The sequence below is a fragment of the Cricetulus griseus genome, chromosome 6 (genome assembly GCF_003668045.3).
Source record: "Cricetulus griseus strain 17A/GY chromosome 6, alternate assembly CriGri-PICRH-1.0, whole genome shotgun sequence".
Classification (NCBI taxonomy): Eukaryota; Metazoa; Chordata; class Mammalia; order Rodentia; family Cricetidae; genus Cricetulus; species Cricetulus griseus.
The window spans coordinates 135,395,630-135,539,808 of NC_048599.1; the positions used below are offsets into that span (position 1 = coordinate 135,395,630).

At 41.1% G+C, this 144,179-nt stretch overlaps 2 protein-coding genes, 1 long non-coding RNA gene and 1 pseudogene across 10 annotated transcripts; 3 read left to right on the plus strand and 1 right to left on the minus strand.

The window, feature by feature from the left end:
- The first annotated feature begins 8,437 nt into the window (after window positions 1-8,437).
- Window positions 8,438-9,969, plus strand: LOC100760068 (annotated as a pseudogene).
- Window positions 9,970-43,521: 33,552 nt separating this feature from the next.
- LOC100759487 (small ubiquitin-related modifier 2) lies at window positions 43,522-43,922 on the plus strand. The gene has a single exon (XM_027422738.2). It carries the CDS (start codon window positions 43,558-43,560, stop codon window positions 43,843-43,845), a length of 288 nt encoding a protein of 95 aa, XP_027278539.1. The 5' UTR covers window positions 43,522-43,557; the 3' UTR covers window positions 43,846-43,922.
- Window positions 43,923-65,506: 21,584 nt separating this feature from the next.
- On the plus strand, window positions 65,507-91,710 carry LOC103162377. 8 transcript variants are annotated; one of them, XR_004770500.1, is made up of 8 exons: window positions 65,507-71,152; window positions 72,015-72,156; window positions 72,238-72,318; window positions 74,036-74,183; window positions 76,573-76,921; window positions 81,119-85,359; window positions 89,977-91,412; window positions 91,652-91,710. It is a non-coding gene; the product is annotated as an uncharacterized LOC103162377 (long non-coding RNA). The 8 variants fall into 8 exon arrangements; XR_004770502.1 differs by having other exon boundaries at window positions 72,015-72,115; XR_003486696.2 differs by having other exon boundaries at window positions 65,509-71,152; window positions 72,015-72,318; window positions 89,977-90,110; window positions 91,160-91,412.
- Window positions 91,711-107,679: 15,969 nt separating this feature from the next.
- On the minus strand, window positions 107,680-111,722 carry LOC113836461 (interleukin-37-like). Its single transcript, XM_027422723.1, has 6 exons — window positions 111,638-111,722; window positions 111,420-111,512; window positions 110,246-110,332; window positions 108,996-109,115; window positions 108,423-108,559; window positions 107,680-107,910 (listed from the first exon to the last, which is right to left on the minus strand). Exons 1-6 carry the CDS (start codon window positions 111,720-111,722, stop codon window positions 107,680-107,682), a joined length of 753 nt encoding a protein of 250 aa, XP_027278524.1.
- Between the last annotated feature and the right edge of the window lie 32,457 nt (window positions 111,723-144,179).

Sequence of the window (144,179 nt, forward strand, 5' to 3'; positions counted from 1 at the left end):
TACAGATGTCCTGTAGTATGAATGTGCATCTTTTGGGTATATACCTAAGAGTGGTATTGCTGGATCTTGTGGTAGACTGATTCCCATTTTCCTGAGAAACCGCCATACTGATTTCCAAAGTGGCTGTACAAGTTTGCACTCCTACCAGCAATGGAGAAGCATTCCCCTTTCTCCACATCCTCTCCAGCATAAACTGTCATTGGTGTTTTTGATTTTAGCCATTCTGACAGGACCAAGATGGTATCTCAGAGTTGTTTCAATTTGCATCTCACTGATGGCGAAGGATGTTGAACAATTTCTTAAGTGCCTTTCAGCCATTTGAGATTCCTCTATTAAGAATTCTCTATTAATTCTCTAACGCAATTTTTGATTGGACTATTTGGTGTTTGGGTGACTAGCTTCTTGAGTTCTTTGTATATTTTGGAAATCAGCCCTCTGTCAGATGTAGAGTTGGTGAAGATCTTTTCCCATTCTGTGGGCTGCCGTTTTGTCTTCTTGACTGTGTCCTTTGCCTCACAGAACTTTCTCAGTTTCAGCAGATCCCATTTATTAATGGTTGATCTCAGTGCCTGTACTACTGGTATTATGCTCAGGAAGTGGTCTCCTGTGTCAATGCGTTCAAGGGTACTTCCCACTCTCTCTTCTCAAAGGTTCAGTGTGGCTGAATTTATCTTATGGTCGTTTATCCATTTGGACTTAAGTTTTGTGCATAGCAATAGATATGGGTCTATCTGCAATTTTCTACATGTCAGCATCCAGTTATGCCAGCACCATTTGCTGAAGATGTTTTCTTTTGTCCATTGTATAATTTTAGCTTCTTTGTCAAAAAGCAGGTGTTCATAGGTGTGTGGATTAATATCATAAAAGCACAGAAACATATTGAGACTATTTTGTGTTGGCCAACTACTCCTGTGCATGAGGCCTGTCTTGGAAAGTTGTTGACAAACCCAGTATCACCCTGTTGGAGAAAGTTACTTTTCCTTCCCCAGCAAATATAAATTGGAAACAGCTTGTTGATTAGGGGTAGGTCTTTGTTCCCACTTCCCCTTCTCTGTGCTTAAGTTTTGTCTGGCTTATAGGTCATGCTCATGCTCCTACAGGCTCCATGAGTTTATATGTGCATCAGCTCTGTTGTATCCAGATACTACTTTCTTTGAGTTGCCTACCACCAAAGGCTCCTACAATATTTCTGCCTCCTCTTCCTCATAGATCCTGAGCCTGGAGATGGGGGGTGTGATAAAGACCACCCATTCAGGACTGAGTCCTCTAAATTTTCTCAATCTCTGCACATTATCTAGCTGTGGGTCTCAGTGTCAATCACCATCTACTGCAAAAGAAGCTTCTCTGACAAGTGTTGGGCAATGCACCGATATATGGCTACAGCAATATGTTACTAGGAGTTGTTTTATTGTTATGTTCATTTAGCAGAATAATTGTAGTAGGTTTTCCACCAGTGCCCATGATTTATCTAGTCTCAGATTCTTGGCCTTATTAACAGTCAGGAAGGGGTCCATCTCATGGAGGAAGCCTTAAATCAAATAAAAATTTGTTATTCCCATAGCATTTGTGTCACTATTGCACAAGTGGGCATATCTTAAAGGCAAGTTTGTATTGTAGCTTCCAGGGTTCCTAACTGGGTGATATTGGAGATGACTTCTGCAGCATTTAGTATCGTCCAGCACTGTAAATACTAGCAAGTATGGATGAACTTTCTCACTGAGTGCAAGCTCAATTTCTCCATGTCTTGTGATATAATCTTTTTTTGTTTCTTAAGCAATAGTTTCTTACATCAGTCTGGGAAGGATAACCAGTAGAATTGCCAGTAGCTTGGAGGGCTTATTGGAAAGCTTTGGATAACAATTTAAAAAGACACAACCTAGTGCTTTTATTTGCTACCATGTAATGTCTAGTTAGAATATGGTCTTCCTCATTATATGGTAACTGTGTTGACACTCCTTTTGTATATTTTCATGTTCTAAGAAGCTTCCCCTGTACTACATTTTCATATGGGCCTTAGGTATCAGTTGTATCCCATCATATATCTTCCTCTACCTTACCATCCTATCTCCTCCCAGATTAATTCTCCTATTCAAATTTCCCACTTATGCCTTTATATATTCTTTCCTCTTCCTTGGAATATACCTTCCACCACCACCTGCATGTTTCCTTACTAGCTACCAAATTTCCGTGGAAAAGAATAGGAGAGTCGGAAGTAACCTGACAAAGCAGCGCTTACCTAATCCTTGAAAATGTGCCAAAAATTTACAATGAAGTCAAGATAGTCTATTCAACAAATGGTTCTGGAAAAACTGGATATCCTTCTGGAGAGGTATGAAATTAGATTAATATCTTTAATCTTCTATAAAAAATAAATGTATATGAATAAATATTTAAATATTAAATGCTGATACAACTAGAAGAAAACAGAGGATACTTGGCAAGATGGTGCAGTACGCTAAAACTTTCTAAATATAATACCAATAGTACAGGAATAATCTCCAAATATTAACAGACTGGGGCTATATGGAGTTAAAATATTCATATACAGCTAAGGAAACTATCAGTAGAGGACACTGACAGACCATAAAATGAGGAAAATTACCAGCTATACCTCACACAAGGGGATAATATCTAGAATTTTAAAAGAACTACAGAAATTAAATACAAAGTAAAGAAAGCTGCCAATCAACAAATGGGCTCATGAATTTAATATACAGTTTGTTTAAAAAATAAAGAAAAACAAATGTCCAATGACTCCTAAAAGGTTCACCCATGAACTTTCAACAGTATGATTGCCTGAACAAGACCAGCAAAATGCTACCAGTTAACATGCCAACACAGACAGAGGACTTTCCATATACCCCCACCTACATATGAAAAGCTACAGGCGATCACTGGCTACTGGGAAAGGGATATTCAGTTTTCTTCAGGAATGAGCTGTTGTATAGGTTGCCCAATCAAAACATGTGAGCTCTGTGTCTCTGTCTCTCTCTCTCTGTGTGTGTATGTGTTTGTGTGTGTGTGTGTGTGTGTGTGTGTGTGTGTGTGTGTGTGTGTGTCTGTATGTGTGTGTATAATATATATATAGAGAGAGAGGGGGAGGGAGAGAGAGAGAGAGAGAGAGAGAGAGAGAGAGAGAGAGAGAGAGAGAGAGAGAAATTAAAGAAATAATGGCCTAGGCAGGAAGATATATGGCAGGGGTAGAAAAAGAGTGGTGGTAGTGGTATAGATACAGTATGAAACCCTCAAAAAACTTATTAAAGATGGTCAACAACCATAGTTATCATGGAAATGCAAATTAAAACTATTTTGAGAAATGACCTCACCCCAGCCAAACTAGCTATCATCAAGAAATCTGATAACAAATGTTGGAGACGATTTAAAGAAAAACCCTTACTGGTGGAATTCCACATTAATACAGCTATTGTGGAAATCAGTAAGGAGCTAGAACTACTATATGACCCAGACACTTCTGGGCATATAGTGAAAGAACTCAAATCCTACAATAGAGATATGCACACCTTCATGTTTATTGCTGCTCTAATCTCTATTGCAAGAAAAAGAAACTAACTTAGTTGCCTATCAGGAGATCAATAGATAATGAAAATCTGGTATACATCTAAAATGGAATGTCATTCAGCCTCTGGAGAAAAAGTGAAGTCATAGAAATTGCATGAAAATAGATGTCCTTAGAATGTATACAATTAAGCAAGATGATCCAAATTCCAAGTGGAAAAAAAAAAGCACCTATTCTCCCTCATATATGAATCCTAACCTATAATGTATTAATGGACCTACATAGAAAAATGTGCATATGGGTATAACAAAGTGCATACTAATAAGTCAGTTACGTACTGTATTTTGTGTAAGTCCCTTCAACACTCTCAAGTTATAAAACATTTTCAATGCAAAAAAAAGTCCTTAAATGGCAGTGTCCACATGTGATTCCACAAAGGGCTATTACTATAATAAGGTGCTGGTAGTAATCTATGTGATCTCCAAGTTGGTTTCCTGACATGGAAAAAGAACTCTACATCCAGGAAATTCAGAGGAATTAACCCATAAAAGGGGAAAGTAATTATTTCATTCCTTCAGAATTGGAGGAGCCTTAGCTGGAAATATGATACATTGATACTAGGTCCTCCCCCTTCTCCTACGTGTCCTGTTTAAATACTTCCCTATATACTTGTGCCATTTCTTCTCACAATGTCTTCTTGAAAAAGAAGTTGACATCTCAGGGTACCTAGTTTTGCTTTCCTTGTCTCCTCTATATTCCTCTAATTCTCCTTCATTACTTGACTAGGAAATTTAATTTTAAATCATGGTTTTCCATATCTGCATATTCCTATAGGCTATAGTTTCTGCTGCTTTTTGTTTTGATTTGTGTGTGAGTACATCTAATGCTTCATGTACTAATTCCTTAAACAATCTTAGCTATTAAAATGATATAGTGCGAAGACTTTTAGAAGTGTTTAAAGTAATCAAAATTTTCAGAATACCTGAGAATTGCTTATTTATCACCTCTGAATATCATTTGAAAACACTGAGAAACTGTTAAATTTTTTAATTCTATGTTATAATTCTAAATTATAGCATTTTATTTATATTTTTAAAAAGATGGTGAAAGTAATACTATGCAATAAAATACCAGAAATTGCACTGAAGATGACTTTTCCAGTTTTCAAATAAATTTCTCTCCTGGTGGATCTAAAGGCAGACTCTATACATGTGCAGAGATCTGATACATGGCTCTCAGGAAGTATTGCGTTTTTTAATAAATACACACTCACCTATAACCATACTGTGTTTGTCATGTTTTCCTTATGCCATTATTCATTCATCTTTGTTTGTTAGCCACTCTGCAACCTACACAAATGGAATCGTCCTTGGATTCTTCATCTCAAGCATAATTGAAAAGCAGCTAAATCTCACCTCTGAACACTTATGCCCCAAATACAAAGACATCCATGTTCATAAAAGAACATTACTAAAACTCAAATCACACATAAAACCGCACACTTCAACACCCCACTCTCACCACTGGACAGGAACACCAGACAGAAACTTAACAAAAAAAAAAAAAGGAACTAATTAAAGTTATGGCCCAGTTGGGCTTAACAGACATCTATAGAACATTCCATCCGAACACAAAATAATATATCTTCTTATCAGGGCCACATGGAACATTCTCTAAAAGTGACCACAAACTTGGAAACATAGCAAACTTCAATAGATACAAAAAAATTAAAATAACCCCCTGTATCGTATCAGACCACCCTGCTTTAAAGTTAGAATTCAACAACAACACAAATTGCAGAAAACCTACAGACTCATGGAAATTAAGTAATGACCAATTGCACCATTCCTGGGTAGAGGAAGAAATAAAAAAAGAAATTAAAGATTTCCTAAAATTCAATGAGAATGTGGACACATCATACCCAAACTTATGGGACACTTTGGAAGCAGTGCTAAGAGGAAAGTTCATAGAGCGAAGTGCCCACATGAAGAAACAGGAGAATAATCACACTAGAGAATTAACAGCAAAATTGAAAGCTCTAGAACACAAAGAAGCCAATACACCCTGGAGGAGTAGATACCAGGAAATAATCAAATTGAGGGGTGAAATCAGTAAAATGTAAACTAGGAGAACAATACAAAGAATCAATGAAACAAACAGTTGGTTCTTTGAGAAGATCACAAGATAGGTAAACCTTTTTCCAAATTTACCAAATGGCAGACAATGAACATGCAAATTAATAAAATCAGTAATGAAAAGGGGAACATAACAACAGACACAGAGGAAATCCAGAGAATCATCAGGTCATACTTCAAAAACCTATATTCAAAGTTCAAAAATCTAAAGGAAATGGACAATTTTCTGGACAGATTTCACTTACCAAAATTAAATCAAGAACAGAGAGGCAACTTGAATAGACCTATAGCCCCTAATGAAATAGAAGCAGTCATCAAAATCTCCCAACCAAAAAAAGCCCAGGACCAGATGGCTTTTGGTCCTGGACAGCAGAATTCTATCAGAAATTCAAAGTACAGCTAATACCAATTCTCCTCAAAGTATTCCACACAATAGAAGCAGGAGGGTCATTGTCAAACTCTTTTTACTAGGCTTCAATAACCTGGACCACAAGCCACACAAAGACACAACTTAAGAAAGAGAACTACAGACCAATATCCCTCATGAACATTGATGCAAAAATACTCAGTAAAATACTGGCAAATCGAATCCAAGAACATATCAGAGAAATCATCCACCATGAACAAGTAGGTTTCATCCCAGGGATGCAAGGATGGTTCAACATATGAAAATCCATCAATGTAATCACCACATAAAAGACTGAGGAAAAAAACACATGATCATCTCACTAGATGTCGAAAAAGCCTTTGACAAAATCCAACACCCCTTCATGATAAAGGTTTTGGAGAAATAATGGATAACAGGAACATACCTCAACATAATAAAAGCAATATACAGCAAGCTGACAGCCAACATCAAATTAAATGGACAGAAACTCAACGCAATTCCTCTAAAATCAGGGACAAGGCAAGGCTGTCCACTCTCTCCATACCTCTTCAATATTGTCCTTGAAGTTCTAGCTAGACCAATAAGACAACAAAAGGAGATTAAGGGGATACAAATCAGAAAGGAGGAAGTCAAACTTTCACTATTTGCAGATGATATGATAGTCTACATGAGTGACCCGAAAAACTCTACCAGGGAACTCCTACAGCTGATAAACACCTTCAGCAAAGTGACAATTTACAAGATAAACTCAAAAAAAAAAAATCAGTATCCCTACTATATACAAAAGATAAATTGCTGAGAAAGAAGTCAGAGAAATATCACCCTTTCAATTGCCACAAACAAAATAAAATACCTTGGGGTAATGCTAACCAAAAAAGTAAAAGACCTGTACCATAAGAATTTTGAGTCTCTAAAGAAAGAAATTAAAGAAGATACTAGAAAATGGAAGGATCTTCCATGTTCTTAGATAGGTAGGATCAACATAGTAAAAATGGCAATCTTGCCAAAGGCAATCTACAGATTCAATACAATCATCATCAAAATCCCAACATAATTCTTCACAGACCTTGAAAGAACAATTCTCAACTTTATATGGAAAAACAAAAGACCCAGGATAGCCAAAACAATCCTGTAAAATAAAGTTACTTATGGAGGCATCACCATCCCTGACTTCAAGCTCTATTACAGAGCTATGGTCCTGAAAACAGCTTGGTATTGGCACAAAAATAGACAGGTAGACCAATTGAATCGAGTTGAAAATCTTGATATTAACCCACACACCTACAAACACTTGATTTTTTACAAAGAAGCCAAATTTATACTATGGAATAAAGAAAGCATCTTCAACAAATGGTGCTGGCATAACTGGATGCTGGCATGTAGAAGACTGCAGATAGATCCATGTCTATCGCCATGCACAACTTAAGTCCAAATGTATCAAAGACCTTAACATAAACCCAGCCACACTGAACCTATTAGAAGTCAAAGTGGGAAATACCCTTGAATTAATTGAAACAGGAGACTTCTTCCTGAACATTACACCAGTAGCACAGACACTGAGATCAACAATTGATAAATGGGACCTCCTGATACTGAGAAGCTTCTGTAAGCCTAACAACACAGTTAATAAGACAAAATGGCAGCCCACAGACTAGGAAAAGTTATTCTCCAACCCCACATCTGACAGAGGGATGATCTCCAAAATATACAAAGAACTCAAGAAGCTAGTCTCCAAAACACCGAACAATCCAATTAAAAAGTGGGGTACAGAACTAAATAGACAATTCTCAATAGAGGAATCTAAAATGGCTGAAAGACACATAAGAAAGTGTTCAACATCCTTAGCCATCAGGGAAATGCAAATCAAAACAACTCTGAGGTACCATCTTCCTCCTGTCAGAATGGCTAAAATCAAAAACACCAATGATAGTTTATGCTGGAGAAGATGTGAAGAAAGGGGAACACTCCTCCACTGCTGGTGGGAGTGCCAACTTGTACAGCCACTTTGGAAATCAGTATGGCGACTCTTCAAGAAAATGGGAATCAGTCTATCACGAGATCCAGCAATTCCACTCTTAGGCATATACCCAAAAGAAGCACATTCATACAACAAGGACATCTGTTCAACAATGCTCATTGCAGCATTGCTTGTAATAGCCCAAACTGGGATTGACAAGTAAAACAATCTTATTTCTAATTCAAATTTAAAAAAAAAAAAAAAGCAGCAACTTTGGCAACAGCCTATCTTCAAGTTTCAATGTAATCATTTTCAACAAATTGTGTCGGAAGTCAATACATCTGTATTGATAATCTAAATACAATGACAAACTAAGGCTATAAAAATGCTTACACTGGCCCGCTGTAATCCGTGGAGGAATGCACCACCGAGTCACCTTCATGCAGGGGCACCTACAGGAAGGGTTTCACTGCGTGGTCATCAGCTGATTCGACCAGTTATTTGACGACGAATCGGACCCTTTCGAGGTACTGAAAGCAGCAGAGAACAAGAAAAAAGAAGCCAGTGGGGGCGGCGTTGGGGGCCCTGGGGCCAAGAGCACCGCTCAGGTGGGGTCCTAGACCAACTCCAATGCTGCAGGCAAACAGTTGCATAGAGTCCCAGAAAGGTCGCAAGAACCCGCTGCCCACCAGCGTTGGTGTGGCTGACAAAAAGGAGGAGAAGCAGCCGCAGGTGGCACTTAAGAAAGAAGGAATAAGGCTAGCTGGAAGAAGACCTGATCAACAACTTCAGGGTGAAGGGAAAATAATTGATAGGAGACCAGAAAGGCGACCACCTCGGGAAAGAAAATTTGAAAAGCCACCTGAAGAAAAGGGTGAAGGAGGTGAATTTTCAGTTGATAGACCGATTATTGAACGGCCTGTGCAAGGCCGAGGCAGTCTTGGAAGGTGTCGAGGAGGCCGTAGACATGGAATGGGCGTAGGCGATGGATTTGATTCTCGTGGCAAACGTGAATTTGATAGGCATAGTGGAAGTGATAGATCTGGCCTGAAGCATGAGGACAAACGTGGAGGTAACAGATCTCACAACTGGGGATCTGTCAAAGATGAATTAACAGAGTCTCCCAAATACATTCAGAAACAAGTATCTTATAATTGCAGTGATTTGGATCAATCAAATGTGACTGAGGAAACACCTGAAGGTGAAAAGCACCCGATGCCAGACACTGAAAATAAAGAGAATGAAGGTGAAGACCCTAAGGAAGAGGATCCAAAAGAAATGACTTTGGATGTGTGGAAAGTCATTCAAAATAAAGACCTAGCAAAAGTAGAGTTTAATATCCGAAAACCAAATGAAGGTGCTTATGGACAATGGAAAAAGGGATTTGGTCTGCATATATCAAAAAGCGAAGAGGCTCATGCTGAAGATTCGGTTATGGACCATCATTTCCGGAAGCCAGCAAATGATATAATGTCTCAAATAGAGATCAATTTTGGAGACCAAGGCCGCCCAGACGTGGTGGCAGAGGAGGACGTGGTGGACGTGGGCGTGGTGGACGTCTAAACCCTGGCAGCAGGACTGGTAAGTCAAGTGCTTCTGCTCCTGAGGTAGATGACCCAGAGGCATTCCCAGCTCTGGCCCAACTGGATGCCATAATACAACTCTGGTTCCTTTGTGGACCCTCCTGTTTAAAGCTTTTGCATGCTTCAGGATCCCAAACAACTAAGAATTTTTAAAAAAGACTGTCATTCATACCATTCACACCGAAAGACTGAATTTTATCTGTTTTGAAAACGAACTTCCCTAGCTACACAGAAGTAACAAATATGTTAGTCAGTTTTGTATTTAGAAATGTATTGGTAGCAGGGATGTTTTCATAATTTTCAGAGATTACGCATTCTTCATGAATACTTTTGTATTGCTGCTTGCAAATATGCATTTCCAAACCTGAAATATAGGTGTGAACAGTGTGCACCAGAAAAAAAAAATTGCTTACACTGAAAGTACACATAAGTTCATTATACAGGAGCAAAACAAAGCATTTTTTTGCTTGCAAGAAATAAAATATTAGCCTAACACTTACAGTATTAAAACTAGATTGCCAGAAAACTAATCAGGTTTGTATTTTCACTCTTCAGAGAAAGGCAAAATCATAGAGTTGAATTCTCTGGGGATAATTAACTGAGGATCGGTAACATTTATTTTTATTGTATATGCATCAGTGTTTTGCCTCTCTACATATAAGTCTGTGCACCACATGTATGTCTGGTGCCCACAGACGGAAGAGGTGGGCATCAGATCCCACAGGGGTGGTTATGAGACATTATGTGGGGACTGGAACTCAAATCTTTGTCCTGTGGAAGAGAAGCCAGGACTCTTTTTTTTTTTATTTCTTTTTTCTTTAAAACAAATTTATTTTCCATTTACCTACCAACCCCAGTTTCTCCTCCCTCCCCTTCTCCTATCCGCCCCCCCCCACCTACCACCCTCCCCACTACTTCCATCCACCCTCAGAGGGGATAAGGCCTTCCATGAGGGGGGTCAACAAAGTCTGGCAAACCAAGTTGAGGCAGGACCAAGCCTTTCTCCCTTGTATCAATGCTGAGTAAGGTATCCCACCATAGGCAGTGGGCTCCAAAAAGCCAGTTCATGCCCCTGGGATAGGTCCTGCAGCCAGGACTCTCTATCACTGAGCAATCTCACTATCTTAGGAAATGTGTTCTCTGAAACATCTCAATAGAATCAACGGCACATGCTGTGCTCTTCATACCATGTGCAGTGGTTTTGAATGAGAAAAGTTTCCCATAGGCTCAAGTATTTAAACTCTCAGTCCCTGGCTGATGGTGCCATTTGGAACAGTTATGGAACCTTCGGGAGGTCCAGCATTTCTGGAGGAAAAAAAGGTGATTACATTTTAGCCTCTTCCCACATCCAGTTCACTCTCTCTGGTTTCTCTGGTGGTTGAGGATGTGATCTCCCAGATTTCTGCTGTAGGCACCTGCTGACATCCTTCCTCTACCATTATGGACTCTAAAATAAACATTTTATACATTGTTTTTGGTCATGGTGTTTTATTACAGAAAAAAAAAGAGTAACTAAACCCACAAGATACATCAGTCTGTACTCTGGGCTGTATGATTTTCAGTGACCTTGGAGTGCTGGAGATATAAACAAAATGTCTTAGATGTGGTCTGTGCTCATGGTCTACATGGGATAGGTAGGAAATGGGGGAAGAGAAATATCTGTATTTTCCCAGTATTTTCCTAGAATCCAATGCCAGCTTGCTGTTTTCCATTCCTACAACGACAAAGATGGAGAACAATTGAACACCCTCCCTGTGCAAACAGGTATCATAAACAAATTTTGAGGTTCTGAATGTGCAATGACAAAGCCTCAAGACCCCTCAAACACTCACCGTGAAGAAAAACCTTCTTTAACCTCTGCACATTCATCAGGCAAACAAATATGCAATGGTTTTCTTCCATCCTTCAGGCTTAAGGTAGAAGCTGTGAAGCTTTATAACTCTTTTCTCTCTCACTGAGCACACTGCCCATGTGCTAACTGGGTTATATTGCTTCACATTTACACAATGGACTATTATTCAGGTGTTAATAAAATCAAAATACAAAGTTTTCAGATAAATAGATAAAACAGAAAAAAAAAGAGTAGGCTGTCAACAAGCCTCTAAGAGCATTTTCTTAATTAGTTACTGATGTTGGAGGATCTGGCCCCTTGTGAGTGGTGCCATCCCTGGGCTGGTGGTGCTGGATTCTATAAGATAGCAGGCTGAGCAAGCTATGGGGAAGAAGACACTAAGCAGTACCCCTCCATCTGCTCCAGGCTCCAGGTTCCTGCCATGCTTGAATACCTCTCCTGACTTCCTCAATGACGAACAGTGATGTAGAAGTGTAAGCCAAATAAACCCTTTCCTCCTCAAATTGCTTTTGGTCATGGTGTTTCACCACAGCAATAGTAACCCTAAGGCAAAGACCATAACGTTTTCTTTTCTCCTCCCTGCTGCTCACCCCCACCTAACTATTCACACCAAAATAAGAAAGTTACCATCTATAAGCCAGAAAAATGGTTTTCACAAAACGTCACCGTATCTTGAACTTGGACTTCCAGCTTTTAGAATTAAAAAAAAAAAATGTGTTGCTTTTTAAGTCTGCAGTGTTGTTTTAGTCCATGACTAAACTATGAACCCCACTCTTACCTCACCTTTACTGTAGATTAAACTACTGTAGATTAAAATTTACATAATGAAAAAGAAACCTCTATTTCTGTTAAACCACTGAGGTTTCACATTTATCTTTAGCTGGTGCTTATATTTATAAACAAGCAGGCAGTGATAATCAAGTATGTGGAATGTCTACTTTTGATTTGTATTTTCTAGATTTTTTTAAGATAGTGTTTCCTTTTGGAGTAAGGAAGGAGATACATTCTTGGTAAAGGAATACCCTGACCCAGGAAGCAAAGACCCAGAAAAATATTATATGGGTACTGGGAACTGAACCTGGGTCCACTGGGAGAATAGTAAGTGCCCCTAACCATTAAGCCATCTCTCCAACCCATATTTCCTAGATTTTATTGTGCAAAATGTTACAGATATATACACAAAATAAGCTAATACCTCATGACCAACGAGCACCTAATGACAACTTGCCAAAGTCTCTTAGATATTTTAAATCCAGTTAAATGTTCAAAAACTTAATCAATTATTATCACTCCCTTTCATGTTTTTATTTATTGAAAATATGTTTTTCATGAAATATATTCTTGTCAGGATTTCCATTATCTCTTCCCAGATCTTCCCCATCTCTGTACCCATTCAACTCCACTCCATCTTCCTCTCTTTAGAAAACAGACAAATAAAAATAAAAGCAAACAGACTAGAATTTTAAAAAGGAAAAACATGAGAAGCACATACACACAGAAAGACACACACAAACAGACAAAAAAACTCACAAAAATTGGAATACATAATATACAACCAAAAGACTATTAAGGTTTAAGGTTTAAACCATGCAATAAGAGACAAAAAAAGTCTCCAAAACCACAACTTTGTTCATTATGTGTTGGCCTTGTACTACTGGGCATGAGGTCCCTGCCCTAAAAGGGAGTCCATTAGAGAAAACTGGTTTTTCCTTTGCAAGTGATTTTCAATTGGAGATACATTCTAGGTTAGGGGTAGGAACTCATGTCCAGTTCCCCCTTTCAGTATTGAAACTCAATCAGGCTTGGAACTGTGCAGACCTTGTGCATGCTGCCACAGTGTCTAGAGTTCATATATGCACCAGTCCTGTGGTGTCAAAAAGACACCTTTTTGTTATGTTTTGTTGTTGTTGTTGTTGTTTTGGGTTTGTTGGGGGTTCTTTGTTTGTTTGAGTCATCCATCCCCTCTGGCTCTTATGGTCTCCCCACCTCCTGTTCTGCATAGTTCCCAGACCCCTAACATGAGGAGTTTGCTGGAAACATCCCATTGAGGGCTAAGTGTTCCAAAGTCTCTCACTCTCTACACGTTGTCTACTTGTGGGTCTCTGTGTTAGTCCCCATCTACTGCAAGACGAAGCTTCCTTGATGATGACTGAGCACAGCTGAGTGTCCTTAGGAATCACTTTATTATTACAGATGCTCTTTTCACAATTTAAGCTATGAGACTTCAATATTCAGTGTTGTAAAAGTTAGTAAGATCAACAACTTCTGTGAGATATGTCAGGATTAAAAACAGCAGGAAGTGTCTGGCATGCCATAATCAGGGCTTCCATAACCTATTCCCTGAGCCACAGTAGAACCTGGAGCCATGAGGAAGGAGTTGACCAGAATATGCTGAGGTTGTCAGGCTGGTAAAATAAATTATTGCAAATGTGTTGTGACTCCTGAGTCTACTTTCTCTATTCTTTTAAGTTTTTGCTCTAGTGACTGCACATTTTCTATCTGAAACACACTTTACTTTGTACAAAAACTTACGCAGCCTAGAAAGCAATAAAAGAAAAAGAGATTAGAAACTTTGCATCTCATGAAAGGATCCAGTGCCTAATACAAATACAAATAACAGAGTTCATAAATACTAGGTTTTCAATTGTCATGGTAAAATATGTATCTGCATAATACCTGTGATACAATGGTGCTACTGGAATGGCTTTGGAATATTTATTAAAGTGTATTTTAATGAAAATAAATTTTAAAAAGTAAATATCTACTATAAGCAATCACAAGAAATGGCTAAATGGAAAAACAAGCACAGAGTATTCAACAGAGTTTTTTAGCCAAAGCAATTATATTTTAGGCAAATATGTGGTTCATAATTTTAGCCCTTTATTATACAAAACTGTCAGTTCAATTTATAAAGCAAAGAAATATTTGACGTGGTTATCAAATTATATTCACTGTTCTGTGAACATACTAAAAGATGCAGTATCTTGAAAGAGTCTGTTCAAATTACCTCTGAACACATTCTTAGATCCTCACTGGTAAATTATAGTTAAGCGAGAAAGGAAAAAAAATAAAACCAGATACTTATAAAATCGACAAAATAGTAGAAATTCATTCATATCCTTTAGTACCTCCTAATATAAACAATCTCCATTCTCCAAACAAAAGACCGTCTAGACACAATGATAGGATGCATATAATTGTTTTCTCCAATAAACACAACTCATAATGAAATATGGATAATATTTTAGGATGAAAGGAAGAGAAAAGCATGGCAAGAAAATGGAGCTAGGAAATAGGAAGAAGTCATTGTTCTAACACTTTCCAAAACCTACATTGAAGGGACTCTAGCCAGCCTACACATGGCAAACACGCTTCTGGCAGGCTTTGAACTTCTGCCCCATTCTCTCCCTTACTAAAAAAAACATTAGATTACATTCCTAATGCTAGCCACACAGCTCCATTCTCTTATTTGGCCACTTCCTCCTTAGGCTGACAACAGACACAGAAGAAATCCAGAGAATCATCAGGTCATACTTTGAAAGCCTGTGTTCCTCAAAATTCAAAAATCTAAAGGAAATGGACAATTTCTGGACAGATTTCACTTACCAAAATTAAATCAAGAACAGAGAAGCAACTTGAATAGACCTATAGCCCCTAATGAAATAGAGGCAGTCATCAAAAGTCTCCCAACCAAAAAAAGGCCAGGGCCAGATGGCTTCACTGCAGAATTCTACCAGAAATTCAAGGAACAGCTAAAACCAATTCTCCTCAAAGTATTCTACACAATAGAAGCAAAAGGGTCATTGACAAACTCTTTTTACGAGGCTTCAATAACCTTGATACCCAAGCCACAAAAGACACAACTAAGAAAGAGAACTACAGATGAGTATCCCTCATGAACATTGATGCAAAAATACTCAATAAAATACTGGCAAATCAAATCCAAGAACACATCAGAAAAATCATCCACCATGATCAAGTAGGTTTCATACCAGGGATGCAAGGATGGTTCAACACATGAAAATCCATCAATGGAATCCACCATATAAACAGATTGAGGGAAAAAAACATGATCATCTCACTAGATGCTGAAAAAGCCTTTGACAAAATCCAACACCTCTTTATGATAAAGGTCTTCGAGAGATCGAGGATAACAGGAACATACCTTAACATAATGAAAGCAATATACATACAGCAAGCTGACAGACAACATCAAATTCAAAGAGAGAAATTCAATGCAATTCCTCTAAAATCAGGGACAAGATGAGGCTGTCTATTCTCTCCATACCTCTTCAATATTGTCCTTGAAGTTCCAGCTAGAGTAATAAGACAACAAAAGGAGATCAAGTGGATACAAACCAGAAAGGAAGAAGTCAAACTCTCACTATTTGCAGATGATATGATAGTCTACATGGGTAACCCGAAAAACTCTACCAGGGAACACCTACAGCTGATAAACAACTTCAGCAAAGTGGCAGGATACAAGATTAACTCAAAAAAAAAAAATCTGCAGCCCTCCTATATACAGATGATACACTCGTGGAGAAAGAAATAAGAGAAAAAACATCACCCTTTACAATTGCCACAAACAAAATAAAATACCTTGGGGTAATGCTAACCAAAAAAGTGAAAGACATGTACCATAAGAATTTTGAGTCTCTAAAGAAAGAAATTAAAGAAGATACTAGAAAATGGAAGGATCTCCCATGTTCTTGGATAGGTAGGATCAACATAGTAAAAATGGCAATCTTGCCAAAAGCAATCTACAGATTCAATGCAATCATCATCAAAATACCAACACAATTCTTCACAGACCTTGAAAGAACCATTCTCAACTTTATATGGAGAAACCAAAGACCCAGGATAGCCAAAACAACCCTGTACAATAAAGGATCTTCTGGAGGCATCACCATCCCTGACTTCAAGCTCTATTACAGAGCTATAGTCCTGAAAACAGCTTGGTATTGGCACAAAAATAGACAGGTAAACCAATGGAATCGAGTTGAAAATCTTGATATTAACCCACACACCTACAAACACTTGTTTTTTTACAAAGAAGCCAAATTTATACTATGGAATAAAGAAAGCATCTTCAACAAATGGTGCTGGCATAACTGGATGCTGGAATGCAGAAGACTAAAGATAGATCAATGTCTATCACTATACACAAAACTTAAGTCCAAATGTATCAAAGATCTCAACATAAATCCAGACACACTAACCCTATTATAACCCAAAGTGGGAAATACCCTTGAATTAATTGTTACAGAAGACGGCTTCCTGAACATTACACCAGTAACACAGACACTGAGGTCAACAATTGATAAATGGGACCTCCTGAAACTGAGAAGCTTCTGGAAGGCAAAGGACACAGTCAGCAAGACAAATGGCAGGCCATAGACTGGGAAAAGATATTCTCCAACCCCACATCTGACAGAGGGATGATCTACAAAATATACAAAGAACTCAAGAAGCTAGTCCCCCAAATACCAAACAACCCAATTTAAAGGTGGGGTACAAAACTAAATAGACAATTCTCAATAGAGGAATCTAACATGGCTGAAAGACACATAAGAAAGTGTTCAACATCATTAGCCATCAGGAAATGCAAATCAAAACAACTCTGAGATACCATCTTCCTCCTGTCAGAATGGACAAAATCAAAAACACCAATGACAGTTTATGCTGGAGAGGATGTGGAGAAAGGGGAACACTCCTCCACTGCTGGTGGGAGTGCCAACTTGTACAGCCACTTTGGAAATCAGTATGGCGACTCTTCAAGAAAATGGGAATCAGTCTATCACGAGATCCAGCAATTCCACTCTTAGGCATATACCCAAAAGAAGCACATTCATACAACAAGGACATCTGTTCAACCATGTTCATAACCAGAACCTGGAAGCAACCTAGATGCCCCTCAACTGAGGAATGGATAGAGAAAATGTGGTACATTTACACAATGGAGTACTACTCAGCAGAAAAAAAAACAATGAATGTTGAAATTTGCAGGAAAATGGATGAAACTAGAAGAAATCATTCTGAGTGAGGTAACCCAATCACAAAAACACAAACATTGTATGTACTCACTCATATGTGGATTTTAGACATAGGGTAAAGGATTACAGCCTACAATCCACGCTGCCAGAGAAGCTAGTAAAGAAGGAGAACCCTAAGAGAGACATACATGGTCCCCTGGAGAAGAGGAAAGGGACAAGATCCCCTGAGCAAATTGGGAGCATGGGAGGAGGGGGAGGGAGCTAGGAGAATGAGAAGGGGAGAAGAGGAGGGGTGAGGAGGACATGAGGGAGCAGAAAGGTTGAGTCAGGGGAAGAATAGAAGAAAACAAGAAAGGAGATACCATAATAGAGGGAGATATTTTAGGTTTACAGAGAAATCAAGCACTAGGGAAAGGTCTGGAGGTCTACAAAAATGACACCAACTAACAATCTAAGCAACAGAGGAGAGGCTACCTTAAATGTCCTCCCCTGATAATGAGATTGATAACTGACTTACATGCCATCCTATAGCCTTCATCCAGCTGCTGGTGGAAGTAGAAGCAGACACCCACAACTAATCACTGATCTGAACTGGAATCCAGTTGCAGAGAAGGACGAGTGATGAGCACCAAAACACCTTTACCTCTTTGTATCAGTCACAAAGAGAGTAAGTATATCACTTTCAAAATATAAGAAAAGCTTATTTCAGCCAGAGGATGTACATTTAAGAGGTTAATTCTAAAAGGAAAATTATCCTCAGTTTGATAGTGTACAAGTACACATTAAAAATTTAGGTTTGAAAAATTCTTTACAGAAGGAATCCCTATTTACAACCAGAAAAATACTACTCCACAATTAAGTAGAACCATTTGCTAGAAGCTGAGTGATTGCTTAAATTTCCAAAAACTTAGAAGCTGTGATGATAAAATCTTAATTTTATTTTTACTAGTATATTTAATAAATAGCATACTTAAGAAGTTTTCCTTTCATTAATTTTAGGAGAAAGAAAAAAGTTAAAGTACTAGTTATTAAAGAAAGAAAACAAAAAAAGAAAAAAATGTGTTGTGAAAATGGGCATCCAGAGGCCAGAAGAGGGTGTTGGATCCCCTGGGACTAGGTGCTGGAAACCAAACCTGGGTCCTCTGGAAGAGCAGCCAGCCAACACATTTATTTACACAAAATGAGAAAAGAATTTTAAATTTCTCATGGAAACACATATGTGCACACATATAAAACCAGAATATCTAAAAATAATACTGAACAATTTAAAAATGCTGGAAGTACAAATTGGAAAAAAAGACAGAATCTTCAACGAAATGTGCTGTTCCTACTGGATGGCTATGTGTACAAATGAAACCAGATCCTTACTTCATACTCTGCACAGAACTCAACTCCAAATGGATCAAGGATCTCAATATAAGATCTGAAGCTAATAGAGGAGAAAGTAGGGAATACACTCTAACTAGGACAGGAAAGGACTTTCCAAAGGTCTCTAATATTACAGGCCAACAACTGACAAATGAAACCAAAAAGTTTCTGTATAGAAAAGAACAACATAATGCAATGAACAGATAGCTAGTAGAATGGAAAATAAATCTTTACAAGTGGTATAATTTATAGAAGGTTAGTATCTAGAATATACAAAGAAGTCAAAAATAAAACTAAGCACACACACACACACACACACACACACACACACACACACACACACACACACACACACTTAGAAATGAAGCATCGAGTAACAACACTCTACACAGTGACCACATTCCAGGGCAGGCCTTTGTCCAGGTGTAGTAGTTGTAAGCACTGTCAATCTCTTCCTGGCAATCCAGCCATTTCAAAGATTCAGGCTTGTCAGCTTATCTTTAATTGTGTCTCTTCAATGTTATAGTTCAAGGGAGAAAGTTACAGAACACACATATTAGGTCAAATCAGAGTCCTTATAAGCTCACAACCGAGAACAGGCTCTGAGAACTCTCAGGCACCAAAGCTCAGGATGACGTTTTTTTAAAGGTAAAAACCACAATGACATTATTTTCAAGTATAGATCAGGGACCCTGGTAATACTGTTTTGGCTACACATTCAGCAGATATTTTGGCTATGCACCTGGACTGTGGTCTGTCAGGATCAAAAAAGTCCCAAATGCCAAGGCAGTGGGACTGTTCAGAGGGTTAGGAGATGAAAAGCACCAGGGGTGGATACAAAATGGAATCAGGGTAAAATCATAAAGCCCAGAAAGACAGTCCTAACTCAGTCACCTTAACAACAGTAGATGCATGGTTTTAGATATCTTGACATTTTTTGTCTTTAGTTTCTATTTAATGTGAAGGATGCTTGACCACATTTTTTTTTGCTAATTCTTATTACTAATGAGCAAAAGCTTCCAATTTTTGACAATTAGTTCCCTATATAGTGTAAATTGTAAGTCATGTTCCCATGAAAACTCTTTCAAACATTGCCACATGAGGACTGAGAATGAATCTATACCAGATCAGTATAAGTACATTCCTCTAGTCCAACAACAGCTCAATAGAGACATGTTGTGTAACTAGTTAATAAGAGGGGCTATCTTCATATTCAATGACTAACATAGTTATGAATTTCAAAAATGTCAAGAATATAAGCAATGTGATGATGGAATTGGTTCATACTTATCACTAGAATTCCTATTTGAAATCTGGAGGAGAGCAACTTATTGGGAAAAAACACAACCAAGATTAAATGACAAAGAATATAAGAAAATTAAAATTTCCTCCTACTGAATTTAATAATATTTTGCACAAATTCCATACGCGACTAACCTAATAGTCTGGTTCTATGACAATGGTTCTAACCCCATGGGCCATGATCCCTTTGGGGGTCTAACAACCCTTCATATCGGTTGCCTGAGATCATCAGAAAACACATATATCAAATTATAACAGTAGCAAAATTATAGCTATGAAGTAGCAATAAAAATAATTTTATGGTTGGGTGTCACTACAACATGAGGAACTGAATTAAAGGGTCACAGCATTAGGAATGTTGAGAAACCACTGTTATATTAAAAATATATAATATAACCTAGGAGAGTTTTTTCTATTACAATTTATACCAATCTGTAGTATAGCTCACCTTTGATGCCGCTCCAAATGATTCTTACTCACTTCTTCCCTAAGTGACCTACCTTTACTTAAAGCACCTTAATTGAGTATCAGCTCTTCTTCATTTTATTCTTTTTTTTTTTAGAGACATCAAGCACACTCCATTTTTAAAAAAAAACAAAAAACGAACAAAAACAAAAAACAAACAAACAACAACAACAACAAAAATAAAAAACAAAATCCCAGAAGACAGCACAGTTCTGTTACTCTTGTGGTACTTGGCACCATTTTTTTTTTTAAATTAGTTTCTCAGACATAATCTGGGAGGAAGCAATTCTGAGCAACATCATTAAAAACAGCTCTGATAAAGCATGGTCACTACTGTGTATCATAAAGCAGGTCCACATATGAGTGAATACCTATCATGTTTGTCTTTTTGTGATTGGGTTACCTCGCTCAGAATGGTTTCTTCGAGTTCCATCCATTTTCCTGCAAATTTCAAGATTCCGTTGTTTTTTTCTGCTGAGTAGTAGTCCATTGTGTAAATGTACCACAATTTCTCTATCCATTCTTCGGTTGAGGGACATGTAGGCTGCTTCCAGTTTCTGGCTATTACAAATAATGCTGCTATGAACATGGTTGAACATATGTCCTTGTTATATGAATGTGCTTCTTTTGGGTATATGCCTAGGAGTGGAATTGCTGGATCTTGTAGTAGAGTTATTCCCATTTTCTTGAGGAGTTGCCACACTGATTTCCACAGTGGCTGTACAAGTTGGCACTCCCACCAGCAGTGGAGGAGTGTTCCCCTTTCTCCACATCCTCTCCAGCATAAACTGTCATTGGTATTTTCAATTTTAGCCATTCTGACAGGAGTAAGATGGTGTCTCAAAGTTGTTTAGATTTGCATTTCCCTAATGACTAAGGATGTTGAACACTTTCTTATGTGTCTTTCAGCCATGTTAGATTCCTCTATTGAGAATTGTCTATTTAGTTCTGTACCCCACTTTTTAATTGGGTTGTTTGGTATTTGGGGGACTAGCTTCTTGAGTTCTTTGTATATTTTGGAGATCAGCCCACTGTCAGACGTGGGGTTGGTGAATATCTTTTCCCAGTCTGTGGGTTGCTGTTTTGTCTTGCTGACTGTGTCCTTTGCCTTCCAGAAGCTTCTCAGTTTCAGGAGGTCCCATTTATCAATTGTTGACCTCAGTGTCTGTGTTACTGGTGTAATGTTCAGGAAGCAGTCTTATGTACCAATTAATTCAAGGGTATTTCCCACTTTGTCTTCTAATAGGTTCAGTGTAGCTGGATATATGTTGAGATCTTTGATCCATTTTGACTTAAGTTTTGTGCAAGGTGATAGGTTTGGGTCTATCTGTAGTCTTCTACTTATTTGCATCCAGTTATAACAGCACCATTTGTTGAAGATGTTCTCTTTGTTCCAGCATATAAATTTGGATTGTTTGTCAAAAATCAGGTGTTCATAGGTGTGTGGGGTAATATCAGGTCTTTCAATTCTATTCCATTGGTCTAACAGTCTATTTTTGTGCCAGTACCAAGCTGTTTTCAGGACTATAGCTCTGTAATACAGCTTGAAGTCAGGGATGGTGATGCCTCCAGAAGATCCTTTATTGTATAGGGATGATTTGGCTATCCTGGGTCTTTGGTTTCTCCATATAAATTTGAGAATGGTTCTTTCAAGGTCTGTGAAGAAATGTGTTGGAATTTTGATGGGGATTGCATTGAATCTGTAGATTGCTTTTCGCAAGATTAGCATTTTTACTATGTTGATCCTACCTATCCAAGAGCATGGGAGATCTTTCCATTTTCGGGTGTCTTCTTTAGTTTCTTTCTTTAGAGACTCAAAATTCTTATGGTGCAGGCCTTTCACTTTTTTGGTTAGTGTTGCTCCAAGGTATTTTATGTTGTTTGGGGCAATTGTAAAGGGTGATGCTTCTCTGATTTCTTTCTCCACCAATGTGTCATCCGTTTATAGTAGGGCTACAGACTTTTTTGAGTTAATCTTGTATCCTGCCACTTTGATGAAGGTGTTTATCAGCTGTAGGAGTTCCCTGGCTGAGTTTTTCGGGTCACTTATGTAGACTATCATATCATCTGCAAATAGAGAGAGTTTGACTTCTTCCTTTCCGATTTGTATTCCCTTGATCTCCTTTTGTTGTCTTATTGCTCTAGCTAGAACTTCAAGGACAATATTGAAGAGGTATGGAGAGAGTGAATAGCCTTGTTTTATACCTGATTTTAGAGGAATTGCATTGAGTTTCTCTCCATTTAATTTGATGTTGGCTGTTGGATTGCTGTATATTGCTTTTATTATATTGAGGTATGTTCCTGTTATCCCTGATTTCTCCAGGACCTTTGTCATGAAGGGATGTTGGATTTTGTCAAAGGCTTTTTCAACATCTAGTGAGATGATCATGTGATTTTTTTCCCTCAGTCTGTTTATATGGTGGATTACATTGATGGATTTTCTTATGTTGAACCATCCTTGCATCCCTGGGATGAAGCCTACTTGATCGGGATGGATGATTTCTCTGATGTGTTCTTGGATTTGATTTGCCAATATTTTATTGAGAATAAAATGTTCATGAGGAATACTCATCTGTAGTTCTCTTTCTTAGTTGTGTCTTTGTGTGGCTTGGGTATCAAGGTTATTGTGGCCTCATAAAAAGAGTTTGGTAATGACCCTTCTGCTTCTATTATATGGAAATCTTTGAGGAGAATTGGTATTAGCTGTACTTTGAATTTCTGGTAGAATTCTGCACTGAAGCCATCTGGCCCTGGGCTTTTTTTGGTTGGGAGAATTCTAATGACTGCTTCAATTTCATTAGAGGTAATAGGTCTATTTAAGTTGCTTATCTGTTTCTACTGTGTCTGTTGTTATGACCCCCTTTTCATTCCTGATTTTATTAATTTGCATGTTCACTCTTTGTTGTTTGGTAAGTTTGGATAAAGGTTTGTCTATCTTGTTGATTTTCTCAAAGAACCAACTTTTTGTTATATTCTTTGTATTGTTCTCCTAGTTTCCATTTTATTGACTTCAGCCGTCAATTTGATTATATCCTGGTGTCTGCTCCTCCAGGGTGTATTGGCTTCTTTGTTTTCTAAAGCTTTCAGTTGTGCTGTTAATTCTCTAGTGTGATTATTCTCCTGTTTTTTCATATGGGCATTTAACGCTATGAACTTTCCTCTTAGCACTGCTTTCAGAGTATCCCATAGGTTTGGATATGTTGTGTCCTCATTCTCATTGAATTCTAGGAAATCTTTAATTTCTTTTTTTATTTCTTCCTGGACCCATGAATTGTGCAATTGGGTGTTACTTAATTTCCATGAGATTGTAGGTTTTCTGTAGTTCTTGTTGTTGTTGAATTCTAATTTTAAAGCATGGTGGTCTGATAAGACACAGGGGGTTATTTCAATTTTTTGTACTTGCTGAGGTTTGCTTTGTTGCCAAGTATGTGGTAGATTTTAGAGAAGGTTCCATGTGGCGCTGAGAAGAAGGTAAATTGTTTTGTATTTGGATGGAATGTTCTATAGATACCTGTTAAGTCCAATTGCGCCATAACTTCTATTAGTTCTTTGTTTCTTTGTTAAGTTTCTGTCTGGTGTTCCTGTCCAGTGGTGAGAGTGGGGGGTTGAAATCTCCCACTATAAGTGTGTGCGGTTTTATGTGTGATTTGAGTTTTAGTAATGTTTCTTTTCCAAACGTGGATGCCTTCTATTTGGGGCATAAATGTTCAGAATTGAGATTTCATCCTGATGGATTTCTCCTGTGGTCAGTAGGAAATGACCTTCTTCATCTCTTTTGACTGATTTTAGTTTAAAGTCCAATTTGTTGGATATTAGGATTGCTACTCCCGCTTGTTTCTTGGGTCCATTTGATTGGAAGATCTTTCCCCAACCTTTAATTCTTAGGTACCGTCTGTCTTTGAGTTTGAGGTGAGTTTCTTGTATGCAGCAGAAGGGGATTCTGTCTTCTTATCCATTCTGCTAATCTGTGTCTTTTTATAGGGGAGTTAAGACCATTAATGTTGATGGATATTAATGACCATTGATTATTGTTCATTCTTGTTTGTTTTTGATTTGTGATGGTGGCGAGATTATTTGTGGGATTCTATCCCTTTTTTCTTTTGACTGTTGGAAAATTGGGATTATCTATTGCCTATGTTTTTCTGGCTGTTGTTAACTTTCCTGGGTTGCAGTTTACCTTCCAGTACTTTCTGTAGGGCTGGATTGGTGGATATGTATTGTTTGAATCTGGTCTTATCGTGGAATATCTTGTTTTCTCCGTCTATAATGATTGAAAGTTTTGCTGGGTATAGTAGTCTGAGCTGGCATCCATGGTCTCTTAGTGTAGGTAGAATATCAATCCAGGGCCTTCTGGCTTTCAGAGTTTCCAGGGAAAAGTCAGGGGTGATTCTGATAGGTTTGCCTTTATAGGTTACTTGACCTTTTTCCTTTGCTGCTCTTAATATTTTCTCTTTGCTGTGTATGCTTGGTGTTTTGATTATTATGTGTCAAGGTGACCTTTTTTTTTGGTCCAGTCTATTTCTTGTATTTTCATTGGTTGGGAAATTTTTTTAGGTTGGGAAAATTTTCTTCTATGATTTTATTGAATATGTTTTCTGCACCTTTGAGTTGGATTTCTTCACCTTCTTCTATACCTATTATTCTTAAGTTTGGTCTTTTCACAGTATCCCATATTTCCTGGATATTTTGTGTTAGGGATTTGTTGGGCTTAGGATTTTCTTTGGTTGATGAATCTATTTCCACTAGTGTGTCTTCAACTCCTGAGATTCTTTCTTCCATCTCTTGTATTCTGTTGGTTATGTTTACATCTGTAGTTCCTGATCGTTTACCCAGCTTTTCTATTTCCAGTATTGCCTCAGATTGTGCTTTCTTTATTGTCTCTATTTCAGTTTTTAGGTCTTGAACTGTTTCTTGTATTTTTTGGTTTGTTTTGTCTTCAATTTCTTTAAGTGATTTTCTCATGTCCTCTTTGAGTTCCTCTATCATTTTCCTGAAGATGGTTTTAAGGTCATTCTCTTCTGGTTCATCTGCATCGTGATGTTGAGGTCTTACTGGTGTATGGTTCCTAGTCTCCCGTGGTGTCATATTGGGTTTTCTGTTATTGGATGTGCTTTTACCTTGCCCTCTTCTCATCCTTTCTTCTGGTGGGTGTAGCAAGTGTTTCTTGTTCTCCTGATTGGTGTGGGATCACGTTTCCCTTCTGGTAGATGCAAACAGATCCAATACTCTGATGTCGGTTCTCTTCTCGTGGATGGAGGTGTCACTGTTACCTGGGTGTCGGCAATGTCCAGGCGTGCTGGTCCTAGCGGGAGGGCAGTTGGAGGAGGCAGAGCTGTTACTGGGCCTCGGGGTATCGGATCCCACTGCCGAAGTCCGTATGGACACTTGTGTCAGATGACTCTGAGCAGCGACCACAAACCGGAACTGGAAACAGTTCCTGGCCTACCTGGGCCGGCGAATGGAGGCCGGGCTGCCTCTGGAGGCTGCCTCTGGGTGATCAGTGTTCAGGACCCACCACCACCGCCAAACTGGGTCCAGCAGGCAGGTCGCTTGCCTCAGATGACTCTGAGCAGCAATGACGAACCCGAACTGAAAACAGTTCCTGGGCTGGCAGATGGAGGCCGGGCTGCCTCTCGGTGTTCGGTGTTCAGTGTTCAGAACCCACCGCCACCGAAGAACTGGGTCTGGCAGACAGGTCACTTGCCTCAGATGACCCATTTTACTCTTACTGGTTATCTGGAACCATGTATTCTGAGGAGACAAAATTTCTCTTAGACACTGACACAGTGTCTGTTGGAGTCTCTGTTATTAAGTACACTGCAACCCCCAAGAGTGAGCATGGACTCCCAAATAGCAGGGTTACCTTGAATTTGTGTTTATGGGAGAAATGGCTATGTCAATGTCTGCTACTTCATCATATATTGAAGAAACAAGTCACTAGTCCCTGCTGAGTCCCTTGTGGCTACTCCATTGTGTAAATGTACCACATTTTCTCTATCCATTCTTAGGTAGAGGGGCATCTAGGCTGCTTCCAGTTTCTGGCTATTACAAAGAGTGCTGCTATGAACATCGTTGAACAGAGTGCTTCTTTTGGGTATATGCCTAAGAGTAGAATTGCTGGATCTCGTGGTAGACTGATTCCCATTTTCTTGAAGAGTCGCCATACTAATTTCCAAAGTGGCTGTACAAGTTGGCATTCCCACCAGCAGTGGAGGAGTGTTCTCCTTTCTCCCCATCCTCTCCAGCATAAACTGTCATTGGTGTTTTTGATTTTAGCCATTATAACAGGAGTAAGATGGTATCTCAGAGTTGTTTTGATTTGCATTTCCCTGATAGCTAAGAATGTTGAACACTTTCTTATGTGTCTTTCAGCCATTTTAGATTCCTCTATTGAGAATTGTCTATTTAGTTTTGTACCCCACTTTTTAATTGGGTTGTTTGGTGTTTTGGAGACTAGCTTCTTGAGTTCTTTGTATATTTTGGAGATCAGCCCTCTGTCAGATGTGGGGTTGGTGAATATCTTTTCCCAGTCTGTGGGCTGTTGTTTTGTCTTGCTGACTGTGTCCTTTGCCTTCCAGAAGCTTCTCAGTTTCAGGAGGTCCCATTTATCAATTGTTGATCTCAGTGTCTGTGTTACTGGTGTAATGTTCAGGAAGCCATCTTCTGTAACAATTAATTCAAGGGTATTTCCCACTTTGGGTTCTAATAGGTTCAGTGTGGCTGGGTTTATGTTGAGGTCTTTGATCCATTTTGACTTAAGTTTTATGCAAGGTGATAGGCTTGGGTCTATCTGTAGTCTTCTACATATTTGCATCCAGTTATGCCAGCACCATTTGTTGAAGATGTTCTCTTTGTTCCAGATTAGTTTATTTTAACATCAGTTTAATCATATGCAAAACATATAAATGAACTCCACAATTCTTTATATAATCCAATAACTTAAAAGCCCTCTTAAAATGCTAAGTATAATGTAAGGAATTATACAAGAATAACATTCTATTATGATAGATTATAGGCTATAATTCCATCACTTATCTCTTTTATTTTCTTGTTTATCAAGAAGCTTTTATGAATTATACTTCTCTCTTATTTATGAATGTATTGAAACTCAAAATATCTCTTGGAAACTGTTTTACAAATGTAGTTGTACCATAATACATTTGGGAGGAGCTAGTTGTATAGGTGAGAGGTTCAATGCTTGCCTAGAAGGAAGCAGGCCCTGGGTTTAATGCTTATCACAGCAAAAAATAACTAGTAAGTAAGTAAATAAATAAATAATAAAAAATAAACACTAACGAGAATTAAATGTTGCTTGGGAAAATGTTCTAAAAGAGCTAATTATAAGATTGGACTGTGTTCAAGGAAGACTGTTAACAAATGCTTCTCAGTCAATAGAAAAAGTACTCTGAAGACATGGATCATTTATCCAATGTATGCTAGAGCCTTAAAGCTATATATAAATGAGTTACTCCTTTTGCACAAATCTCTATTTTTAAACTTGCACAGATGTCTGTGTACACTACATGCATGCAGTGCTTCAGAGTCTAGAAGACAGAGGGGCTATTAGGAAAGTTTGCATTGAGCAACATTCATGGTATGGTAGTAATGAGTTTGACCAAATGGACTTCAGCGGCTGCTACCCATGCCCAGTCAGTCCTAAGTTACATCACTATGACATCAGGTAGCAGCACAGTCCACTCAGATCTGCATGGCCTTGTCTGTAGCATGGCCCCCAGCCACCTACACAGACTCAGATGGATGGCCTGACCCCAGGCATCCACATGCCCTCAGTGGTAACATGGGCCATGGACTTCAACCCAGATCCTGGCTATGGTAGGACCACAGGCCCAGATACCATCGTGGCCCCAGGTAGCAGTACAGGCCACCCAGACCAGAATAGCTGTAGTGGCAGCAAAACTTTCAGCCATCAGCATGGCCCCAGGTGGCAGCCCAGACCCCAGGAATCCACATGACCCTCATGGTGAATTTCATGTTTTTAAAACATGGCATGGAATATCATTCTTTTACACATATTTTGCAACAAATCTGTCAAAATCACTTGTGGATCTTGGCCATTACAGAAATGGGGAAGCAGTCAGATTTTGCTCTGGAGCCAGCTTGCCAGCGACAGTTCTCTGACAAAAGAAACAGAAACTCCAAACTTATTCCAGACTCCAGTTCTGTTTTGGCATCTATATTTCACCTATAAACATAGTTCTCTGTGAAATCCTTCTCCTTAAGTCTTCAAGATTCTGCTTTTCTACCTGACTACAAGGAACTGTGTATATCTCTGTACTTTTTAAGTGAAAATAAAAGCCTTTTGAAAGCAAAAAAAAAAAAAAAAGTTACTTACAGATTAAGTTTTAAGATGTTTCCAAATGGCTAGAGAGATGATTTAAGTGATTAGGTGGTTAAGACCACTTGCTCTTCTTCCAGAGGACCCCAGGCCCAGTATCGACATTGGAGTTCACAACCATCTGTAACTCTAGTTCCAGGAGGCCCTCTGCCTTCTAGACTCTGAAGAACTGCATGCATGTGGCATACACAGACACAGGCAAAATGCTATGTGCATGAAATAAAGATAATCTTTTATTAAATTTTTGGAACTGTCATCACATTCAAGGAAAGTTATGAGTGAAAGTACACTTTGAAATAATGTCTTACACTTGTATAACACTATTTTTCAAAGTCCTCTCGGGATTATTATCACACACAAAAATTCATAAAATGTGTATTTTCACATTCAAAATACATTTGTCAACGAAAGTATAAAATCTATAACTTCATAATTTATATTGTAACTATATGGAAGTTCAACAAGATGCATGTAGACTATGAGTCTGTTTAATCTTGGTCTGGGATGCTTTTTCTTTCACATTTTTATAATAATAGTAAGTAATTCAAAAACATAACTTTAAACATTAAGAAACATATATGCTCCATAAATAGGTGTCACTGATGATAAAATGGCATATTTCTAAAAGATGAATCTTGCTTTTAGGTATCATATAAATATGCAAAGCTATATAATGCAAAAGATACAGTGTGGTGCAGACAATGACAGAAGACAACATATGATAAAAAAGATGAGCTTTCTGTAATAAAGAATTGTGTTGGAGGACTTGCAGATACTTTTTTTATTTTTTATTATTCTTCAAACTTTGATTCTTTGTGGATTTCACATCATGTATTCTGATCCCACCCATCTCCCCATCTCCCCATCTCCCCATCCCCCGAATCCTCCCTCTGCCCTTGCAACCTCCCCCTGAAAATGAAACAAAATTTAAAAGAAAACTCAAAAACCAAACAAAGCAAATAAACAAAACAAAATAAACAAAACAACTCCCCCCACAAAAAAAGGGAGAAAAATTTCATCATGGAAGCTGTAGTGTGGCCGGTGTGCCACACCGTTCATCCTTTAGCCCTTTCATCTTCCCTTTCAAGTATTCATTGCCATGAGTCATTGGTCTGGTTAGAGACGTCTGGCCTTTGTTACACCATCCCTCACGGGGCTCCTCTAAGATACCCTGTTAAAGTCCTATGTCGTAGGGAACTTGCAGTTTTGGATCTGTAGATTTGTCACCTTCACATGCTCCAGCGGTTCATAGATGAGTTGATTTTTGGGGTGAGCCAACTCATAGCCCTGGTTCTGGGCCTGGGTGGAGCTAGGCTGCTCCTCCCACCAGCTTTCTCCCATTACCACCACACAGGCCAGCTCTCCAGCACTGCCTCAGTCAGCCCACCTAATACAGCCTACAGCAAGGAGCTGGGCCAGTGCTCTTGCTCTCAGATTGTCACATCTGGCGCACCCACACTCACACCACCAGGGCCAGTTAGACTGTCTTGCATATTAGAGGTTTAAGGCCCCATCTCTTGATTGCTATAGGGGAAAAACAAGTGGGGAGGGACAGGGTCAGCTCTCCTGCTCTCATGCCATCAGGGATGGCTTACCTTTGCCACTGCCAAGAGGGTCAGCTCTAGTGTACTGCCCAGGTGAGGTACAGAGCCCATTTTCCCAAGTGTTGCAGCCATCTCTCATCATCTTGGGGCCAGCTCTCTCACCTGCTCTGGGTAGCAAGAGGTGGGAAAGGGGGTCATCTTTTCTTCACCCATGCCACCACATGGCGGATGAGGGGGTTCAGGATCAGGCCTACTGCTCTCATTCCCTCGGGGCCGCCTCACCAGCATCCCCAACAGTAGGGTCAGCTCTAGTGTTGTGCTGTCCAGGTGAGGTGCACACCCATGGTGAGGTCTGGGACCATCTTTCCTGATTGCGGAGGCCAGCTCTCTTACTATACTGACCATCGAGGGGCAGGGCCAGCTCAGCATTGCCCTCTTACTTCAGCGTGCAGTTTTTCCTATGACCTCCCCTCCCTGTGGTAACATGGGCCATGGATATCAATGCAGACCCCAGCCACAGAAGGACCACAGACCTAGGCATGGACCTTGGTAGCAGCTTGGGCTCAGGCATCACCACAGCCTGGTGGCAACACAGGCCACCTGGATCAGTACAGCCTTAGTGGCAGCATGGCCCTCAAATACCAACATGATCTCAGGTGGTGGACCAGACCCCTGGCAATGGTATAGCCTTCAATGGTATCAGGAGCTATGGACATCAACCCAGATCCTGGCCCTGGTAGAACCATGAACCCAGACACGGCTCTTGGCAGCAGCCCTGACCTAGATAATACCATGACCCCAGGTGACAGTGCTTACCACTCAAATAGGCATGGCCCTGGTGGCAGCATAGCCCTCAGATACCAACATGGTCACAGTTTGCACCCTAGACCCTAGGCATCTGTGCAGCCTTTGTTGGCCACATTGAGTCACCAGACATCAACACAAACCCTGGACCCAGACATGCTCTTCAGCAGCAGCCTGGGTCTGGATACTACCCTGTCCCCAGGTAGCAGTGCAGGACATTCAGATGGGCATGGCCTCCATGGCAGCATAGCCCTCGAACACCAATATGGCCCCCGGTGGTTGCCCAGACTACAAGTCTTGCATGTCCCTCAGTGGTAACAGGAGCCACAAACATCAAATCAGTCCCCTCTGCCTTTGCTTCTTCAGTGCCTCAGACCAAGACTGCCTCTTGGCTAAAGCTCAGGCCCAGACGTCATCTTGTACCCATATGGCAGACCGGCCATTCACATTAGCGTGTTCCTTACCATCCTCACCTCTTCATATCCACCATTCTCCCCAGCCCATGAACTGCTCCACCTCTCTCTTCCACCTCCCTACCCTGTACCTACTCACCATAATGACTCTGGTGCCTGGAAGTGCTTGGTTGAATCCTGGCCCCACCAGTCACATGGCACTGTGCAGAGCTGTTGCAGATACTTCTGAAAGCAAGCAACACATGAAATGAGTCTCCCTGGAAGATGGAATCTGTACAATTTATGCAAACGTTACCCTTTGTCATGGAAACTTTAGAACGCAAGAGTTTGTCTTTCACTAAGTTACAATTTCTCATGATGGCTCTGTTTCTGCAGAACCCTGAAGGAAAATTTGGAAAAAGCTCTGATTCTTAAAATCCCCATCCTACGTGCAGTTTCACCCCTATAATTCTATTCCTCACTTAAAGGGTCAAATGCCACTAATGTACTTTCTCATGCTATAAAGTGTATTTGCACTCAACATAATAGCTTTCTCTGCTTTCATCATGCCTTCACATGATTTCATCTTTAACCTTCTGGAGTTATTCACATATATTTCTACCCTGCAGGACTCCTATCCCATTCACCCACATTATCTGTAACTACTGCAGTTGTTATGAACAATTCACTATTATAAATATGTAGATTTGTTTCAGACTCTTCCTAGGTTCTAACACTATAGTTTCTTCCCAATTCGCTTTTAGCATATGAATATTAATAGTTACTAACATATCTTACACATCATAGTAGTTAGTATGTAAAAATTACTAATGTGTCAGAAATGAGTTATAATCATCCCAAAAAAACAGAGGTCACTTTCACAGCTATGACTTTTCCACTTTTATTTCTTTTACATTTTCTTTCTCTTTCCTTCCTTCTTTCGCCCCCTGCTCTCCTTTCTTCCTTCTTTCCTTTGTTCCTTCCTTATACTTTTCTTAATCCAGGAGCTAGGCATGACTAGCCAGATGACACCCAAAGGAACAATAGCAATGATCTTTGGTTCTTTGTTTCTTATTTGTATTAACTCAGAAAATAAAAATTAATTAATTCATGTAAATTAAGTAAGCCAACACTGACATCTAGTGTGTAACAAAGAAATGGCTTAATGTACAAAGTATTGGATGCTTGGGGGAAGTTTTGTCTTTTTAATGTGAGAGTATTTTTCTCAAATGAAAAGTTTTCTAAGTTATAATTACCAATGTGGAAACTGAGATATATATAATTACCTGAATGGAGATGATTTATTTGTATCTGTTCCATGTACAGGTCAGTAGAAAGAACAAACTACTGATCATGAAGCATTCCCATTCAATCAGTATATTTTCCCCAATTGGGACACTTTTTAAGCAACTGCAAAGCCAGAGAGTTGATAAATGACATAGCTTCTCTTACTCCATATAAAAAAAGATTTACAAAAAGCCTCATAAATTTCTCTGAGCCCATTTCTCATATATATATATATATGACTGCTCCCCAAGTTGCATTTCTACCTATTTCAGACACAAGATCACTAGGTAACCCTACAAATAATTTAACTTTGTTCAGTGATATGGCTCAGCAGACTAAATTCCCCACAACACACCTGATGATCTCAGTTCTGTGTCCTGAACTCACATGCAGAAAAAAAAAAAAAAGACCTGACTACCACAGTTGTTCTCTGACCTCCACCATACACCATAGTGAGCCCTCCCTACACACCCCCATTCACATGTGTGCAAATAAAATTCAAAAATAAAAGAAAAAGAAATATAAAATAATTATACTATCTTCATTATTATGTAAAGTTCTAGAACTCCATTGCCTTCTTGGGAGACACTTGCTTTATAATTCAGAAGTCCAGCACTTGTTAGGCTTCCTAATTCAAGTCATTCTCCTCCTTATATTCCTGCTTATGTTTTCATCATCTTTGTCGAATATTAATTTACTAAAGTTACCTGTACTCATGTTTGGGTATTCCAATTTTTTTCAGTTGGTCTATGTGTCTGTTTTTGTGTCAGTGTCATATCACTTTTATTACTATGGTTCAGTAATAAATCCTAAGGTCTGTAATGGTAATCCCCCCATCACTGTTCTTTTTATTCTTCTTTTTGACTACCTGGGGCCTTTTGTGGTTCCATATGAAATTTATGATTTTTGTCTATTTTTGTGAAGAATTAGATAGGGATTTTACCTGGGAACACACTGAATCAGTAAATAGCTTTTGGAAAAATGGTCATTTTCACAATATTAATTCTACCAGTTGGTGGGCATTGGATGTCTTGCCACTTAACAGTGTCTTTCTCCATCTCTTTCTTTGGAGGTTTAAAGTTTTCATTGTAGAGGTCATTCGCTTCCTTGGCTAGGTTTATTTCCAGATATTTTTTTTTGAGTCTATGGTTAATGGAAGTATGTCCATGATCTCTTTCTCTATATATTTCTTGTTGGTGAAAGTTCTGAAAGTAGATTCTGTATCATACCACCTTTCTGAATATTTTTTCAGTTTTAGAAATATTCTGGTAGAATTTGTAGGCTTTCTGATGTATAGTATCATGTCTTCTGAAAATAGGGATAGATTTGTATCCCTTTAATTTCCTACTCTTATCTTATTGATGCAGCAAAACTTTGAACTGCATCACATCTAACTTCAGTGAGATTGCTTCAAGCTTTTTTCCAGTTAGGACGATGTTGGCAACTTCCACAAGTTCTGAGCCACCATTACCTCGGCACATCTTGCAGGAAGGACAAACTGTAGGTGGAAGGTTTTGTAGCTGGGTTGCTAGCTTTGCCTGATTACATCAGGTGCCTGGTTCAGGACAAAAAGCCTTTGCTAGGGTCACATTCTTAGATTCCAGGGAGTTTTCTTTGCACTAGGTTTCTACCTAGCCCTCAATTCCAGATGACTCTCCTAGTTAGTACTCTGTCCCTCCATCCCCCCGAATGTGATCCTTCCTGTTCCCATTCCCACCCACCGATAGTCCACCATCGAAATCTATTCTGTTTCCCCTACCCAGGGAGATCCATGCATCCACCCTTGAGATCTTATTGTTATTTAGCTTCTCTGGGTCTGTGTTTTGAAGCATGATTCTCCTTTATTTTACAGCTAGTATCCATAAGTGAGTAACTTATAAGTGAGTACTTACCATGTTTGTCTTTCTGGGTCTGGGTTACCTGATGCAGGATGATCTTTTCTAGTTCTATCCATTCGCCTGTAAATTTCATGATGTCTTTATTTTTAACAGCTGAATAATACTCCACTGAGTAAATTACCAAGTTTTGTTTATCCAGTCATTGCTTGAGGGGTATCCATGTTGTTTCTAGTTTCTGGTTATTATGAATAAAAGCCACGATGAACAAAGTTGAGCAAGTGTCCATGTGGTAGGATGGAGCATCCTTTGGATACATGCCCAGAAGTGGTACAGCAGAGTCTTGAGGTAGATGTCGTCCCAATTTTCTGAGGAACCACCATATTGATTTCCATAGTGGTTATACAAGTTTGCATTGCCACCAGCAATGGAGGTGTGTTCCCTGTTGCTCCACATCTTCACCAGCATGAGCTGTCACTGTGCTTTAATCTTAGCCATTTTGACAGGTGTAAGATGGAATCTCAAAATCATTTGATTTGCATTTCCCTGAAGGCTAAGGATGTTGAAAATTTAAGTTTTTCTTGGCCATTTGAAATTACTCTGTTGAAAATTCTGTTTAGATCTGCACCCCATTTTTAATTGGACTATTTGGTTTATTGGTGCCTAGTTTCTTGAGTTCTTTATATAGTTTGGATATTGGCCCTCTGTCAGATGTGGAGTTGGTGGAAATCTTTTACCATTCTGTAGGCTGTGTCTTTGTCCTAATGAAAGTGTCTTTTTCCTTACAGAAGCTTTTCTGTTTCATGAGGTCCCATTTAATGGTTGTTGATCTTAGTGCCTGCACTATTGGTGTTCTGTTTAGAATTTTTTCCTGTGCCAGCACCTTCAAAGCTATTCTCCACTTTCTCTTCTATAAGGTTTTATGTTGAGGGCTTTGATCCACTTGGACTTGAATTTTCTGCATGGTAGAAGGATCTATTTAACTGACATCCAGTTAAACCATCACCTGTTGTTGAAGATGCTTTCTTTTTCCATTGTGTAATTTTGGCTTCTTCATCAAAAATCAAGTATCAATAGGTGTGTGGATTTCCTTCTGGGTCTTCAATTCGATTCCATTGTTCAACCTGTCTGTTTAATGTTATTACCACATGGTTTTTGTTACTATAGCTCTGGAGTACTGGTTGAAATCAGGGGTGGTGATATCTCTTGAAGTTCTTTTATTGCTCAGGATTCTTTTTTAACTATCCCGAGATTTTTATTTTTCCATATGAAGTTGAGTATTGTAAGTGGAATTTCTGTCCCACCTGGTCCCATAGTCATTTATTCCAAAATAAACATACAGAGTCTTATATTAGTTATAAACTGTTTGGCCAATGGCTTAGGCTTATTAGCTAGCTCTCTCTTAATTATTAACTCACTCCTATTAATCTAAGTATTTCCACGTGATCTTGGCTTACTGGAGAATGCCTGGACCTGTTACTCCTTTGGCAGCTACATAGCATCTCTCTCAAGACTCTTTGGTGGCGCACTCTCTGTCCTTCCTCTTCCAAGAATTCCCCTAGTCTGGTAGGCCTGCCTATACTTTCTGCCTGGCCATTGGCCAATCAGCATTTATTCATCAACCAATAAGAGAAACATATATTCACAGCATATAGGAAGGACATCTCCCATCATATTGTCCTCAACATTGGTAAAGAATTGTTTTGCAATTTTGATGGGATTGCATTTTTACTATGTTAATTCTACTAATCATGAGCTTAGGATATCTTTCCATCTTCTGATATCTTCTTCAATTTCTGTCTTCAAAGACTTGAAGTTTTTGTCATATAAACATCTTTCATTTGCTTGGCTAGGGTTACCCAAAAACATTTTATATTGTTTGTTGCTATTGTGAGTGGTATTGTTTCCCTGATTTCTTACTTAGTCCATTTGTCATTTGTAAATAGGGGGACTATTGATTTTTTTCTTAAATTAACCTTGTATCCAGCCACTTAGCTAAAGGTGTTCATCAACTGTAGAACCTGATAGAATTTGGGGGATCACTTACGTATACTATTATATCATCTGCCAATAATGATACTTTGACTTCCTCTTTTCTGAGTTCTACCCCTTGATCTCCTTCAGTCTTATTGCTCTAACTAGAACATTGAATACTATATTGAATTGATATAGAGTGATTGAATAGCCTTGTCTTGTTCCTGCTTTTAGTGGAATTACCTTGAGTTTATTGCCATTAAAATTGAAGTTGGCTATAGACTTACTTTAAATTGCCTTTATTATGTTCAGGTATGTCATTTGTATCCTTAATTTCTCCAAGACATTTATCATGAAAAGGTGTTGGATTTTATCAAGGGCTTTTTCAGCATCTATTGAGATGATCATGTGGTTTTTCAGTTTGGTGGAACACATATTATTGAAATACGTCTTTAAGATTCTTTGATTTCCTTGATGTCTGTTGCCCTATTTCATCTCCAATATTATTAATTCTGGTCCTCCCTAATTTTTGTCTAATTGGGCTGAATATTTATCAATCTTACTGTTTTTCCAAAACAAAAACCTTTAATTTCATTGCCTCTTTTAACTCTGTTGTTTCTGTTTCATTGATTTAAGTTCTGAGACTGATCATTTCTTCCTTTCTATGTTTTTTGGGTGTTGTGTCCTTTTTAAATTAAGATTCCAAGGGTATTAAATCATTAATATGAGATCTCTTCAGTATTTATTTGTATAGCCATTTACTGCTCTGAACTTTCATCTTAGAACTGTTTTTCTGTGTCCTATAGATTTTGGGATATTGTGTTTCCATTCTTTATTCAATTCTAAATTGTTTTCATGTCCACCTTGATTTCTGTCTTGATCAAATTTTCATTCAGTAATGAGCCTCCATGCATTTTTAACTTTCTACTGTTATTATTGTTATTGATGTCTACCTTTAATCCATACTTGACAGTTAGGAAAATTATATTATTTCAATTTTTCTTTAGTTGTTAAGACCTGCTTTGTGTTCAAATATGTGGTCAATTTTGGAGGCAGTTCCACAGGATGTTGAAAAGTGTATGCTTTAATGTTTGAGTATTATGTGGTTATCTGTTAGTTACCTTTGATTGATGATGTCATTAATGCCAGAGTTTATCTATTTAGTTTTTGTCTGAATTACCTATTTGTAAGAGTGGGTCATTGAAGTTATCACCTGTCAATATGTGATTTTAAATATGGTAGTGAGACTTTTGTGCTCTTGCATTTGCTGCAAAACAATGTTTAGAATTATAAAATCTTTTTGGTAGATTTTCCCTTTAATGAATATTAGTGTCCTTCCCCATTTATTTCTATTAGTTTTGGTTTAAAATTTGTTTTGTCCAGGGGACCATGTATGTCTCTCTTAGGGTTCTCATTGTTTTCTAGCTTCTCTGGAAGGGTAAAGGGACAAGATCTCCTGAGAAAATTTGGAGCATGGGGGGAGCTAGGAGAATGAGAAGGGGAGAAGAGGAGGGGTGAAGAGGACATGAGGGAGCAGAATGGTTGAGTTTGGGAAAGAATAGAGGAGAGAAAGATAAGAGATACCATAATAGGTTATAGGTTTAAAGGGAAATCAGGCACTAGGGAAATGTCCAGAGATCTATAAGGATGGCACCAACAAACAAGCTAAGCAACAGTGGAGAGGCTACCTTAAATGTCCTCCCCTGATAATGAGATTGATAACTGACTTATATGCCATCCTAAAGTCTTCATCCAGCATCAAATGGAAGTAGAAGCAGACACCCACAGGTAAAAACTGAACTGAACTGAACTGAACTGAACTGAAATCCAGTTGCAGAGAGGGAGGAACGATGAGCAAAGTGGTCAAGGCTGGTGAAACCCACAGAAACAGCTGACCTGAACAACGGGGAGCACATGGTCTTCAGACTGATAGCTGGGAAACCAGGATAGGACTGATCCCGGCCCCATGAACATGGGTGTCATTGAGGAGGCCTTGGAAACCTATGGGGCCTCTTTTAGTAGATCAGTACTTATCCCTAGCATAGGAATGGACTTTGGGAACCCCTTTCACATAGAGAGATACTCCCTCCATAGCCTCTGCATCAGCTCCTACCTCCAGTTTCCTACCCTGCTTGAGTTCCTGCCCTCACTGTTTTGAAAATGAAGTGTTAGATTGAACTGTTAGTAAAAAAAAATAATAAAATAAACCCTTTCTTCCATAAGTTGCTTTTGGTCACAGTGTTTCATCACAGCAATAGTACCTCTAACTAAGATACCAGCTTTCCTACTTGCCACCACCTACAATCAGTAATGCTCCTTCTAGAAGCATGGATAGCAGCAAAACCCATGGTGTTATCTATTCAACAAATTTATTAAGACAAATACATTTGACTATTTTGATTCACCTATTGTGATAAACAAGGAAACTAGTGACTCTATATATAAAACTTTTGAAAATTTGTGGAAATATAATGAAAATAATGATGCTGTTTGGTTGTTGATAGCATCTCTGGATAAATTGACAAAGAGAAATACTGAGTTCCATGATAAAATTAACCAACTTCTAGCATCTCAGTATATGGTGGAGAAAGACAACAATGAACTCAGTGATAAAATTGACCAGCTTCAGGAGCACATAGATACTCTAAATATTTCTCAGTATGTTGAAGAAAATCTTCTCTCCAGCAGCCACAAAGCTCAAGTTGTGGAAAATCAAAGGTAAGCCTTCATTATAACTAAGATTGGTAAGATTACAACAAAAGTTCAAGTCCCATCCTTGGAAGGTATTGGACATAACATAAATATAGGTAAAGAAGGAGATGCTATAACTTGACAGTTGTACTAGAGAAACCTACTGCGGCTGAGAACTTTCAACCCTCAGTTTCTCAAGATTTTATCTCACCTAATGAAGAAGTCTCTCCACCCTTAGCAGGAAGTAAACCCCTATCCACACTGCTTGAAGTATTTCCTTGTCTGCTAACCCAGCAATAACTTTCCCTAAAGAAGACACTAGTCAAGACAAAACTGATGTCCCTCATGACCCACAAATAGTTGCATCTATACCTATAACTAGACTTAAAGCTAAGGAGGCCTCTGGAGGGGAGACAGAAAAGTATAGTCATAGAGCATGTACACAAAAGAGCTTGATGACTTAGATAATTCATTTAAGCAGAAGTTTGGCAACATATATGAGAATGGATTTTAAGGTTGTGGAAAATGGTGGAAAGAACATAAAAATGGATCAGGCTGAGGTTTTTTGTTTGTTTGTTTGTTTGTTTGTTTGTTTGTTTTTTGTATATGGGCCTACTGAGTGGAAGTTCAAGGTTTCACATTGATGCTCACACAATTAATCTGGCTATCCAGGAACTCGCTATGTAGACCAGGCTGACCTTGAACCCTCAGATACTTACCTGCCTCTGCCTTCCTAGTGCTAGAATTAAAGGCATGCACCACCACACCAGGCACTTCAGGTCTTTTTTAATAGTTCCTAAAGGAACAGGACTTACAGACTATATCTTGAGGAGTGTGTTGTGGAATAAAAGAGAGAATTGTGTTTGGAATATGATGACTGGCCTGGAGTCAAAGCAGTTCTGGTGTCTTGGAAAGTGTTAGAATGAGAAGTATTTTGTTTTCAGGAGAATGGGGCTCAATACTCAGCCAGTGCTGCTTTTGGAGGCAAATGGAGATGTCCTTGGAGCTTCCTGCATAGAGCCTTCACTCCCTCAGCCCCAGCACTGGAACCTGTCACCTTTGAAATTCTTACAAGAGCACGTACCCTCTCCAGAGCCATGAATAAAATGAATTATTCTTTCTGGAATTTTTTGATTTATTGAAGTATACTTTGCAATTAAATATTGAATTAAATGGAAGACAGAACTTTTTGTTTATTTTGTATGTGTACAAGAGTATTCATATGTGAGTTGGTACACCTGCGTACCCATAAATGTTGAGGACAGAGGTCAACCTCTGATGTCACCACTAAGAAACCATCTATCATGTGTCATGAGCCAAAAGATGTCATTTTCCTGTGACTTGAAAATTGGTTTATGTTAGCTGGCCTATATGCTCCAGTGATCTGCCTATCTCCAAATCCCCGGTGCTGGGATTACATTAGGCTTGTTGTTTGTGGGTACTCTCACAGCAAGCATTGTACAAATTGACCTTTATTGCCAGCCATTATTTCCATTTTTAAAGGCTTCCTTTATCTTCAGGACATAATTTGATGGCTCAGTGTACATGTACTTTGATTTTAGTTTTTTGTTTGTTGCTGTGATCAAAACACCTGACATATTAAGAGAGCAAGAGTTTCCTTGTGCTCACAGTTTTGGAAGTTCTAGATCATTATGGTGGGCAGGGCACAGAAGGACAGAGCAGAGCAGTTTGTGCTAAGGCAGAGAGGATCAGAGATGGAAGCAGGAAACAGCCAGGGAAGACAGGTCTTCAAGGATACTCTCCAGGAACCTGCTCCCCACCTCCTAGGTTTCTTTCTCCCCAAGCAATATAAAATTAATTTTTAAATTATAGAACAAATTCCTATATGTACAAGGTTATGTTCTTTTAATGTATTCATATAGATTGGTCTTAATGAATATGCAAATATTAAACTAAAGAAACAGCAATTTGATGTTGCTTGACCTATATTTGTTATGGCCTCTGCCATATACTTCTAAAAAAATTAAATTTTATAGTTTGCCACACTCTAGTAGGATACATTAACCAAGCTCAGTCTGAGATCTGAGGTTTTTGGAAGCAAATGAATGTTGGGAGAGGTATCTCCAATTCCTGATGCTTGTACCTCCACATCCAAATGCTTACTAATTTTCAATTTTTTTATTGATTACTCTGTGTGTGTGTAAGTGTGTATACATATGAGCCATAACTCAGGTCTTAGCTTCTACTATGGTTCCCAGAGATTGAACTCAGGTCATCAGATGTGTGTAGCAATTGTTTTTACCTGCTGAGCCATAGTGCAACTATTCCACAAGTGTGGTGTGTGTGTGTGTGTGTGTGTGTGTGTGTGTGTGTGTGTGTGTGTGTGTGTAATTTTCAAGAAAGTATGTTGTGACACAAAAATAAAAGCCCAGAGACAGATATTGGGGTTTAAGCATTGAAGATCAGAGAAGCAACGCAGCCAAGCTACCAGAGAGCTCTTACCTCTGCCAGGGCTGGAGCTATCCTGACCTCAGTGTGGCTGGAGAATGAATGCCAGCAATCAAGACTCTGATCCTATCATATATACATCTCTAGTGCTGGTATTAAAGGTATGTGCTCTGTTTTTCTTTTAGACTGATTCACTCCCGTGTAGCCCTGAGTGGCCTTCAACTCACAGAGATCCATCTGCCTCTGTCTCTTGTTTAAAGGTATGTGACACCACTGCCCAGCTTCTATGGCTGTCTAGTGTGACTGGCTTTGCATTGTAATCTTCAGTGGCTTTATTTGATCATAAACAATATATCACCACAGTTAGTACCATATGTTGAGCTTATCCTCTCCCTACCATTAGTGTCTTCCCTGCTTTCAGCTTTCCTATTACACCCTTTTAGTCCTCTAGACAGTTTTACTTTTTTCACAATATACAGACATACATGCTTTTACATATCCTTACAAAATCTAGAAGCCATAAAGCATGTGATATTGGTGACAGAAAGATGACTCATTTCCTGCTCTTGTAGAGAACATCTAATTTCAAGGTAGCTCACACCTCGTTTGGCTGGCCTCCTCTGTCATCAGACACACATGTAATGTACAGATATACATGCAGGTAAAACACCCATATGTATTTAAGAAAAAAGAAACAGAAGAAATATGTGCTATCTGTCTTTCTGAGACTGGTTTATTTTCATGGATAGGGTTAGCTCAGATTGCATCTATTTTTTGTAAATATGTAGGTTCAATCTTCTTTATGATTAAGGAAAAATCTCATAGCCCACAGTTTCTTTTTCTGTTCCTTTGTTGTGGGATACCTAGGCTGTTTCCATAACTTAGTTGTTATAAATAGTGCTGCAATAGTTCTTGTCTTCACAGGAAAACTGGTCTCCAAAATACAAGAAGACACTAAACGTGCAGATACCTAAAACAGAGAGGACAGCAACCCAAAGAGAACCATCAAACAAAGGAAAATCTATCATGTGATAAACTTTAAAACTATTTCTATACAAGAATCTATTTCTCTTTACTTCCTAGTAACTTTTAGTCCCAATTCACTTAAACCAGTGCTGGCTTTAGAGTCAGATTTGTCCCTCCTCCTCTAAATCCAAGCATGTTGTTAAAATAAAATTCAGAGTTTCTGTATTATATCAAGAAGCCATATGATGTAAGACAGAAGAAGACAAAAATCTAGGGACTGTCATTTGTCTACACTTGGTTATTTCTCTGAAAGTCTAATTTCCCTCATAATTATTATGTTTCCTATTGGTGCTCTTCCCGGTATGCATCCTTATAAAAGTTGATATTTCTGTGCTGACATTAATGTTTAAGTGCCCCCCACAGCAAATAAAAAATTTCCTAACTGCAATCTTTAAATTCTCCGGAAAGAAAATGGGGCCCCACTTCATCAATTCCACTGGATTTCCAACTTGGTGCATTTGAACTCACAATCACCACTTTAAAATCGGTTTGGGACTACATTGCTCTAGACAACTCTAGAGCAGCTAGCTGAGATGGTGCATGTTCTAATTACACTCTGGCCAGAGCTTCAGATAAGAACTTCAATCAAGGCTTCTGGTGTTGTCTGTGTGCTCCTTCATTGCGGACCCGGTACCTATTTTGTGAAGCGGCAGCTGAGGAGACTCCAGCTCTTGCCATGGCCGAGGAGAAACCCAAGGAAGGAGTCAAGACTGAGAACAACGATCATATTAATTTGAAGGTGGCGGGGCAGGATGGTTCTGTGGTGCAGTTTAAGATTAAGAGGCATACACCACTTAGTAAACTAATGAAAGCCTATTGTGAACGACAGGGATTGTCAATGAGGCAGGTCAGATTCCGGTTTGATGGACAGCCCATCAATGAAACAGACACATCTGCACAGGTGGAAATGGAGGATGAAGATACGATTGATGTGTTCCAGCAGCAGACAGGTGGTGTCTACTAAAAAGGGAACCTGCTACTTTACTCCAGAATTTTGTTATAGACCAAGAACACATTCGCAATTAGAAAGCCACAATTTGGTTCCACCGAATCCTGACAGTATGGTTTTCTCTGTTCTTTCATCTCCCTGTCCCCATTTTTTTATTGTACATAAAGTAACTGGTGTATGTGCACAAGCAAGTTGTGCTTTTTTTTATTTAACTTTTTTTATTTGAATTAGAAACAGGATTGTTTTACATGACAATTCCAGTTCCCTTCTCCCTCCCGTCCTCCCCTACCACCCCCCCCAACTAAAACCCTACCTATCACATATCCGTTCTGCTCCCCCTGCATGGTGAGGCCTTCCATAGGGTGTCATCAGAGTCTATCTTCCTCAGCACTCTAGATCCTGCTATTTTAACCCATAAAATTCCTTTCAACTACAGCCTTGGCCCTCACCACAACATCTGTGAGCAGCTTTCAGTTTTTACCTTCAACCCTATTCCCTTAATACCTATAGACAGCTACTGCCTGCCTCAATAGGACAGCTATACTACTTCTGGGTATCTGGCCTAAGGCCTCCTGGCCTTATTTGGGATAGGGCCTAAAGCTGAATGGCCAATGTTTTGTTTTGATTGACATCAGATGGAGATGGTCTGGGGGGAAGTACTGGTTCTGTGAAAATATCCCCCTTTCTCCATTAGTGGCATGCTCATTCAGCTCTTATCTTTATTTTCCAGTAAGTTATTTTGCTCTCAATATTTTAACAAAAGAACCCAACAATAAAATCCTTGCATACCTTGTTTGATTGGAGAATTTTAATGTTTATCATTTATCATTGTAAAACCAAGGACAATTTTATAACTTTTTTGTACGTAGCTGTTACGTGTAGAGCAATCTGTATTTAAGTAAGGGTAAATTACTCTTGAAGAAAATGATCCTAGATAGTTTTCCCTTCAAGTCAAGTGTCTTGTTGTTTAAATAAACTTCTTGTTTAAAAAAAAAAAGAACTTCAATCAAGAACTTCAATCAAGCATCTCCTGCCAAACTCAGACTGGGTACAAATGTAGGTAATCCACTTAAGACCTTCACTACTCTAAAATTTACTTCCTACAGAATCATCGTCCCATTTCAGCAGGAAGTTACACTAAGAACACTATGCCCCGTTTCCCTACTGTTGATACTAAATGATAATGTATACCTGTTTAGGGTTAGTTTTCTATTGTTTAGGAATGGGTTTGGAAGGAAGTGTTCAGACTTGAACATCTCTTTCAGATGAACTTAGAGTTTAGATGGGATAGATATGGTTAGGATGAGATACAGATAGACTATTATATCTTCTTGTGATTCACCTTAGTGATTACTAGCTATAGACAACTTACACTGTTATAGATCCTGGTATAATGTTAACTTACATGTATAATTTGTATATCACAATTCGTCTTACTATGTAAAGTTTCTACTTACGATGTTTGGTACAAAATTATCCTTCATCTTCTATGTATATATGCTCTTACATATGTTAAGACATTTTTACACAATTTAGTTTTGTTTCAAGTCTAAATCTTTTTTTTTAGACTAAAGGGGGAATTGTATGGAGTAATCTCACGTACCTGTAGTGCTGACCATACCTGTCTGGGCATGGTCATAGGTAGGCAGAAGGGATGGGATAAAAGATCTGGGAAGGAGGCTCTCACCCTCTTTTGGGGTTCAGGTCAGGTCTCAGAGTATGTCTGAGACTGGACTTCTCAGAGTGCCAATCTGGTTGCCTCTTGTATGAGTATTTCTTCTTAATAAATATACCATTAATAACCATATCCCATGTTTGATTCTGTTCTCTTTCAGGTGTACAAGTGTCTCTCTGATATGCTGGCCAGGAGGCCTTAGGGAAGATACCCAGGAGTAGTATAGCTGTCCTACTGAGGCAGGCAGTAGCTGTCTATAGGTATTAAGGGAATAGGGTTGAAGGTAAAAACTGAAAGCTGCTCACAGATGTTGTGGTGAGGGCCAAGGCTGTAGTTAAAAGGAATATTATGGGTTAAAACAGCAGGATCTAGAGTGCTGAGGAAGAGGCAGGTAAGAGGGCTTATAGCTGGGTGTGAGATGACCAAGTTAGACAGACAAGGGCAGAGACTAGTCTCAGGGCCAGTCGAAACTGTCCAGCTGGCCACTTGAAGCACTTTAGAAACATATGTAAGGCATCATTGTCCTTTCATATACCTTCCTTCTAATTCAGCTAACCGTAACTAGTTAAATGATAAGACAGCTTCCAACAAGCCTGCACACACTTCCAAAGAGACCCCAGTGATGGGAAATGTACTGTGTATGTTTATCTTATTGATTGTTAAATAAAATACTGTTTGGACAATGAGACAGAAAGTTAGACAGGACTAGGAGTCAAAGAGGATTCTGGGAAATGTAGTAGAGAAGTGGTGACCCAGGCCGGAAGTGACATAGCAAGGAGACTCATATTTGAGTGAAGAGAAACAGGAAGTGTCCCTCTTTTTCCCGTTCCTGCTCCAGCGGCAGGATGTGATCCACTGGTAAGGAGGGACACCAATAAGGCGTCCGATAAGTCTTATAACATATATAGATTTATGATAATTAAGACTGAGCTAACAGATGAGGAATCCTAGTCACTGGCCAAGCAGCTTTGAACCTAATACAAGTTTCTGTGTATTCATTTGGGCCTAACTTGGGCAGGCAGCTGGCATAAAGCACACATGTGGCAGTGGGGCTCGGAGGCTTTTGGCAGAAAGATTTATCGTAACACCCCAGACTACACTGTAGACAGGGAGATAAATATGAGGTAACTCCAAAATATTATTAGCCTATACCTACATTTTGAAGTATTTTCTTTCTTTTCCTAATAGTTCTAGAGTTTCCCATCATACATTAAGGCCTTCAATTATTTTGAGTTGCTTTGTGTGAATTGAGAGATAAGGATCTGGTTTCATTTTTCTTTTTTTATTATTTTTTTATTTTATTAGTTCAAATTAGGAACAAGCTTGCTTCAGATGTCAATCCCTAATCCCTCTCCCTCCCCTCCCCCCAACATCCCACCTGCCCCTAGCCATCCCCCCTCCACTTCCCAGGCACGGTAAGGCCCTCAAAAGAGGCTGCCCAAAGTCAACCACATCATCCTGGGCCAGGCCTAGGCCCTTCCCCATGTGTCCAGGTCAAGAGCGCATCCCTTCATATGGGATGGGCTCTCAAAATCCCTTCTTTTTTTTAAGACCTTACATATTTAATACAGTGCATTACCCCTGTACAAATGGAAAAAAAATTAAGTTCAACATTTCTAGAACAATATGGCTGTTAATTTTTGTACAATACTAACTGAACGCAGTAAACTGGGATACTTTTTTCCAAAGTTGACAGCACAGCTAAAGTTTCCAAAAATTCAAATTATATATATATATATATATATATATATTATATTTATATAAAAAGACCAATAATGGCAGTATGTTATGCATCAATAGCAGCAACAGCTTTTCCAGGTTCTGAAGTCATTTAAACAAAATTGTAGAGATATCCAGCACTCTCCATTAAAAAAAAAAAGTAAAAAACAAAATCCCAGAAAAATAGCACAGTTCTGTTACCCTTGTGGTACCTGGTACCATATTTTTTTAATTAGCTTCTCAATCATCATCTGGAAGGAAACCATTCTGAGCAACATCATTAAAAACAGCTCTGGTAAAACACGGTCACTACTATGTATCATAAAGCAGGTCCACATATGAGTAAGTACATATCATGTTTGTCTTTTTGTAATTGAGTTACCTCGATCAGAATGGTTTCTTCAAGTTCCATCCATTTTCTTTCCTGCAAATTTCAAGATTCCATTGTTTTTTTCTGCTGAGTAGTACTCCATTGTGTAAATGTACCACATTTTCTCTATCCATTCTTAGGTAGAGGGGCATCCAGGCTGCTTCCAGTTTCTGGCTATTACAAATAATATTGCTATGAACATGGTTGAACAGATGTACTTGTTATATGAATGTGCTTTTTTTGGTATATGCCTAGGAGTGGAATTGCTGGATCTTGTGGTAGACTCATTCCCATTTTCTTGAGGAGTCACCATACTGATGTCCAAAGTAGCTGTACAAGTTGTCACTCCCACCAGCAGTGGAGGAGTGTTCCTCTTTCTCTGCATGCTCTCCAGCATAAACTGTCATTGGTATTTTTGATTTTAGCCATTCTGACAGGAGTAAGATGGTATCTCAGAGTTGTTTTGATTTGCATTTCCCTGATGGCTAAGGATGTTGAACACTTTCTTATGTATCTTTCAGCCATTTTAGATTCCTCTATTAAGAATTGTCTATTTAGTTCTGTACCCCATTTTTTTAACTGGATTGTTTGGTGTTTTTGAGAATAGCTTCCTGAGTTCTTTGTATATTTTGGAGATCAGCCCTCTGTCAGATGTGGGGTTGGTGAATATCTTTTCCCAGTCTGTGGGCTGTCGTTTTGTCTTGCTGACTATGTCCTTTGCCTTACAGAAGCTTCTCAGTTTCAGGAGGTCCCATTTATCAATTGTTGATCTCAGTGTCTGTGCTACTGGTGTTATGTTCAGGAATCGGTCTCCTGTACCAATTAATTCAAGGGTATTTCCCACTTTATCTTCTAGTAGGTTCAGTGTGGCTGGGTTTATGTTGAGGTCTTTGATCCATTTTGATTTAAGTTTTGTGTAGGGCAAAAGGCTTGGGTCTATCTGTAGTCTTCTACATGTTTGCATCCAGTTATGCCAGCACCATTTGTTGAAGATGTTCTCTTTGTTCCAGCGTATATATTTGGATTGTTTGTCAAAAATCAGGTGTTCGTAGGTGTGTGGGTTAATTTCAGGGTTTTCAACTCTATTCCATTGGTCTACCTGTCTATTTTTGTGCCAATACCAAGCTGTTTTCAGGACTATAGCTCTGTAATAGAGCTTAAAGTTAGGGATAGTGATGCCTCCAGAAGTTCCTCTATTATACAGGGTTGTTTTTGCTATCCTGGGTCTTTTGTTTCTCCATATGAAGTTGAGAATGGTTCTTTCAAGGTCAGTGAAGAAATGTGTTGGGATTTTGATGGGGATTGCATTGAATCTGTAGATTGCTTTTGGCAAGATTGCCATTTTTACTATGTTGATCCTACCTATCCAAGAGTATGGGAGATCTTTCCATTTTCTGGTATCTTCTTTAGTTTCTTTCTTTAGAGACTCAAAATTCTTATGGTGCAGGTCTTTCACTTTTTTGGTTAGTGTTACTCCAAGGTATTTTATGTTGTTTGTGGCAATTGTAAAGGGTGATGCTTCTCTGATTTCTTTCTCCACCAATGTGTCATCCGTTTATAGTAGGGCTACAGACTTTTTTGAGTTAATCTTGTATCCTGCCACTTTGATGAAGGTGTTTATCAGCTGTAGGAGTTCCCTGGCTGAGTTTTTCGGGTCACTTATGTAGACTATCATATCATCTGCAAGTAGTGAGAGTTTGACTTCTTCCTTTCAGATTTGTATTCCCTTGATCTCCTTTTGTTGTCTTATTGCTCTAGCTAGAACTTCAAGGACAATATTGAAGAGGTATGAGAGAGTGGACAGCCTTGTTTCATACCTGATTTTAGGGGAATTGCATTGAGTTTCTCTCCATTTAATTTGATGTTGGCTGTTGGATTGCTGTATATTGCTTTTATTATATTGAGGTATGTTCCTGTTATACCTGATTTCTCCAGGACCTTTGTCATGAAGGGATGTTGGATTTTGTCAAAGGCTTTTTCGACATCTAGTGAGATGATCATGTGATTTTTTTTTCTCAGTCTGTTTATATGGTGGATTACATTGATGGATTTTCATATGTTGAACCATCCTTGCATCCCTGGGATGAAGCCTACTTGATCGGGATGGATGATTTCTCTGATGTATTCTTGGATTCGATTTGCCAATATTTTTTTTTACTTTTATTATTATTATTATTATTATTATTATTATTATTATTATTATTATTAATTCAAGTTAGGGAACAGGCTTGTTTCACATGTAAGTCCCCTCTCCCTCTCCCTCCCCTCACCCCCATTCCTTCTCCCCCACCTCCAACCTACCCCCCACCCCATCCACCCACCACTCCCCAGGCAGGGTAGGGCCCCCAACAGGGGCTCCACAAAGTCCACCAAATCTTCCTGTGCTGGGCCTAGGCCCCTCCCCATGTGTCCAGAGACAGAGCGCATCCCTTCAAGTGGGATGGGCTCTCAAAGTCCCCACACACACACCAGGGCAAAACGCCAGTCCACCTCCGGAGGCTCCCTGGAGTGCAGGGGCCTCCCCATTGGCATCCATGATCAGGGGGCTGGATCAGTCTCGTACTGGCCTCCCAAAGAAGCCCTTCCCCTAGAATGAGATTGATGACTACTCTCTATGATGTCCTAGAGTCCTCATCCAGTGGCTGATGGAAGCAGAGACAGACATCCACAGAAATACACTGAGCTGAAATCTGGAACCTAGTTGAAGAGAGGGAGGAATGAAGAACGAAGGGGTCTGTACCAGGTTGGAGAAACCCACAGAAACAGTTGGCCTGAAAAAGGGAAAGCATATCGACCCCAGATTTGCCAATATTTTATTGAGAATTTTTGCGTCAATGTTCATGAGGGATATTGTTCTGTAGTTCTCTTTCTTAGTTGTGTCTTTGTGTGGCTTGGGTATCAAGGTTATTGTGGCCTCATAAAAAGAGTTTGGTAATGACCCTTCTGCTTCTATTGTGTGGAATACTTTGAGGAGAATTGGTATTAGCTGTACTTTGAATTTCTGGTAGAATTCTGCACTGAAGCCATCTGGCCCTGGGCTTTTTTTGGTTGGGAGACTTCTAATGACTGCTTCAATTTCATTAGAGGTTATAGGTCTATTTAAGTTGCTTATCTGTTCTTGATTTAATTTTGGAAAGTGAAATCTGACCAGAAAATTGTCCATTTCCTTTCTGGTTTCATTTTTCTACATGTAGCATTTGTTGAAGATGCTTTTTGCTTCACTGTGTGTGTGTGTGTGTGTGTGTGTGTGTGTGTGTGTGTGTGTGTGTGTGTGTGGTCTTTTTCAAAAATCAGGTATTGGTAGCTGTCTGGGTATTGTATTTCTTTCCCTTCAATTATGTTGATCTTTAAGTTCAAACAGTGAAATTAATCTGAGCATTTCTCATGAAAAATTTCATGTCCATTTTTCCAATCTGAAGCCATCAGATTTCTTGTGAAGTCCATTCTACCTTCAGTGTTTGGAGGGATTTGTGTCACTTTGGTATAATTAATCTTCTCACCTTTGATCACTTTAAAAAAGACTATTCAGTGATTTTTCATCTACCTGGAAGGACTCTCGTTTATTTCCACACATGTGCCTGCTCCAAGTGGTCTGGCAGGCATGAAACCAAGGTCTGTTACTGGCCAGCTGGAAACACACACCAGGATGCAGGACAGGGTATTGCTGGCTGCTATTGTCTAAAGGAAAAATCTTTCATGTCCAGTGTCAGCAGGCTAAGATGCATGCTATACCTGGAAGGGGTCCTTTCTCTGAAAAAAGTAATGCTCTCCTCCCTCTGCTGGCAAATATCCACATTACAGGCATTGTCAAAGCAAAGGCAGCAAGGACGACTGTTCTGAGTCTTGTCAGTGACAAAGCAAGGAGCAGAGCAGTGTCCATAGGCTGCTGCCATTTGTGGAGAAAGGCTGGCATGGATGCAGCTGCGGCTCTGCTTGGGTACGTTAAATAATGGCAGGAGGTGCTAGAAATAACCGGAGTGATCCATGCAGTAGGGAAAGACGTGGGGAACAAAGGGAGATTCCCGGCATACACATTTCCTGTGCTTAGAATCTAGAATTAGGCAACATAAAATTTTAATTGGAATTTAGAATTAGACTCAAATATAAAAAACTAAACCCTGTGTTACATGTAACACTGTCAATCTGAAGCAACTTCTCTAGGTGGAATGCCTCAGTGTACACTCCATGCCAGAGTCACTGGGGCACTGACTGAGAAGGACAGAGTTCTGTGCCACACACACACACACACACACACACACACACACACACACACACACACACACACATATATATATATATATATATATATATATATATATATATATATATATATGGCACTAGGGAGATTTCCAGAGACCTACAAGGATGACAGGAACTGACAATCTAGGCAATGGTGGAGAGGATAACCTAAACGCCTTTCCCCTATAATGAGACTGATGACTACTTTTTATGCCATCCTAGAGCCCTCATCCAGTGGCTGATGGAAGCAGAGGCAGACACCCACAGATATACACTGAACTGAACTCTGGAACCCAATTGTAGAGAGGGAGGAATGAAAATCAAAGGGGTCAGTACCAGGTTGGCGAAACCCACAGAAACAGTCGGCCTGAACAATGGGGTGGACATGGACCCCAGACTGCTGTCTGGGAGGCCAACAGAGGACTGATCCAGACCCCTGAACATGGATGTCAATGAGGAGGCCTCTGCACTCTAGGGGCCCCTAGTAGTGGATCAGTATTTTTCCCTGGTGTAAGAAGGGACTTTGAGAGCCCATCCCACGTGAAGGGATGCACTCTAGGCCTGGACACATGGGGGAGGGCCTAGGCCCGGCCCAGGATGATGTGGGGAGCCCCCATCGAGGGCCCTACCTTGCCTGGGGAGTGGAGGGTGGATGGGGTAGGGGACTAGGTCGGGGGATAGGGAGAGGAGGGAGAAGGGATTGACATGTGAAACAAGCTTGATCCTAATTTGAACTAATAAAAAAAAATTAAAAATACATGCAGTCTTGTTCAGTATTTATTAGCATATGCTTTTGCTTTGAATTTTTCCTATACTTCACATATAATAATTAATAATCAATCAGCTTGAAACTTTTACCTAGTGTTGATAGTAGCTCTTTCTCATTATTGTTTTGTTTTTGTTTTTATTTATATTATTTAATTTCATAACCTTCCCCCCACCACATCCTTCCAGATCCTGTCCCCCCTCACCTCCTACCCAACTTTAAGTTCCTTAGAAAAAAAACCCTAATACAACAATAAAACCTCCCAAACCAATAAAACAAAACCACACACATCCCCAATAAAACTGTAACAAAATAAAAACACACAAAAACTTGTGGAGGTCATTATATGCTAGTCAACTACTCCTGAACATGAGCCCTGTCCTGGAGCAATTGATATTCACAGTGTGACTCTATTAGAGAAAACTGGTTTTTCCCTCTCCCAACAAGTATAAGTGACAAATCAGTTGTTAACCTTTAACCTAGTGGCTAGATTCTCATTCATTCGTTTCTTTAAATTATAACAAAATAAAGCAGAATACAATGAAACAAAAACTATCACATGGAGTTGAACAAGACAAACAGAAGGAAAAGAGCCCAAGAGAAGGTACAAAATCAAGAACCCCACTTGTTGGCTTGCTAGGGAATCCCATGAAAGCACTAAACCAGAAGCCAGAATAAAAGTGCAGAGGACCTGCTGCAGACACATGAAGGCCCTGTGGTTGCTGCTTCAGTCTCTGTTAGCTCAAACGAGTTGCTCATGTTCATTTAGAGGGTCCTGTTTTCTTAGTATCCACCACTTCTGAGTGAGGCGAGGGATTTGATGGATACATCCCACTTGGGCTCAGTGTTCCTGAGTCCCTCACATTCTGCATAATGTCTGGATGTAGGTCTTTGTGTTTATTTCCATTTGCTGCAGGAAGAAGCGTCTCTGACGATGGCTGAGCAAGGTACTGATCTATGAGTATAGCAGAATATCATTAGGAGTCATTTTATCACTATGTGGTTCTTGTTGCTGCTGTTGTTGTTTTTTTTAGACCACTACTATTTGTTTTTCCCCTAGGTCCCTGGGACATACAGTTTCAGGTTCTTGTTTGCCTAAGCAGTGTCAGGTATGGATGTGGGTATGTGGAGTGGGCCTTAAGTCAAATTAGATATTAGTTGCTTATTCCCTCAAGCTTTGTGCCACCACTGCCCTAGCATATTTTGCAGGCTGGGCATCATTGCAGATTAAAGGGTTTGTGGCTTGGTGACTTGTAGTAAGTTTGTTCAAACACAGTTGAACTTTCCTTTGTGGGATTGTCACCTCCCCAATAATGGCACAGAGACTTAATATTAATTATTAAATCTTGGCCTTTAACTTAGGCTTTTCCCCAACTAGCTCTTATTCATTAACCTGATTCCATTAATCTACATTTTGCCATGTGGCTTGGTTACCTCTCCTCTGTACCATATGTCTGGCTTGCTCTGTGTTGCTGGCATAATCTGCACACCTAGAATCATTCTCCTCTTTCTCTCTCTCCCCAGAAATCCCACCTGTCCTTTCCTGCCTAGCTATTGGCCATCAACTCTTTATTAAACCCATCAGAAGGTGCCTTGGCAAAGACACATCTTCACAGTGTACAAGAAGATTATCCTATATCAATGATTATGTTTCTCTTTTGATAGTGTGCAGAGTACCTTCCTGTACCAAAGACATTAGAATGTAGGGGTGAAGGCTCTATGTAGACACCAGTTGGATTCACCATATTCAATATTTTGTACAGGTGTTGTCTTCAGCAACAGGGCCTTGTTGTCAATTCATGGAGGGAAGCCTATAGTATTGGTACCAGCCTGAATTCTTTGGGGATTCCCATGGAATCCCTTTGGCCAACATCCCAGTTAGTTAGATGTAACCCAATCCCACTACTGAAGGTTTCATTTAGTAATAAGAAATGTCAGTTGGGATTCCCCCTTTATTTGGTGATGTATATATTTTAAGAAGTTTCTACTGTATAGGTTTCCATACTACCTATCAAATGGCACTTAATTTTAGCTGTCTCTCTCCATATTCTCTCCCTTTTACCCCTTCCCCCAAACTTATCCTTCTTTTTCATCCCTACCATCCATTACTATCTATTCTATTTTTCTTTTCTAGTGATCTCTATCTGTTCCCTCTAATACTAGTACCTTATTCTACGCATACCCTCTCCTCTGTGGTTCTATGGATTGTAGCTTGGTTATCATTGACTTAACAGCTAATATCCACATATAAGTGAATGCAACCATATTTTTCTTTCTAGGTCTAGGATAGTGCACTCAAGATGATTCTATTCTAGTTCCATTCATTTGCCTGCAAATTTCATGACATCAGTTTTAGTGGCTGAGTAATACTCCACTGTGTAAATATAACACATTTTCTGCATTCATCTGTTGAGGGACATCTAAGTTTCCAATTTCTGGCTATTATGAATATAGAAGAAATGAACATGGTTGGGAGAGTATCTCTGTGGTAGAGTAAAGCATCTTTTGGGTAAATGCCCAAGAATAACAAAAATAGGTCTTGAGGTAGACCCATTCCCATCTTTCTGTGGAACCACTACACTGATTTCCACAGTGGCTGTATAAGTTTGCACTCCCATCAGCAATGTATGAGTGTTCCTCTTACTCCATATCCTCACCATCATAAGCTGTCACTTTTTCTGTTGATGTTAGCCATTCTAACAGGTGTAAGATGGACTCTCAAAGTAGTTTTGATTTGCATTTCCCTGATGGATATGAACATTGAACATTTCTTCAAATGTTTCTCAGCCACTTGAATTTCCGCTATTGACAATTTTGTTTGGATCTGTATGATGGGGGAAGTACTTCTGTGTATGTTTATCTTATTGATTGTTTAATAAAGTACTGTTTGGCCAATGAAACATCAAGTTAGACAGGACTAGGACTCAAAGAGGATTCTGGGAAATGTAGTAGAGAAGTGGTGATCCAGGCCGGAAGCGACATAGCAAGGAGACTCATATTTGAGCAAAGAGAAATAGGAAGGGTCCCTTTTTCCCCTTCCTCCTCCAGCGGCGGGATGTGAGCCACTGGCAAGGAGGGGTGTCCGATAAGGTAAGTCTTATAAAATATATAGGTTTATGATAGTTAAGACTGAGCTAACAGATGAGAATCCTAGTCATTGGCCAAGCAGCATTTGAACCTAATACAAGTTTCTGTGTATTCATTTGGGCCCTAACTCAGGTGGATGGCTGGCATAGAGCACTCACATGGCGATGGGGCTCGGTGACTTTTGGCAGAAAGATTTATCGTAACATCTGTATCCATTTTTCTCATTAAGTTTTTTATTTAAATTCTTTAATACTCATATTTACATATCCATCCCCCCAATTCCCTCGCCTTCCAATCCTCCCATGTTTCCCACCAGCCCCCCCAACCCATCCCCCAACTCCTCCCCAGGGATGGTGAGGCCTTCCATGAGGGACCTTCAAAGTTTGTCATATCATTTGGGGGAGGGCTTGGGCCCTCCTTGCTGTATCTGGGCTGCAATAGTATCCCTCCATAGGGAGTGGGCTACCAAAGTTCATTTGTGCTCTAGGGATAAAGACTGGCTCCACTGTTAGAAGTCCCATAGACTGTCCTGGTCTCCTAGCTGGCACCCACATTCAGAGGGCTTGGTTCAGTCTAATGCTAGTTCCCCAGCTTTATGACTAGGGTCTCCATGCTCTTACTAGGTCAGGCAATGTTCCTTCTGTTTCTATTTTGTGGAATAATTTAAGGATTACTGGCATTAACTCTCTGAAAGTCTAGCAGGATTCTGTACTTAAACCATCTAGCCCTGGGTTTTGTTTTTGTTTTTGCTTTCTGTTTGGTTTGGTTTTGGTTGGAAGAATTTTAATTACTGCTTCTATTTCACTGTGGATTTTAGGTCTGTTTAAATTGTTTAGCTTATCTTGATTTACCTTTGGTAAATTGGTACCTATTGAGTAAATTATTTCTTTTATTTTCTCCAACTTGGAGTACAGGTCTCTAAAGTGTATCCTTATGATTTTATTTTTCTGGTGTCTGCTGTTATGTCCCCCTTTTCATTTATAATTTTATTGATTTGGGTCTTCTTTCTCTGCTTTTTAATTAATTTATATAAGGATTTGTCAACCTTTTTTACTCAAAGAACTCTTTCATTGATCATTTGCATAATTTTGTTGTTTCTTTTTATGTATTTCAGCCCTAATTGTCATTATGTTTTACCATCTACTACTCTTGGGTGTCCTTCTTTTTGGTCTAGAGCTTTCTGGTGTGCTATAAATTTCTAGTTTGAGATCTCTCCAATTGTAGGCAGTTGGTGCTAGGAACTTGCCTGTTAAAACAGCCTTCATTGTGCCCCATAAATTTGTAAATATTGTATATTTGTTTTCACTCAATTCTATAAAATCTTTAATTTCTTTATTTCTGTCTTGACCAATTTTTTTATTTAGTAGAGAGTTGTTCAGTTCCATGAATTTGTAAGTTTTCTGTTGTTTCTATTTTTGTTGATATCTAGCTTTAAACCATGTTGGTCAGATATTTAAATGCCCTTGTTTCTGTGGAGACTTGCTTTGTGTATAAGTATGTAGTCAATTTTGGAGGAAGTTCCAGCAGGTGCTGAGAAGAAGATATATTCTTTCAGTGTTTTGGTAAAATGTTCTGTAGATATCTGTTAGGTCCATTAGAAATAACTTTAATTGGTTCCAATATTTCTCTGTTTAGCTTTTGTCTGGGTAACCTGTCTGCTGATAAGAGTTGGGTACTGAAGTCTCCCTTATTGGTGTATGAGGGCCAATATGTCATTTAAGCTGTTGAAGTACTTTTTGTTGTTTTTTTTTTCTTTTTGAAAACTTGGGGGCCTTGTGTTTGGGACATAGATGCTAAGAATTGTAATGCCACCTTGTTGAATTTTCCTTTGATGAGTATGTAGTGTCCTTCCCTATCTCTCCTGATTTGCTTTTGTTTGAAGTCTCTTTTGTTAGAGATTTAAACGGCTATAACGGCTTGCTTCTTAAGTCCATTTGCTGGGAATATCTTTTCTCAACCCTTTACCATGGTGGAGACTTATGTCTAGCGATGATGGCCACTGATGATGTTTTTTATGCTGGTGTCTAGGCATCTAGGATTGGACAGATGTCTGTGCTGATGTCTGTCTTGTCTTTGTTGGGTGGGTTTGCTCCTTAGTTTCTGTTTCCTCCCTGGTCCTTAGGAGAATGTGGTGATTGTGTATTGCCTGCTGAAAAATCTTCTGGAGTCCTAATAGGTGTGAGTACTTGTGGGGGGGTGGTGTCCAAGTAAAATACGTTTCTGGGTATTAGACCTGAAACTTAAGAATAGGGATGGGCTGGAGGTGACAGAGAAGCTCCACAATAAGGAAGAAATCAGGGTGTTCCACCAAGATCTGCTTAATTTGCTCCTTGGAAATGGGGGGGGGGGGCAGAGAGTGAGAAAAGGCCACAACATCTGTTACAGAGATGGGGGTGAGACGGGGGGATTGGATTTGGAGGAATAGAGGTAGAGGTGAATCTGCAGTTAGTCTTCTGTTTCCATGGTCAGAACGCTGTGTGGGTTCTCAAGGAGTGCCAGCTAGAGGCTGGGACAAAGCAATGCATTGGGGGAAGGAAGTTTGGAGGGGAAGATCAATGTGATCCACTTTATGGGTGCAGGATGGGGATGGGAGACTGCCGCAGGGATTCTACTACAGAGCTGGAGAGTTAGTTTCAAGGAGAAGAGGGAGAAGTGAAGATCTGCCATTAGCCTACCTGCTTCCCTGGCTGCAGTGGCCTGTGTCTCCAGAGAGTGCCTGCTAGAGTTGATGGGAGAGATAATGCAAATTATGGAGGAAGGGAGGTTAGGAAAACAGGGGAAATCTGTGGAATCCATCAGAGATGAGGTTGGGAAAAATTGCCATAGGTATTATGCTGCACAGCTGGGTATGAGACTAGGGGACTGGACTTGGAGGAATGAAGAGAGAGGTGAAGATGTGCCATTAGCCTACCTGTTTCCCTGGAAGCAAGTGACTCCTGGAATTGGAGCTGGGATAAATCAGCAAGCGGGGAAGGGAGTTTGGATGGGAAGAGCTGTGTGATCCACTGGAGATACAAGCAGGAAGGGAAGGGAGGCTGCAATAGATACTCTGCTGCAGAGCTGGGATGGGACTGGGGGATTAATTTGGAGGAGCTAGTGATTAATTTGGGAGACTGCAACTAGCCTACCTGTTTCCTGGCTGGTATATGATGGTGGCTGTTGCATTGATAGTCTGGAGGTTTTCAGAAATGTTTTCATACTATCTGAAGACAAAATGATTTAACACTTCCTTCTTTTTACTTTTATGTCTCTATATTATCAAGTATTAAAGACTTCAATACATCATTGCATGATAGAATAGAGCCCCATGCCAACTTCTAATTCATGCTGGTGACAGGCTTAAAATAGCTCCTTCCTCTATTCTGGCCACTGCTCTATGATGTGTATAAATATGGTCTCAATTTAACCAGTCATGGCAGCTTCGTTTACCAGGTTGGGAAACAATAGGTGGTGCTTCTGCGACCTCTTCTGGCAAAGGTATTCATATGCTTGTCCTGAGGAAATGAAGATGGGCACACAAGGCATGGGGTGCCACCTTGTGGAAGGAAGAATTTAGTGCATCTGAGCAGTGTCTTCTGCCTTGGTCCATTCCAAAGCCAAAAGTGTGGGTAGAGCTGAGTCCAGTCAAGGAAAGGTATTCTAGCTCTCCAGTGAGAGCCACGCTCATGCCTCCACCCTAAACCTATGGCATTAAATGTCACTGAACAACTCAGGCCACTGTCTTCTGCCTAGTCCAATGGAACAATGAACTCCTAATACCGAGCCGAAAGTTCTCATTCTACATGCCATAGTAGAATTTAGTCATTATCTTGAGTCCCACAAAAAAATGATATATTTTATAATGAGCTAATATGAACTTAATTGTTTATGGTTGTAGGACACCAAGAAGAAACTGCCTGATATGTTGGTGCAAGCTTTTAGTTCAAGTATTCATGGAGATGGGAAGGGGCAGGCAGATCTCTGGGACTAGGAGACCAACCTTATCTACATACATAGCTCCACACTAAACATAAACAGAGAGAAATTCTTTTTGTTCCAGAATATATTTTCTTAGTAAAGTGGCATCCTAAAAGAACTTGTCATTGCAGATATTATAAAAAGTGCTGTGTTCCTTCCAGGTGCAGAGTATAAGATCAAACTTCATCATTCCAAGAAACATTCCAGAAACATAGCAACCAGTGTAGTATAGATAAGAACAGAAGTGAATAAAACAGTACAAAAATGTAAAGCCCATAAAAACTAAGCCATAGTAACTGAACAAAGCAATAATACCAGGAGAATGAGCAGGTTAGGGAATTCTCCTGTATTTGGCTTAGAAAAAATAATTGTTTATATACACTCTAATATTATTTTATACTATTTTACAAAGATACTACCTTTTTAAAATTATGTCATGTTAGGTATAATTATAACCTGATTAAATACATATTTTCATTTGTACATGTGATAACTATATACTGTGTAGGCATAATCATGACCTAGTCATTGTTTGTATTTGGAAATTAATCATGGCACAAGGAGATTATGATTGTGTGTCAAGATGACAAAAGATAGACTTGTAATGGCTATTCTTGGTTATCAACTTGACTTCATCTAGAATTAACTTAAACCCGAGAGTGGAGAAATGCACCTGTGTGAGACTTCTGTTTAGTTTAAAGTGGAAAGATCTGCTTCTAATCTAGATCTTTGAAGTAGGAAGACCTACCTTTAAACCCGATGTTTTGAGTTGGGAAGACCCACCTTTAATCTGGGGCCCACCTTCTGCTGGAAGCCTATGTAAGACTTCTTTGCTTGATTGCCTTTGCCTCACTTTCACTGGCAGTAGAACCTACTTCTTTGGGATTCCAGCATCTACTGATGACCAGCTAAGACATCCAGCCTCATGAACCGAATAGCTACTGGCTTCATGGAACTTCCACTCATAGGCATTCATTGTTGGATTATCTGGACCACAGCCTATAAGGCATTCTAATAAACTCCCTTTCTATAGAGATACTTTCTATGAATTCTGTTACTCTAGAGAACCCTGATTAATACAACCACTTTTGGGTATATACCCAATGGATGCTTCATTCTACCACAAAGACAATTGTTCAACCGTGTTTATTGCTTCTCTGTTCATAAGGACCAAAAATTGGGAACAATCTAAATGTCCCTCAACAGAAGAAAGGATAAAGAAAATGTGATACATTTATACAATGGAGTATTACTCAGCCATTAAAAAAATGACAGAGGGCTGATTTCCAAAATATACAAAGAACTCAAGAAGCTAGTCACCAAAACACAAAATAATCCAATTAAAAAGTGGAGTGGCATTGGTGGCGCACGCCTTTAGTCCCAGCACTCGAGAGGCAGAGGCAGGGGGATCTCTGTGATTTCAAGACCAACCTGGTCTACAGAGTGAGTTCCAGGACAGCCTCTAAAGCCACAGAGAAACCCTGTCTCGAAAAATCAAAAAAAAAAAGTGGAGTACAGAACTAAATAGGCAATTCTCAATAGAGGAATCTAAAATGATTCTTAGAAATCTAAAATCTAAAAATTCTTAGAAAGTGTTCAACATCCTTAGCCATCAGGGAAAATCAAATCAAAACAACTCTGAGATACCATCTCACCTGTCAGAATGGTTAAAATCAAAAACACCAATGACAGTTTATCCTGGAGAGGATATGAAGAAAGGGGAACATTCCTACACTGCTGGTGGAAGTGCAAACTTGTTCAGTCACTTTGGAAATCAGTATGGTGGTTCCTCAGGAAAATAGAAATAAGTCTACCTCAAGATTCAGCAATTCCACTCCTAGGCATATACCCAAAGGATGCCCATTCATACAAGGACATATGTTCAACTATGTTCATGGCAGCATTATTATCCAGAACCTGGAAGCAACCTAGATGCCCCTCAACTTAAGAATGGATAAAGAAAATGTGGTACATTTACATAATGGAGTATTACTCAGAGGAAAAAAAATCAATGGAATCTTGAAATTTGGAGGCAAATGGATGGAACTAGAGAGACCATCCTGAGTGAGGTGACCTTTATGTACTCACTCATAAATGGATATTAAACATAGAGCAAAGGATTACCAGCCTACAATCCAACCTCCAGAGATGCTAGGAAACAAAGAGGACCCTAAGAGAGACATACAGGGTCCCCTGGAGATGGGGAAAGGGACAAGATCTCCTGATCAAACTGGGAGCATGAGAGCAGGGGAGAGGAAGTTAGGAGATAGAGAATGGGGGAAGAAGAGGGAGAAGAGGACATGGGGGAGCAGGAAGATTGAGTCAGGGGAAGAATAGAGAACAGAGGAGAGCAAGAAAAGAGATACCTTAATAGAGGAAGCCATTATAGGTTTAAAGAGAAATCTAGCACTAGGGAGATGTCCAGAAATCTACAAGGATGACCCCAACTACAAATCTAAGCAAAGTTGAGAGACTACCTTAAAAGCCTTTCCCCTATAATGAGATTGGTGACTACCTTATATTCCATCCTAGAGCCGTCATCCAGTAGCTGATGGAAGCAGAAGCAGAGATTCACAGCTAAGCACTGAGCTGAATTCCTGGAATCCAGTTGTAGAGAGGGAGGAGTGATGAGCAAAGGGGTCAATACCAGGCTGAGGAAACTCATAGAAACAGCTGACCTGAACAAGGGGGAGCTCATGGTCCCCAGACTGGACAGCTGGGAAACCAGCAAACGATTGAACCAGACCGCCTGAATGTGTGTGTCAGTTAGGAGGCCTGGGAAGTCTATGAGGCCTCTGGTAGTGAAACAGTATTTATAACTAGTTTATGAATGGACTTTGGGAGCTCATTCCCCATAGAGCCTAGACACATGGAGGAGGGGCTTGGCCCTGCCCCAAATGATGTGACAGACTCTAATGATCCCTCATGGAAGACCTCACCCTCCCTGGGGAGCAGAAGGGAAATGGGATAGGGGTTGGTGGGGGTGCTGGGTGGATGGGAAAGAGAGGTAACTGGGATTGATATATAAAATAAGATTGTTTCTAATTTAAAGAAAAATATAAAGAAAAAACAAAAACAATGACAAATTTTACAAAATTTACAGACAAATGAATGGAACTAAAGAAAAAACCACCCTGAGTAAGAAATCCCAGACCCAAAAGACAAATATGGCATGTATTCATTTATTTGTTCATATTCACTGTTAAGTCAGTGATAACCAAACCATATTCTATAGAATTCTAGAGGGTAGGTATAGAATAAGAGACTAGAAAGAACAGATAGACCTCATTAGGAAAGAGAAATAAAACAGATAGTTATGGAAGGATGAGGGGCTGGAACAGGAGGATCAAGTGCAGAGGGGAAGGGAATGAGGAAGGGAATACAGAGAAACAGCTGAAATTAATACATACACTAATAATAAATATATACACTACCCCTCAAATGGCCATATGTATGTATATGCATATATGTTAAGGCACATATAGATCATAATAATTATTATATAATATATAAGCATATATTATAATATATAAATATCATATACATTATAAAGGCAATTAAATGAAATTGTCAAATAATTAGGGAGATGAGTTTCAACTGGTCATCTCTTGTCACTAAATGAAGCCTCCAGTATTGGAATTGGGTTACATCAAATTGAGTTGCTGGCCAAAGGGGTCTCATGGGACTCCCCAAACAACCCAGGCTGGTGCCAATACTATAGGCTGTGCTCCATTAGCTGAACAGCAAGGCCCCATTCCTGAAGACACCACCTGTACAAATCAGTGAACATGGAGAAACCCAACTAGTGCTTACATAGAGCCTTCACCCCGACATTCTAGTGTCTTTGGTACAGGATGGTATTCTGCACTCTCTCAAAAGAGAATCACCAAGCCAGCCACAAACCCTTTAATCTGCAATGGTGTCCAGCCTGCAAGTTATGCTAGGGCAATGGTGGTGCAAAGCTTGTGGGAATAAAAAGTGTCTTATTTGACTTCTACAAGATGGAACCCTTACCTGGTGCTGCTTGGGTAATCAAGAACCTGAAAGTATATAGTCCAGGAACCAAGCAGAAGACCAAATACTAAAGAACAAAAAGGAAAAAAAATGTAGTGATAAAGTGACTCCTAATAATATTCTGCTACACTCACAGATCAAGCGTCTTGAAGAGGTTTCCTCCTTCAGTAGATTATAGATACTCCCAGCCAGACATTATACAGAGAGTCAGAAACCTTGGAACATTGGGTAGGATGAATCTATCAAACCTTTCCCCCCAGAACTCAGGGAACCCTTCAGAAGAGGATGGAGGACACCAAGAAAACAAAGCCCTCTAAATTAACATAAGCTCACATGAACTCATAGAATAAAACAGCATGCATAAGAGCTGCACAGGTCTGCACTAGACCCTCTGTATATACACATACATAATACACATATATGCACATACGTGTGTGTGTGTGTGTGTGTGTGTGTGTGTGTGTGTGTGTGTGTGTGTGTGTGTTATGGCTTCTAGTTTAGTGTTTTTATGTGATTCCCCAGTGAGCAAGTAAGTGGGTCTCTTGATTCTTGTGCCTCCTCTTGGGCTCCTTTTGTTTGTCTTGTCCAACTCTACGTGATAGTTTTTGTCTTATATTTTATTATCTACTAGAAACCTGTTCTTTATCTAGAGAGCAAAGGGGAATAGCTCTGTATGGAGTGGGAGATGGAGAGTAACTGGGAGGAGTGTAAGGAGGGAAACCATAATCAGAATACATTATTTGAGAAAAGAATATTTTCAATAATAATGGAGAAGAAAGAGAAGAGGAAGGAAGGGAAAGAGGAAAATGAGGAGGAGGGGGAGTCCTCTTTAGGTTAGAGTGAACAACTTTATGGTGCCTTTTCCCAGGAAGCAATTCTTGTTAGGTAACAAGGGTATTTCTGTGGTATCAGGTTGCAGGTTATTCTAATTGGCTACAGATGCCCTGTGGCTCTACCAGGGCAGAAGTACATCTGGAGTTTTCTGACTAGGTAATGCTTTGGGGCCATGGTTGAAATTAGGACCTGTACCAGATCTGTGTGACCCACCTTAATTTCATTTTATGTCTCTGGATGTTTTGCCTGCTTGTATTAGAGGGAGAGGGTACACCTCCTAAGTGCCAGGTGCTGGTGGAGACCAGAAGAGGGAGCTGCATATCCTGGAAGTGGAATTACGGGTGGCTGTCAGCCTCTCTGCTAGCCTCTGTGGGTACTGTGAGGCAAACCAGGACCCTGTGCTCTTACCTGCTGAGATCTTTCCAGCCTCCACCCCACCCCCTACCCTGCTCTCATAACCATCCCTTCTTGTACACTTAAGTCTTGCCATTACCTCTTCACCATTTACTGCTGGTGTTTCCTGCACAGAATAATATATATATATATATATATATATATATATATATATATATATATTACATGGAAGCTAGCTAGGAAACCTAACAATGATTCCCAGGGTTGCACCATCCCAGGGCTACCTCAGACATAGCTATGCTTGTGAATATAATTTTGTTTTATCACAGTCTTTGCATTCAAATGGAAGGAGAGAAACAAGTGGAAGAAGTGGGGTTGTGGAGTTTGAAAGAAAATGGTCCCCACAGGGTATGTAGCACTATTGAAAACTGTGGCTTTGTTGGAGTAGGTGTGGCCTTGTTGCAGGCAGGCATGGAGGTCTCATATATGTTCAAGCCACACCCAGTGAAACACAGAGATGTTTCTGCTGCCTGTGGATCAAAGATATAAACTACTCAGCTCCTTCTCCAGCACCAAGTCTGCCAGCATGCCATCATGTCCTGCCATGATGATAATGGACTAAATCTCTGAACTGTAAGCCATCCCCAATTAAATGTTTTCCTTTATAACAGTTGCCATGGTCATGGTGTCTGTTCACAGCAATAGAAACCCTAACTAAGACAGGGGCCTATCTTGTGGGTTAGCAGATACCTAGGAACCATTCTAACTTTGACCAATGACATTTGATGCAAATGACAAAGTGGGTAGCCTGCTCAGCCTGTTATGCTCTTCATTTCCTCAAGAAAAATGCATTAAGATCCATTTGCCAGAAGAGGTCACTCAAACACCACCTTTAGTTTTTCATCTGTTGACTTGGGGCCTTTACACATAGCACATAGGAGCCCTTTGATAAATTCATCGACTATGTGAGGGGTGGGGAGGGTATTCCACAGTATGCATGTGAAGGTCAGAGAACTAATGAAGCTGTCCTTTCTCTCTAATATGTAGGGCCCATGTAACTTAGTCAGGCTCACCAGCAAGTTGGATGGGGGTGAGGTATGGGGAGAAGTGGTCCCAAGGTCATTGTGAAGTTAAAGAGGCCTGGAGAGGGGCCTGGGTCCAGGTTTATTATAAAGGCCTGGGCAAGGATTCTGGATGCCCAGGGTCCTACTCAGTGCCTTCCAGAGGCAGGGCTGCAACACCTGCTGAGCCACACCAATGCCTCTGTGGTTTTTCAAAGCATAGTAATAGGGTGTTTCAAGGATTCTATTGTCTGTATATGGTATGGAATGGAACAATTAATTTTATTTACCAAAGATACTTTGAGGTTTGGTTAAAACTGCAGGAAGCAACGTTGGGAGTTCCATCTCAGGACTACTTTGAAGTTTGACTCATCTTCCTCCTTAATTGCTGTGGTATTTGGAGAAAACCCCTTAACCTCTGCCTGATTTTCATGCAGTTGTGGATATGATCACAGTATCCCCATAATGTCCAAAGGGTTAATACAAAAACCTATAGCAGCCTCACACTTTGCAAGCACATCAGTGGAAAACATACCAAAGGTGCAAATCAAAGTTGTAGATTTTTGAAATCTGGTTTTAATGGATAGTGCCCTTCTATGTAGCCTGTCCCAAACCTGCTGTGGCAGCCTCCTGAGCAAAGGGATTACAGGCATGCACCACCCGAAAAGCCAGAAATGTGAGTTCTAGTGCCCTTTGTCCTTCCCTACCCCCTGTGCCGTGCTTTTAGAGAATATGGACTTGACTCCTCTAAGTTTCTTTAGAGAGAGAGGGTTTGTATCAGGTTGTTGAATGTGCCTCTAAACCATTGTAAAGACCAGAGAAATGGAGCTGCAGGTCCACTTGGACCAGTGATTCTAAGGGTGGCTTCAGCAGGTTGTCTGCTGATGAATGCTCTGAATTTCTGCCCCAAATCACACACCCCATTGCTCAGAGCTGCCTCCTAGAAACCAAGAGACATTTTCCATGAATTCTACCTGAAGGCTTCTCTACCTTAGAAAGGACAATATCAGTAGCCCCATGTGAGGCCTAGAGCCTGGATCAGAAGAGAGCAGGCTGCCTGTCAATCTTCCTGTGCCCATCATCAAATGCTGGTGGCCCAGACCTTTGTTCTGAACTCTTTGCTCCTTCTCCAGGGTCTGTTTAAATACAATCAGATAGTATTAGAAAACTAATCAAAAAAGCCCAAATTCTCTCTATTATTTTTCAAATAGCTTTCCCTAAACCATAATAATTTCTGAAAAACCAAACAAGCAAACAAACACAATGCTATTAGCACAATAACAAAATAACCGAGACTGGTGGCAACTGGAGAACAATTTCATATGGTCATTTCAAACAAAGGGTTTTAAGGTTTTGGATATTTCATTGTCTGCCCAAAGGCAATTTTCATAGTATCTGTCACCAAAGGGTCTGGATTTCATCTCTTCTATACTTCAAATAGAAAAAGAATAACAAAACCTAAACATGACTTTCTATTGATAGCTACAATATCACAGATAGTACCCAGATGTATCACTGTCTTCAGAGAACACATTTTAATGCATTACATATTTAAAAATAAAGCATGGACTTATTGCCTCGGTCTAGCAAGGCATGAAATGTTTTAATAATTAAATAACATACAAGAGTCATTTTTGAGTAAGAAATTTTCATTTCTTAACCATGGTTATTCACACAGAATCACCTTGTAATAAATCAAACTGCATTTTGGGCTACCCAACAGACCCTGTTTCCAAATCAAGACAAAAAAATCAAACAAGAAACAATTCTATTGGCATAATAACAGAGATTGCTAGACAGCATGAGAGACTTCTACAGTCATGTGTAGAAGAAACCCACTCTTTCTCTGCTGTGCTTAGGCACATATCCAAAGCATTACAATATGAAAAACCCAATGACACACTCAGGTTTTCTTAAAACTTTCTAGAATAGGATACATGTTTTCAAATGCTTCATAGATCTCTGAACGCTCTTTGGCACCTATAAAGAAATCCAAGTGTATATAAATTTTAACATAAGAACAACAACAAAAACAGTTTCAATGCTAAAATTTCATTTCACCATATTCAATTGCTGTTTTTTTTTGGGGGGGGGGAACATGGTCTCTAGATAAACAGCCCAGGGTGACCTCAGTATAAATCCATCTGTATCTGCCTCCCCAGTGCTGGGATTACAAGGATGTGGAGTTTTGTGATGGTCTCTAGATAATACCTCTTCTGTTCATGGTAGATGGCATTTCTTTCTAATAAAGACAAGAAATGGAGGAGGAGCACTATAACCATAGTATTCCCAAAACACATTCATAGGGCAAAGATTCCTTTAGAATTTCCTCTCTGTGGATGTTGTCTTTGGTAATACAAGGCTCAGTAAAAACATAGATGGAATGCTCTGCTAGCGTGCTACAACATGACAGAGTTACATTCCCAGCACCTGTGAACTACTAGCAAAAATGACTTCCTGGGATCCACTCATTCTGGTTAGTGTCTTGTCTTCATAGTATCAGACAAGCTAGAGTCATTCTAAGAGTTTCCAACTTTTGACACATAGGATATAATTAGAGGGAAAACTTATTTCACTTTTAGACTTTTAGGTGTCAGCAACTGTTAACTATTAGGATATGACTACATGCACTTGGAGCACTAAAAACAGATTAGACACTCTCCCTTGAGAAATATGAGTCAGTTCCCACTTGTCTCTCACCAACAACCATCCGTCACCACCCTCTCCACCTTCAAAAGTTGATAGGGAACAACCCAATGCATGTCATGGACTGGTTCTTCCTATGTGTGACTGGGGCTTCAGCTAAACAGGAATTTGCATCTGACATATTTGTGGGCAGAAACAATAAAAATGGTAAGCACCAGGTGTGGTGACTCATGCCTATAGCCTGTCACTTGTCATAAGTTCAAGGCCCTCCTGAGCTACACAGCTGACCCTGTTTCAAAAACAACAACCTGTTATTATGTGAATAACTTGGAATTTCTGAAGTCATAGACCCCTTCCTTCAGAGATGCAGGGCTTACAAGGAAAAAAGAAAGAAACCTAAGAGTGATTATTTGGCTTAGCTCCAGGCCCAATGAGGAAGAAGATGCAAAAAGAGGATTGATCAGAATTCAGATCAGGGTTGAGCTGTAATGTTTTTACTAAAGAAAAAAACAACTGAAAGATGTGGAAGTTCAGTAACCTCTGAACTGCTAGAGGGACTGTAACCTGGGGTTCAGCCCCCAAGTTGGGTGTTCCTCAAAAGCTAAGGGATCAGCATACAACCCAGCAATTCCACTCAAGTAAACCCCTCAACAAAACCAAAAGCAGAAATACAGTGAAGACTGGAATTGCAACAGCAGTTATAACAAAAAGAGAAGCAACCTCTGTGGCCATCAATGAAGAAAAATCTCAATGCATGTTCACAAGAGAGTATATTCAGCCATAAACAGTGTAAAATTTGGACATGCCTCAACAGTTGAAACAAATCCAGGCACACACACACCCCAAAAAGGTAGGAATGGTTACAGTTAGATGAAATATCCAAAATAGGCAAATCCATGAAGACAACAGACACTGGTGGCTGATGGAGAACATGGAAAATTGCTCAGTGATATAGAGACTTATTTGGAGCCATGGAATGTTTTAGTACTGGAGGTAGTGGTATCATCACATTGCATTGCAGACACTAAATGTATTAAAAAACCCACTTTCAAGTGGTTAAGTTTGTTAAATAAATTACATTTTAAAAAATCTTAAAGAAGTAAGAAGGAAGTTCTTGTAAGTCTAGTTTACTTTTTGGCTGTTAACGGCAAATTATTGATTGATTGATTGATTGATTGATTTATTCCTTGCTAAGGAGTTTGAATTTTGTAGGTCTGCATCCTGAAAGATGGAAGAGGGAGGAAGAAGGTGAATTACTCAGAGATAAGAGAAACTCTGTACCTTGGGGGTGGAAAATCCATCCAAGTCTTATCAGAGTTAGAATATTAAAGTTTCCCTTTCCAAAGAGATCAGTTTTATGTAAACCAAACAGTGAGATGGGGACACCAAAAAGTACAAGGTTACTGACAAAGAACTTGCCTCTGGCTTGTGAACACTTGTATCTGGAATAGGCTTTTTTTGCCATCAGAGAATGGCATGCACTAGGTGAGGCAGGCATGCACACCACAGAAAACTCCAGGGTAGACATTCTTTTCACAGTTCCTTGAGGAACAGGGCATCCAGGTTCGGCATTTGGGATAAACACTGATTTGCTTTTTCCATAAGGCTTTACATAAAATACTGTACCTATGAACACTGTGCTCAAACATGAACACACCACCTGGAGACCCCGGGGAAGCAGAAATACAGCCAGTATTTTACTTTAGCAACAATGGTTGCTGACACAATAGAGTGTACAGTCCCCTTGTTTCATAAATGAAGGAAAAGAGGCCCAAGAAATTACCTAAATCATAAAACAGCAATGAAGGAGACATGCAGCCAGCATTTCTTCCTTTACACCAGAAACCACCAACCAAATATCACCTGTGCTCACTCCTATGTATTAAAACTAGAGTTTGTCCAATTAATACTAGATGTGGTGCTGGCAATCAGACCCAGTGCCTTTTACATTCTAAGCAAACCCTTTTCCCTCTGACTGAGTCCCAGACTTCATCTGACATTTCCTCACTAAAGTATGAGCATCAAAGGAAAACTTAGTCTCATAGTCTAATTAACAATTAATAATGAAAGCCTCTACCTTATAGCAGCATCGGCACCAACTGGGTGACCCCAGCATTTTGAGGAAAGCTTACCATGCCTTTTTGTGTGCTGCAATGACTGCCCCTTTGGGATACACACCATTACCAACCCTGGTGGCAAGATGTGGCTTCATACACTGAGAAAGGACCAGCTTGAAACTGAGTAAGAGCCCAAACAGCAGCTGTACCACTATCTAATAAGCATCTCTCCAGACCGCCAAGTTTCAGGTTCCTTGCCAGAAAGACAGAAACCCCTATCACAGAGTAAGAAGGGAGTTATGTACACTAACATTTGTGTGAAGTCCTTTGAAAACAACATCATTTCACAAAAACCTAGGCCACTTTATTGTCTTTGAAGATTATATGGCAGGATCAGGGACACTGGATAGTTGGTCTAAGTACATATGGCTTATCTTCTGGTTCAATGAGATCCAGTAAAATATATAATTCTACCATCTGTCTCCACAGGGCAAGATTGCTTCCAGATAGGTACTATCATCCTAACAACAGTACACACACCTGGTAGGTACCAAAAATTAAGGATCCATCTTTTGGACATCAGATTTATGAATGCATCTCCACATTTTAGCCAGGTGACACACCAACCAGCAATACAATGACTTGAACTAGCTAATTTTTGGTGGGGGGGCAATGGGATGTGTATTACTGTGTAACTCTGGTTGGTGGTCTGAAACTATGCAGACCAGGCTGACCTCTTTTCTCAGAGATTTGCCTGACTCTGCTACCCAAGAGGTAGCAACACCGATGAGTGCAATCATACCCAGCCTTCTGCTGCTGGAAGTTTGTTCAAAAGATGTTTAGATACACTGTTGGAAGGAAGGTTTGATATAAAAGAATTTGGAAATTTATGCTAATAACTTTTAAAAACAGTAATATATTTAAACAAAAGTTTGTTTCTGAGCACTTGCACTAATAATTGTCCACAAATTAGATAGTCAAATGTTTGTCCTATTTATAAGTAACAAACATGAAGGAACATAGAAATGTGTGATAATGGAGGACAAGTTTTATTGAGTAACCTGTTAGAACAGGACTCGGGAAGTATAGGGTAGCTGGCAAAGCCAGTGTACTGACTATATGCATCAGTTGTGACACAAGAATGACTTCTATATTTAAGTCATTTGGAGAAAATAAAAGAGTAGTATTATCTGGGATCGTCATGTAATTCAATCTTGTTTGTAATTCAAATATATAAAAAAGAAAAAAGAAAAAGAGTACTATTATGTGACACACTTAAATCATAGTCACATACTCATAGTCACATAGTCACATAACTCACAGTCCAAAGCCTGTATATGATGCCAGTTCAACCAGAGACTCTTGGGGCCACAAATTCTAAATATTTAGTGTTTGGCCTTTACAGAGAATCTGCACCAATCCCTGCCTCAGGAACTCTGTGCAACTTTATTAAGAAGCCTCCTTGAAGAGTTTGAAGCAGCAAGTTAAGCTTCGTGCACAATAATGGTCAATATAACACAGGATGGCAAGATGAAAATGAACATCAAGTAATATGACACCTGAAAATGTATCATTTTAAGGATTGAGATCATTGAATGAGATCATTTCCCCTTTACTTTTTTCCACAGTACAGCAAAAATTACCTTGTTATGGAGGAAAAGCCATTCAGAAGGACAAGCAAAGCATACACAACGCTTTTTATCTTGAATGTAAGATAATAACGTTGAACTTACCTGTCAACACAACTTTTCCAGATGCAAAGATGAGTAACACCACCTGTGGTCTCACCATCTTATAAATAAGGCCAGGAAACAGTTCAGGTTCATAACTGCTGAGACATGAAAAGTGATAAATTGCACTATTGTCCACTACTTTCCTAGAACATTCAAGATCCCACACATTAAATTTGATGTCACAGTCGTAAAAAGTGCCATTTTACTAAAAACCTTTCAGCTATCTCAGCAAGAGTAATGTCTTGAGTGTAGACATCTGTTTTTTCTACTAGGATTGAACTCAAAACCTCACACATTTTTAGCAGGTGCTGTGACACTAGGCTACAACCCTTACCCTGAGCATGGACACTTAAGATATTCAAAAACAGAATTTTTGGGTGACCCTGACCTGGTGGCATATGCCTATAATCCCAGCATGTGGGAGGCCAAGGGAGGATTGAGAGTTTAAGTCTGGATACACAGTGAGACTGTCTCAAGAATTATTACATTTTATTTATTTCTTAAACAGGGTATCCTCATATGTTTCCAAGACTGGTCCAGCACTTGCTATGTTGCCTTAAATTTGTGGTCTTCCTGCCTCATCTTCCTGAGTGCTAGAAGTTCAATTACAAGCAAATACCACCATACCTATGTAACAATAACTCTTTATGTCATTTTGTAAGGATAAATCTTTCCGCCAAGCCGCCCAAGCCCCACACCACATGGGTGCCCAAAATAACACACAGAGATTAATATTAGATACAATGCTGCTGGCCAATGACTAGGATTTCTTATCTGCTATCTCTGTCTTAAGTATCAACCATAATTATTAATCTATATATTTTATAAAGACTTATCTGATCGAGGACACAGGTGCCATGCATCCTCTCTTGTCGGGCTCACATGGTGGCTCTCAGAGAAAAGGAGGTCCCTGCTTGTCCCTGCTTATGTTCTGAGTCTGTCTGCTATGTCACCCCCTGCCTGGATCACAAGACTTCTCTTTACACATTTCCCAGAATTCTTCTCAACTCCTAGCCCCACCTATCTTGCTCCTCTATTGGCCAACAGTGCTTTGTTCAACAATCAATAAGATAAACATACACAGAAGGACCTCCCCCATCATACCCAGCTTCTTTTGTTTGGTTGGTTGGTTGGTTTGGGGTTTAGATTTTTGTTTGCTTGTTTGTTGTTATTAAAAAAAAAAAAAACAGGGTTTCTCTGAGTAGCCCTGGCTGTCCTAGAACTCACTTTGTAGACCAAGCTGGCCTCAAACTCAGAGACCCATCTGCCTCTGCCTCCTGAATTCTGGGATTCAAGGCATGCAACACTGCCACCCAATGACCAAGCCAAGCTGAAGTGCTAACTTTTGATTATATTGTCTCTCTAATTTGTAAACCATGCTAGATTATTAGAAATTGAGTTTAAGTTTCAGCATCATATTTGATATTTGAAGATCTTGTTAGTTAAATGTTCTCTGCCTTTCACCACTCAGCTAAAGCTTGTCAGTAATATCATAAAGACATTTTTCTGGATTTTCCAAGTTCCCAATATTAAGAACATCTTTTGAATTTATAAATTGCTAAACATTTTTTAGCAAATAGAACCTAAAAGTAGTTCAAGACCACAGCTACTTGTCTTTGGACAGCTGCTATACATAGGAACCAGACTGCATTGTACCAAGCATGTAATATTCACAATTTGTTCCTACACGCAGTAGTTCGCTCAGACTTGCTAGAAAATATATGCTGGATCTTCATGAAGTAAAAGACAGAACCTAAGAATTCTGTCTCCACATTCCATCCCAGAGAAGGGTGCAGAGCCATGGAAATGACTGAGATGTCTCCCCCAGAGAAGTTGGGAAGGTAAGAAGAGGGTAAGAAAATACAACTGTTCATAGTAATGACTCGTGGGGAACAGATAGAAGGAAAACGAGACATCTGAAAAGTAGTACACTAGGATCTACTCAAACCTTCGTGTGTAGAGGATGAACCACACCACAAGCACCTGCACTTCTTCAGTCAATAAAACTGTAGCAGCTGGAAATAGAAAGGTGATCACATTGAGGAGGTGACACTCCTGAAGAGTATGGAAGTCACTTCCCAAATCATGTTTTTAAATGATGAACTCCTGATTAGAGATGTGTTACTTATCCTGTTCATCAGTATAAATAAAAGAGGGCTGCAGCCCAGAGAAAGGGAGGACAGACACCATTCCAGAGAGTGAACAGCAAGCACCTGATGAGTCCTTTGCCAGTTCAACCTCCAGTGTCACCTCTCCAAAAGCACTGCTCTGATTCCGAATCTACATGCACAGAGCACCCTGCTAGGGTCCCTTTGCACAAAGAACAGTCTTAGCTCCATAGTGACAACTTAGCTCCACAGTTCAACACATTGACAGTTTATTTTAGTCAGCAAACTCCATGTAGACAAGGGACTAAGGCTGCATAGGTGGCCAGTAGAACCTTTTCATCTACTACCAACAATACTCATCTGGATTTTAGACCCTTAACAAGTAATTATTATCTTCATATTTCTGAGTTTAAAACAGAAGGGGAAATGCTCATAGAAAGCTATAAAGACGATTGTTACATAGATTGACAGAGAAGGTAGCAAAAGAGAGACTGTAGTGGTGATGTAGCTTGGTGGTAGAGTGCTTGCCTAAGAGACACGAGGCCCCAGGTTCAACACCCTGGACATGGTGGTGCATGCTTGTAATCCTAGCAGTCAGGAGACTAATACAAGAGGGTTGCTATAGTGTGAGACCAGACTGATGACTCAGCCAGACCAGATTCAAATCTAAATACAAAGCCAGGACACACCTGTATTAGATATTGACATGCACATTTTCTGACCCTAAATAAAGATGAATTTGAGGTTTAAACATAAGACACACTTGACCTGACCGTGACTACTCAGTATGAGGTTTCCAGAAAGCTACAGGCATTGAAAAAAGTTAAAAACAAATCCCTTTCTCTACATAGGAAAGTATCCTTAAGGTGTCCAATGTGAAGAACACTCACACACACACACACACACACACACACACACACACACACACACACTGCAGTTGAGATCTGTGTCCTGTGGATGGAGGCCACCACCAGACCAGAAAGAGACGGTCTCTGGAATATAAAGTACACTTTCCAGTCAGATACAACAAAAATGACTGAGCTCATAAACCTGGCCGACTAGGAACTAGAGACTTGTGGGGGCCTCTTCTAGAAGATAAAAACTGGACAGCTGACTCTGATCTTGCTCTTCTGGGTGCTTTGCTTTTGGGGAAGTGAAAATGGTGACAAGTGACTTTTACTGTCAACTGCAATCTCTCTGTTGTTGAGAAAGGAAGGGGGGGAAAGGAAGAGGACTTACACACAACGTGTTGAGCCCCAGTTGGCCTGAAACAAGAGCAAGGAGTCTACCTCAGCCATGCTCTGAGTTGAGATGGACCTCATTTATGTGTTCTGAGAAGGGAGACTGGAGTCCTGTGGCTGGAGAAACTGGATGGAAAAATATGTTCACATATTTAAAATAGAGCATGTACAATGTTTGTAAATTACCCCAGGTTGGAAAACAAAACACAGGGAGATGATGTGTGTTGCATGAGGAAGGGAAGAAGAGGTCCACAGAACTAACTTTTGGAAAAAAAAAAAAAGAAACATGACAGCTATGATAGTCAATAAGTAAATTGTGCAGAAGAGGGGAAATAAACAGTTAGGAGGAGGAAGAAAGTATTGCCCAAGCTAAATCTCAGAATAAAGTATAGTTTGGCAGTTAAGGAAAGTCCAGACATTTTAAACATCTGTTAGGTTTGGATCTGAAGGGAAAGCCAACAAAACCCCTTCCACTGCTCCTTAGCCACTTGATGGAACAGACTCACTGTTTGCTCACACAGAGGAGGTAAACTGTTGGAGTGAGACTGAACTGACCAAGAGAGTATAAAAGTACCTGCCATTGTACATTAGGTCAGTTACTTTGACCCAGATGTGTATCCGGGGTGGAGGGTGTGGTATTGATCTCTGAGGTCTGAGCTGTCTCTGAAGGCTGAGATGAGGCCAAGGAGCCAGTCTGGCTGTGGAGATTAGGATTAAAGAAGCCAGGAAGACTAGAGCGCTCCCTTAGGCTAGGAATACTGTAAGCAGGGCGCTGCTGTGGCAGTTACAGCTACACAAAGACGGCAACATGACCAGATGGGATCACAGAGCCTGTGTCACAGCCATCTTTCCTCCTCTCCAATTCTTTCTCCACCCTCCAGATGTCAGCCTCACCCCTTCACATCTACTGCCATCTCCAAAGCCACTTGGACCAATTTTATAACCCTAATAGATTAGTAGTCCTGAATACAGACTTTCTGCACCAACTAGTCCTGAATACAGACTTTCTGCACCAACGCTGAGTATGAACTTTGCAGAGTTGCAAGAAGTCAAGTCTCTTCTGGTGGAGCTGCCCAATCAGAGATGTGGGCTAAAGTTGCCCAAGTGATAACTACACAATTTCACTGTGAGAACCACTATTTCAAGACCCTGGCCCATAAGGTAACTTTTGAGGACTGAGGCACAGCATCTTAATCCATTCATCTACCCTGCCCCTCCTCTAATCTTTTGGTAAGTATAGTCACTTTCTCTGACAGCTATCTTGTATAAACAGCCTGATTTTTTGTTTGTTTGTTTTGTTTTTGTTTTTGTTTTCCGAGACAGGGTTTCTCTGTGTAGCTTAGGAGCCTATCCTGGCACTCGCTCTGGAGACCAGGCTGGCCTCGAACTCACAGAGATCGTCTGCCTCTGCCTCCTGAGTGCTGGGATTAAAGGCGTGCGCCACCAACGCCCAGCCTGATTCTTTAAAACTTTATTGTTTTTTAATTTCATTTTGCATTCCAACCACAGTTTTCCCTCCCACCTCCCTCACTTTCCCCCTCTACCTACCCCGTCACCCACGCCTCCCACAGGGTAAGGACTCCAGAGGGGTCAACAAAGCATGGCCCACTAAGTTGAGGCAGAACCAAGGCCCTCCTCCCTGCATTAAGGCTGAGCATGGCATCCCACCCTAGGGAATGGGGTCCAACAAGCTAGCTCATGCACCAGGGATACTGATCCTGTGGTCAGGGGCCCTCAAGCAGACCCAGCTACACAATTGTCTCCCACATGCAGAGAGCCTAGTTCGGTCCCACGGAAGCTCTACGGCTAACAGCCTGAATCTTATAACTGCTACCGCTTAGCAAGTGTGAGGTTAAGCTTGAAAGCCATCGTACCTACTGAACTGCCGGTGGGTTAGTGCCAAAATCTCCAGCCTGATGGGAAACTTCACATCGCAGCTTCCCACCATGTTCTGAATTTTAAAGTTGAAGAATTTGACAGGGAACCCCAGCTTCTGCACCACTCGGGCGTACTTTCTCGCTGCCAGTCGAGACTCCTCTTCACTGGGGATATGCAAACGTAATTAAGGACACTTTTCTATTGTTTTGTGGCATAAGGTCTGGCTCTATAGGCCAGGCTAGTAGGTAACTTGTGCAATCTTACTGCTTCAGTCTCCCAAGTGCTGGGATTACATGCATGCATCACCACTCCTTGTTAATTAACCGCATCTACTATTAATAAACCTGGCTGATTAGGCATCTTATTCACCCTGTCTCTTTTACTATATGTGTTGTATTTGTAGCCCATGCTTCAGAACATCTCTCTACTACATGTCCTATGTCCATCTTTCAATGTACCTATATGACTGGGCTGGGGTGTGGCTCAGTGACAGAGCACTTCCCTAACATGGTAAGACTCTGGATTTGGTTCCCAGAGTCACAAGAATAAAATAAAAGTAAGTGAAGCTCCATGAGAAGGATCTCCCTCCCGTACCTTTGTCCATAGTGTCTTGTTAAATGTCTGGTACAATTAGTTGTTGAACTGATCCAAACTCATTACTTTGATTGGCCATCTCATCTATAACATACTTTCACTTGTTTTAAATGTTTGAAAACTAAACTCTGCACTATTTCTCAAAGTGTGTCCTCAGACCTAGAATCTTGTTAGAGGGGCCATGGCTCAGGTGTGACCTCTGACACATAGACTCTCTTGTCTGGGGACCAGCAAATTGCTGTCTATCGTCATCTAAGTGCTTCTGGTACTCACTACAGCCTGCAGACTTCCCTGGTCTTAAAGTGTGTGAGCCATTTGTATAGGAGCAAAAGTTTAGTACAAAGACATGCGGGGGGAAAAATAGATAAATAACCAACACAAGGAAGACAGATATATGCCAAGTGAGTAGCATAGACTTAGGTCTTTATGAGATGAATTGTCAAAAACAAATTTAAATTCCTTAAAACTTGCCCAATTTTTCACGGCTTTCTCACCCAGATGCTATGAGGCTCACACTCAGCATGAGGGGAAATGTATCCAAATTTGCAGCTACATTCTTCAAACGGTCAACCCCAAATCTGTGTCAGAGAATGTGATGTCCTGAGAGTTGGGCCTGTAGTTTTCATCTGACATTGTTCACCTCCCCAAACAACAGTGAGCAGCAAGGGTTGCTGGAATGGGGGCACTGTGAGCCGATTCTGTGAGCATAGGTCTCACAGATGTACCCATATTTAAGTTGTAAACCAGCAGTTCCTAAAAGGAAAGCCACTTTTACTCAGCTTGCCTGAATAAGCGAAGTATGAGTTCTTTTCTCTAGGTCTCCCACTGTCCTCTTATGTGAATTGGGCCATGCCCTTTACTTCAATCATCCTTGGTTTCCCCCACCCACTTCCAACTCCTGACATGGCTTAGCAAGACTATTCCCCAAGTTAGCAATTGAATTAAGGCATTTAATAAAGGAAGGCTGTTTCACTGTAAATTTCACATATGGGTTCCTATTTTAACCACAGCTCAAGGTATACACATATTCATAGTGCAAACATTAGAGAATAGATTTAAAACCCTAAAGTTTTATCACAGGTGGTAAAAATTATTTGAATTTTGCCTTCTGTACATATCCCTAATCAAACATGTATCCTTCATCCTTATTACAGAAAATAGGTTTTCATAGAGTTTGGACAGTTTGCTCTCTCTTGTATAAACAAAAGGCTTAAAACTCATTATGCAAAAGTAGGAACCAAAGAGGTTCAGATAACCTGTATCTCCATCTGAACTCACTATCACCATGTAAATTTGGCTTCCAAATTCCAGAAAGATACAACGTATGTGATATGAACACAAAGTCAGATAAACTTAACGGTTTTGTCTGCTCCCCAACCAATCACACGCCATGACACTACTCAATCAATGTGTGTATACAGATAGTACAATTTCACTTTGTGACTTAACTCAAAACCCTCTCCTGAGATATTTAATATGGATTCCCAGTTTTAAACTGTGCTAAAAGAACATTCCTGCATATATCTTACACGGTTGTCCTAGGATTACATAGGAATGGAGGTTTCTGGGATCAGAGAGATCCATAGACCAGTGGAATAGAAGGCCCAGAGTCTCATTTAGGTACATGTGAAGAACTCATTGTGAAAAAGAGCATGGATCAAGAATGTATTCTTCAATAAGTGTTACTTGAATACCGATTGGTAGTTTGAAAAAATTCTTAAACTGAAACAAAATTCTAAATCTGCTTATCCAATTAATTTAAATACTTCCTATTCTTAACAGCCACAGTAACTAGTGGCTACCCCAGTGGACAGCAGAGGTACAAGGCACTCCCAAGCGGTTCTCAACCTGTGAGTCATGATCCTTTTGGCAAACTTCTATCTCCAACAATGTTTACAGTATGATTCATAACAGTAGCAAAATTAGTTAAGAAGTAGCAATGAAAATAATTTTATGGTTGGGGTCACCACAAAATAAGGAACTACATTAAAGGGTCCCTAGGTTTACAATATCTTATCGTGATTGCACAGGAAAAAATGTGTGTGTGTGTGTGTGTGTGTGAAAAACAAGTTCCTATAGCCCAGTTAAGTTCCCTGAACCTTAACCAAACATTGGGGACTACAAAGTGTAGAATATACTTAGTATTAAATTAAGACTAGGAACTTTGTTTTTCAAAACAGAGTTTCTCTGTAGCTTTGGAGCCTATCCTGGAACTCACTCTGTAGACCAGGCTGGCCTCAAACTCACAAACATCTACCTGACTCTGCCTCCCTAGTGCTGGGATCAAAGGCATGTGCCACCACTGCCTGGCCAAGACTACGAACTTTTAACCCCACATTAACTGTCACAGAAAAACATGCTCCTCCTACTGTGAGTTTTCACACAAATGCTAAGCTCCTTTTCTTACATCATGAGTTGCCCATGGGGTAGGAATGGGAACTTCATCCTCATACCTTTTGGCTCCTGTGCAGACCACCTTCCCAGAGCTAAATAAGAGGGCTGTTGTCCGTGGCTCTCGGATCCTCATTATGACCGCAGCAAACCTCTGAATACCAAAGCCAATGGGAGAATTAGTCTCTACTGGGAGTTAACAGTGGCCCAGTTAGAAAGTTGGGCTGTATGTGAAAATCTTGAGACTGAAATGGACAAGAAAAACAATGTCTGCGTCTATTCTCCCATGTTAACAAAAATTATAGTTATAAAATGTTACTTTACAGCTATTTTTAAACTAATACCTAAAATTAGAGTATCTGTTATATTTAAGGTCTGATGCTAGTGACTTTTATATTTTTCTCTCATTTATACACATAACAAGACTAACAAGCCCATTGTTGCCTCATTTAACAAACAAGAAATTAAGAATTTTACCTCCAACACTGTCAGAACTTGGTAAAGATATGATATAAAGCCATAGCTAGTAGATTTACATAAACATACTCCCCTTTTCTCTTACAGAACCCTTTTGAAAATATGAGTAAGAGTCCAGACGATGAGCTGAGGCTATGGCTTTGTTGACAGTGTTTGTCCAGCACACATGAAGCCCTGGGTCTGACTCCCAGCACAGAATGATCCAGGTTTGGTGATGCACCTGGAATCCCAGCTCTCTGGAGGTAGAGCCGGGGATGGGAGGGGGGAGTTCAAGGTTATCCTTGGCTGCATTTAAAGTTTGAGGTCAGTTTGGAATACATGAGATCTCATCTCCTCTCAAAACAAAAAGTATATGAGCCCAATGCAATACATTCCTATAATCCCAGTACTTGGGAGACTGAGGCAGGAGGATTCCAAGTTTAAGAATAGCCTAAGCTACACAGCTAAATCCCATTTCAAGACAAAAACCCACCACAGAAAAGTATGCTATTATGTATGTTACTGCCAATAGTCTAGAATATGCTAAGGCAACTAAAATACAGAACACAATATACATGACAGACAAGCTAAAGACAAAGGGAAAATCTGTTTCAACAAGTTCCAGCCTTCATAATCCTTTTTAATGTTATGTTCCCAGGCCTGCTCATTGATAAACCCCCTAAAGGACACAAAGGCCCTGAGTAACCCTATTACACTGGCATGGCACTAAATGAATGACCTGGTCCCTTTATTGGTCCTACACATACTCTTCTCCAACTTTCCTTCACCCATCAAGCCATTAATGAAATTGGAGTGGGTCCTGTGCAAAGACAACCTCTTGAGAGGGGGCAGCTACTCCAAAAGATTATGGATCACTTTTCACTTCAAGCTCGGACAACCAATTGCAATTTGAACCGGAAACACCAAAAACCCGAGTTACCACCAGGAGTGGATAAGTCCTCATGAATGCTTTCCATGTCCATACTAAACTGTATTATTTCCCCTGGTATTCATAAAGTAAGAGAGAATGACACACGCCCTCACTTGATTCACGCAAACAGACTCGTAATCCTACCCCAGTCTCTCAAGTGCCAGGACTGCACGAGTGCACTGCCTGGTTTGTTTGCTTTTGTTTGTGTTTTGGAGATAGGATTTCACTCACTATGTCACCCCACCGATGTAGACTCTGGCTATGGCTTTCTATGTAGACCAGACTAACCGTGAACTCAGAGAGATTTGCCTGCCTCTGCTTCCCAAGAACTGGGATTAAAAACATGCACCACCAGGCCCAGCAATTGTTATCTTCTCATCCTGATTTTGTTAAAATTTGAAGATAACTCAAGCACCAGCCTAGAATTTGCCTGTCAAGTACAATTCCAGACAGATCCTATAATTCTCTCCCACAGAAGCAGGGGGAGCTGAAGATGCTGGGTACAATATGCGTGAAATGATTTTTTCCGATTTTTTCCAATATTACAATCTGTCATTGCTGCCACCATAAGAATTCTACCTCACAACTGCATTTCTTTCCTTTCCTTTCTTTTGTGTGTGGCTTACCTACTCAGTTTCTAAAAGAGGCTTGCCTCAAACTCACAGAGATACACCTGCCTCGACCTCCCAAATGCTAGTATTATAAGGTGTGTACCGCCATGCCCAGCCCCACCAGTTATTTCTGTCCATACTCTAGCCAGCGGATGTGAGACATAAAAGGGAAAGCTATTTTGTATCCGGATAAAACACTGAATTCAGACATTAGCAAACACAAATACTTGATCTATAAAGACTTGATTCACACTGTCTCTCCTACTATTGTGATTACCAACTGATGCACAAATCTTCCACCACTGAATCCAAGGTACTGTTTTCCAGCTCGAGTGAGGTATTATTCCTCATTGTACTCCAAGTACAGGACTTAGCTTTAAACCCTGCCTTCCTCTACAAAGTACAGGCCTTATAAAGACAGGATGTCTGCCCTGGGTGAGGCACAAGGAACACATTTTATTAAACAGCTGTCAGCAGGCATGGGTACGCAGATCTCTGTGAGAATGAGGCCAGCTTGTTTACATAGTGAGAAAAACTTAAGGTGAGGAATCTGAACCACCCATAAGTAAGTAAAAGCTTGAGCCTTATAAACAATTTAGCCAGTGCCCCCACCCCCCACCACCTTGCACACCACCAACACAGGATTTTTCTGTGTATCCCTGGCTTTCCTGGAACTCACTCTGTAGACCACTGGCCTTGAAATCACAGAGATGCCTCCCAAATGCTGGAATTAAAGGCTTGTGCCACCAAAATCACCTGGCTCAATTTAGCTTTTTTGTCTAAAAGAAACTGAAAATGGGAAAACATAGAAGTGTCAGCTATGTGAGGCAGCATTTAGAAAAACAGAATTTCCAACCAGACATGGTTACACAGTCCTATAATACCAGCAATCCAGGCTCTTGAGAGGGGAGGCAGGAAGATTCCAAGTTTAAACCTAGCCTGGGCTATATATGGTGACATTTCAAAAAGAAAAAAATCCACCCCACATATGTGATGATAATTCAAGCTAGTGTTCCATTAGACTGAAAATAGACACAGTGAAAAATCTTTTTGAATGACAAGAAAGTTCTAGTTTTATTATTGCTCAATTACTGCTTTATTCAGCACTGAGAATGAATATTTGTATAACTTCAAAATGAAAAATGAGATAGTTAACCTTCCGAGTTAACAAAACTCCTCACTAAGAATGTATTTTTAGAAAAAAAAGAAATGAGCCAATGTCATAATCATACAATTAACAATAGCTAAGAAAATTATAATGGTTCAAAGGGACACTGAGGAATCTTACCTTAGGGTTATATTCTGTGTTTTTGGCATTCAGAGCTATTTTCCTCAGATCCAACTTACAAGCCAGGTTTGCAGTGGAAACTACATTCCTGAACAAACAAGCCAACCCAAAAGATCATAATGGTATAGTTTCAACACCAAGTTAACTTACTTCATTAACTCATTTCATGACTCTGCCTTAGCAACTTGCTAGGGGGAGAATTCTCAACATGGAATGCAAAGTATTGTGGACCTTAGTAAAGTGTAAACCCCAACACCGTGCTAAAAAATCACATTGTCTTACATTTCATAACTCAAGTTTTAAAACTTAATTTTATAATAAAAAACCTTAACTTCATAATAAAAATCACTATCCTAAAACCGATACCATAAATACAAAGAAGTTTGCAAATCAAGCTCAATTTTATATCCTTTGTGTTTTCCCAGCAGTAACTGCCATTGTGAACAACTTCAGTGCTTTGGAATACACAATACAATCTTTCAAGAATGTGTCTGTTAATCTTGACCCTCCTCTTAGGAGACCATGAACTGTTGTTTCCTTTTATAAGTAACCAGATGGTCATTAGTGAGGACCCATTAAGAACTGAAAAAGAATAAGGCAATCTGAAATCCTCCTCCTTACACCTTGATCCTGAAATTAGTTCTCATGTTCTGAAATATAAACTATGCACCTATTAACATCCCTCACTTTAAAAACAAGGACACTTACTGTAATTGAGGCACAATTCCAGAGCATTCTGGAACAGGGTTCATTGGTGTCATGGACACTATGGATGCCACAGGTAAGGCATCAGAGTTTGGTTTTTCTGGAGAGGGCTGGTTGGAGGCCACACCATCAGGGCACAGATGGGCATGGGAGTCTGGTGACAGACAGACAGACAGCCCATTGTCCTCCCCACCAGGCAACTGTAACTGACATTGCCGATCCTGAGTTTTACGACTTTGCTCTGTTTCGTGCCTGTTTTCAGTGACAACCTGGTCTTTACTGTCTTGAGTAAGCTCATCTGGAAGGAAGCTTAGATCCACAGATGAAAAGTCACTGGATGTTTCTTTGACTCCAACAAGATGGGAATTAAACACAGCCTCTGGATTGGACAGATTGAGTGGGTGCACATCTAAAGGCATTCGTGGGCTGAACAGATGAGACATGGCTGGAGGAAAGTCATCCTAGGCAGTTTGCAAAGCAAAAAAACGACAACAAAAATCAAAACACCAGTGTTACACCAATGGGACTCCACTATGGCAGGAAGCCAATGGCTTCAGTCTGAAAGGCAGTTCAAGACTGCTTAAATCCACACCCTGCCTCCTACAAAGTACCACCAAGATTCTACTACAGAGTTCCAGCATGCTGAAGAGTCTATGTTAGAGCTGGAAAGATGGTCCATAAGAGTATTGACTGCTCTTCTAAAGGACCCAGGGTCCTGGCACCCACATGGCTGCTCTCAACTGTCTGTAACTCCAATTCAAGGTGATCTGATATCCTCTTATGGACTCGTTCACTGGTCACCGTCATGAACAAGGTGTGCATACATACATGCAGGCAAACACTCATACACAGAAAATAATTCAGATATTTTGTAACTATATCTTAAAATATAGAAAAGGCATTTATCATACGATGTGTTTCCTACTTCAGTTAAGCCTGCTAAATTGCCTCTAACTCCAGCTGTGTGATAGGTATAGTTGAACTCAAGATACTTATAAAATTGAAGAGCAGCTGTATTCTATTAGTTAATTGTAAGCGTCAGTTGACTTAAATGTTCTTTTAGTCTGAAATCCACATTTTAAGGATTTCTTTACTATTTTTTTCAGTGTGTATATTGTGAAGAGGATATGCGCCCTTGAGTGCGGGTGCCTAAGGAATCTAGAAGGCATCAGATCTCCCTGGAGATGAAGTTACAGAAAGTCATGAGCCACACACTTGGGTGCTGGGAACTAAACTCAGGCTGTCTGCAAGATTGGTATTTACTTCTAACTCCTGAGCCATATCTCTGTGGCTCCATAAAATCACATTTTAGACTAAGCATGTGAATATTGAGTATAGTCTTAATTGATGATCAGCACTCATTAAAGACTCAGAATTGCTTTTTTTCTAATCAAATGAGAGATTTAAAAATTTATGTGAATTTAGAGCAGATAAATAGGTTACTGAGATTGAGATATTAAGGATATTTTAAATTGATATTTGTTTTGTTTTGGAGATAGGGTCTCATTGTGGCCTAGGCTGGCCTCAGCCTCTATAGTGCTGGTTCTTACCTTTAATCCCAACACTCAGGAAGCAGAGGCAGATGGATCTTTGTGAATCTGGAGTTCTACATATTGAGTTCCAGGACAGCCTAGGCTACAGAAAGAGTCCCATTTCAAAAAGGAGGGAGGAGGGGGAGAAAGAGAGAGGGACAGAGAGGGGGGAAAAAGAAGAGAGAGGAGAGAGAGATGGTAAGGGGGGACAGAGAGGGAGAGAGAGAATGAAAGAGGGGGAAGAGAGGGGGGGAGAGAGATTGAAAAAATCTTAATGAACCATAGGTGGTGGACCGCACCTGTTAGTTCCAGCTACCATGGAAGCTGAGGCAGGGGCGTAGCTCAAGCCTAGTTGTTCACTCTCAGTTCCAGAAGTCAGATGTCCCAAGCCTGTCCTGAACCTAGCAAACCAGAAGCTCTGGAACCCAAGGTGACTTCAGGCAGCATGTCCCTTTACCACCAGGACCAAGCCATCTAACTTCATGGCTAGGGTATCTAATTGACAACCATAGTTACCTCACTGAACTTGCAAGTTCAGCTGAAGAGCCTGGATCGAGCCTGCTTCTTAGGGAAGATCTGGCTTTTCAAAAAACCTCCCCAAGGCCAACAATGGCAAACCCGGCACTGGCTCTCAGCGATGTGGCTGCCAGGCTCACCTGAACGGCATAGGGGTCCAGGAAGAGGTCCAGGTACATGTCCTCCTCCTCCATGAGGGGAGAGCCCATCATGTAGAGCTGGGGACAAGCAAAGGGTCAGCGTCCAAGCAAGTCAGAGGAGCTTTGGTGGAACCAGCCCCTCTTCAGGCCTAATGCCCTTTATCAACCTCATAGAGGACGCAGTGAGGTGGGGCCAACTCCTACCTCTTGCACAGATGGCGTGAATGAGCTGAGAAACCAGGTGAGAGGCAGAGAAGGAGCTGATGGGCCAGGCAAGATACAGCTGGTGGCACCCAGAGGAAGAGGTGGGCTCCTGAGTTGGCTGGAGCAGGCCAGGCTAGGACCTCGACTGGTGCTCCCACCGCCACCACTGGGCCTACACATGTTGCCTTGCTTCAGAGAGAGCAGCATAAGGTTAGCGAAGTGCACAGTGAGAAAAGATAGCTTTTTCTCTTCCCCTTGTTTCTTTTTTCTTTCTCTTTTCCTTCTTTCCCCTCCCCCTTCTTTTCACATGCAGCTCAGGCTAGCCACAAACCCTCCTCTAGATCTTGAGTGCTGGGCTTACAGGGCACACTACCATATCCAGATTTCTCAGGTGTGGTATTTTTATTGTATTTATGGATCTCCATTGGTGTGTGGATGTACATGCGCACACTGCCGAGTTCATGTGATGGCCAGATGACAGTTTTGAGGAGTAGCTTCTCTCCTTCCAGCCTGTGGAAGGAACTGGAAGATCGAACTCAGAGTGGCAAGCTTGGTAGCAAGCGCCTTTACCCACTGAGCCTTTTCCCGCCCAGATGTGATATCTCTGTTATTGTTTTTCACCTTCATACCCCAGGTAGATTTTCACCAATGACAGAGAATTTACATGCAGCTGTATTATTGCTCCACAGTTAGGGCCCAGACAACACAAGAAGATAATACAAAACTCAATACCCGGAGATTTCCTTCCTTGAAGTCTTTAATTGGAATGTCTTGACTTCACTGTGCTGAATGGTTCTAGAAGCAGACACTTTGGTGTGAGTTCTGCTGTGAATACTTCATAGATATGCAGGTATCTCTCTCCTGTGGTGCCTCTGTTCCTTCAGGGAGGAACACAGAGTGCAAAACTGGATGATAAGTAAATTCTAATTTTAGTTTTCTGAGGACTCTCCATGTTGCTTTCCCTAGAAGATGGATGCATTTACATTCCCACCAATGGTATATAACCCCCACACACATTGAATAGTTTTGTTATCTGTTTTTCTAACTATAGCCATTCTGAGTAGGGTAAGGTGAAATCTCAAGATGGTTGGGGCTTCATTTGTTTGTCTGTCTGTCTCTCTATTTGCTTGAGACAGAGCCAGACCAACCACTGTCTGGCTTGGAACTTGGTACATAGACCAATCTGGCTTGGAATTCATAGCAATTCACCTGCCTCACTGGACTTATGGTATGTGACACCATACCCAACTCAGTGTAATTTAGGTTTGTGTTTGCCTGATGCTAAGGATGTTGAGAATTTCCTCTTGTAATTAGAAAGGCTATCTTTGATTTTACCTTTAGTGGCTTTCCTGGTTACATTATCATCAAATTTTGGGTCTACACAAATGTGACCTTACTAGATGATGGTGTTGTAAATAGATAGATGCATGGTGATTTGTTGCTCAGCAATGGAAAATGAGTAATCATGAGTTATGAATAAGCTAGGCATTGTGTCTGATGCCTAAAACTCAACACATGCTAAGAAGTAAGAGGGTCAATTCAAGATCAGCCTCAGCTACCTCATAAGTTTAAGACCAGCCTGGACTATAGTATACCCTTTCTCAAAACCCCAAGACAAAAAAATAAGTTATCAGTCAGTAGTAACCAGAGACAGAGATCTGTAGTGATCTGCAGCTCAAGTGACAAAGCAAAGGAATACGATGTTATTGATAAGCAAATTTTTGTAAAAACTTGGTAGGCAAATGTTACTTCTACTTTGATCTTTGTAAATTTTTGTACATTTGAAATTATTTTGAATGAAAGTTTCAAAAGAAAAGGTTTGTGGCTGTCTTTTGGGGTGATTTCAGTTGTTTTGATGAACATTATCTAAAACCTTAAGTTGTTCTTTGCTGGGGATAAAAGATTGCCATGGTTCCATTGAATAAGAGCTAATTGCTAGCATCCTAAGTAGGTCCCCACACTAGGCTAAGTGTTTCACATATCTGGACTCACTTAAGTGTCACAACAAAGCTGGGAGTAAGCACTCTCCCCATCCTCTGCATTGCTGTGGGTTGAACCCAGGGCCTCATGCACATCAGGCAAGCATTCTGCCACTGAGCTGCACCCCAAGTCAGTAAGCACCCCTATTCCGTAGCTGAGTACACTGAGCCTGTCCCAGTTTATAAATTCCCATTCAGAGCAACTGACTCTGGACCATATTCTCTGGGTGGTCCTTTGTCAACAGTCTGCCATTTTAGATTAATACTATGCCTCTTATCTCTTTTGAGTTTGACTTATTTTCATTTAGGAATTTATAATATTTTGTACTTTGGCAAAAAATGATGAAAAATAGAAAAGTTACAAATAATAGGGAAACAAACTTTATCCAAAGATATAAAGTCACTTCCTTTGGTTCTGTTTTAACTTTTGCTAATGGCAAGCTCTCCATGTGAATTCCAGAGGAAGCAGAGTAGTACCAGGCTAGGAGAATGGGCTTTGGATATAGTGTCCCTGCAGATATGTGACTGATCAAGTTCAGGCCTTCTGAGCCTCAGTCTTCCCATCTGTGAATAAAGAATACTTAAAGCAACTGCCAAATGTGGCACACACCTGTCATCCCAGCACTTGGAAGATTGAGATAGAAGGATCATGAAGTGAAAGCCAGCCTGGGCTACATAGTAACACAAATCAAACACGCAGACAAACAAAACAACTGCCCCAAAAATTAATGTGTGAAACTTGTGGTTCCTTGCCTAGCTAGCCATTCTCAGGGAGGGGCACAGGGACTTACACATCATTTTACTAAAGCATATCATTTTCTTCATTATAAACTTTAAAAACTTTATTTTCCCTTACCATGTTTGTAATAAAATATAAATTCCTAATCACGGAATCAGAAACAAAAAGCCCCTCAGCTCTGAGGTCTCCAAGCACCACTTCCAGTGTCTAATGCTCTCTAGTGGCCCAGTGGACTTGCTGGGATGTCACCTCCCAGACCCTCTTCTTTGGAATTTCCTCCCAGTCTACTTCCACATGGACTACCTTCCCTTGATCTCCCAGGGCACAATCATGGAGCCTTTTCTTCTGGATGCCCATCATGTCACTTGAGCTCAGTTCGGACTGAACTTTGTTTCACCCTGTCCTGTATGTGAGCACTTCTTCTTCCTTCTGCATGGAGCATTCCTTGAGGAGTGGTAAGCCAAGCAGCCTTCCTAGACACCCACCTTGCCAATATAATTCCTATTCCAGACAAGCTCCAATGTTTTATAGCGGCAGTTTGCGTACAGAGGGACCAACAGGAAAGAGATGGGAAGAACTATGCAAATTTCTTCCTTCTGTCTATCACCCAAGCAGCAGCAGAGATGGGGCTCCTGGGGTCCCAGATGCTTGGCTATCCTCCCTTAGCCAGCTCTTAGCTGCAGAAGAAATAGAAATCCACCTCCATCAGAGGCCATCCAGGACCCCCTTCCTCCTCTTGAGTCAGCAGGCATTAAATCAAGCTGCCACCTGCTCACCCCAAAGACCCGCAAAGCAGCCAGCTCATTACCCCAGCATAGAGAATCATGAGAGTGAGACCAAGAATGGGTGGCTGAGGGGCTGCGGTCTTTGGGAGGAGGTGGTGGGCCATGTTGCCTCCCATTGCTCATTATTTATACTACTCCCTGATGGTGAAATTGGGAGCCAGATGCCAGCTTCCAGGTGTTTCTAACTTCTACAGCTGGCTGCACTCAGCTTACCTTTCATGGTTTAGTAAAGATAGTCTCAAATGCCATCCCATATGCTGCAGGTAGTTTAGCTACTTTCCCAAGGACCTTGAGAACTCTTGCACAAGGGCACATGAGCAAGTCCATGCCCTTCTCCCTCTCCCTGTTGCCTGAGAAAGACTATGCTATTTTGCATTTCCTCCAACAGGATCGAAAACACCTATTTCTGCACAGACTTGCTAAGAACATCAGTTGATGAACTTAATTTTATAAGTGTGCCCTTTCTTCATATTTTTTGCAGTTTCATTGGAATGTAATGACACACAGTGATATACTGTCACAATTTCATGAGCTTTGTCATGTGTATATAGCCTTGAAATTATTATTTACAATCAAACAAATATATCCATCTGGCCCCAAAGTGCTCAATCCTCTTTTTAATCTTCATACCCCATGCCCCGGGCTCAGGAGTTCTCCAAACTTTTGCTTCTTCTACACTCTTTTCCTGAGGTTTCAGGGGATACTTCCTGCCATTACAGAGTAAACTGAAAGAGAAGAAAACAGGTTGTGAGACCAGGAGGTAAAAGGAAGATTGCCCTCAGTGTGACAATGAAGAGATATCCCAAGTTTGGCATGCTGCAAGTTAGACTGATGGACCTCGCATGGTGAGCAAGGCAGAAGTCAGCACAAAGATTCTCAGATGTTTTGATTGGAGGGCTGGACCGATGGCTCACTGGTGGAGAACTGTAGGAAGCCGGTTCCTGCATTATAATGCTGCCTGAAGACACCAAGGTGTGAATTACTTCACAGGCGCTGGGTAATCTCCATTCCTTTGATCTCTGCCTATCCCGTGGCTCATTTTGGCCTGAGGAGCTGGAGCCATTCATAGGGTAATACGTCCCAGGCGGCTGGTCAGCCTTTTATATAGGGATGGTTTTCTTAGTTCAATGTCTCTGCTTAGTCTCTGCTCAGTCTCTGCTCACTCTCTGCTCAGTCTCTGTTCAGTCTAATGCATTAAAGCTTGTCTGCAGAAGGATCCGAGTGTCCTGCGTGTGTTTCTTGCTGGCGAGGAATACAGAGCGGGCGCGGGACATATGGTGCCGAAACCCGGGAAGCTTAACATCTCCAGCACCTCAGAGACCCCTCTAACGAGGCGGATTCAGAACTGCAGGGTGGTAAATTCGGAGAGGTATGATTTTTCTGGACTTTGGCTTGGGAATGTTGCTATTTTGGGAGGTTAATCTATTTTGACTTTTCTCACTGTTGTAACAATCTTAAAGAAGTCCAAAATTACATATCAGAAACCGAATGTAATGAGAAAAATTCGGAGAGGTATGATTTTTCTAGACTTTGGCTTGGGAATGTTGCTATTGTGGGAGGTTAATATAGAGGCTTCTATGCTTTTACTAGGAGCTATTTTGATTTTTCTCACTGTTGTAACAATCTTAAAGAAGTACAGAATTACATATCAGAAACCGAATATGGTGAGAGATGGGGCGCGCCTAACAATAAAATATAAGAAAAAAGGACCTCCCGGGGTGTCTAGTGACAAGGGAGTATATACAGCAACAAATAAGAAAAAAAGACCTCCTGGAATGTCTACTGACAAGGGAGTGTATAAAGCTTTAAATCTTAATAGCTCTGATAACTCTAAAAGCTCAAGAGATAAAGTTTTAAAAGGAACAGCTCAACTGGATGAGGGAGAGACAAAGAAGGAGGGAGAAAGAATGGGGAATGGCCGGTCACATCCCGGTAAATTTAGGAGAGATGAGGAACCTAGCCTCTGCCCTGCAACGAAACTGGAAGCCTTGGAGCTGAGCAGCTCAGACTCTGAGATTTTAGACTCTAACAAGGAAGCAGAGCTAGAGGAGGAGCTGCCAAAAGTAAAAACAAATATGAGGCCATCGCCTGTTAATTCAGCGGGTGTACTTCTATCAGCACACCCACTATTTGGTACCGACTCCTTTTTACCATCAGAGGAGAGGAAAAAATTACAGATGGCTTTCCCAGTCTTTGATAGGGGAAAAGGCCATGCCTGCTATTCAACACTTCTTAAAGGCCTGGAATGCCTGGGGCTTTAAAGCCTCATTTACATTAACGCTGGGGGCCATACCGAGGCCAAGCGTCTCACCTCAAAAACTAAAAGGCCAAAAGGAAATGGTAAAATGAAAAGATATCTTAACTGATCTTTGGAAAGGCCCGGATCCTATTCTCATAAGATCCAGGGGAGCGATATTGTGTTTTCTCACAGGATGAAGAAAATCCCCTGTGGATCCCAGAAAGATTCAACCCGAAGAGCCTCTACAGACCTTCAAAAGTCGAAACTCCACCCTCTACCCCCGGGAGTTGAGAGCCGCTATTGTTATCCAGATTAACTCCTGTCCTTGGCGGAGAGATGGCGAGGGGTGGGGGTAATTGTTCGATGCAGCCGTTTACAGATTGCTGTTATTTTTGGCTGGTCTGTGAGAAAAGGGGTGGGTATAATTGTTCGATACAGCCGTTTACAGATTGCTGTTATTTTTGGCGGGTCTATGAGAAAAGGGGTGGATATGCAGCCGCCTGCGAAATGCTGTTACTTCTTTGGCTGGCATGTAAGCTCCAGGGCTCAAACCAAGAGATCATCCAAGCGCTTATATTTTTGGCTACTAAGCGATAGGCCGCCGGCCAGACAGCTCTTGCACACCCGGAGCCTAGGCTCACTGCACAGGGTAGAGTGTCTGGTTTGTGCAGCCCCAAAAAGAGGGATGCTGAGCATAGGCATCGCACAGAGTTGCCTATTATACAGGCTTCTCTGGGAGGTACGTTGACCTGCATAAGGGTTACCTGCCTTGAGAATCCCCTTTCCCAGAAAAACGGCAGAGGACAGGTCGGGAGTACTTCGGGTCAAACTGACAGCCTGATGGTGACTCTCGTACACAGTCTTAATGTTTGATTTTGGGAAGGTCAACCCCTGCCTCTATCCCTCAACATATGGGTGACCTATTTGCTTGTAATAATATAAAGCCTTTTCATTAATTAATAAAAAAAGGGTGATATGTAGGAAGCCGGTTCCTGCATTATAATGCTGCCTGAAGACACCAAGGTGTGAATTACTTCACAGGCGCTGGGTAATCTCCATTCCTTTGATCTCTGCCTATCCCGTGGCTCATTTTGGCCTGAGGAGCTGGAGCCATTCATAGGGTAATACGTCCCAGGCGGCTGGTCAGCCTTTTATATAGGGATGGTTTTCTTAGTTCAATGTCTCTGCTTAGTCTCTGCTCAGTCTCTGCTCACTCTCTGCTCAGTCTCTGTTCAGTCTAATGCATTAAAGCTTGTCTGCAGAAGGATCCGAGTGTCCTGCGTGTGTTTCTTGCTGGCGAGGAATACAGAGCGGGCGCGGGACAGAGAACATGTACCACTTTTCCAGAGGTCATGAGTTCAGTTCCCAGCACCTACATCAGGTGCCTCACAACTGTCTGCTACTCAAGCTCCAAGAGATCCAACACTCATTTCTGGCCTCTGTCATGGGCCAAATACATATACCCACATACAGACACCCAGCTACCTACATAATTATTAAACATAAAACAAATCTTTTAACAACAAAAACAATTAAGTTTTGGCTGGAAACTTAGAAACTTCAGCAAAAAGCTGATGAGTGAAAACCAAGTAAGTTAATAATCACACAAAGATATTGGAAGAAGAGAGAAGGGATGATAGTAGGCCAGATGTTTCAACTGTAAATTACCTTTATTGACACTGGTCTAGCCAACATTATAAGATGACTTTCTCAGAAGAATGGCAGAATGGGAGGGTAGTGCTCATGGTTGAAGTAAAGGAGGTTATTTTTGTTGTTGTTGTATTATCAGGGATGGAACCTAGAACTCCCTGCATGCTTGGTGAGCACTCAACTAGCTGTAGTACATCACCAGCCCTCTTTTAACTTTTTGTTAGATGACGTCCAAGTTGCCTAGGCCGGCCTTGACCACACACCCTAGCCTCCAGAGCAGCTGGGATTACAGGCTTGTAGCACAAGATTCTTATCCTCCACAGGTGAAGCTGAAGCACAGCCAAAAGACCAAGAAAGAGCCAAGGAAGCAGGTTCTCTGCTGTTTCCACATGGCTTGACTCGGTTCGCCTTCTCACCAGCTCCTCTAGGGGGCGAGAAGCTGCCACCCTGCACCTCCTCTCCTCTACCAACAGTCGCAGCCATCCACGGAGACATGTCTGAGTGCATGAGGAAAAATTAACTCAAAATCAAAGTGTCATGTTTTTTTCATTTTTATTTTTCTCTGCTATATTTTCTTGTAATGTTTTGTATTCCAACCCATGATTTTAAAATATATATATAAAATAGGAATACATGTAAAATAATTGTTTTCACATGTGTATGTGAGTGCAGGAGTGTGGGTGCCACGGGGCATGTGTAGAGGTTCAGATAACTATGTGGAGATTTTGCACATGGGTTTTCCTGACCCAGGCCTAGGGCTCTGTATTTTGAAACTATTTCATTTTTATAAAATACAATTTTATGAATAAATCCACAAAAATGTGGTCATGGTCCATATGTTGACACTGTAAACCATCATTTGGAATACACTACTTTGTAGAGCAGTAGGCAGGAGAGTCTGGTTCACCCCAAAAGCCTTCCTGGATGCAGTGAGCATGTCCAAACAGAGGTCAAGGCTGGCCGCCTCCTCAGTACTAGTGACATCCTGGAACATATCCTGAGGTGAGAACTGCTGTAACAGATCCTTTTCTGTCAATACAGGGCCTGCACTTCATCTTACCTCCTATTTTATCAACATTGAGAATGTCTGTTTTGGAGAACTCAGAAACAAAAATGGACTTCAGTGACTGGGAAAAAGATGAGCCCCAGTGCTGCTCAGGTCAGATATTTGGAAAAATCGACATCAGGAACTAAGCACAATTCTGAAAGTAGGCACTTGCTAGTTCTGTGCCTATTCACAGTTTTCACACTGACTCTGCGTGGTTAGTAAGCTTTGCAGCTTTCCCAGATGATGAATCAGACAACAGAAGTCCAAGAAGGGAAAAAAAATTGCTACATGTACCCAACTGCTCAGGTGATAGACATGAATTATTTCCACCCAGAGGTTTGAGGCCTTGGGCTCATCCACAAAAGAAACAGATGGCTCTATAATCTTCTAATAAATCTTTCACCATCCATTCTGCCCAGGCAGATGATGGAGCCCAATGGTGGAAGGACTTTCTGAGGCCAGGTTGGAACTTCCATGGAGGAAGTCACTTGGATGTCAGCTAAAAGATGAGAGGAGGCTTTTGGTCACATGACTGTCCAATGTGTGGAATGTGAAGGGTAAGACCTGCAATTTGTCACAGGCTAACCCTGTGACTAGTGTATCTCTGTTTTACAACATTTACATTGTATTTTATTGCTATCTTTTTGCTCATCTTTTTTCATTCTTCTAAATCCCTGGAAAAATCCCACTTGATTGTCTTTATTATCTCTTCCCATAGACCCAACCGGAAGTCCTCTAGAGACAGGCCCTCTGTGACCTTTACTTACTCAAGTGAGGTTCCTAGATGGAGCAAGGGGATGGGATAGCTTTGGGTTAAGAGGATGGGGATAGGGCAGGCTAGGAACATCTAAGGGTGCTGGGGTGAGCAGGGGTTTCTCTTTTGCAAAGATTAATCCTCTAGGGAGAAAATAAGAAAGATGAGCTTAAAGTGGGCCTTTGCAGAGAGAGGAAGAAGATGCATACCCGGTCAGTGCAATCCAGTGGAGGGAAGGTAGGCTTGGAGCTCAGTAACCCTCTGCACACTAATCTTTAGGGGGAGGCAAAAACCTGACCTCTCAGCTGTGCTGAAAGGGACGAGCATGTCCAGCAGAGGGTGCCCCTGAGTGTTCACTGCCATCGTGTTAGGGCCAGATCCTTGATAAGCTGCCTTGTGTACCCCACAACAACCCCAGGAAGAAATGATTAATATCCCATTGTTCCAGCTGTAAGATTTGCCAGAGGGAGGGTGTAGTGTAACACAAATAAATAAATTATCCAGAGACTGATATTGGGGTTTAAACTTCAAGCTCAATATCAGAAAAGCAAAACAAATGGCCACTAGCTCTCACCTCTACCTCAGGCTGAAAGGGCTGATCCATGCACGAGCTCTTCACCAAATCTCAGGCTGCTGCCTCTCCTCAGTGTGGCTGGAGAATAAATGCCTCTCTCAGACCTTGCTTCTGTCTTATATACTTCCCTAGTATTGGGATTTAAAGTGTCAGCTATAATTCTCTTTTTAGACTAGTTAATTCACTCTTGTGTAGATCTGGGTGGTCTTGGACTCACAGAGATCCTTCTATCTCTTAATCCTGAGTCCTAGTACTAAAGGTGTATGCCACCACCTCCTAGCTTCTGGCTGCTGGGATTAAAGGTGTGTGCCTGGTTTCCATAGCTTGTGGCTGACTTTGCTTTTCTGAATCCTTGGGCAATCTTTAACAAATCAGAATTATATCACTACAGTGTAGTGGTCTGAAAGAAAATGGCCCCCATAAGCTCATAGGGAATGACACTATTAGAGGCGTGGCCTTGTTAGAGGAAGTACTTCCTAGGTAGTGGGTTTTTAGGTCTCAGAAGTTCAAGCCAGTTCATTTTCTGCTGCTTGTGGATCAAAACATAGAATTCTTAGCTCCCCTCCAGCACCATGCCTGCCTGCACGCCAGCATACCTCCCACTATGATGATAATGGACTGAACCTCTGAACGGGAAGCCACCCCAAGTAAATATTTTCCTTTCTAAGAGTTGTTGTGATCTTGGTGTCTCTTTGCAGCAATAAAACCCTAATTAAGACAGAAGATGGTACCAGTGAGGACTTCAGTATTGCTGTGAAAGGGCTGACCATGCTTTTGTTTGGAGGAATGTGGGCTTTGGGAATTTGGATTATAAAAGCAGTTGAACAACATAAGCACGGCTCAGTGGGCCATCCTAGTAGGAACAAGGGAGCCAGTGGTGCTGAGGATAATTTGAACTGTGGGAAACGAAAGAGGTTTCAGAGGAGAAGAATGTTAGTATGTTGCCTAGAGAGCACTCTTGTGATATTTTGATGAAGAATGAGACTGCCCTTTGCCCTTATCCAAAAAGTCTACCTGAGGCTAAATTGAAGAGTTTATGTTAATTGTATTAGCAGAGGAGATCTCAGAACAGTCTAATACCAATTTTGCCAAGTTGTTATTAATGCTCATGCTTATGCAGATTTATAATGAAAAGGAGAAAGTTCAGCAAAGAAAAATTACAAAATGTACAATTTGAGAAGAAAAGGGGTACCAGGAAGTGGAATGGAGCTAAATCCTGTGTTCAAGGAGATAAACATATTAAAGAAAACCTGATGTTAGATGGAATACATGGATGTCCCGCGCCCGCTCTGTATTCCTCGCCAGCAAGAAATACACGCAGGACACTCGGATCCTTCTGCAGACAAGCTTTAATGCATTTTACCAGAGTGGAGACTGAACAGAGACTGAGCAGAGACATTGAACCAAGAAAACCATCCCTATATAAAGGCTGGCCAGCCGCCTGGGACGTGTTACCCTAAAGAATGGCTTCAGCTCCTCAGGCAAAAATGAGCCATGGGATAGGCAGAGATCAAAAGAATGGAGATTACCCAGCGCCTGTGAAGTAATTTACATCTTGGTGTCTTTAGGCACCATTATAATGCAGGAACCGGCTTCCTACACATGGAGTGGTGCCCTCAAGGCAAGATGCCCACCCAGCTAAGCTTCAAGCTTGTGAAAAGGAATTAAAGAAAAATTTGATTCAGTTTTAATTAATTAAAGGTGTGGTGGTGCACACCTTTGATCCTAGCATTCAGAAGTCAGAGGCAGGTGGATTTAAGAGTTCATGGCCAGCCTGATCTACAAAACACGTTCCAGGACAGCCAAACTTAGGTAGTGAAGGAAACCATTGTAAACAGTAAGCTAGTGAAAATGTAATTGAAAGAAAGAGACATGTTCCAGCCCCAGCAAGCAACAGAACTTGGCTGCTTTAGCCACATGGTTCTGGCTTTAGAGTCAAGGATAGAAGAAAGGGGTTATGGAATCTCCATTCCATGACTAAGGAAAGACACTGAGGCCAGGTGTGTGACAGGAGTGTCCCTGCATGGAAATCCAGAGAGTCTATTGCATGAAGATGTAAAGGTGAAGCCTGGGCGGCCTTGAAGACCCTAATATGTTGAAGATGCCAGAGTCATGGGGTACCTGCCCGGGAAAGCTGCTAACAGGAGTGGAACCAGTCCAAGAGAGAAGTGTATTGCAGTCAATGAAACTGAAAGGAGTTGGAGATCTGAAGAGCATTTTGACAACAGACACTGAAATGCAGAGTTTGGAGTTTACCCAGCTGATTTTTGGTCTTTCTTTGATCCCATATTTCCTCATTATGTTCCCTTTTGGAATGGTGATGTATATTCTGTGCCATTGTATATTGGAAGTATGTGATCTGCTTTTTCATTTTGATTTAACAGGGGTTACAGTTAAGAGATTGCATGAATCTCAGAAGAGACTTTGAACTTGAAAATTTTGAGACTGTTATTAACCATGGGGACTTTTACACTTGGACTTAATACATTTCTGCATTATGATATGGCTACAGCCCTCTGGAGGACAGGGAATGGAATGTGATGGTTTCAAAAAAATGGCCCCATAGGCACATAGGGAGTGGCACTATTAGAAGCTGTGTCTTTGTTGGAGTAAATATGGCTTTGTTGGAGGAGATGTGTCACTAGGGGCAGGCTTTAAGGTCTCAGAAGCTCAAGCCTGTTCACTTCAGGATGGATGTCTGTAGATCAAGATATAGAACTCTCGGCTCCTTCTCCAGCACTGTGTCTGCCTGCATGCCACCATGATAATGGATTAAACCCCTGAACTGTAAGCCAGCTCCAATTAAATGTTTTCCTTTATTGCCATAGTCTCTTTGGGAGGCCAGTACGGGACTAATCCAGCCCCCGATCATGGATGCCAATGGGGAGGCCCCTGCACTCCTGGGAGCCTCCGGAGGTGGACTGGCGTTTTGCCCTGGTGTGTGGGGGGGACTTCGAGAGCCCATCCTACTTGAAGGGATGCACTCTGTCTCTGAACACATGGGGAGGGACCTAGGCCCAGCACAGGAAGATTTGGTGGACTTGGTGGAGCCCCGGTTGGGGGCCCTACCCTGCCTGGGGAGTGGTGGGTGGATGGGGTGGGGGGTAGGTTGGAGGTGGGGGAGAAGGAATGGGGGTGAGGGGAGGGAGAGGGAGAGGGGAAGTACATGTGAAACAAGCCTGTTCCCTAACTTGAATTAATAATAATAATAATAATAATAATAATAATAATAATAATAATAATAATGTAAAAAAAAAAGAATTGCCATAGTCAAGGTATCTCTTCATAGCAGTAAAGCCCTTACTAAGACAGGGCTGACCCGGATAACTTGTTAAGAATATATGTTTTGGAAGATAACTGTAATTATGTGGGGACACCAAGTCTCATTTCTTCCCAGGTCAAATGAGGCAGTGAGGACCAAAGGAGATAGGAGCATAAGGGTGACTGACTTCTTCTCATTTCTGTATGGGGAGGCTGCTCTCATTGTTCCACAGTTGTGTGGTTTTGGTAGCTGTTACTGTTGCTGCTGAAGCTTGCTTTTGTTGTAAGGTTATTGGCTCCTGAGTAGTGTTGCGCCCCAACTGGGTAGAATCCACTTCACCTTCCTGTTGGGTCTGTTCTGATGCTTCCTTGTAAGTGTTATGATCTCTATGATGTGGTAGTACCACATCCTTTACGTGGGCTCAGCTTTTGTTGTATCACATCCTTTACATGGGCATGGCCTTGGCTGTACCACATTATCCTTATCAGCACAGTGGGGAGGAGGCCCCAGGGGCATTTAGGAATTACGATACCATGACCAGATTTTAGGGGAGCCTTTCTGGAAAGGGTAAGAAGAGTCTTGGACCAGAATGGTAGAGGGGCACGTTCATGCTGGAGCCAAGGGAATGGGGCTGTGTGTTGGTCCCCAGCAGACAAGAGGGGCTTCATCCTGCTCTGAGAAATTACCCTTTTTCCATCTTCTCTCAGAGACCATTTTAGTTTTACCCTCACCTTTCAGCCCAGCCCCCAAGGATAAAGGATGCCTGATACTCTTGGGTATTTCTAAAGTATGTCTCTGCTGCATGAAGAACAGAAAATATCCACCATCCCTCCAGCTGAAGATGAGTGTTCCAGTTCAATTTCTTTCACCCTTTGTCACCCCCATAAGGGAAGCCAAGGCTGCAATATCTTGTTCTCTCTCTGGGTTCTGACTTTGGATGATAACAAGAGCATCATCATTCTGGAAGCACTAGACAGGAAGATCTCTAGCCTTTCTGGCTTTGTGGGACATCTAGGGAAGGAAAGGGGGTTCTACACAGGGGTGGGGGGAGGGGAGCCAAGAGGAGTATCCAGTGCTTGCCTCAGCCTTTGCTCCTCCTCTGACCCACCTTTCCCAGTCACCCTGAGCCCTTCTGCTCCAGCAACACACTTGGGATAGGACCTCCATTGTGTCCTTCAGAGATAAAGGATTTGAGACAGCCATCTGAAGCAATATGTTTGCCACATAAACTTAGTCCTAGGATGGGTATCCTTTATTTGGTGAGAAATTTTAGTGAGCCTAATTCTGTCTTTTGCTCTAGTCCACTTTTTAAAACCGCACACATCTTTTGGCATGTATCTGACCCCTCCTTCTGCCTTTTAATTTAGTCTGAATTGTGGGAGGGAAATTAGTTACTTCTGCGGCAAAATACCTGACAAGAAGCAATGAAAGGGAGGAAGGGTTTGTTTTGGCTTTAAGGGGGTACAGTCCATGGCAGAGGGAAAGGCAGGGTGGTGGGAACTTGAGACTGATGGTCACCTTGCCTTCTCAGTTGGCAAGGCCTGCCCCCAGTGACTCATATTCTCCAGCAAGGCTTCACCTCCTAGAGTTTCTAAAAAGAGTATCACCAGCTGGGGACTAAGTGTTCAAACACATGAATGTGTGGAGTGGGGAGGGGATTTCATGTCCCAACCACACAGGGAAAGTATCGGAAATGATAAGATTCCCACGGCCTCTTTAAATACTAGTAGTAAGGCTGACTCTGGGGTACCTCTGGAGCTAGAGTACATGTTAGGTTTTCAACACCCAAAGCTTCTGCAGCCTAAATGATCTCTTTTACCTTCCAGAAGATAACTGTGAAACTGGCCTTACAGCAGGCTATAGTAAGGCAGACCTTCATCTTTTATAAGGCCGCTGTGGGCCCCAGCACACCTTGGGGTCAGCTGCCTGCCCTGGCTCATTCATCTGCACTTCTTGAAATTCTGGTGACCTTATCAGAGTGATTGATAAAGTTGGCAGAAATAAACACACTTAGTTCTTGTTCTAGGCTAGCAAAACTGAAATGAGCCCTTAATGACAGCAATTAGGAAAATGCTCCATCAAATGCCTTTCTTGGCATCGTATCATATCATTGGCAGATCATGAAATCTAACATTGTCGAAATCTAGCAATGTCTATGGCTATGGGTCTTATTCTCATTTATATACTAAGATTTTCAACCATTTTTTTTCTTGCTACCTTGAACCAACCATCAGTGATCTGTGAGGCATGTGATATTGTGTGATTTAATTTACCCCTAACCTGTCACTTCTAATAAGAAGAAGTAAAAGCTAGGTGCATGTTGTACTTTGGTGTTTGGTGGACACTGTGTGAACTGGCTCTAAGTTGAAAGTTACCAAAATGGCTGAGCCCGTGTCTGGGTACAGGCTGTAAGGAAGCACAGTAAGCCAAGAGTTAATGGAAAGGGGTGGGTAGACCTGAGGCCTGACAAGAGTGGAGCAGCACGTAGCCTCTGAGTGTGGGTGCTGCCAATCAAAGCAGAGCCTTACATCCAAGCAGGGTTTTTTATTCTGTTCTGTTCTGGAAGAACAGAAACTCAGGATCTAGAAGGAGAATAATTGGAAGAAGACTTAGAAATAAGTTGCCTTACTACAGGCTTTTCAATTGCAAGCAGTGATAGTTGCTTCAGGCTAAGTTAAGCAAAAATTATACTAAAACAAAAAGAAGCTTGCTAGAAGGATAGTAGACATATTCATATCAACAGAGATTACATAATCACAAACCACAGAGGAACTCCATAGCATGGGACAGTGGTGGCCATGCACTGTCCCAACTAGGAGATGACCAGCAGAGGGCAGTATGGAGAGAGGCATTTTAACATAAAACTCCAAGGCTAGAGAAGGCTGAGCACCCTTCTGCCAGTGACTCTGTTAGGGGTGAGGATGGAAGGCTGAATGGGCCTAGATGCAGATTCTGATCTCAAGGAAAGCAATCCCAATCAGGTCAGTCACAAATGAATATGGAGAATTGGTACCCAGAAACCAGAGGGGAAGAGATTAGCTTGACAAGCAAGAAGTTTTTTTGCCACTATTGAGGGGTCTTCATGGCTGTTCCTTACTAATACAAAAAGATGGAGGAGGAGGAAATGGAGGAGGGAAGAGGAAAAGACAAGAGCATCATGAAGCCAGCCATAACTCCCCATCTGGTGGGGGTGTTTTATCCCAAGTTGTGGTATCCCCATCCACCCATTTACATGCCTCTGGATGCATCCATCCCTGTGAGGTGGAACTGGAAAGGACAGTGGTTTAAAGGTACAAGGAGTGCCTTGCTTAAATACATCTGGTCTCACAGATGAAACGAGTTTTTCAGAAAGAGCAACGAATGAAAATTGTCTTTGTGTACCCAGTGACATGGGACAGCCCACACTGCTTCTTTGGGCATTTGGGAATAGCGTGTCCCTTTTTGTGCTTCAGGCTCCAAAGCCTGGGTTTATTTGAGAGCACCTATTAGCCAATGCAAGCTGAAGATGTATTAAGCAATTTTTGTGAGATAATTAAGTCAAAACCAAATGCAGCTTTCACACAGACCGCATACTACCACCCAAGGCTGCTGAGGAGCTGAAGAAACAGGGTAATTTCAAAATATCAGTGAGTGCTAGTAAAGTGCTATATCAAGGGACAGATTCAGACCTGTGATGGCACCAGGGATGATACAATTGAGGTACAGATTCAGACCTGTGATGGGGAGATGACAACAGGGATGGTACTATCGAGGGACAGATTCAGACCCATGATGGTGAGGTGACATCAGGGATGGAAGTACCACTAATTTGTTGAAAGAAGCTCTGGGCTGCATCTGGCCTGCAGTTTGTATTCTAAGCTCAAATGCAAATCCCAAGATTCTGCTTGGAAAGCCTCTGTCTTCTCTATGGAAAACAGGAACTACAAAGCAATGCCTTCCACAGTGAATGAGATTAATAAATACCATATCACAAGATCAAGATCTGCCTAGGCTACAAAGTAAGAACAAGGAAAACCTGGGAAAGTCACCAAGACAGAATAGTTAATGCACAGCGATAAAGCATTCCCAGTATGCACTAGTTTCAAGGTTCAAGCCAAGCACTGCAAAATGAATAAAAATATAAAAAATACCCAAATGTTTCCCAACATGTACTATAAAATATAGATAGCTATTGTTTTTATAATTCCTACCACACACTGAAGGTCTTTCATATATCAGCTTGTTTATTTGAAAAGTAAACACCTAACCTCACTATTTTGTCAGTTTAAACATCTGTGTGTTATCTCTTCAGTTTGTAATGAGAGGATTAGCATAGTTGTTTTTTTTAAATAATAACCAATGACATGGTTTAGCCAACTGAGAAATTAAATAAGTGCTATCTGAATGAAGCATGGATTAAAATGCAATGATATTATTTTTCATCATAGGAACTAATTTAGAATGTGATTAAATCAATATGGTTTAAAAGTGCAAAGTGGCTATTAATAAAATGTTTGTTGAGTGAATTAACTCAATTTTGTAAAAAAAAATTCAAAAAAGTTAAAATCCCCTTCCCTGTGAGGACATGGTCTAAGGCCCACAGTGGATGCATAAATCTGTGGAGAATATCAACAGTTAAATGTTGAATCTCTATGAGGACATCATCTAAGCATATCATTGATTCCTAAAGCTGTGTATAATATCAACTGTTAAATTCTCATTCTCTGTAAGGACAAGGTCTAAGGCCTAGTGTGGATGCCTGAAACTGTGGATAGTGTCAACCGTTAAACCCTCTTTCTCTGTGAGGATGTTGTCTAAGGTGTATTGTGGATTCCTCAAGCTGTGGATACTACCAACAATTAAACCCTCCTTCTCTGTGATTACATGGTCTAAGGGTTATGATAGATGCAGGAAACTGTAAATCATATCAACAGTTAAACTCAACTTCTCTTTGATAACATGGTCTAAGTCTTATGGTGGGTGCATCAAGATTTGCATAGTATCAACAGTTCAACTCTCCTATATGACAACATGGTCTAAGGAAACCCTATGATGGATGCCTGAAGCTGTGCAGTGTCAGCAGTTCAACTCTCCTTTGTGAGGACATGGTCTAAGGCCTATGATGGATGTTTGAATCTGTGGGTGGTATCAAGAGTTAAACTCTTCTTCTCTATTGAGCATAGATGAAAGTCTATGGTAGTTGCTTGAAGCTGTGGGTACTTTCCTTCTTTATGGAGACATGGCCCTAGTCCTATGATAGAGGCATGAAGCTACAGATTATCTGCAATTAAACTCTCCTTCTCTGTGAGAAATTGTCTAAGGCATATAATGGAAGCTTTACTCTGTAGGCACTATAACCAGTTAAATTCTCCTTCATTTTGAGGACATGCTCTAAACTGTATGGTGGACTTCCAAACTATAGCTAGTACTGGCAGGTTAAAACTCCTTGTCACTGAAGACATGGTATAAAGCCTACTGGGGATGAGTAAAGCTGTGTTTGTATCAACAGCAAAACTCCCCTTGTCTGTGAGGGTATAGCATAAGGCCTACAGTGGAAACGTAAATTAATGGATAGTTGATAGTATCAACAGTTAAACTGTCCTCTGTGATAATATAGTCTAAGAACTACAATGGATGTCTGCAGCTGTGGATAGTATTAATAGTTAAATACTCCTTTTCTAATAGGAATATGTTCTAAGGCCAAGGCTGATGACTGATTTTATGTATACTAGATAGTACAATAGTTAAATTTACCTTCTCTGTTTAGGACATAGTGGAAGCCAATGGTGGATGCCTGAAGCTGTGGATGCTATCAACAATTAAGCCCTACTTTGCTTTGACAACAGGGCCTGAGGCCCATGATGGATGCCTGAGGCTGTGGATAGTATCGTCAGTTATATTCTCCTTCTCTATGTAGACATGTTCTAAGGAAGGCCTAAGGTGAATACATGAAGCTGTGGATAATGTCAGCAGTTAAACTCAACTTCTCTTTGACAACATGGTTTAAGTCCTACTATGAATGCCTGAAGGTATAATAGTATCAACAGTTAAAGTCTCCTAATCTGTGAAGACATGGTGTCAGGCCTACAGTAGATACCTGTAGCTGTGAATAGCATCAAATCCTGTACATGCTACTAGACTTTTTCTATGCATGCATGCCTGTTACAAAGTTTAATTTTCAGTAGACACATTATAACTTGTCATATATTTCAGCAACTTCAGCATCTAATTTCCCCTCCTTCCCTATTATATTGAAAACAGTCACCTTTTCACTCAACGGAAAGACTTTATAGCTTCTCTTTGTGTGATCTGGTCCCTAAGATGGACAGCATCACTGAGAACTCTAGGACTGTGGGGCTGTTATGAAGTACAGTAAGGGCTAGTTGAACACAAGCGCTGGGATGCCATGAGACTAGATCCAACAATTGAGACAGCTAGTAAGCAACAGAGATGGTACATACAACACTAATACACAAGGCAAATGAGTGATTCCCAAGTTAGAGGGATGTGAGATTTTATCACTCTATTCGGAATGGTACCCAGTATAAGAAACTCATGAGTTATCTATTTCTGGGATTTTCCATTTAAATATTTTACAGTATTTATAATAATACAAAAATGGAATGTTTAAAGACACTGCAGAGGCTTACTTATTTTGACTATCTATTTTCACTAAATGTTAAATCTTGGTTTTCCTCAAATGCTGTTTGTTTTAATTTTGGTGTTAATCATGGGGTTTTTAAACTCTAAGCCAGTAGATAAGACAAAAGAGTAACTAAGCTAATATAAGCATCAATATTTGCCGCGAGATAGTGATTGCTGTGGTTCACTAGTTGATAAGGGAAAGGCACAGCTGGAGGCTGGGTAAATAGTTGGCTTTTAGTCTTAAGGTAACATAGGTAAGGTCTGTCTTTCTAACAGACACAGAACAGCAGATAACAGAGGGACATGCTGTCCCCATCAGGTTGTCCTCATTTCAGACAACAGCTCTTGGATAGGCAGGGATCTTCTGCATCTAAGCATTAAATATTTTGAATGCACCCTTCAGAGTTAAACGCACACAGCCTTCTCCTCTCCGGCTTCAATCCCAAGCTCCAAGTTCCCAATCTGATTGTTTCCCTGCATAAGATCCTGCTGAGGATCGGAGCTAGATCTCGTCTGACTGATATGCCCCCACCGGTGACAAGGGCCCTGCTACCTGCCTTCGGTCTCCCTGCCACCTCCAGACCCTTTTGTCATGTCCTCGTCCCATCTTCTGCCTGGGAAGACTCCTTGCCATGCTCCAGAAGCCCTGAAGCTCCACAGAAACTTTTGTGTTTGCACCTGTAGCTTGGTGAGTTTCCCTAGAATCCATCTAACTTCCACATGTTGTATGACTGATCTGAGAGCCTAGAATCACTCCAGTTACCTTCTGGAAGAAGTAACTCACCAACAGGCTAGCTGTATCATGGAATATAGAATCATCCAGAGGAGGTCAGAAATGTTTTAGAAAATAGGAAACCCCTTGGAGGTTTGAGATTGTTTTCCCCCATAAAGTTATTTCAGCCTACAAATTTTAAATTAACTATAAACACTTTAAAGAAATAAATCACACACACACAAAAAAAAAATCAAATCCCCAGACTTGCTGGTTGAAAGTAGCATTTATAAAGTTATTCCTATTTGTTGATGGATATCAGGCTAATACCAAATTCTGCTGTCATAGCTTGTCTGGCAACTGTTCTATTGTGTTTTCAGTTTTCAATCTCACTGAGATCCACATTTGCATTTATGAATTCAAAGTGGGTATTTTTCTTCCCCAGCTCCTTTGTCACTCCCACAGGTTGCCTGGGTCTGTTGCAGGTGTAGATAAAGTACCCTCGATTAGCAGCTGACTCCAGTGTGAAATAGGAACCAACCTTTTCCTTCAGGAAAGTGAAGGGCAGGAGCTTATAGGAGCTCAGTGACTTCAGTTCTTTCATTTTCTTTTGGAAAGACAAAGGAGAATTTATTAGTGGCTGCTACAGTTTAGGCCTAGAACATCCCCCAAAGGTCTACATGTCAAAGCCTTGGTCTTCACTTTGGGGCTATTGGGAGGCGATGGGAACATTAAGAGGGGCTTAGTCATTGATCAGTGTGCCCTCAAAGGGAATTGTGGGACCTCAAGCCTTTCTCCCTCTTCTGCATCCTAGCCATTAAGTGAGCAGGCTGGACTCCCTTACCCCAATGTGCTTCCACTGTGGTGTGCTACCACAGGCCCCAGAGCATGAGTCAATTAGCTGAGACTGTGAACCAAAGTCTTTTTCTCTTTAGAAGCTGACTGTCTTAGGCACTTGTTACTGTGACTGAGAAATGGCTAACACTTGACCAGGCTACTTTTGTGGAGAAAGAAGCAAAGATTAGGGTGGTCTTGGCTAAAGTTTAGGTTGTGGGTCCTCGCACTAGGAATTTCTACTTTCCTGAGCTGGAGGACAGAGGAGATTTCCTTAGCTCTTACCTTTAATTCTAGTGAGGGGCGCTTTGGTTTTTTTACTCTATCACAGCAGAGATAGCGTTCTCCCTTAGACACAGCCAAAATTATCTTATTTGCCTTTGAGCTTCTGGCTCTTGGTAGAGTTGACACATAAAAGGTCTCTGGGAAAAGAAAACTGGGTCAGCTCTAGAATAAAAACCTTATCCTATTCCCTCTTCCTTCCTTTTCTCTTTTTCCTGTTGAAGTTTTGGGCATAGCAAGCTAAGTAAATCCACACACTCACTTTGATTTCAGAGCCTAGAACATTCTAGTTCTCAGAATCTCCCCTATCTCCGTCTCTGGCTTTGATCACCCCCCTGTCTGCAGAGACTTCTTTTTATTGGAGGGACACCTTTGGTTGCCTCTATCATCTCACTGGTTCATTCTCATCGTGGGTTCCAAACTCACCCCCAGTTGGTCACCAGACAGTAAATAGCACTCTCTTCTTTTAAGAGGAGAAGGAACTAAGCAGCCCCCTTTGAGAGGGGCAGGACCAGACGTAGGGCCTGTGGGGGTGCGCTTATCATCACCATTGGGTTAAGAAAATTTGAGGGGCACCTCCACGTTTGCCTTTCTTGTCTGGAACCGCCACAAGGGTGTTGCCTTCCAGAACTAGAATCTGCTGGTTTGTGTCACGAATGAAATGTTTGTTTGGGGAGGAGGGCTTCATACTTGCACCTGGAAAACAGTAACAGAAGTTACAAAGAGTGAACCACTCTGAGTCCAGCTATAAAGCTTTGCTTTATGCTTCAGGCTCAGACACTATATAGTCCTCTTGGTATATATGTATGTATGTATGTATGTACTTACCTATCTGTTTTTTACCCCAACTCACTGATACAGGAACTTTGGACCCTTTGGGTCACTGAGACCATGCTGACTCAGTAACAATCACCTCTTTTCAATCCTTCACAAGTTAAGTTACTAAATTTCCTCAAGTATTGCATTTCAGACCAATAAAATGGGACAAGGTAGCCACTTTCATGGAGTTGTTATGAAGATGGAGGCACTGTAAAGGTTTGTCTTTATCCCGAGTAGTCATGGTATTGAGAATTTGCTTGTCTGAACCCTCCCCTTGCTGGGCCTGTGCCCTCAGCTGAGCCATAATGCCATAGATCTCTGTCATGTCAGGTGCCCTCTGTACTCATGATGAGGACAATAGAAGGGTAGGGGTAAGAGGGTGGGGCAGGAGGCAGCCAGAAGGGAGTAGGAATGGGAGATAGCCCACGGGAGATACCTGCAGTTATGAAGACTTCCTATGTGGGCAGGGCCAGCTGCAGCTGTGGCTAGGGATTTGTCTGAATATGGCTTTATTGTGGGCAGAGGACTTGTTCCTGTTGCCAACTCTATTAGAGTAGATGACTTGCCCATGAGTGACAGGTCAAATTTTACTCGAGGGAGGAGAATGAGCCAAATACAGGGCTGATGGTTGAATCTACTTAAAATAGCAGATGATAGTACATAGGTCATCGGTTGCATACAATCACACACACAGGCTATTCCTTGCCTCATAAACATGATGCCTTCAACTGGAATCCCCTATTTGGAATCTCCTCCCTATTGTCCTCTGTCCTTTGCTTGCCTATCCTGTGATTTGTGTTCAGCCTGCCATGTGATTTGTACTTCTTTGTTGAAACCTGTCCTTTCACTAGGGCACCAAGTCTTGTATTGATTTTCAGGGTTTACTCTATTTGAAAAGTTAAGATTTTGAAGTTTCGAAGGAAAGGTGCCACAACACATATTGCTCAGATGTCATCAGAAAGAGCTGCTGACTTTGTTGAGGAGGCCGAACAACCAACCACCCATACTTGTCACCCCAGAATCCCTTGGAAGATCACCTGAATGGTTGGAAAGCATAGCAACAAGGCTGGTATCTGACAGCAGAGGGCATTTTGCTGTTGAATCAAAGACAACAGATTAGCAAGTCAATTTCATTAGCTTGGAATGTATAGTTAATCGCACTATGGAATGATTCCATTCCTAATGTCTACAGTTTCTAAATCCTGATTATGAGCATATATGCAGAAGACATGCAAATGTGTTTTAAAGAGATTCTACATCTGTCAATGTTGGGAGGTTCCGGTTTCAACCATGTGAGGTAAGATTATTTTATAGAATGAATTCTCAGATACATTTTCTCAAAATATTTGGATAAGAATCACAAAAATTGGGAACTGGAGAGAGTGTTGGTTTCTCTTCCAGAGGACTTGAGTTTAATCCCCAGCACCCACAAAAAGGCTCATTACTGTTGGTAACTCTACTCCTTCTTCTGACCTGCACATACATTGCATACACACGGCACACTGATGCAAAACACCCTTACACATAAAAATTTAAAAAAATAAATGTTTTAAAATAATATTATAAATCACAAGAAAATTTATAATTTATTGACATAGCCAGATCCCTCTTGTCTAAAGAGTAATATGCTTTCGTGATATTTTGCTTGTGGTTTGTGTTTGTTCATTTGTTTGTTTGCTTTTAAAGAAGAGAGTTTGGGGGGATGCCAAACAGTCCACGGGAAAAGCAATGCTTTAAAATTTTTCATCTGAACATGTGTATCTAAACTTGGTCTACAGGTCCAGCAAGGTATCTAAGTGCATAAAGGAGCTTGCTATCAGACCTGGTGACCTGAATTTGATCCCTGGGTTTGGTGGTAGGAGAGAACTGATTCCCAAAAGTTGTCCTCTGACCTCCATCAATGCACCATGGCACCTGTCCTCCTGTTCAATAATTTAATACCATGTAAAAAAATAATTAAAAACCTGTGTTTGCTGATGATACATCTGAGGTCCTGAACTGTAACATGTCTATCTCCATCACTGCCCTTGTCTACCTAATGTCCTGGAGGAATTCCTGCAGCTCAGATGTCTTGCAAGTTGGTCAAAGAACACATGGCTTCTATGGGTAGTTTTAAGCACAGTTCCCTGTGATTGAAGAACACTTTTTGAGGCCTGGAATAGGTTTGAACAGGTTTCTTACCTTTTGGCTCTGTGTAGGATTCAGTCTGGTCTCTATAGCGCTTACGGTAATTTTTCGCATCTGAACAGCTTTCTGAAGACATTGTTGCCTGAGCTGAGAGTGAACACAGTGGAGAGGTAAGGGAAGGCAGGACCAACATACACAGGAGAATATTGATTATGGAAACTTTCAACCCTTGGAAGCTTCCCCTCACATCTGTAATACCTGCAGGTTCTTACCCTCTGGCTCTGTAGGGGATTCAGGCTGGTCTCTGGAGGGCTTAAGGTCAATTTTCACATCTGAGTAGCTATCTGAAGATGCCATTGCCTGAGCTGAGAATGAACACAGTGGGAGAGGTAAGGGAAGGCAGGACCAACATACACAGGAGAACACTGATTATGGAAACTTTCAACCCTAGGAAGCTTCCCCTCACGTCTCTGATACCTGCAGGACATAGCCCTGTCTCCACTTGGAAATGTTTAATGTCACCAGATCAGCTTCATTCCCATTCATAGTGTAATTCTAGTTTCATTTTACTTACAAAGGTGATTCTGAGTTTTCTTTTTTTTTTTTAAAGATTTTATTTATTTATTATGTATACAACATTCTGCTTCCATGTATATTTGCACACCAGAAGAGGGCACCAGTTCTCATAACGGATGGTTGTGAGCCACCATGTGGTTGCTGGGAATTGAACTCAGGACCTCTGGAAGAGCAGTCAGTGCTCTTAACCTCTGAGCCATCTCTCCAGCCCCCTGAGTTTTCTTTTAAGTAAACATTTACTTTTGGACATTTGTTGTATTGTATTTCTCATGTGAGTTTATTTTTGCAGGAACCACATTAAGTTCTTCCTGAATGCAGGTTCTAAGTTAGATGGCCTTAAGGGTCCTGAAATCCTGTATTTTCAATATCTTCACAGTGCTTCTACTGCTGCTGGTAGATCAGGGGTCACATCGGGTACGTAGCAAGGCTCAAAAAAACTTAACTACCAGTGTCCTGGAATACATCGGGCTCACAATCATACTTGTGTTGTAAGGTCCAGGATCTCACTTCTTTGGAGCTAATTAGTATGTTGTAGAAAAACAAAAAGCAAACTTTGGCAATCCTGAAAAATAAAAGAACTGCTGGAGGTGTTGCTATCTCCAATTTCAAGTTGTACTATAGAGCTATAGTGATTAAACAAAAACATGGTATTGGCACAAAAACAGATGTGTTGATCAATAGAATTGAACTAAAAACACAGATATAAATCTACATACCTATAGAAACATGTTTTTTTTTTTAATGAAGAAGCCAGAAACACACACTGGAAAAGGAGCATTATAACCTATTTTCTACCCAAAGGCTGGCAATGGAGGTGGTTAACAGTCTAGTTGACTTCCATGCTATCTGTAGGGCCAGGCCACACCTCACCCCCCAAACCCTAATAAACAGGACTGGAGGTGATTCCTAGCCTAGTGACCTTTGTGCTATCTGCATGACCAAGACCATGCTAGATCCCCCCCCCCCGGCCTTAAGTTGTCACATGTAGTCTATCTTCATGGAAGAGGTGACATGTACTTCAAAAAGAGTTTCAGTGAAATTATGCCTTAAGCTTTACTGTACATAAGGGATTGGGTTACAACAGGAAACTTTTTTACAAATTGTGCTATGCTTAAATATGCCCAAAATAACCCACCTGGTGTCAGACTTCAGAAGTTTTAACAAACACTGTCTACTAAGTTGTGAACTGGGCTTCCTTCTTGCCTTGTTACTCTGCTGGCTGTGGGGGCTCAGAGCGCGCGTGCACACACACACACACACACACACACAGGTAACATGTTGGGAAGCGAGACATTCTGTCAATCTAGGTCAGAGGATCTCCACAAACTTTAAGGTATTAAGTTCCCAGTGAATTGAGGTATAGTAGACCCATGGGCCATACACTCAACTCTGGCTGTATCTTGGTATTAATAAGGAGCTTTCCAAATTCTAGATGTCTGGTTCCATCTCAGAATCTGAACACAATTGCTCTGACACTGATAAGTTTTTAAAGCTCTCCAAGAGGCAGTGTTGAGACTCAGTGTGATGCAGGGCTGGGCTCCTAATCTGAAACCAGTTGGGCTTTGGAATGACCTAGCTTTCAGACAATTACTCAGCTCTCCGCCTAGATTTTCTGATAATAGATGAGTCATTGTTATCTCTTGCTTTATTTCTTATACCATTTTAACCTCTGAACTCTTTGGAAATGCCACTGAGAAGAGAGTCTAGAGAGCTAGACTTTTTGGCTGGAGCAGCGTCCTGGCCCATTTGCACCAGACTGCATCTGCCATGGGTAGTAGGACACCCAACCCTGAAATTTCCTCTCCTATCACATTCAGTCTCACTTTGGGTCAGATGCAAGCACCAGCTTAGTCACAGCCTGCAGCCAGTGTGTACATGTGTGTGAGGATAACTATGCAGTACAACACAAAACTGTAAACTTACAAACTGTGATTTAAAAAAAAAATGTAATCAATTTCATGTTTCTCAAGCATGACCTTCGTAGACAACAATGTTGTGTTATACTGTCAAAAGTTGGACATTCTTGATAATGTTTTCTTACCTTGCTGTGGGGGTTGAACATCACATTTCTATCCATCACTAGAAACATAGAAACCTAGTCTCTTAAGTATAGAACTGTAGGGACACCCAGAACACTCATATGAAGACCCTAAGATAAAGTTCTTGGGTGAAATATAGAAAAACAGACCCAGGAAAGACATACTACTAAGTTGTTTCAATTCAACTCTTAATAAAGAGAATCATCAATATCTCTTTTGGCTTAAAGGCACCTCAGAAAAAATCCCCAAATATCCATTAAAATTGGAAGGTTTAGGAAGCTATGGTTTAGAAGTGCTGCCTTAGAACTGATTTAAAAAAAAAAAAAAACCTTTTGATAGTACGTTTAGGGGTTGGAAGAATGCTCTTCCAGTGTGATGGGGTGCACTTGGGGATAGGACAAGATTGATTTGCCAAATGAAGAAGTAACAGGTGTTTCAAGCCTAGAGAAACTGAGGGAAATGCAAAGATAAAGAGTGCAGAGAGCTAGACATGGAGTAAAGGATTACCAGCCTACAATCCACAGTACCAGAGAAGCTAGGAAACAAGGAAGACCCTAAGAGAGACATACATGGTCCCCTGGAGAAGGGGAAAGGGTCAAGATCCCTTGAGCAAATTGAGAGCACGGGAAGAGGGGGGAGGGAGCTACGAGAATGAGAAGGGAAGAAGAGAAAGGATGCAGAGGTCATGAGGGAGCAGAAAGCCTGAGTCAGGGGAAGAATAGAAGAAAGGATATGTGATAGGTAGGGTTTTAGTTGGGGGGGTGGTAGGGGAGGATGGGAGGGAGAAGGGAACTGGTATTGTCATGTAAAACAATCTTGTTTCTAATTCAAATAAAAAAATGATTTAAAAAAAAAAGAGTGCAGAGAGCTAAGATTAGATGTGCATGAAGGCTCTGAGGGGCACCTGACACTGACTTGTGCTTGCTACGAGTGTGTCTGATGTTCAGTGTGAGCCACTGTGCCTGCTGGCTCCTGGTGTACTATATGGAGCTGCAGTACTAGCATGGCCTACAGATCATCAGAAATGTAGAACCTGTGGCTCAATCAAAATCAGAACTTGGATTTTTAACAAGATTCCTAGCTGATTCCTACTCATACTTGTATCTCAAGGGACATTGTGCTATGTGGCATTTCATCCAGTGTGGCTGACCTAGTCATACCCAAAGAAATTTAGGAGGCCACTAAAGATGAGGTGCCACCTTCTAGAGATTCTTATTGATTGGTCTAGAAGGCAGAGCCAACAAAGGTTGGAGAAATGTTGGACTAATACATGTACTTTCTGAGAGTGCTTATTTTATTTGAGGTGAAGATCAAAATTTTGAACCAATTTAGTACCAAAGGGAAAGTAACTTAAATTTGTGCATCTTGGGAACAAAATCAGCAAATATAAGAAATCAGTCACACACACACACACACACACACAGAGAGAGAGAGAGAGAGAGAGAGAGAGAGAGAGAGAGAGAGAGAGGAGAGGAAAGCCATCTGTGAAATGTTAGGAAATTAGGTAAGGAAACAGGGATAGGAGTTTGAGTCAATTTTTACTTCAACTTTGCCAAAGGGCTAATTCCAATATCTCTGAAGACTTGAGGATATCAGGGGACTGATGGCCATGTTACAGACTGCTATAGATTGGATGAGGCTTAACTCTTTGTAGTTCAAGTGTTGGGAAATTGGTTCCCAGTGTAGTGATGTTAAAAAGTAGAGCCTTCATCAGGTGGAGCCCAGCTGCAGGTCATCACTGGTCCCTCTCTTTCCTGTCAAGACTGATTCCCTCTCACATGCACCAAGAGCTAAGATGATGCAACTAGAAGAGTTCTTACAATGAGTGGCATGCATCATACTGGTTAGTCTTTCGGCCTCTAGAACCATGAACTAAATAAAAATTATTTCCTTATAAGCTATACAGTCTTAGATGGCTCGTTATAATAACGGTAAACTGTTAAATATACAGGCATCATTGACCATAAGAAGGACAAAATTCATCCATCCTTTAGTTGGTAGCTACTCGGGCGACAACCCATATCCATTCATTTAAAGAAATGCTATACTTAGTTATCAGGGATCAATACCCACCTAGAAAAGAAAGCCCGGAAAGGTGGACTCCAGAAGCACTTTCCTAAGACAAATCTGCTACTTATCTTTCGAAGCCATCCCCATCTCTAGGAAAGGACCAAGTGATGTCAGCAACATTTTGCCACAGTGCACCAAGGAATTATATCCTCAAACTCTGTTCTCTACCTCTGCCCAGACCTCAAAGAGACTGTTAATTTCTGGTACAAGTTCTTCTGGGTAAAATATCCGCTCTTTGCACCTTATGCAAGTTGCTTAGTATACACCTAATATGAAAAATTTGGAAGAATAGAAGAGCCACAAGTGAAAAAAGCCAGGCCAATTTAATAAGTGCCATTCCATTTCCCCCAGTGACACAAGCCTACATCTAAGGAACAATAAGATTTAGGTTTGAGTCAGAGCAGGTAAAAACTAAAGTCACAGGTCCCACAGCCCAGAGGGTATGCCAGGACTACATACCTGGGCCGCAGATGTGTGTTTCTGTAGCTCTGAGCAGATGCTGGAAGCTCTGGAGTGTCTTTGGACACTTATCTCAGAGACTATTGCTTCACTTGGAATAGTAGAATGGGAGTGGATAGATATGACATTATAATAATAATTATCATCCAGTTGTTTTGTTGACTTGTAACACTGAAGATGACTGTAAAGTCCTTGTTGTTTTTCTGCTCGTTGGGTGAGGTCCCCTCTCTGGCTCTGTGATTGCTGATCATCAATAATAAGCAATGGGAATGATGGACCCATTTCCATTCTCTTCCTGGCAATAAAAATAATGTTTTTGTTTGTAGTCCCTTAGAATATATCTTACAACGCAGTTGTGTGGGTGTAAGAAATCTGAAGCTGCCCCCACGGTATGACAAGACCCATGCCATTGACAGTCCCCTGATATCTGATTCTTACCAGATAACCAGAACCAACTAGTCAGCACAATAAGTGAATCACCTAGCATCACTCCCGCAATCCTGTTGACAGCATGAAACACAACAAACCGCCTCAGCTGAACATTATTGTCTGCCTAAATTGCAGATTTATGAGTGGAATAGGGTGCTAATTTTTAGGCTACTTTGTCCCAGATGACCAGAAAAGAATTTGGTACCAAAATAGAATGCTATAGTAGCTGATGATTAAATATTGACTTTGATTCTGCATGACAGGTAAAAGATAGAAGACCGGAGGAAAGCAGGTAGGAATGACTGAAGAGTGAGGAAAAAAATCTACAGAAAGCTAAAGAAAAAAATAATGTATGTTACAAAGTGATACCATGTGTAGCAAAACTTTAAGAACCCAGACAGATGTAAGAACATGTCTCCAAGAAATGTCAGTACCTGTACACAGAGGGTTCACAGGTGACTCAAAAGCTATCTTGAAAAGAAATATAAATGCATATGGTTTTCCCCATTCATGTTGGTCATAGAGTAATAATGTAAACTGCTTCTAATAACTGTACTTGCTTAGGCTGGAAGGGACAAAGATACAAAAGAGGACTTTACACACTATTTTTACACAAACTATTATATATGCATTTTGCAATAATTTTCATTACTGAATGGGATTTGGGGAAGGCAATGTGAAGGAAATAGGGCATTTTTATAGGAGAGGAATATAATTTGTACCCAAAGCACTATAATAGAATAGGAATAAATGCAAATTCCTTGACACTTCTCCTGAGAGATGTTGCCTGTGTCCTCCTATTGTATCAGTACAGGCCCTGTAATTGATCAACAGACTATGACAAAAATGGGCCCCAATCTCTACATATGGATAACTTCTGCTCTTATACCACATTTCCGTAGTCTGGGATGCTTGCTCTTGACATACAGCTGTATCCCATAGAGAAAGCCAAGAAGTGCCATGGACGGGAGTTGCACTCTTGTTCAGCAGCCTTAGACAAACTCCAAGTAACATTACACAGACTGATGAGGTTGTATTTAGGAATATATACATATACATAAATGTATGTAACAATGATTAATCAAAACACAGGATGTGAATTTGAAAGAGAGCAAGGAGGGATATAGAAGGCTTGGGAGGGAGGAAACGCAAGTTAGAAATAATTATACTATAATTCTCAAAAAGAAAACAAAAACAAATTAAGTATATAGTAATAAAATATCCAAATACTACTTTCCATGAATTCAATAACCAAAAATATAAGGGTTTCACATGAGCACTTAGCAACAAAACCATTTTAAAGTCTGATTTTAGGGCCTGGAAAGATAGCTCAGCAGTTAGGAGCATTGGATGCTCTTACAAAGGACCTGGGTTCAGTTCCAAAGCACCCGTCTTCCAACAACCATGGACACCAGGCATGCATTTGGTGTGCATACACACATGCAGACAAACACTCATACATATAAAATGTAAATTAATAACTCTTTTAAAAATTTGTATTTCAGAAGATACACAATTCAATGTAGTGAATTGATTTAATTTACTTCAACCGCTCTTTGTTTTTGTACTTCTTATTGTGAAATTTACAATTAGACTCTATCAGGTTAATATTGAAGACTGGCAATATTTTTGAGGGATAAACTGAACCTCAATGTAAAATGTGTTTCCAACACCGGTCCCACTGAATTAAAGGTTAAGAACATGTCTATGGCTATGACTAAAGCTGTGCCCCCCCCCCCAGTACATGGTTCTTTAATGTCATCATGATGTCTTCTGCTGATTTGGGGAGAGACAGTTCTGGCAGCAGCTCCAATAGGACAAAATACTAGAATGTTTTCTGAAAGTGACTGAAAGGTAGTCTCCAGTCTCTCTGGCAAGCAGGCCCTCTCAGTAGTAGGACCCAGGAAGTGTCTCTTTAAGGAGTTTGTAGTGAGTCAGCTGTATTAATTTCAAACTCCATGGTAAGTAAGCTGTTGAGCAGCAGTGTGATAAAAGGGCTTGCTGTAGTACTTAGACTTCTCCTCAGGCCAAACAGGGCCACTGAAGGGTTTTACACAGTGAGTGATGTGATGAAGTCTGCCTGGTAGGAGGATTTCACAGGCAACCTAAAGAAGCAATAGATAGAGGTGGGTGGATAGTTATGGATTGAATAAGTCCGTGTGACAAATGGCATCCTTTGGCCTTAGGTGGGTGGCCCATCTATCTCCACCTATCCTGTGCCCATGTCTATGGGCTATTTTAGTCTCTTTGTTTCCCAATTGGGCTCAGGAAATGGGAGCTCGGAGAGCAATTCAAGCAGAGTTCTTATAAGTCAGCAACAACTGCATTCTACTACAAATGGCCACAGCTTCCATTCTTCTGAAATGCAAGAAACTCTAGGGTCATGCAGTATACCAGTGTCCTATGTGGGGTTACTATTGCTAAAATGAAATACCATGACCAAAAGAAACTTGGGGAAGAAAGAGTTTGTTTGGCTTACATACCCTGAATCGCACCCACTGGGGGAAGCCAAGGTATGAATTCAAACCATGAGGGAACCTGAAAGCAGGAACTGATGCAGAGATCATAGAGAAGTGCTGCTTACTAGTGTGCTCAGCTTGCTTAGCTTGCTTTCTTACAGAATCTAGGTCCACCTGCTCCAGGGATGGCCCCACCCACAATGGGCTGAACCCTCCCACACCAGTCACTAATTAAGAAAATGCTCTATAGGCTTGCCTGCAACACAATCTTATGGAGGCATTTTCTCAATTGAGGTTCCCTACTCTCAGATGACTCCAGCTTGTGTCAAGTTGATTCAAAACTAACCAGCACCACCAGCTACTGCTCAGTGTCCCCCCCCCCTTACAGAGGATAGTGGGTTTCAACCGAAAGCAGCCACCTCTGCTCCCTTGCTACATCCTGCTGTCATTATTACAGATACCCTCAATTTTGCAGTCACTCCCATGCACCTCTTGAGTGTATGCTCTGTCCATTGTCAGGACATAGGTCATGCTAAGAGGTTGAAATGTATTCTTCAGACAATGGGTGAGTAGGGTACCAAAAGGCTTTAGACCAAAGAGCTGATGTGTTTCCTGAGGAGACATGTAGGTATAAATGAATTGGATAGTCTGAGCTTGAGTTCAGCAAAGCATGATTAGACAACAGGAGGAATACTGATGATAGATAGTGAGAAGGTAGTTACCTCAAAGAGTTGGGGCAGGAAGGGAAGAGGGAAGCCAGGCATTAGATGAAGATGTTGGTTGCATACATTTCTTGGTAATTATCCTCTGCAAAATGAATGTGAATCAAAAATATCAGCAGTATAATGTTCTGTTTTGCCCTGCCTTGCATGTCTTGGCACTTGGCACACAGCCAGACCTAAGCTAGCAGACTCTGTGGTTGGTCTTGTACCTGGATGTTTCTGAGATGACTGTTAAATCTCTCAGATGAGTGTTCCATCAAAATACTATGTGAGCTTCACATATAAGTTACATATATAATTTAAAATGTTTTAGACAGTGTCTAGTTCTATAACTCAGGCTGGCCTTTACTATGTAGCCCAGGCTAGTCTCAAACTCATGATCCTTCTGCCTAAGCAACCACAGTACTACAGATTACTCCAGAAACTACAATACATAAGTGTAATTTAAATTTTCTTGTAGCCATATGAGGCTGTAGAAATTAACCACATGCTTCTCTTGCAGAAGACCTCAGTTTATTTACCACCTGTAACTCTAACTGCCACATGATCTCATGCCTCTCACTTCCACAGACACCTGTACTCATATGTCCATACCCCCACAACACACAGATACACATACACAATTAAAAACAAGTGAAATTTTTAATGATTCACTATAAATAATTACATTGAAAATAAAATTTTAATAGTAATGTAACAAAAATTAACAAAAAAGAAACAAGTGAAACTAATTTTAAAGTATTTCACTTAACCTTTGTGGTGATTTGAATGATAAATGTCTTCCACAGGCTGACAAACTTGAACACTTTGTAGTCCTCCTGCCCACCCCCCAGTGGTACTGTTTGGGTAGGTGGTGCAACCTTGATGGAGGAAGTACATCTCTGGTGTCAGACTTTGAGAATCCATAGCCTCACTCAATGTCTAGTTTGCATCGTGTTTTCAGAGGAAGATGTGATCCTAGCTCCAGCCACCTGCTGCCAAGCCTCCACTGCCACTATAGACTCCCCCTCTAGAACTATAGGCCAAAGGAAACTCTTCCTTCTGTAAGTTTCTTTTTGGCTAGGGTGTTTTATCATGGCAACAAAAAGTAACTAATACACTTAATATTCAGAACATTACCAATTCAAGTTATAATTTATACATTTAAGATGTTTTACATTTTTGTGTTATTTTTAAATTTGAAAATAATCATATATACCCAAGATCTATGGTATGAGAATTTGATGCATGTACACTGTGTGAAATGATTACCACAATCCAATCAAATAACATATCCATCATCAACCATGGCCATTATCTTAGTTAGAGTTTTTATTGCTGTAAAGAGACATCTTGGGGTCTTCAAAGCAATTGAGGCTTCAACTTCACAGTTTCAGGAAATGACCTCTCTGGGCCTCCATTCAAGGACACCCCTGACACATACCTGACTTCAGTGGCTTTATTCCATCACTCCTTTCTTCTATCCTTAATTCTAAAACCAGAGCCACATGGCTGAAGCTGCCAAGTTCTTCTGCTTGCTAGGGATGGAAAATGACCCCGCCCCCCATTCAATTACATCTTCACCAGCTTTCTGTCTTTCACTGTCTGAGCTTGGATACCCTGAAACTTGCTCTGTAGACCAGACTGGTCTCAAACTCAGAGATCTGCCAGCCTCTGCCTTCCCATTGCTGGGATTAAAGGAGTGCACTACCACATCCAGCTCTAAGCTTTTCTTCAGTATCTTCTCACAAGTTGGAAACTTAGCTGGGTAGGATCTTGCCCTGAGGTCGCCACCCCCTTTATTCCATTTCTTAATCCATTTATCTCCTTGAACAGAGGATTTAGTTCCATTCCACTTTTTGGTGCTACTGTTCACCTCAAATAATTTTCCTCATTTAGTTTGCTACTGTTCGTTATGTATCTTCATCAGAGTTAACATTAGTAACCACAAAACAGAGTCTATATAGGCTCCTTTGAGATCTGCCAAGAGAATTAATACAAAATTCTTCACTTTAGCCTCAGACAAACTTTTCAGACAAGGACAAAAAGCAGTCACTTCCTTCACCAAAATATCACAAGAATGATTTCTAGGCAACATACTAAAATTCTTCTCCTCTGAAACTTCTTGAGTGAGCCCCGCATAGGTCAAATAACTCTTAGTACCACTGTCTTTCACGATCCTACTAGTATAGCCCATTAAGCAGTGCTCAAAGATTCCTACTGCTTTCCAAACCCAAAGTACCACAGTCCAAATCCCTCCAAACAAACACATGGTCTGACTGACCTATCACAGCAACACCCCGGTCCCTGGTACCAGCTTCGGTCTTAGTTAGGGTTTTTGTGGCTGTGAAGAGACAACATGACCACGGCAGTTCTTATAAAGAAAACATTTAATTGGGGTGGCTTGTTTACAGTTTAAGAGGTTCAGTTCATTATCGTCATGATGGGGAGCATGGCGGCATGCAGTCAAACTTGGTGCTGGCTACCTCTTGATAAGCAGGCCACAGGAAGTTGACTGTGACACTGAGAGTATTGTGACACTGGGAGAATTTCAGCTGTTGTGAAATATTTTGCAATGAAAATGAGGACTACTTCTTTGACATGCTGATATTCTTTTCTTTGGATATATTTCTAGAAGTGGATATATTCTGTTAGGTCAACTGGAATGTTGGTTAACTTGTTCTAACTAACAGAATCCTGACAGGATTTAAAGGAGAAAAAATTTACCTTAGCTTATAGTTTCAGAGAATTCACTGTTGATCCAGGGGTCTGGTGATCACAGCAGTGGGAGCATTTCATACAGAATACTTCCCAAATGGGTGGGAAGCTGCTGTGGATCAATCCTTCTGAACACTGTGAATATGTGTTACTCTCATTGGTTAATAAAAGCTGACATGCAGCTGGGTAGGAAATTAGGCAGGAAAGCCAAACTTAGAATAATGGGAAGGAGGGCAGAGTCAGAGGAACACCAGCGAGTCAGTCACCCAGGAAGCAAGCCACAAGCCACATGACAATATGTAGATGAGTAGAAATGTGTTGATTTAAATATAAGAGTTAGCTAGTAACAATCCTGAGCTACTGGCAAATCATTTATAAATAATATTAAGTCTCTGTGTGTCAAGACAGAAAAACTACTGCCTACAGAAAGGGAAGTGGCCAGGACAAGAAACTGTGTGTGTGTGTGTGTGTGTTGTGTGTGTGTGTGTGTGTGTGTGTGTGTGTGTGTCTGTGTCTGTGTGTGTGTGTGTGTGTGTGTGTGTGTGTGTGTGTGTGTGTGTGTATAACCTATTTCCTCTATATAGGCCCTACCTCATAGTCTCTGCCACATTCAAATAAAGCATCATATTATAAATCTAGCAAGGGATTAGACCACTGTCTAGATCAAAACTCATCGGCCTGTAGCCAAGCCCTCAATATATGAACCCATAGGGGATATTTCATATTCAGATCATGACAAATAGTTAATTCTATTCTTTCCAGGAATCTTCATCAGGGTAGTATATTAGAACATGATCCAGGAATGGACTCGTATGAGGACAATTCTGACTGCTTGTGAGAACACTCCAAGAAATAAGGCAAGAGTCTTATAACCTGAGTTTCCTCAAAACACAGAATTGTTCTTGAAGTGTGTTTTTGTGCTCCTCCCAGGTATAACAGATATGAGTGAGTTTGCTCCAGATTACTCACTATTGCTTGCTGGTGTTAATCAATTAAATGTTTTAACTATCCTTTTATATGCCTCTGAAGAAAAATACATTTTGCCACATGTGTTTGGTTGTTTTTTTTTTGGGGGGGGGGCTTGGTGTGTGTGTGTGTGTGTGTGTGTGTGTGAGTGTGTGTGTGTGTGTGTGTGTGTGTAATTGTATACAGCCTGAAAGCACTCAGGTGATCTTTCTTAACCCTCAGAGTATAAATTGGAAGAATGTCCCCCATTGGTTTGTTATGGAGGTAAATTCAACCCTCATATGGTTGGGAGCTATGAGCTGCAGAGAGGTTAAACAAAGTGCTACAAAACTACACTACAAAAGTCCAGAAGGCATAATGCAGTCCTACAGACTTATGTTACTCGTGTTCCAATCAATCTTTGGGGAAGAGACTTTCTACAACAAATGAATGCAGAAATCTATATTCCCACCTCTAATGCTGCCCATTCTTCACAAGTACAAGTCTAATGAAAAGAATGGAGTATCAAAAAGGAAAAGGACTAGAAAGGGTTGCAAGAGATTCCTAAACCTACCTTGAAGACAAAATCATAATCATGGATTGAGTTTTAGGGGGGTCAACGAAAAAAAAAATGCTACCTCTAAAAATTACATGGAGATCCAGTAAACCTGTCTGGACACCTCAAAGGCCTCTCTCTAAAAAAAAGTTATAAAGTCTTTACCAGTTTGTCAGAGAATAGTTAGAGAATGGGCACATAGAACCTGCTTTTTCTCCCTGGAATTCTCCTGTTTTTGTAACTAAAATCTGGTAAATGGAGACTGTTAATTGACTTACATAATGTTAATGCCACCATGTGGCAAATAGCCTATTTACAGCCTGGTTTCCCTATGCCCACAGCTGTTCCTAAAGATTGACTGGCCTTTAATAGTTTGGGATTTAAAGGATTGCTTCTATACTATACACATTCATCCTTATAATAACGTACATCTCACCTTTTCTGTTCACTCACTCAATCATAAAGAATCTCAGCTCCAACATCAATGCCTGTATTACCTCAAGGTATGACAAACTCCCTTACTATGTGCCACTCCTATGTAGAAAAGGTTTTAGAGCCTGTGACACAGGCCTTCCCCTCAGGCTTATATTATTCATTATATGAATGATATCCTGTTAGTCACCTCCAAAGAGAAAGAGCTACAATCTATATATGACATGACTCAGGTTATGCTACATAAAAAGGGGATTATTATTCCACCTGAAAAAGTACAAAGGTCAACACTAGAACAACTTTTAAACCACACACACACACACACACACACACACACACACACACACACACACACACACAGGTCTATTAGAGAAGACAGTTTAAAAACAGCTAATGACTTCAGAAATTGTTAGGAGGCATTAATTGGCTACGTCCTACTTTTAAAACACCTAATTATGCACTAACCAATCTATTTAAAACTCTAGGAGGAGAGGCAGCACTGGACAGTCCTTGCATATTATCTATCTCAAGAGGCAAAGGAAGAACTACAGCTATTTGAACCCAGACTAAAAGAGACATATGTGTGTCAGGTACATCCTTTACTTCCTGTAAATTTACTTATTTCCCCCACTACATTGTCTCCTATTGGTATGATAGCACAAGACGATAAACCATTGGAAGAGATTTATTTTAACCATAAGGGCCATAAAATACTAATGCTTACCTTACTCTTCTTGCTCAATTAGTAAATCAGGAAGGACCCAATGTCAATAATTATTTGTATTTGATCCTCGCTGTGTTTTATTACACTTAACAAACAAGCAGGTTTTTTTCAACATAGTGTTTTATTGATTCTTTGGGAGTTTCACATCAGGCACCCCAGTCAGACTCACTTCCCAGTCCTCCCATGTCTGTCCCCCACCTTGTAACCTCTCCCCAACAAAGGAAGAAAGAAAGAAAGAAAGAAAGAAAGAAAGAAAGAAAGAAAGAAAGAAAGAAAGAAGGAAGGAAGGAAGGAAGGAAGGAAGGAAGGAAGGAAGGAAGGAAGGAAGGGGAGAAAGATAAGAAAAAGAAAGGGGAATTTTTAAAAGTTCCAATTTGTGTTGTTCACATACTCACTGGAGCATGACCAAACCCCAGTGGCCAGTCCCTTAAAAAAAATAAGTCCTTCTCCATCTGCACCCCTACCAGAAGCCATCAATTGTGGAGAGCTACACTTCAGCATCCTTATCACAATTTTTAAGAGTCCTCTTTGATGACTTCCTTTTTAGGCTGTTACTTTTGGAGGGTTGAGGGGTAGGTAGAGTTGTCACAGAAGCCTTCTATGTCCTTCTTTCTCAACTATGAGTCTTCAGTCATTGGTACCACTGCAAAAGTAGCTTCCTTGCCCTTTACACTCAGTGGGAGCTTGGATGGTTCTATGTGGTTTCTGGTGACAGCACAGAGCATGAACATCCACATGGTCTCCAGCATCAGCATGTGCCAAGGACCTCTGCTTGATCTCTGGTGCAGTACATGACCATGTTCCGGCACCTGGCTGCCAATCTGGTGTTTGTTTGTTTGTTTGTTTGTTTGTTTTTTCCACAAATTTCATGCTAAAGGGCCACAGTTGGATTAAGACCATTGTTTCTCCTTCATTTTCCTCTTCCCTTCTTAGCAGCTGTAGTTCCAGCTCCTGCCACCTTTTGGCATTCTCCGGTGCTGCAGAAACCTGCCATTTTCCAGTGGTGCTTACTGCCATTTTTCCCAACAGAAACCTACACTCTTGAATCCTTTCAATATACACATGGACATTGTTTTATTTCCTTTCTTGCAATTGCTTTGTAAGGCTCTGACTAGCTTAGCCACTTTCCGTCAGGTGACTTCAGCCCTGAATGAGTTTCAGAATTCAGCCTCTGTGTACTCAATTTCAGATCCTTTACTTTTATCTCCTAAGTTAGAATGTCCTTTGACCAACAAGGTCCAAAACTGACTTAATCTTTTATCCTTTGACCTTTCATTACACCACTTAAGTTCTCAGTTCCTTTCTTGTCCAGCTTAATTTCCAAGACCATCACCACACTCATCGCCTTACATCACTGCCGTTCTCAACGCCTCTTCCTTTCCTAGTCTCTTTACTTCATTGTCCATATGGATAGATTTTGATGTGTTACTACACTTTGGTGACCATCACACATTGTTTTTCTTTCGTCTTCTGGGTCCCTTGATGACTATTCCATGCTTCTCCTCTCTCCTCTAAACCTCAACACCTCCTCCTCACTTTCAGCCATGACCTCATTTTCTGATTCACTAAGAACACAGAAGCAACCAGAAGACAAATCCCATAAACGTGTAACTACTGTCCATGACGGTGTTCCCATGCTCTCTCAGTCCTTCCCTCCACTGTTCACACTAAGTTGCCCATGCTCCCACCTAAGCTTATTCTCTCCACTCTGCCCGTTTCCCCACTCCCTTTCATCTATGCAAGAAAGGCTCCAGCAGGTCCACTTATTACCCTACATCATGACGCTCTCCTGACCTGAGCTGAGCATCAGATCTACCTCACATCCTCTGTCTACTCCACCTCTCCTCCACACTTCTCTTAAGCTCAGGAAACTCCTGAAATGCTATAGCGTCTATGATCTCTCTTGGTCCCTTTAAACTTATCACCCAGATCCAACCCAAAGTGACGTTTGCATTTGTCACTGCACTTAAACTGATCTTGCCAAGTTTGTCACTAACTTCCATGTTGCTGTATCTAATTATCTCATTTGATCTGAGATCAAATGAGAACACAGGTTATTTGATAAATGATCTAAACTGGAACACATCTAGGAAAAGAAAATAATAATACTACGAGGCATAGTAGCCACCCTACCTCTGGCACTTTGGCAAGACTCATCTGAGAGAACATCCCTTGGGATGCTTTTCTCACTGTCCTCTGCAATCCACGCTGCCCTGCTTTCCTCCTCCTCTGGCTGATCATTTTCATTACTTTCCGATTTTCTCACTCTCTGTTCTGTGATGCTTTGCTCCTCGACTCAAATGATTTTCTTCACCTGGAGACATTTGGCAACCATGGTTCCTAGTGTTGCTGCTGGCAACTAGTGGATAGAGGCCAGAGGTACTGAAAAGATCAAGTCAGTCCTACAAATGTCAAGTATCTACATTGAGAAACTCTGATTAAAATATTAGCCCTTTAGCCTTCTCTTCCCTCTAACTATATCCATTCCTTTCTTTCATAAGCTTTGAGGTTTTACCATAGTAGGCCCCTGCATTAGGTAATAAGTTAGGTCTCAAATGCACTTTGTATAAAATGCAGGCTGTGGAGAAAGCAGTTTCTGCTTCCCTTCTGGGAAGCACACTAGAGCTGACCCTGTTGTCAGAGATGCTGGTAAGCCAGTCCTGAGGGCATGGAATCAAGAGATATGACACCCCTTTGTATGTCCCCTGTAGCAATCCAGTCAGGAGAGAGGGCCCTGCAGTTTCCTGGGCAAAAGAGCAGAGCTGGCCCTGGTGATATGAGTGGGACCCAGATCTGATGACCTGAGAAGAGATCTGGCCCAGTGCCTTGCAGCAGGCTGCTTTGGGTGAGCTAGCCAAGGCAATGCTGGAGAGCTCTCTGGGTAGTGACCATAAGGGAAAGCTAGTTAGGTGATCAATCTAGCTACTACCCAGGCCCAGAACCATGGCTATGAGTTGGCCCACACCAACACCCACTGAATCTATGAACTGTTGGAGCATGTGAAAGGGACAAACCTACAGATCCAAAACAGCAGGATCTCCATGACACAGAACAACAGGATGTCCAAGAGGAGCCACAGTGAAAGCCCATCACTGGTGGCTTAGCAGAAAGCCAAGGCCTCAAACCAGACCTCAGTGACTTAGCAATGAACACTTACAAATAAAGATGTATGGACTAAAGGGTAAACTTACTGGGCCACACTATAGCTTCCACAACAAGATTCGTTGTTTTTTTTTTTGTTTTGTTTTGTTTGGTGTTTGGTTTTTCTTTTAAATTTAGTCTTGTTTTGGGGGAAGAATGGAAGGGCAGAGGGTGGGTTCAGGGGGATAGGAAGGTAAGTAGGATCAGAATGCATGATATGAAATCTACAAAGAGTCAATAAAAGTAAAAGAAAAAAGAAAATGCTGGCACAGTAACGCACATATGTGAACAGAAACAACTAAATAAATGCAGGGTGTGTTGTTCTTTTGTTTAAGCTGCAGCTGCTAATAAGGAAAGGAACAACGAATAATCAACCCACGTGGAGTTTATTTATCAGAGAGGGGGAAAGAGGGGATGGGCAGTCAGCCAACCCTAGGGAAGTCGAGAGAAAGAGAAAGAGGGGTGTGGGGCAGGACCTTTTAAAGGGAAGATTGCATATGCGCAGTAGGGCAAAGGTCGAAAGGCATGGCGGGTGAGTGAGTACCCGCTTGTTAGGGGGCGGGGTTAGGGTCATCCAGGTGTTTTGTTCTTACAATCCCGGCTGTTGTTTATTATAAAAGTTAGAGAATTGGGCGTGGCAGGTTAGGGAAGTAGGGGCGAAGATGTCTTAAGGCTGCTTCCTGCTGGCCTGGGGCGTTGATCGTCTTTGGGGGGTTGGGGGTGCTGCCACGTCCTGGAGTTGATTGTTGTTTCATTGTAGTCCGGGCCACTCTGGTGCCTTTTAGTCCTGGCAAGATGTTTGTAGAATAGAGGACAAGGTTAAGTTTAGAAAAAAAATTTTTTCTTAGGTCCTGTCATTTGACGGGAAGATTGTAAGATGAGGGAGGGGTTCCCGAGGAGTCCCAAGATGAGGGAAGGGAAATTGGGACTGGGGAAGGGTTGGATATTACCTGGAGTGAATCTGACCTGTTTGGATCTGATTCGGCTCCCTGGAACTTATAAGAGTCCTTAAAGTTTGGGAAAACAAAGATTAGACATATTAAATCATATCTAGGTGGTATGAAATCTTTCTGGTTACCTTTAACCAGAAGGCACAAACACTTGGTGATCCTTGTATCTTTAGATCCATGGTTTTTAGGCTGGCATTCCTGTAACAACAGCTAAGTAAATTATTGTGAGATACTTTGGAAATTAATGAGCAGAGTGTAATTAGAAGCAGGAAAGTTTAAATCAGCCTTGTAAAAATTGAGCCTTATTCTTCTGAAATAGGAGGTAAAGTGGATGATTTCAGTGTCCTCTGAAACCTAAGGGAACAGGGTCCTGTTGTAGAAACTGTGTATGAAGGGTGAGTCTCAGGTGGAGAAGTAAAGGGCTTGAGGTGGGATAAGTGAATCCAGTGGGGAAGGCCCTCAAGCTTAGCTGCTGTTGGAGTGACAAGAATTACTTTGAAAGGGCCCTTCCACTTAGGAGACAGGGGGGAGGGGCTCTGGTCTGGGGGAGAAAGAAGTACTTGATCCCCTATGTTAATTGGAGAGGTACAGGGGGTGGCACATGGCCGAGGTAGAGAGTGGTCAGCAAATTCCCAAAGGAGGGAACGGAGATGATGAAGTAAAGGTGTGAGCAAGCGGTCAGGGAGAGGCGAGGGTTTAGGTGAGAGGCCAGGTGTTAGAGCCGGCCGCCCGTACATGAGTTCAAAGGGTGAGATGAAAAGTGGTTGTTTAGGGAGAGCCCTAAGCCTGAAAAGGGCCAGAGGCAGAAGCTTTACCCAGTCAAGGTGAAGTTCCTGTGACATTTTAACCAGAACAGTCTTTAAAGAACGGTTAGTTCTCTCCACCTTCCCTGAGGACTGGGGGTGGTATGGAATATGAAAATGCCAAGGAATATTGAGAGCTTTAGACAGGGTTTGAGAGATCTGAGAGGTAAACTCAGGACCATTGTCTGACTGAAGAGAGGCTGGAATCCCAAACCGGGGGATAATTTCCCTGAGAAGGATGTTAGAGACAGTCTGAGCTTTCTTGTTAGTAGTAGGAAACGCTTCTACCCATCCTGAGAAAGTATCCACTAGTACCAGGAGGTATTTAACTCGCCTGACTGTGGGCATGTGGGTGAAGTCAAGTTGCCAGTCAGTCCCTGGGAGAGAGCCCCTAGCCTGGTGGGTGGGAAAAGGGGAGTTACGATACTTGGAATTAGGGTTTGACATCTGACAGGTTTTACAGGAGGCAGTGATAGTTTTTAAGAAATTTAAGTCCTCAGAAGTAGGTTTGAGGTGAGCCTTGACAAACAGAGAAAGAGCCTTACTGTTAGGGTGGAAAAGCTGGTGTAAGTAGGACAGAATTTGTCTCATGTCAGGAGGTGGCTGTGAGGATGTGGGTTGTAGTGTATGAACTCCCTGTGGTGGGTGAGGTAGATCTGGGCCTCGGAGGGCTGCAGCCCTAGCTGCTCTATCAGCCCGATTATTGCCCCTAGAGATAACGGAGCTGTCAGTCTGGTGTGACCGACAGTGAATAATTCCTATAGCTTTGGGGAGGTGAGAGGCCCTTAGCATAGCCATAATATAATCTGAGTTAGTTATGGATCCTCCTCTTGTAGTAAGTAGCCCACGTTCCTTCCAAATAGCTGCGTGGGACAGGAGGATATGAAAAGCATATTTAGAGTCTGTGTAAACATTTAGAGAATGTCCCTGTGCCAATTGAAAGGCACGGGTGAGGGCTATTAATTCAGCCTGTTGGTTAGTAGTGTGGGCAGGAAGTGCCCGTGCTTCTACCACCCTGGTGTCTGACACTATGCCATAGCCCGCTTTACGGGTCCCCTCATGTAAAAAGGAGCTGCCATCTGTGTACCAGGTATAGGTGGCCTGAGGTAGTGTGCCTTCCTGTATGTGTGAAGGGTGGGGCAATAGTTCCTCTAAGGTTTCAATGCAGGAATGAGTTGGAGAATAGTTAGCATTAGGTTGAGGTAGAAGATTTGAGATATTAAGGGGTGGGCAAGATTGGAAAGTAAGTGTGGCATCTTCTATTAATGCCACCTGGAGGGAAAGAACTCGGGAAGGAGGTAGAGTTTGTAAGCCTCTGTAGGTTAGGAGAAGGGACAGGTTGTGATGAGAGAAGACAGTGATGGGTGACCCAAAGGTTAGTTTCTTTGACTCACGGATAAGAAGCTCAGCAGCTGCTAAAGCACGTATGCAGGATGCCCATCCTTGGGTGGTTAGGTCTAGCTTCTTCGACAGATAAGCTACAGGTGCAAAGGAAGGTCCTAGCTGGTGACCTAGAACTCCAAGGGCAAATCCTTCTTTTTCTGTTACATAGAGGGAGAAAGGACGAGTTAAATCTGGTAGGTGAAGAGCAGGGGCTTTTAGGAGAGCCTGTTTAAGTCTCTGAAAGGGCTTAGTAACAGGGTTAAGGAGGGGTTCATGGGGAGGTCCGAGAGCTGCCTCATAAAGGGGGCGGGCAAGGAGGGAGTAAGAGGGGATCCAGGTACGTAAGAAGCCAGCTATTCCCAGAAATGATAAAATCTCCTCTTTAGTAGAAGGAACTGCAAGAGACCCGATTAAGTTTTTTCTGTCTACAGTAATAGCTTTGTGGGTTGGGGTAATGGTTAGTCCCAAATAGGTAACCTGAGTGGTAGACAATTGAACCTTAGAAGGTGAGACTCTGTAACCCCTGCTAGACAGGAAATTTAGGAGGGTGGAAGTGTCAGTCCGGCTAACTTCCAAGGAGGGGCTACAAAGTAAAATATCATCTACATACTGTATGAACTTGGATTTAGGGAAAGACAGAGAGAGCAGGTCAGAAGCCAGGGCCTGACCAAAAAGGTGTGGGCTGTCCCGGAAACCCTGAGGTAGGACAGTCCAGGTGAGCTGAGTGGAGACATGAGTATCTGGATCAGTCCAGGTGAAAGCAAAGATATTTTGAGACCGGGTGTGGAGGGGTATAGAGAAAAAGGCATCCTTAAGGTCTAAAACTGAGAAGTGAGATGTCCCCGGGGGGATAGTAGAGAGGAGTGTATAAGGGTTAGGAACCACAGGATGCAGGGGCACGACCGCAGAGTTAATTAGCCGGAGGTCCTGAACCAGACGAAAAGTCCCATTAGGTTTTTTTACTGCCAGTATAGGGGTGTTAAAGGGGGAGGAGGTAGGACGAAGTAGCTTTTTCCTTAGGAGGTCAGAGATAATAGGTTTAAGTCCCTTAAGGCTTTGGAGTGGGAGTGGGTACTGAACTTGAGCAACGTACTTAGAGGGATCCTGTAACTGAATGACAATGGGGGGATGGTGTCTAGCCACAGAAGGGTTCTGGGTGTCCCAGACCTTGGGGTCTACCTGAGAGGCTGGTAAAGGAAATGACGTATTGGACCCCGTAGGTTGAGTAGCTAGAAGGAGGAGGAGGGGAGCAGCAGGCGAGTCTGGAGTTAGGCGAATGTGGGGAGCAAAGGAAATAGACGCTCCCACTTTAGCTAGGAGGTCCCTCCCTAGTAAAGGTACCGGACAAGTCGGTATAACCAAAAACGAATGAGTAAGGGGAATCCCCCTAAAAATACAGCTAAGCGGTGGAGTCTGCTGAGGTAAGTAAGGCTGTCCTCCTACCCCGACAATAGGAAGACGAGAAGGAGAGGTAGGTCCCCAAAACTCCTTTAGGACTGAGTATGTGGCACCGGTGTCCAAAAGGAAAGAGATAGACCGCCCTGATACTTTAATGTCCACCCGGGGCTCCCTTTCAGAGATGATGGTGGTCGGGTCAAGGGAGCCAGGGTCCCGTCATTCATAGTCCTCATCTATAGCCAGAGCTAAGAGATCGACTGGAAGGCCGCCTGTGTTTGATGTCCTCTTGTCACCTGGGACACGGGGACAGTCCACTGACCAATGGCCTACTTCCTGGCATCTAGGACATGGCTTTCGTGGTGCGCGGGGGTTCAGGCAACCCCGGGCCCAGTGCCCTTTTTGACCACACTTGAAGCATGGACGCTGCGGTACTCTGGCCCCGGAGGGCAAGGGATCCCGGGCGGATGCTGAGGCCGGTCGGACAGCTTCAGCTAGCATCTGGTATCTGTTCTTAAGGGTCTGGCCATCTCTCCCATGGTACACCTTAAACGCCACTCTTAGGGCCTCATCCTGTGGAGTTAGGGGTCCTTTCTCCAAATTTTTAAGTTTAGCCCTAATGTTGGGGCAACTCTGAGCAAAAAAGTATGTCATGAGAAGTTGTCTTCCCTCTAGCGTCTCAGGGTCTAAGTTAGTATACTGTAAAAAGGCCTGTTTAAGACGCTGTAGGAATTGGGAAGGATTTTCTGATTTGTCCTGAACTATATCTAGGAGTTTATCATAATTTATGGGCTTTAGGGCAGCCTTACGGAGACCAGACATTAAACAGGTTACGAATTGGTCTCTAGCCAGGATACCACCCGGGGTGTTATAATCCCAGTGGGGTTCCTTCTCCGGAACAGCATCATTCCCAGTAGGGTGAGTTGGCTGAGTCTGATGTATCTCATCTGCACATGCCCTCGCATAATTCCAAACTCGCTCGCGCTCCTCATGTAGTAAGTTATTACTTAAAATCATGAAGACATCATGAAAAGTAAGGCTATAAGACTGTGCAATATACTGAAATTCCTTTATAAAGGCAGTGGGGTTAGAAGTATAAGATCCTAATCTGTGCTGAATCTGAGAGAGCTCTGATAGTGGGAAGGCAACGTGAACTCTAACCACGCCGTCCACACCAGCTACCTCACGCAAGGGGAGGATGGTGGCTGGATCAGCTTTAGTAGCCCTGGATCCGGTCCTAGAACGGGTAATAGGTGGGGTGAAGGTAGGAGCCAAGAGTGGTTGTTTAGAAGTAGCTGAGTCAGAGGAAGCCGGAGCGGGGACGGTTGAAACAGAAGAGAGGGAAGGTTCAAGGATCTTAGTAGAAGCTTTAGAAGGCGCAGCTGAAGGGTGAAGGCGAACCGGTGGAGGTTCATCAGCTGGATCTAAGTCTATAAGATTTAATTCAGGCTTAGATTCCATAGCCAGAAGAATTGGGGATGAGGAGGGAGAGAGAGAGTGTTTAGCAGATAGATAGAAAAAAGCCTGTACATAAGGTAACTCCTTCCATTTTCCGGTTTGCTGACAGAAGTTAGATAAGTCCCGTAAAACCTCGGGGTCTAATGTCCCGTTTGGGGGCCAGTGAGACTGGTTTTCTAAGGAATACCTAGGCCATTTTTTAGTACTGAGATATGTGAGTCTAGATGCCTTAATTAACGGCATTAGGTTGAAGGGTTTTAAGTTTTCTAAAAGACATCCCAGTGGTGTGGATGGGCTTATTTCCTTAGTTGGCTTATTCCCCATGGGTGAAAAAGTTAAAAACCGGTAAAAGCCCCTCTCCGGATGCTCGTCAGCCCGGGGGGGTACCGAGGGGCCTTAGCCCGATAGACCCTGGGTCTGAACAGGGACTCAGCTGTCCCGAAGAAGAAAAAGAAAACAGAAAATCCCACAGTCCCGCAGCGCAGCGACTAACCGCCAAGGGAGCAAGTAGCTACTGATGGGACCACCCTTAGGAAGTAAGCCAAGAGAGATTGTCGGCGAAGGGGGTCGACCGTAACCGTGAAGGTCGTGGCCGGGTGCTCCCCCGCCTCCAAGAACACCAGAGGGGTGCCGGACGATCAACGGTCAGTCCCTCGGGTTCAGGGAGACGTTTACGCTGACTGAAAGGGGTAGCCTTACCGAATTGGGTCCGATGTTGTATGCAGAATCCAGCAAACCGGTGATCTGGAATGTGGGTTGTTTATTCGCGTGATAAGGATGTCCTTGGCCCAACACGTACCCGCCAGCGGGACGTGGAGGGGGGTACCAAGGGCAGAGCCTTCCCACGTCCAGGGCGCCAAATGTTGTTCTTTTGTTAACAGGGTGTGTTCTTAGGAAATTAACAAAAAGACTTGGGGAATGTCTCCAGTTAGTGAGCAATGCAGCAAAGCTGTCTCTCTATGTCTCTCTCTGTCTGTCTCTGTCTCTGTGTCTCTGTGTCTCTGTGTCTCTCTGTGTCTCTCTCTCTCTGTCTCTCTCTCTGTCTCTCTCTCTCTCTCTCTCTCTGTCTCTCTCTCTCTCTCTCTCTCGTGTGTGTGTGTGTGTGTGTGTGTGTGTGTGTGTGTGTGTGTGTTCATCTTCTCCCTTACTGTACTTCGGCACCACCTTATGGCAGTAGTTTTCTTAGGTTGGGTATCTGGATGCAGTGGACTGGAATGCCCACAATGTTTCCAGTTCCTTGTTGTAACTTTGACTTTCCAGTTTACTGTCATTTGTAAATTGGATCAGGAGAATGCCTGAGTTGAGGCACACTTGACCCTGACCCACACTTGCCTGTTTCTCGGACTTGATGTGTTTGGACTATTGTCATGTCCCAGCTTGTCTCAGCTTTAACCCACGACAGCCATGAGGTTCGGCCTGAGTGGGAGGGTGTGGACCTGGAAGCTTCCAACAACCCAATGGCGATAAAGATCAAACACAGGCATCTTGTCATCTTCAGAGAGCTCTCAGTTGTAGAACTAGAGTCATTTCTTTATTAACCATCTTTCTGGTGTTTCTTAACCATCCTGCCAATACCATGAGGGAATCATTTCTCTCTTTGTTCCCTCTCTGCTCTGGCCACTCGCCCCTAATTCCTAACCTTCCATCCTCACAAGTTACTCACACACCTCTAGCACCTCCCTGCCCAGGTGAGGGCCTATTCAGATGCTTAGGTGCATAGATATGCAAATTAGGAGGCATATTACCCTGAGGCCATAGTAAACAATAGTAGCCCTACTGGCATTAACAATACAATGGTGACCTGAGCTTTCCAGCACTGCTGTTTACAGCAGCTAGAGACTGGGACCCAAAATATTCCATAACAGAAATATTCGATCCCCCACAGACTATGCCTAACAAAGATGCAGTGGCTCAAAGGATCAACTTTGAGTGTCTGTCACGTGAGTTGATTATTGTGAAATCAGTAAAGGTAAACCATACCCTGAGTATTTGCCTTAAGTCAGTTAGCTGCTTAACTTATACCTAATAGAAATTTCCCATCATTCTAGAGGCTGGGAAGCCCATCAGAGTTGGTGTCTGGTGAGTGCTTACTCTCTACTTCATAGGACAGAATGCTTGCAAAAGGGACAACCAAACGACCGCTGTATATCTTCAAGCCCTTTTATTTTGAGAATTAACTTACAGAATAGATGTGGGTGAGTTACAAAATTCAAATCTTGGCAGTGTTTAATGCTGAAAGACCAGCAATTTGTTGTAAGGGTGTTAGAAAAAGAGGATAATTGACACTCTCTTAACTAGACTCCTGGGGACCCAGTGTTCAAACACTTGAACCTATGGGGAACATTGCTCATTCAAATCACGATAGTAACCAAAATCGGTGTCAATATCTCATTGAGCAACAACTCCAAAATTCATAACCCATTCTTGTTACTGGTGAAAGGTTCAGGCATTATGCTGGCCTGCCCCTGTTACCTGGTGGAATCCACTCAGGCAATACCCTGGTCAGCCCAAGGTTCCATGGGAAAGAAGTCTGCACGCAGGTGCAGAGGACCCCTTTAAAAGATAAGTCCCTGCCCCTTTACGCTCTCTCTCTCTGTTCCTCTGTCTCTCTGTCTCTCTGTCCCGCTCTGTTCCTCTGTCCCGCGCTCTGTGCGCTCTGTCTCTCTATGGCGACCGGCCATGGCAGTCAGCCATTTACCCTGTTCCTCTTCTTAGTCTACCCATTCTGCCAGGCCTTATAATAAACTTATAGTCAATATGTCTGTCTCAGCAATTTCTCTTTTCTTCTTTTTAAACAAAACAATAACAACTGGGATTTTTGTTAGTCTATGATGTCTAGGAGGAGCATTGCACCCCTCCCCTGTTACAAAGTAACTTCATTTAAACTCTTGTACATGTGTATATGGATATATTTTAGGGAGCTTCTGCAGTGGAAGATTTCAGTACAGCATTTCAAAAGGTCTTTAGTGTTAGTTATCTTTCTCCATTCTTCCTTACCACCCTGTATTTGTATTCCCCAACCCCACTTAATCCTTGGTCCATTATTTCCCATTTGGCTTTATTTATACCACGGGCATCTTGTCTACCCTCTCTTAAAAGATCCTCCCCAATGACTCCTTGATAGTTCCTTGAGGCCCATGGATATTCCAATTAATCACACACATCTAAACTCAAAGCTAGTATCCACATATGCTCAAGAACATGTGAAGCTTGTCTTCCTGGGACTGGGTTACCTTCATTAGATATTATTTCCACTTCCCTGAGATTTTCACAATTTTTTTCCTTAATAGCTGAATAAATTTCCAGTGTGTAAATTTACAACATTTTTATTGCCCATCATCTATTTATGACAGATAGGTGGTTTCCACTTTCTTGCTATTATGAACAGAGCAGCAATGAACATGGATAAGCAGACATCCCTAGAGTAGGAGATAATGCCCTATATGTTCATGCCCAATAGTAGTACAGCTGAATCATATGGGAGATATATATATATTTCTAGCTTCTTGAGAAACCTCCACATTGATTTTCACAGTAGTTGTACCAGTTTTCATGCCTTCTATTAGTGAACAAGTGTTCCCTTCTCCCCACATCCTCACTGGCATTTGTTCTCTCTCGGCCATTTTTATTTCATCTTTTGAGAACTCTCTGTCTAGTTAATTAGTTTTCAACCTTCCTAATGCTACAATACTTTAATATGGTTCTTCATGTTATGGTGACCGCCAACCATAAAATTATTTTGTTGCTACTTCCTAACTGCAATGTTTCTACTGTTATGAATCTAATGTAAGTATCTGTGTTTTCTGATAGCCTTAGGCGACCCCTATGAGAGGGTTGTTCAACCCCCAGGAGGTCACAACCCACAGTTTGAGAACCACTGGTCTAGTTCCATTCCCCACTTTTTAATTGAGTTGTTTGCTTACTTGATGTTTGCTTTTCAAACTCTTTGTATATTCTAGATTCTAACCCTCTGTCAGATGTACAGCTGGTAAAGATTTTTCCCTATTTGGTAGCTGAATGATGTAGTCTTTTGCTTATGACCTCATGAAACTTTTTGATTTCATGAGGTCATATTTATCAATTGTTGGCCTTAATGTCTGTGCTATCCAGTACTGTCCAGATAGTCTGTTCCTGTGCCAGTGAGTCAGATTCAGGCTATCAGGTCTCATGGTGAAGACCCTGATCCATTTGGAGTTGAGTTTTGTGCAGGGTGAGAGATAAGGATGAAGTTTCACTCTACTACACAAGTAGATATCCAGTTTGGCTGACACCATCTGTCAAAGATTCTGTTTTTTTCTACAACAGGTATTTTTGACCTTTTTTTTTTAATCAAAAATCAGATTGCTGTGTATGAACTTATATCTGTGTCCTCAATTCTAGTCCACTGATAAACATATTTTTTATGTCAGTATCATGCTGGTTTTATTACTATAGCTTTGTAATGTGACTTGAAACCAGGGGCAGCAACACCTCAAGCATTATTTTATTAGTTGAGCTTATTTTTTATATCCTGAATCTTTTGACTTTCTATATAGAATTAAAGTTTTTTTCAATTTCCATAAAGAATTGCATTGGAATTTTGATTTGGATGTTTTGGGTAGGATGAAGATTTTCACAATAATAATACTACCCATGAACATGGATGGAGGTCTGTCCATCTTTTTGATATCTTCTTCAATTTCTTTCTTCAATGTCTTTACACTTTTGTGGTCAAGTCTTTAACTCCCTTGGTAAGATTTATTCCAAGATATTGTTTTTTATTATTTTTATTTTTAAAACAATCTATTTTTGCATACCAATTCCAGTTCCCTCTCCCTTCCGTCCTCCCAATCCCTCCACCTTCTACACACCCCACCCCCTATCCACCACTCAGAGAGGGTGAAACCTCCCATGGGGAATCAACAGTATGTCACATCACTTGAGGCAGGAACAGGAACAAGTGCCCTCCCAATACCTAGGTTGCCCCCCATATCTAGACTGAGCAAGGTGTCCCTCCATGGGGAATGGGCTCCAAAAAGCCAGTTCATGCACTAGGGATAAATACTGATTCCACTGTCAGTGGCTCCACAATCTGCCCAAGCCACCCAACTGCCACTCACATTCAGAGGGCCTAGTTTGTCTTATGCAGGTTCCCCAGGTGTCAGACTGGGGTCTGTAAGCTCCCACTTGCTTGGGTCAGCTGTTTCTGTGGGTTTCCCCAAAGGGTCTTATCCCTTTTGCTCATCACTCCTCCCTCCTGGAGTCAAGATATTATTTTTATGCTGTTTTGAATGTATTTTTCAGTTATTTTCTTTAAGTATTTGTCATTGATCTTAAAGCAATGTTATTTTTAATTTATTGTTTTGTTTTTATTTTTATTTATTCTTCTCTCATACATCATATCCTGACAGCAGTTTCTCCTCCCTCAACTCCTCCCAGTTCTCCATTCCCACCTCTCCTCTCCCCCCAGATCCATTTCCCTTCAGAAAAGAGAAGGCATCCCATGGATATTAACCAAACATGGCATAATAAGATGAAATAAGACTAGGCATACATCCTCATATCAAGTCTGGATGAAGCAACCCAGTAGAAGGAAAAGTGTCCCAAGAACAGGCAAAATATTCAGAAACAACCCCAGTTCCCACTGCTGTGAGTCTCTCAAGAACATCATGCTACACACCCATAATATAAAGCAATGTGTTCTTTCTTCTACTTGATCCATTCTATTGCTGGAATTTTCCATTGAGCTTTTTTTTTTTTTTTCTTTTTTTGCTTTACTAAAATTTTCACTTTGTTTTATTTCAGTTTAGTTTTTCTTCTGAAGCTCTCTCTCTCTCCTTATTAAATTATTTTTTCATGTCTTATTTTTTGTTTCATTTAAATGTTTGTGTTTTTGCAGTCTCCATTATTCATATTCTTTATGAGTTCCTTGAACACATTTGATTTTTGTGTAGATAAAGAAGTCAGAGGTCTCTAATTGTCTTTCTTCATCATTTTTCAATCTTATTTTTTGAAACAGGGCCTCTCACTGAACCCAAAACTCACCAATCAGTAGACTAGCTGATCAGCAAGCTCCAGGGATCCTCCTATGTCTGCCCCATGAGTTCTGGGGTTACAAATGCATATCACACTGCCTAGGTTTTTTTAAATGTGGAAGCTATGGATAGAAACTCAAGTCCACATGCTTGAACAATACTTTACCAACTGAACCACCTCCCCAGTCATGCAGATAGTGATTTCCATCATGACCCTTTATCTCTGTTGATAAAGACTAAGACCAAAGTGACCTTATTGAGAGTTGAATCTCTGTATTTTGGAGTCATTGACAATTGGAGGTTTATGTAGTTAGAGATGAGCAAGTCCTATTTAAGCCAAGTCACAGAAAAAGAGAGCAATTTCTAGAGCCCTTTATGTCCTGCAACAGCAGAACCAGAACTAAAGGATGGGTCTCTTTTTTATGGCCTGTCTTCCTTGCTTCCTGAAGTTTAATGCTGGGAGGTTAGGCAGTGAGATCAGCAATGATGTGGAGTAGGTGACACACTCCAAGTAAGCCTTGGCTCTATCCCTCAGGGAGATGCATGACTCATTCAGCAAGGGAGCTTGCCCTCCCAGCACTGCATCTAAACTCCTTTCAAAATGACTAATAAACTTTCTGAAGTCTGCAGCATTTCACACACCTCTGCAGGTGAATCATGTCTTGTTAAAACCCACAAAGATCAGTCAGGCATGGTGGGGCACACCTTTAACCCCAGCAGTCAGGAGGCAGAGGCAAGTGGATCTCTGATCCAAGGCCAGCCTGGTCTACAGAAACAAGTCTCAGGATAGCAAGAGCTACACAAAGAAATTCCATCTCTAAAAAAGTAAACTAACAAACAGCAAAATAAAACCCACAACATCTGATACAGTTTGATACATTATCCTTCCATAGAAAGTTATTCATTTCATTTAGGTATTACACAAAGCTAAAATGAGTTAATGTTTGTTATTTTTAAATTTTCTTTTGTTTTCTCCATTTTCATTTCCCTTTTAGGTTATTTTGTTCTTTTCTAGTGTTTTGAACAAGTCTTGGAGTGGTAGGCAGCTATTCTACCATTTAGCTACACCTCCAGTCTAGTCTGTGAGAAGAAACATGGCTTAGCTCAGCCATAGTACCATTATTCGTTTTTTTAGCAAAAGAGGGGTTTTTAATACCTACCATTTGTTGGTTTAAATTGTCACTGTGCCAACTCTTGTTGGGCCTATGTCAGTGTCAGTCTTCAATGGAAAAAAAAGATAAGTGTCATTAACAAGAAATACTTGCCAACACACTAATTTTACATTAGGACAGTGGCAATATCACAGAAACAACAAAGAAATTAGAAAACAAGCCCAATGATGGTGGCACACACCTTTAATCCCAGCACTCAGAAGGCAGAGGCAAGCAGATCTCTGGGAGTTTGAGGCCAGCCTGGTCTACAGAGAGAGTTATAGGACAGACTCCAAAGCTACAACAGAGAAACCCTGTCTCAAAAAAAGAAAGGAAGGGAAGGAGGGAAGGAGAGAGGGAGGGAGGGAGAGGGAGGGAGGGAGGGTGGAAATTAGAAAGCAGAAGCTATACTAAAATAAATACTCTCAAATTTTTTATATCCTAAATAGAATAGGCCATTTAACATGACAGAAAGATGGAAGGACATTTTAGGATTCCTTTTTGCCAAAAGCACTGTATAAGGCTAATTTTATGGACTGATGCTACCAAACTTTTGAGGAACAATTAATTATTGTTGTGCCCAAATTATTCTAGGCAGAAAATGAAAAGTTATTCAGATTCATGGGGATTATATATTTTCTATTTTAAAACCATTAGCAGGCAATGTAGTATCATACCATTTTTTGTTGCTAATGAAAAAGTTCCAAAAACTGAAAACAAGTGAACAAAATGCCAGTAGCTCTCCAAATCTAACAATATATTAAAATATTTGTAATCATAGAAGGGTTATTCTACAAACAAAAAAGTTCACTAGAAAAATTGTTACATTAACAGTTAAAATTATAGTGTTATTTTGCTTGATATGAAAAAGTACTTGATAGCTTTCAACATTTATTTCCAACTCTTTTAAAAAATCTTTACAAATTAGAAATAATGGGAGATTGTTTCTTTAACCTATGTGTTGATTCTCTTTAAAATCAGTAATAAGACAACAGAGCCTATTAGTAGTGCAATTCAGTTCCTGGATAATATTTTGTGATAAGAATTGAGAAATCTAGTTGTGGTAGCCCACTCTAGGCAAACTCTCTACCAATAACCTATGCCTAAGTCTTTGTTTTTCTTAAATCTTGGCAATATCCTGGAAATTCCATTGTATAATAAAGTTAATTTGTTAGCAAATTTGGGGCTTATCAATTATTTTGTGGGACTTGTGGTGAACTATTTTTAAAGATAGCAACTGTTTAAGAATTAGTTCTCAGATGGGTGTGGTGGTGCATGTCTAGCACTTGGGAGGCAGGGGCAGGCAGGTCTCTGTGAGTTCAAGGCCAGCTTAATATATAAAGCAAGTTCCAGGACAACCAGGCCTACACAGGAAAACCCTTTCTCAAAAAACAACAACAAACTAATAAACAAAAAAAAAAACAGACAACAACAAAAAGATTAATTCTCTGAAGCTGTAAAGATTTCTATGAGTTTTGCATGTAAATAGACTTTGCTGAATTACAGATACTAATTTTTCAGTCAATATCATGCATAACTTTTAATTGAAGCTGGAAAGTCTCAGATTTGCAAGGCAACCATTATTTACTTTCAGGTAAAACAAGAAAAAGATTAAAAATCACCAGTCAGGTGCTGTATCACAGAATACCTCCATTTCAATTTAACTACCCCATTCGTTACTTTATTCTTTAGCCCAAATATCTCACTTATGTGAAAAAATACTGAAAACATCAATAGAACTGCTGCAGGTTTTTTGTTTTGTTGTTTTGTTTTTAGCACTACTGTGCTTAACCCAAGGACCTGGGGTTCCAGACACTCAGTCACCAAAGACTGACCTGGGACAGTGGCTCCAGAGTTTGTTTGTTCCTGCCAATGATAATCAAAGACATAGGTACTCCCATGAGTCAGCAAAGAAGAAGCAAACTTTATTAAGAGATATTAAGGACAAATAAGAAATTAAGGTAAAGAAAAACATCCAAGTGCTAGGAGGGGTACCAAACAGAGAAAAAAAATGAACTTCCTTATCTGGGAGTTTTGACTATGGCCATGGCTATGGCTATGGCTATGGCAAAAATTAGATAAAGGCTGAGGCAATTGCTGTGACCTTGATTAGTTCTCTGGACTGTCATGGGCTGAGCCAATGGAGGATGCACACACTCTATGCTTGTTCTGCTGGTCCACCTGGATGTGATCAAGCTCTGCCTACACAAGAGCGACTAGACCCCTGGCCTTTGTCTGTACTTGACTTTGGCTTTGTGAGTCATTTGCTGGTATTGTTCCTTCTGATCTTACAGTTGTCTCAATAATTATATTGAACTCCTCATTGTTCTCACAACTACCAAGATGTAGTTATAGTGGTTCTTAGTTAGCACCTTTCTACAAGGTAGTCTGAGGTCTCTTCTCTGGAATAG

Bases quoted from the DNA above. Each gene is read 5' to 3' on its own strand.
- LOC100759487 (XM_027422738.2), top strand. From the start codon at position 43,558: ATGGCCGAGGAGAAACCCAAGGAAGGAGTCAAGACTGAGAACAACGAT.
- LOC113836461 (XM_027422723.1), bottom strand. From the start codon at position 111,722: ATGGCATCTTCAGATAGCTACTCAGATGTGAAAATTGACCTTAAGCCC. The intron at 110,333-111,419 runs GTAAGAAACCTG...TTGATTCAACAG, and splicing joins ATCCTACACAGAGCCAAAAG to CAAAATGCCCTCTGCTGTCA. The intron at 108,560-108,995 runs GTGCCCCTCAAA...TTCTTTTCCCAG, and splicing joins CAAGAAAGGCAAACGTGGAG to AGACCTTTTATGTGTCAACT.